The 144,179-nt window shown below is 43.9% G+C and overlaps 1 protein-coding gene across 3 annotated transcripts; it reads right to left on the minus strand.

Moving 5' to 3' along the window:
• Positions 1–367: 367 nt before the first annotated feature.
• On the minus strand, positions 368–94,741 carry TBC1D2B (TBC1 domain family member 2B). 3 transcript variants are annotated; one of them, XM_040343085.1, is made up of 13 exons: positions 94,029–94,741; positions 77,412–77,565; positions 68,763–68,919; positions 55,779–55,948; positions 46,155–46,363; positions 35,600–35,986; positions 30,385–30,495; positions 26,026–26,219; positions 20,320–20,817; positions 7,737–7,854; positions 5,847–6,032; positions 3,498–3,619; positions 368–1,358 (listed from the first exon to the last, which is right to left on the minus strand). In XM_040343085.1, the coding sequence occupies exons 1-13, from the start codon at positions 94,356–94,358 to the stop codon at positions 1,163–1,165; spliced, it is 2,832 nt and encodes a 943-aa protein (XP_040199019.1). In that variant the 5' UTR covers positions 94,359–94,741; the 3' UTR covers positions 368–1,162. The 3 variants fall into 3 exon arrangements, with proteins under 3 accessions (XP_040199019.1, XP_040199021.1, XP_040199020.1); XM_040343087.1 differs by lacking the exon at positions 77,412–77,565 and having other exon boundaries at positions 94,029–94,092; XM_040343086.1 differs by lacking the exons at positions 77,412–77,565; positions 94,029–94,741 and adding an exon at positions 71,401–71,474.
• Positions 94,742–144,179: the final 49,438 nt, after the last annotated feature.

Below are 144,179 nucleotides of genomic sequence, written 5' to 3' on the forward strand. Positions count from 1 at the left end.
TCATGTAAGTGGTTAATAAACTGGAGAGTGCAAAATCTGGTGCAGCTGTGCATGATAGCCAATCAGCTTCTAACTTCAGCTTTAACAAAAAAAGTCTAGAAGCTGATTGGTTGCTATTTAGAGCTGCACCAAACTTTGCACTCTCCAGTTTTAGTAAATTAACCCTATTGTGTGTCAAGATATTGCAGCGTGGTCCAATGGGGCTTTTAATGCTGCTTAGGCGACAATGCTCTATGAATATTCATGGGCCATATTACAGTGTTGTCACCCATTCACAGGAAGGGAAACCATAACTGATAGTTTCACAAGTCATTGCCTTTGTGATGTGGACAGTATTACAATTTTTTTTTTTTTTTATTTCAGTCCGAGTTACACTTAATTATAACTATTTAATAACAAGATGAAGAAGAGTGGTTAAATTACTTTGGTCCTAGATTTATCCAGCATGTTACCCCCTGATTGTTCTGGGTACAAGTAGACCAACATTTTTCTAATACTGCTTCAGTTAATGTTGTTTACATATTCAAAGTATTACAATGATACACGGAAGGTCAATGAAAGTATAAAAAAATTAACAAAATATAGAAAAAAATACTTATATCAGTTATAGATACAAAAAAAGTATCAGAAATCGGAACGCCTGGAATTATAGTGAAGAACAGAACGGCTGACAAGCATATCCAAGTGCTTTGAGTCGTATTTTATCCAGGTAGAAGCAAGCCGTTTTGATGAGTCTTGCTTTGCCTACTACAAATACTGCTTATGCAAAGTGCCATAATCATCAGCAATCTTCTTTTACTGATCTGAGCATTAGAAACAGAAATATGATTAGTTGACAGCATGATAGATAAGTCTGCATATTTTCCTTTCTTACTGCAGGAAGGCCAACCACCAGAGGACATATAGGCTTCGTATTAAACATTGTCCATCTTGGACAAGAGAATTTTCTTGTAACAGTGGTCTGACACATATTACCCCTTTTACCCTTTAATGGGTTCAAAGGTTGGCTTCAGAGAATGTGTTCAGGTGATTTTGGCCACAGCAGACACCTGAAGGAAAGATTCCATTACTTTGAAATACGCCCAGCGTTATTTCCAAAGGTTATTCAGGACTATCTATGAGCAGATACTTTATAAATGTCTTCTGTAGCACCTGCCACAGCTTAACTGTCTTCATCATCATCACTGATGAGGTCTCTTCTCTCTGGGTTGGTCTCTCGCTCTCTTATGAAATCTGCACGTATGGCTTCGAGTTCAGACAGCTCCAGACGCACTTTCTCCAAATGGTATGTGCGGCGGTTGCGGATCTGGCGTAATGGAAATGGATTCATGTCCACAAATGCAATGTTGCCAAGTTTTCTGAAATTCATAAGAAACATTCCAAAGTCACAATGCAATTTTATTTTTATCTAATGGATTGTGGTAACAATGTAATTACATTCCTCTACAGACTAGTAAACTACAATTGTCTGAAAATCAAAAAAACAAAAACACTACAAGTGTCTTTATTACAAAAATAAAAATTAATGTCCCGATTCCATGTACACAAAAGCCCGGATTCAGAAAGCAGTTAAGACGGCGTATCTCCAGATACGCCGTCGTAACTCTGAGTGCGGGCCGTCGCATCTCGGCGTCTGATTCATAGAATCAGATACGCCTCGATGTTGCCTGGATACGAGCGGCGTAAGTCTCCTACGCCGTCGTATCTTAGGGTCCAATATTTACGCTGACCGCTAGGGGCGCTTCCCTAGACTGCCGAGTCGAATATGCAAATTAGGTAGATACGCCGATTCAGAAATGTACGTCCGCCCGGCGCATTTTTTTACGTTGTTTACGTAAGGCTTTTTCCGGCGTAAAGTTACCCCTCATAAAGCAGGGGTAAGTCATGTTAGGCATGGACGTCGGAAACGTACGAACAGCGTCGTATTTTACGTCGTTCGCGAATAGGGCTGTACGCAAGTTACGTTCACGTCGAAAGCATTGACAGTTTGCGGCGTAATTTAGAGCATGCGCACTTGGAAACGTTCGCGGACGGCGCATGCGCCGTTCGTAAGAAACGTCAATTACATGGGGTCACAAGTAATTTAAATAAAACACGCCCACATCATCCACATTTGAATTAGGCGTGCTTAACGTTAGGCAATACACTCAAACATAGAAAAAAAAACTGACATCAGTGCACTATATAAAGTAGGCACAGTGGTAAATAGCAAAAGCGGAGGTCCAGACATTAGAGATCCGTGAGGCACGGCCCATCAATGGTCAAGCAAGAGTAATACAATCAGTGCTGTGAGAGGGTTAGCAGACTAGCCAACCATATACCCCAAATTTTGTGGAAGGTTTAGTTCCGTTTCCGGAGTTCAAAAGTAAGTTTATACAGTGGAATAGCGTCATTAATAAGTTTTAACCAGAGGGATTTCAGAGAGGTCTGTGCGCCCTTCCAGGACAGTAAAATTGCTTTTTTAACAAATGCCTAATAGGCAGTTCTTGGGATGGATTATGTTTGGGAGCCCTAGCGCCAATGAGATGAAAGCACCCACTTCTTCCCAGAAGTCCCGGAGTACCGGGCATGTCCAGAAGCAGTGTAAGAATTCGGCCTCCCGGCCACAGCCGCGGAAACAGGCAGCTGAGGGCAGGAGACCCATCTTGTGTAACCTGGAGTGAGGTGGGTTTGATGGAAAATTTTGACCTGTATGATGCAGTCCCGGGAAGCAATAACAGAGGTTTTATACGCATCACAAAATTCTGATCAGTCCTCTCCTACCAGGGAGATGTCCAGAAAGGTCCATTTTACCTGAGCTTTGTGAAATCTGGGGTTAAAGTCAGTCATTAGGGCTGCATAATCGGTGGAGACAAGTTAAGTGGGATCTGGCTGTCTGAGCAGTTTTTCCAACGGGGGCAGGTCAGTGGGATCATCCAGGAAGCCAAACTGGGCACGAATAGCGTGCCTAAACTGGTAGTAATAAAATAGGTACGATCTTGGTAGATCGAAGTCTAAACGTAGCTGAGAAAAAGATTTAAAGCCCTGAGCGTTGTACAGGTGGCATAAATATTTAACCCCCCTGGAGTATCAGCGATTGGGATCAGGAAGGGAGTATAGTTCCCGCAGATTAGGGTTAAATCACAGGGGGTTGTTGGGAGATTTCAGCCAGGTGTGCCTGGATACATTTGTGACAATATAAAACGGAAAGAGGAAAGGGAAGTGGCAAGTAGGGAGGTTCCGGGGGGATCAGGGACCCGGCCTCTGTAGATAATATTATGTAGGGTTTCCAGAGAAGATGCGATGGCTCCCTCCGTGGAGGTACAGGCATTGGCCGGAATCTGGCCCAGCCAATCGTGGATGTGCACCAACTGGGATGCCAAATAATATAGAAAGAATTTGGGAAATGCCAGGCCTGCCAAGTGCGCTGGCAACCGTAGTGTTTCAAGTGCTACCTTGGGGGAGCCACCCTTCCACAGGAAAGTAATTCATATTCTTTCTAGCAGCAGGAAACATACCTCGAATCAAGAATTGTCCGGCTAAAATATCGAAGATACTTAAATATCGAAGTAGAGTCTTGGATTTTTAATATTTCCTCCTCTTTGTATTTAAACAGCCCCAGGGCAAAGCGAAAGATCACCTAAAATATGGACAAGAAATTGAAGAGGTTATCAGAAAAGGATTTCACTGGAGTGAATACGACGGCTAAAAAAGATTTGATTAAAAAAACAGCATTAAAGAGCAACTCCACACATTGTGGGTAAAATTAGAATATCTTGTGTGTCCTTTCCATTTTTTTAGTGTATGTCACCACACTGAGTGAGATCATCATTTACTTCTATAGAGAATCCACTATGGTTGTCAAAGAGGCAATGACCCAATGAATGATTAAAGTGTAAGTCCACCATAAAACTAAAATCCCTGCATCTACAGACATGCACATTCTAACACCAACCTATCTAGCGCTATAAAGAAGAAATCAGTATACATACCTTTTCTGAAGCTGAACCGATCTCCAGCGGGGAAAGCTCTGCAGAGGACACAGCTGACAATGGCTGTGAAATGAATGGAAAGTGACATCACCCATAGAGTTACTATGGAGCTTCTGTTGTCGGATGTGTCCTCTGCACCCGCCTCCACAGCGAAGCCGCGGCTGACAGCTCAGTGTGGGATCGGGACTGATAGCCTGCAGAAAAGGTATTGTAACAGAATGACCCATGACACCCAGAGACTTTTGAAGGATGAGGGGTACTCCTGTGCCAGGGTGACTAATAACTCTTGGGTCTAGGGTCATCCTGTGCCCCTTTTGAGCATAGGGTGACTGCAAAATATTAATTATAAATTACATGAGATGGGACATTACTGATAATTCATGTTTTGCAGGATATCTTGGAATTTTACAGGTTGTTAAAGTCTGACTCCAAATGGAGTGTTTTCATTCAATGGGGGGACACATGCTTTTGAGGTGTTAATTGCGTAGACTCCTGAAAGACATTCCATTGTCCATTGTGTGATGCTAATACTGTGTTGTGTCTATTGTACTGATTAAGTCTGGAATGTCAGATGTCTCCTTTCAGGGGTAGGGAATTAGCATGTCAATTATGTTTAGTAAAGGAATGTGTTTGTGTGAAACGTCTATTGATGATAATATGTGATAGGAATAACAGGTGAGGGGAACTTGTCAAACTGTAGTAATTAACCCCTCTAAATGCGGAGACGGGACATGTGGGGGATGACTAATTAATCAACTCAACTGAATGTTATTGTCTAAGAGAGTGTGTATTGAAGTGCCGTGTGGGTGGAGTTGATTCATTGTTCACTTGGGTTCTAAAACTGTATATAAGAAAGCCATGATACCATTAAAGTTCATTCATACATTTTGAATCCAGTAACAGAGCTGTGTGGAAGTCTCATTATTCTGGGAAATGGGATGGATCGTGTCTGATGTCTGCTAGATTGTGGAGTGTCAGATAAGCTGTCGTGGGGCTATGGAATGGGAATATCGTAAATGGTGGTGACCGTTACAGGTATGTATACTGATTTTTTTTTTCTTCACTGGGTTAGATAGGTTGGCGTTAGATCGTCAAAGACTGTAGATACAGGGATTTTAGTTTTAGGGTGGACTTCTACTTTAAATGCAGTCACATCAAATGGAGTTTTCATTATGTATCCTTTTCTACTTGATGATACAAGGCAGGATGGATCCATGCTTTCATATTGTTTACGCCAAATTCTGACCCTACCATCTGAATGCTGCAGCTGAAATCGAGACTCATCAGATCAGGCAACATTTTTCCAGTCTTCTAATGTACAATTTTGGTGAGCCTGTGTGAATTGTAACCTTAGTTTCCTGTTCTTAGCTGACAGGAGTGGCACCCGGTGTGGTCTTCTGCCGTGGTAACCTATCTGCTTCAAGGTTCAATGTGTTGTGTGTTCAGAGATGGTATTCTGCATACCTTGGTTGTAATGAGTGGTTATTTGAGTTACTGTTGCCTTTCTATCATCTCAAACCACTCTGCCCAATCTTGTCCACACAACAGACACTCACTTGATATTTTCTCTTTTTCGGACCATTCTCTGTAAACCCTATAGACGATTGTACATGAAAATTCCAGTAGATTAGCAGTTTTTGAAATACTCAGACCAGCCTGTCTGGCACCAACAACCATGCCACGTTCAAAGTCACTTAAATCCCCTTTCTTCCCCATTTTGATGCCCCGTTTGAACTTCTAAATGCCTAAAAATGTATCGAGTTGCTGCCATATGATTGGCGGATTAGCAATTTGTGTTACCAAGCAATTGAACAGGTATGCCTAATAAAATGGCCGGCGAGTGTATATCAATCATAGCAAAGACTTTTTTATTACCTTTGACCCTTCATACAGGAAAGAGTCCCAAATTCTGAAGAAGATGTCACTGACCACACTATCCACAAACACCACCAGGAACCAGTTAAATGTGATCAGTGTGTAATCCACATTGTGCTGCTCAAAATGAGCGCAGAGACGGGGCAGCTTTTCACTCATGAGATCCTTGAAAACCCTCTGATCCACCTGCAGATAAAAATTAAATAAAAATTACAAATATTAAAAGAAAAAGTTTTATACTTTTGAATAGGCACACTTGCGAATGGTCCAGACACCGATTACATACAAGAAAGCCAGCAGGACCGATCACAATTAGCTGCGGGAGCCAGCAGCCTTCCATTATTTTCATTGTCGGAAGCCCCTGCTGGGGTTCTCCCATGTAATCAGTATTTGGCGTATTCATAAGTGTGAATGTGGCCTAAATGAAAGCTGAAAGAAGGTGAATATTTAGTGCCTATGCATAACTGCAGGACCACTAAAACGTTGTCTGGAGTGTGAGCAACAAGAATCAACATAGACCATCATCTGGCCCAATACAGTCTTTATATATTGGAAGGCCATGGAACACACCATAAGTTTATGTGCTTATAAGAAACATTCGTTTTAAAGGGGTTGTAAAGGTTCGTTTTTAATTCTAAATAGGTTTCTTTAAAGTTTGTGCATTGTTTGTTCACTTACCTTTTCCTTCAATTTCCCTTATAAATGTTTTTTTTCTTTGTCTGAATTTTTCACTTCCCGTTCCTCCTCAGTAAGCTTGCCCCCATCATCCGAGCCGTTCTGGCTGGGGGTTAGTCAGCCAGAACAGCTTACTGAGGAGAAACAGGAAGTGAGAAATTCAGACAAAGAAAAAAAAACATTTAGAAGGAAAAGGGAGGTGAACCAACAATACACTAGCTTAAAGGAACCTATTTAGAAAATAAAAACCTTTACAACCCCTTTAAGTCATTTTGCTAGTCCTTGTTATTCATATACACTTTATACCAGTATAGTATGTCCAGCCAAAACGTTTTCTTTTAGTTTTGAACAAAGTGAAGAATTAGGGCCCCTTTTGGGTTACTGCTGTTTACGGCCTTGTTTAAAAGGATACGTTCACCTTTGTACAAAAAAATATAAAAATGTATAATAAACTAGTCATCAAAGCTGCAAAAAAAAAAAAATGTATAATAAATGCACATCTTTTTGCAGGTAAGAAAATGTACATTTATTATTTTTTGTATTAGGAGACTGTAAAGCATTCTACCAGTGATCAGGAGATCACTGGTGCCATGCAGGTCTCCTGCACACTGTCAGTGTATCTGCTTACCTGTACATCCCTTACAGGTAAGCCGATACTCGCTGACAGGAAGAACTACCACAGTGCTGTGGTAGTCACTGAGAACTACAAGCCAACAGCCGCTAGTTTATTCACACACACAGCTCGGTGTATGAATGACGCGGCCGTGTGGGTGGAGTCTGCTATCAAAAACTGACAGCTAGTATGGGGAACTTCTCCCTGTACTGCTGCCACAGAGAGGAGGGGAGCAGCGAGCGGCGGCTGCTGCACTGGGAACATGCTACATCTTCCACCCTAAAATTGTGTGGAACAGGTTTCCAAAGGTGAACTTATCCTCCAACAGTCTTTGGATTTGTGTTCATGGTGTCAGTTTGACATGCTTTTGAGATCATTCATAATTCAATAATAGGTATGTTTGACCTGCTTTAAACGGGTTTTGTACTCCCAAATATTTCAACGGAAATGCAAAGCCTTCTTGCCGTGAACGGCGACCATGCATCTGTCTAAATTCAGGGCACAATCATCATTGCTCATATGCGTGTACTTTCTGCCAATTACATTACCCTTTTCTTTTTAGAGTTGAATAATAAACATGTTTGTAGAACAGAAACCCATACCTGGGATCCCAGAAGTGTTTTGGTGTAATAATCTCGTGGCATGAACACCTCTACAATCGTAACCAGGCACCAAAATGCATCTTCCTGGTCAAGGTAAAGGAGTGCTATGGCGGCCAACCTAGAACAAAGGGCAAATGGTGTTATATACACAAGACCCAGTAACCTGATAAATTGACAACAGTTAAAGAGAAACATTAACAATTGGACTTACACAAAATGCTTTATTTTTGTTCTTAATTGAAGATTTACTGATGAACAATTTAATTACCATTCTTTTATTAAAAAAAAAAAAAAAAATACAGGGAATGCTGCTGCTGAACTCATTCTGAAAATGCTAGTTGCTGTTCTGTCTCTGGCTTCAATACTTTCACAGAAACAAACCTAGAGTGGTTTTGCAGCAAATAAAGTCAGAGGAAAATTAAAACTCCTGATCTGCAAACTGGTTCTGGGTCAGTGTCTCAGGCGGGAACAAACCCAATGGGTTATTATGACAACCAGAAAACTAGCATTTTCAAGAGAAGGTCAGCAATGGTAACCCCACCCTTTTGTCTTTGCCTAAACTGTGGGATACTGTTATTTGTTACTCTAAGGCCCCGTACAGACGAGCGGACAGTCCGCTGAAAACGGTCCACCGGACCATTTTCAGCGGACATGTCCGCTCGGAGATTTCTGTTTGATGGTTGTACACACCATCAAACAGAAATCCGCCCGGACAGGATACGCGGTGACGTGCCGCGACGATGACGTGGCGACGTGCGCGGCCCTGGAAGGTCAATGCTTCCAAGCATGCGTCGAATCACTTCGACGCATGCGAGGGCTTTCGGCCGAGCGGACATATCCGGTGAGTCTGTACAGACGACCGAACATATCCGACGGACAGGCTTCCAGCGGACATGTTTCTTAGCATGCCAAGAAACATTTGTCCGCTGGAAACCTGTCCGATCCGCCGGACAATTGTCCGGTCGGCCGTACACACGACCGAACATGTCTGCTGAAACTGGTCCGCGGACCAGTTTCAGCGGACATGTTCGGTCGTGTGTACAGGGCCTAATGCACACTCCAGAGTCGGTAGACAGCATGTGTTATAGGTATGAGACCAGGAAGCTGGCAAGGCAACAACTGTCAGGCTTCACATCTGTAACACGAAGCTTCAAGCAAATTAATTAAAGCCAATTAAGGGAGCAATCAGAGTAAGGGCTCTTTCACACGGGCGGACCGTTCAGGTCCGCCTGCCAATTTTTTAGGGGGACCTGAACGGGCGCTCCATGTTCCTCTATGGAGTGACGGATGACCCGCTCCGATCCGCCAAAGTGTGATGGAGGAAAACCCTATTTTCCATCCGTCTGGCGGATCGGATGACAACGGACTCTACGGTCCGGCGTCATCCGATCCCCCATAGGGGAGAGCGGCGCTCTGACAGGTCGGTCCCTGCACAGTGTGCAGAGACAGACCTGTCATCTGCCGGCTCAGCGGGGATCGACGGAGCGATCCCCGCTGAGCAAAGCGGAGCCCGAAAACGGTCTCCCCCGTGTGAAAGAGCCCTTAGCCTGCACTATTAAAATAAAAGTTAATGTTTTAAATAAATACACTTGTGATTGATTATCTATAAACAATCAGATAATTAAGTCAAGAATAGTGGAATAATAGAAATGAGAAGAACTCTGATCCTGCCAGAGAGGAGGGTGAGTGCAGTTTGGGGATGCGGCTAGGCTTGGCACCATGGTACATCCTAAATATGGGTGTGACATTTAACACGGTATGGAAGGTGGAGTTAGCCTTAAAAAAACATATATACTAGGTAGATACTTTTTTTTTTTTTTTTTGGTCCTTGCTATAGTAAAAAAATAATAATAATAATATGCACAAAACCACAACATATTCCCCTAATGTGTCAGTATTAAGAAATGGCTAAGCTTGTAATGTAAATGGAATGCAGCCCCTTTGAAGGACCTGCATATACTTGCAGAACAGTTAATTTAGCAAACTGACAGCAATGACTTTGACTAGAAGCAAGACATTAAAGGATCGGCCTCTAACAGAAAATTAAACAATGATATAAATAAAGCAATTTTACCCAAAGCAACAAAATCATTTCCTTTTTTAGATAAATGATGGAATAGGGTGGAATTTGGTTGTCAGGGGCAGGGATACAAACACAAGAGCTTGGAAGCCACAATTATTTTGTACACTTGACAACTTCAATTTGTCAGCCTGTTTCCGATGGACCGGCGAATGCCGTCTGACATTTGGCCTGTGTGCAGAAATCTCTCTATGCTGAAATTTGACCGTTCACACCGGCTGCCATGCAATTTGAAGAATTAACATCTACAAAGCCTTTGACACCCAGGTTTAGGATCATGTAACTAGAACAGGATGAACTGACAACTTTCACTGCTTCCATCCTGTTCTTAGGACTTGTGGCGACCTATGTTCTTCGTCACTGGATAAACACAGGTCATTTCTTGCACACAGAAAACTATTTTTTCCATAAGCTTGTTCACACCACAAAGCTGTGGTGTAGTGATGCAAAATGCAGTATATCAACACTGGATGGCACCGCATGCCACCGTACAGCAGCACAACGCACATAGCTGCTGTGCAGTGACATGAATGAACTATAGGGGCGGATTTACTAAAACTGGAGAGTGCAAAATCTGGTGAAGCTCTGCATAGAAACCAATCAGCTTTCAGGTTTTTTTTCCAAAGCCTGATTAAACAAGCTGAAATTAGAAGCCGATTGGCTACCATGCACAGCTGCACTAGATTTTGCACTCTCCAGTTTTGGGAAAACAACCCCTTGGAGAAGCTGTGATGCATCTTCAACAGTACAGAACAAATTCAGTTAAAAGGAGACCAACTACTATTATATATTCTGTACACTCCTTTAGCTTGGGATAATATTTGTAAAAAATACAATAAAACCTTGGATTGCGAGTAGCGTTTCGCAGTACGAGACGTTTTTTTCCCTCTAAAATCCTGACTCGATTTACGAGCGTTGTCTCGCAAGACGAGCAGGATTCAAGCCTCTGGGGTGAATCGCATGTGGCCAGAGGTGGGGGGGGGGGGGGCTGGTGAAGCTCGGAGATACTCAGAAACACTTTGTTCCCGAGTGTCTTTGAGCGTTTGAGTGTCTCTGGCGCCCCCCCACCTCTGGCCACATGCGGTACTGCATACACTAGCAGTGACACTGGAATGAATTAGCAGAGTTTCCATAGATTCCTATGGGGAAACTTTCTTTGATATACGAGTGCTTTGGATTACAAACATGCTTCTGGAACGAATTATGCTCGTAATCCAAGGTACTACTGTATAAATCAGTTTAAAAAAAAAAAAAAAAAACACATCGCACTTCACTAAAATTATTGTTCTGCAGAAATTAAACCTTTAACTACTGAGAATCTATACTTATGAATCAGTATTTTATTGCCTGCTCAAGCAGCTCTTCTTTTTCTCTTATTATTAAAAACACGTCAAAAAATCTTACTGTAAGGCTAGGCATAAGAGGATAGATTTTCTCCCCAAAATGGTTTATGAAGTGTTTCATTTCTTTCTATTGGTTAATAGGGACAGTTTTACGATCGTTTTCAAGCAGAGTGACAAGAAAAATCAAAGCAGAGGGATGGAAAATTGTTCTTGTTTCCTATCTGAACGAATGGAATTCGAATTGTTGGTAATGTGGGTGCATACTTTATTTTAATGCACATGTTCTTGGTAAAGTTTGACCTTGAAGTAGAACTTTTGCTGTCTGAACCGTTGTTAGTTTTATGTATGGTATGTGGTAGGGTCACAGGCATAAACATTACATCCCAGATTCGAATGTTAAAATTCAAACCCATTTTTTTTTTAACAACAAACATGTTATACTTACCTGCTGTTCACAATAGAAGCCCCAATCCTCCTCTTTTTGCCCCCCCCCCCAACAATGCTCCTGGCTCCTCCCCCACCCAATGCAGAGAATGCATGAAAGTAAAAAAAAAAAAAAAAAAAAACTTCAGTCTTTAGAACCACGTTAAGGGTTTTCTAACAACATTTGTTCAGTCACTGTTGGTATTGTGTGCTCAGATTTTTCAGAATTCCTATACAAATGTTTACATAAGATTCTACTTGTGTATGGCTAGCTTTAGGCTGCATTCACACCTGAGCGTTTTGTCGCCTGAAGCGTGAAGCTCAAAAACGCTAGAGGGGAAAAAATACATTATTCTCAATGGAGATGGTTCACATCTCCACTCCAAGACGCCGAACGCCTGAAGCTCAAACAAGTTCCGGACCCTTTTTTGTCACGCGAATTGGGCGGATTTGGGCATTTTAGATTGTTTGTATTCCCATAGAAAGTAATGGAAACGCTCGATTCAAGCGTCTAGCGCGACAACAAGCGTTTCTACGGGCGTTTTGTCGATTTAATCAATAGAACATTTCACCCAGGCAGAAGATAAAAAAAAAATCTACAAACATAGAAACAAGTGATGAAAAGATGATCATTTCTCCTATTGGCTAAAATAAAAAACGTCGGAGTTCAAAAACGTCGGAGTTCAAAAACGTCGGAGTTCAAAAACGTCGGAGTTCAAAAACGTCGGAGTTCAAAAACGTCGGAGTTCAAAAACGTCGGAGTTCAAAAACGTCGGAGTTCAAAAACGTCGGAGTTCAAAAACGTCGGAGTTCAAAAACGTCGGAGTTCAAAAACGTCGGAGTTCAAAAACGTCGGAGTTCAAAAACGTCGGAGTTCAAAAACGTCGGAGTTCAAAAACGTCGGAGTTCAAAAACGTCGGAGTTCAAAAACGTCGGAGTTCAAAAACGTCGGAGTTCAAAAACGTCGGAGTTCAAAAACGTCGGAGTTCAAAAACGTCGGAGTTCAAAAACGTCGGAGTTCAAAAACGTCGGAGTTCAAAAACGTCGGACGACGCTGTATGCAAACGCTCGAATACGCGCGACAAAACGCCGGAAAAAAATACCAAAAACGATACGCTCAGGTGTGAATGCAGCCTTAGGCTTTGAACACATGAGCTTCAGATTTTAGAAGAGCAGTTTGTATCAAACTTTTACAAAAGCACCTGCAAAGCTTTCAAAAAAGCACCCTTCACCTCTAGTTTACAATGTTAAAAACAAAAATGTAGGTAACAAAAAAGCAATTTGTTGACTAACTTTAAACAAGATACTAGCAGACATCTGAAGAATTTTAAGTAGCGCCAGAGTAAAGTCAAGCCCACCCACACCTTGTTTATTGTGACACTCAGCAAACAGGTCTGAGTACCTATAACCTCTCAAACTGGCGAAGGGCTACTTTAAAAGTTTCCAGGTTGGTTCACACCAGAACACAGGAAAGGCATCTTCCGCGGGTTTTCCAAAACACGCTAAAATGCACTGCTCTTGCAATCTGCTGCCGATGTATTTTTACCGTCCCTCCAAACAGATTGCAAACGCAGTGCATTTGCTACTTCAAATCGCATAATACCATAGTATTCATGTGCTACTTCTATGTTCTGGTGCAATATGCAGCCCATTCAAATGAATGAGCTGAAATATCGCACAGCAGGGGGGAACGCTCAGGAATCTCACAGGAATGCATGCCACATGTGATTCCGGTGCGATTCCAGTGTGGCTTGGATCTCAAGAAAGCTATACAAGCGCTATTCTGTACAGACTGTATGAATACAAGCTGCAGCCAGTGTGTACAAGGCATGAACGCCAGCTAGATAATACATACAATAATCATAACAAAAAAATGTTTTGCTTGCTCCATCAAAAAAAAAATCAATCATCAAAAAATGCTTGTGGTAAATTCAATAGATCAGTTTGATTCCATCTTGATTGAATGGAATGAAAATGTGAGCATTACGTGAAACTAAACCTAAAAAAGGGTAGAGGAGGCTTTATAAATCTCTTCTGTCAAAAGAGAGGAATTGTGACTTACAGATAAATTGCACAGAGTACCGTAAAGGACGCTGGCCACTTATTCATATATCACGGGCTGTAGGCTCCTACCTTCAGGTGATTGGACACTGGCAAGCTTTTTAAACACGTTCCAGTCCAAAGCCCCCTCTCCCCCAAGGTGCCTCCCCTATAACCCTACCCCACTCAGCAGTGGCGGTTCGTCCATAGAGGGCGCTGGAGCGCCGCCCCCTCTGGCTCTCACCGCCACTGAGTGAAATAACATAGATTCATGCATTGCACGAATCTATGTTATTTTCGCCGCTGTTATTCAGATGGTCGGCGCTCAATGTCCGGCCATCTGAATAACGCCAGCTGGTTGGCTGTACGGAAATGTCTATCAAAGCCAACAGCTCTGATAGGCTTTCCCAATACAGCCCTCGGGTCCCGGAAGCTTATTCTCGGAGCGCACAGACTGTACGCCCCTTGAATAAGATGACAGGCGTCTCAGCCAATCACGTTGGCCGGTTCTGGCTACCGGTAACCTGATTGGCTGAGACGCCTGTCAGTCATCGAGGGCGGGAGAAGACATCGTGGGACGTGGATGCCTAGAACCAGTAAAGGTAAGTGCCGGGCGGGGGGGGGGGGGGGGAAAGCAATTTACAGGGCACAGTGGGGACAATTGGCACAGCGGCGACCATTAAAGGGCTGCGTTTAATGGCATGGCACAGTGGTGACAATGTATGGCACAGTGGTGACAATGGATGGCACAGTGGCTGCGTTTAAAGGCATGGCACAGTGGTGACAATGGATGGCACAGTGGTGACAATGGATGGCACAGTGGCTGCATTTAATGGCATGGCACAGTGGTGACAATGTATGGCACAGTGGCTGCGTTTAATGGCATGGCACAGTGGTGACAATGGATGGCACAGTGGTGACAATGGATGGCACAGTGGCTGCGTTTAATGGCATGGCACAGTGGTGACAATGGATGGCACAGTGACTGCGTTTAATGGCATGGCACAGTGGTGACAATGGATGGCACAGTGACTGCGTTTAATGGCATGGCACAGTGGTGACAATGGATGGCACAGTGACTGCGTTTAATGGCATGGCACAGTGGTGCAAATTGATGGCACAGTGACTGCATTTGATGGCATGGCACAGTGACTGCGTTTAATGGCATGGCACAGTGGTGCGAATTGATGGCACAGTGACTGCATTTGATGGCATGGCACAGTGGTGCAAATTGATGGCACAGTGGCTGCATTTGATGGCATGGCACAGTGGTGCAAATTGATGGCACAGTGGCTGCGTTTGATGGCATGTAACAGTGGCTGCGTTTGGGCACAGTGAGACTGCAATTTTTTTTTCTTTGCGCCCCCCCAAAAAATTTGGACCAGCCGCCACTGCCACTCAGAGTCATTCGATTTGTAGCAAGCAATGCAAAGTAACAAGGTGAGTTTATGGAGGGTGTCCTGTGATCTGTACTGTACTCTTAAGATAAGGAATTTACAGGCAAGTCAAAATACCTCCAATCTTAATTGTACAGTACAAGACCCAGGCATCCTACACCATGAAACATCTGGAGTATTGAATACAAGGGTGGCCAACAACTAGACAGATGGAGCTGTGCCAATGGGCCCAAAAACAACAGAGGTAAAAGTGCAGCTGCAAGACCATGTGGGCGAAAGATTGGACCTTTACCTGGTAATACTTTAAAAAAGTATGAACGGAAGACCAGATGGTGGCCTAACAGTGTCGGGCTAAAGACGCGTCTGGTACCTAAAGGCCCAGGACACTCCAACAGATCTGGTGGAGTGGGTGCAGAAGTTTTTTCCTTTTGAGCATAATCTCCTCTAATCAAATGTTTTTTCCACCATGCAATGATGAATTTTTAAAAAAAAGGTTGCTCCTTGCAAGGTCTGGAGGAAAGACCATACAGGGAATCCATTTTTCCAATGGAAGAAGTAGCTTTTAGGTACATTCTAATGGCTCAGAGGATGTCCAGGCAATGTAGAGAGACTTCCTTTGGATACATCATTAGGAGAAGGGCACAAAGATGGCAGAACATCATCCTCATTGGGATGGAATGCGGAAACCACTTCTGGAAGAAAGGGTGGTCTATGGCATAAAACAAGCATGTTGCTGTGAAATATGAGGAAGGGATCTTTACAGGAAAGAGCTGCCAGGTCAGAGATAAGTCTGACAGATGTGATGGCTACTCAGAAAAGCTACTTTACTAGCAACAATCTCCCTAATGGGTTCCCAGGAAAGCAATGTGCTGCAAAGGGGGGGTCTGATATGAGAAATACCTTTAATAAAAGTTTTTTTTATAAGGGAATGTGAAGCCTATGGAAAAGCATGGATAATGTCAAAACCTGCACTTCCAGGGTGCAAAGAGCAAGATTCTGGTCTACACCTGTTTGTAGGAAGGCCAGAATGTGAGTAATCTCTGGGACTGAAGTGACTGCAAGTTGATAGCAAGCAAAGTAAGATTTCCAGGTATGATAATAATTCTTCCTATAAGACCCCTCAATCCTTCAAGACCTGGGTTCCAACAGCCATGTTGGTAAAGCCAGACTGTGAAGCAGGATGGAATAGAGGGTCTTGAGACAGCAGATCTGGCCTGTTGGGAAAGTATGTCTGTGTACCAGGTTCTCCTAGGCCAGTTTGGTATCAAAAGAATCACTGTTTTCCGGTCTTGCTCTATTTTATGGAGCAGGCGAGGAACAATCCAAGGCTAGAACTAGAGGATCCCTGGTTCTGGATACCAACAGAGGAAGTTTGTGGTTATATGTGGAGGCTACAATGTCCAGGTCCACAGTCCCCCATTTTTGGCATATCAGTTTAAACACATCTGGGTGAAGAGATCATTCCCCTGAGATCAGTGTTAAAACCAGGTCCTGCACCATTATTCTGAGTTTGAGTATTGTGCGGCCTTCAGCAAATATGTTTGCCTGCCGTTTAGAATTGGCTACCTTTTATCTGGTCTCTGCCATAGCTACAAGTGGGGGTATTCCCCTATGGCAGTCATCACTAAATGGTAGACCACGGTCCGCCACAAGTCACGGTTCTTTTTGGACCAGCCTGCCATTTAGGAGCCCGTTCAACTGTCCTCACTGCTGTCATCATCAAGCTGACATTGGTGGCGAGACAGCTCCGCATGGACGGCGGGAGGCAGGAGGCCGATATCAAAGGCAGTACAGCTCCAGATGGAGGGCAGGAGTTCACGTTAATTAGCAGGTTATTGGTTGCTAGTAACCAATCACAAGCTGGTTACTAGGGAAAGTTCTGCAGATCCCACCCTCCTTCCGGAGCTGTCCTGCTTCTGATGTCAGCCTCCTGTCTTCCGCCGTCCAATGCAAAGCTTTCCTGACACCAGTGTCAGCTCTAGACTGATGTGTCTCCCGCCTTGTGTAGGTAGGACATTAAATATAGCTGTTGCTGCTGTGAATGATGTGGATAACGCCGAGGATGATATATGAAGGGGGGCTGAAAACAGGAATGTGAAAAGGGTAGTGGGGCTGAGGACTGGAATGTAAAGGGGTAGTGGGGCTGAGGACTGGAATGTAAAGGGGTAGTGGGGCTGAGGACTGGAATGTAAAGGGGTAGTGGGGCTGAGGACTGGAATGTGAAAGGGGTAGTGGGGCTGAGGACTGGAATGTGAAAGGGGTAGTGGGGCTGAGGACTGGAATGTGAAAGGGGTAGTGGGGCTGAGGGCTGGAATGTAAAGGGGTAGTGGGGCTGAGGACTGGAATGTAAAGGGGTAGTGGGGCTGAGGACTGGAATGTAAAGGGGTAGTGGGGCTGAGGACTGAAATGTGAAAGGGGTAGTGGGGCTGAGGACTGGAATGTGAAAGGGGTAGTGGGGCTGAGGACTGGAATGTGAAAGGGGTAGTGGGGCTGAGGGCTGGAATGTAAAGGGGTAGTGGGGCTGAGGGCTGGAATGTAAAGGGGTAGTGGGGCTGAGGGCTGGAATGTAAAGGGGTAGTGGGGCTGAGGACAGGAATGTAAAGGGGTAGTGGGGCTGAGGACTGGAATGTAAAGGGGTAATGGGGCTGAGGACTGAAATGTGAAAGGGGTAGTGGGGCTGAGGACTGAAATGTGAAAGGGGTAGTGGGGCTGAGGACTGGAATGTGAAAGGGGTAGTGGGGCTGAGGGCTGGAATGTAAAGGGGTAGTGGGGCTGAGGACTGGAATGTGAAAGGGGTAGTGGGGCTGAGGACTGGAATGTGAAAGGGGTAGTGGGGCTGAGGACTGGAATGTGAAAGGGGTAGTGGGGCTGAGGACAGGAATGTAAAGGAGTAGTGGGGCTGAGGACAGGAATGTAAAGGGGTAGTGGGGCTGAGGACAGGAATGTACTGAATTTTAATTCAATACCCCTGCCCTCTGGGCTACTCAGAGTGAGGTGTGGGAGATTGGGTAAGCATGTTTGGTAGGAGTAGGCAGTAACCCAGGTGTAGACTATCCTGAAAAAAATCCTTGCGGCAAAATGATTGGAGAAAAAGCCTCAATACCTTACTGTATAATGTTTCTAGGCGAAAGCAGTGTTAAACTGTGAGACCAGCGGTACGATGTAACATCAGACTATCCAGATGAAGTTCTGAGCAGCTAAATTTTAGTGCCAAGTTTGAAAAGTTTACACTCTAAAGTGAATACATTCCAAACATAGCCCAGTTTTAAACAGGAAGGCCCCTTTAACACAGAGCAGACTCCGTTCCAATCAGCAGGGGAACCGCTCACAGATCCCCTGCTCATCAGAGCAAAGTGGGAAGATGATAGGCAGCGGTTTAAACAGGACTCTGCTGTCCGTTTACACCCAACTACCTCCAATCTGATCCACTTAGATGAAGGTGGGTGGATCCCTTTCCGTTTGTTTTTAGGGGACTGTATTGGATTGGGGGTATGCAGGTTTAAACAGACACAATTCCGTTTACACCTGGAGGTCCATAGGGGTGAATGGAACGTCCAATCAGGTCCTCCTGAAAACCTGCATAGGAAAAAATGTTACTGCGCTGATCTAATTATCCAGAGGGTTTAGTCTCTGGAAATGTGAGCTGTGACTTAATATAATACACCCTCAACCATAAGTGGAATATATATATCAGGGCCACAATGTGCCCAATCTTAAATGTGAGTAACCTAAATACAACTGATGGAACGGTTGTGTGAAAAGGGCCCAACAGTCAAAGATACAGGGTGACCCTATCCACAACGCTGGAATGTATATAAAGTCCAGGCTTCATCCATCACTGTGGGCATACCCCTCAAGGTGTCTTCAGGGACTGGGTTCCATGGTGATAGACCACGTACCTAGACCTGTATAGCACCGTGCGGCTAACTGCGTGTTGCACCAACTGTCAGCGTATGCAATCCACGGAGGATTCTGTGCCTGAAGAAACATTACAGGCCGTCCTCACAGTGAGGATACATTTATCTTGATGCACTGCTTCTGTGAAGACAGTGAGAGTTGATTGGAAAATCGGAAGAGAACATAAGAAAAATAATAAAACTAGTGAAGCAGTTTTTTTCTAGAAGATGATGTCCATCACCTACAGAAACTAGCAAAGAAACTGTGGACTCACGGAGAGGGGTAGGGTTATAGGGGAGTGGCTGGGGGGCTTGCCATTGTCCAATCACCTTAGGGTACAGTGCCTATAACCCATGGTGCCTGTGTCCTGTACTGTAAAATTAACTGCTTTACTTGTCTGTTATCAAATGTTTTCAACTGCCTGAAGTGCTTATGCAGTGCACACTCCCAGCATTTGTAAGATGCTGCAAATGGAGTCAGGTTTCAGGGCCATGTTACTCCAGTGTGCATGTGTAGGGACTATCCAAAGGTCCTAAAAAGGAAGATGCTAAACCCAGAATACAAAGTGATGAGGGAGAGTGTGGACCTCACATCATGAAGGAGCCATATGTTATGCCATAATGGCAAATGCTCTAGGGTAGACTGTGGATTTAGTTCCACTTCAAGAAATATTACTTTTTTGTAGTATTGTTTTTCTGCGGATCATAGCAGTTGTCTGTAAGGCTTCGTACACACGACCGAACATGTCTGCTGAAACTGGTCCGTCGGACCAGTTTCCGCGGACATGTTCGGTCGTCTGTATGGCCGACCGGACAATTTTCCGGCGGATCGGACAGGTTTCCAGCGGACAAATGTTTCTTAGCATGCTAAGAAACATGTCCGCTGGAAGCCTGTCCGTCAGACATGTTCGGTCGTCTGTACGACTCACCGGACATGTCCGCTCGGCCGAAAGCCCTCGCATGCCCGAAGTGATTCGACGCATGCGTGGAAGCATTGACCTTCCAGGGCCGCGCACGTCGCCGCGGCCACGTCACCGCGTTCGCGGGAAATTTGGTCTGATGGTGTGTACAGCCATCAGACCAAAATCCGCCAGCGGACATGTCCGATGAAAACGGTCCGCGGACCGTTTTCGTCGGACATGTCCCGTCGTGTGTACGAGGCCTAAATGTATAAGTATGTTGCTCCTGTACATGAAATATCTCTCTGTTTTCTCTTATCTGTAATAAAGATGAAACGGAGGATGTAGTATACTTGTGTCTATCACTGAAAAATATTGCCTGTAGAAAAAGGTACCCTCTTTCCCATCTCAGAATGTGAATACATGCATTGTTACCAGTGCGTTATGCTGTGCTGCAGCCATTGGTATACATAAAGCGCAAGCAGCTTTCTCTAACCTCCCTCACCGATTCAGTCCCTGGCAGTAGCCAATATCAGGATTCCTCCAGGAATAAGCTAGCAGGACATTGCGTAGCTTCTGGATACCCTCAGAGGTGGACGATGTGTAGTGCTTGTTGTTTGGCAGTGTCCTCATAAGGTCCAGTTCAATCTGTTTCGAGGCTGGATTTTGCTTCTCAAGGGCATTTCGGAGAAGGGTCTCAAAGTAATCAGGAGCGACCTCATCCTTTAATTTCTTGATGTGCTGGTTTACAAACAATTTCCACATTTTAGAACGATGTTGGTGTGGGATTCCATTCCGGACAAGGTTTTTGAGCTCTGGTGAACGGACCATTTCTCGGTTTACCATGTTGGCAAAATAATTTTCCCACTTCACCACTGTTGAAATCTCTTGGTTATCCGACAGGGACAAAGACTTTATATCCAGGGCCCTTACTTTGGCCACCAATCTCTCCTCATCATCTTCATCCTCAGGGAGGATCTGGAATCCGAAGATGTCGTATTTGCTGCACATGGGATTACAAAAGGAAAGTTAAAAAATAATGGCACTTATTTTGCCGTTACAGATTTTATGCGTCAGCATAGTTTATTACATTCTAACCATACAACACCCAAAGAATACTTTATGCATGCGTTAGGGTTCTTTTCACGCAGGCCATGTCTGGTCTATTTAGCAGGAGTTCCATAAACAGAACCCCCTATAAATCAGAGCACAACAGGATGGATGCCACTAACACGACATTCATACCCATTCAATTTTCTTCTGTATTGCGACAGTGAACCCTTGCGGACCTGTTTTTGATCTATGGGCGGCCAGATAAAAACAGACTTGCATCTGTTTACATCAGGCACCCTTCAATCCATCACGTTTAGGTCCAGATACAAGAAAAGAATGCAGTCCTTTCATATTTTTTTTTCCTGGACCTGGATGAATGCAGAGGGAAGTGGATGTAATTTACACATCCATTTACATTCTCTTGCCCATAGATTTGCACAAAGCTTTCGCCTAAAAAACTGACGGGTGAACCCGAATGGAAAGCCCATGTGACAGGACCCTTAACCTCCCTGGCGGTATGATTCTGTCTGGAATTATGTACCAAAAGCGATACAATTATTTGCAAGGAGATTTGGCGTTTTATACTGTAGGCCTGCAATTCTTAGGAATAACTCACTTAAATCTGACCAAACAAGAGTCTAGTAGGCATCCCGGGTATGATTTTTTTTTAAAAACAAAATGATAAATAATATAATAAATAAATATAAATACTTATAACAAATAATATAATTATAATAAAAATTATTCAATAATGTAATCAACTCAAAATCACTGAAATTTGCTCAGTTGCAGAATTGTCGCCGTCATTACTTTTATTTTTTTATGACGAATTTCCCCACAAATCACTATCGCACAATTCTGCAAGTGATTATAATTTATTATCGCTGTTTTCTAGCTGCTCTAAAACCATTTTTGACATAAAAGGGACACTTTTGGTTGCTATGGACAATCTACAGTTTGCAGGCAGAAAGAACAGTTTTTATTATATAAAATAACATGTAGGACACTGGGCAGACCACTAGGGACAAGGGTGTGTGTATTTTTTACATACAGTACTGTAATCTATAAGATTACAGTATACTGTATGTAATGTGTTTGTTTACTTTTTTGAATTTTGGCGCCGTTCTCCGCCCCCGTGCGTCGTAACATCGCAGGGAGCGGAGATCGGCGGCACACGGGGACACTGTGAATCGAGCGAGGACCCGCTCGCTCACACAGCGGGGATGCAACGCTGGATCCAGAGACAAGGTAAGTAAACCAAGCCTGTGGATTCAGCGAGAAGGTAAGCCGCGCCGCTGCACGCTCTGCACATCTACCCCGAGCGTGACTCGGGGATACCGATCCTAGCATGGAAAATCCACCCAGAGTCACGCTCGGGGATACCGCCAAGGAGGTTAAAGTGTATCAAAACCCAGAACAAAAATGTTAAATATTGCAGATTACCAGTTCCAAGATAAAGTGGCTGCATTAATTTTCTTTTTGGTTACATTTTTTGTACACCCGGTGATCCTGCCAGTAATATTTCCTTTCCTAGGGTAACGCTGCTCACGCTTTGTACTGCATCTATGGGGGAGCAGCACCGTCACCCTAGAAAAGACCAGAACACCTCACCTTCGCCTCTTTTCTATAAAATAGGGAGGAGGTGTTTTGTAACTGCAAACAATGCTAACTGATACCAGTCAGCACAGGTAGAGAGCACAGGAAGTTCAGCTCACAAGATTTCAGGCAGATTTAGCAGGTCACCTCCCCTGCTGTCACCTTTTTAATTTGTGCAGCTCTGCGGATGGAGTCTCACACAGACAAGTCATGCATTAAAGCACCTTTCATATGGGCCAGATCCATTTTTCTCAGCAGGGGATCTGACCCTGCTATGCTGAGTGGAGCTGGTGGATGACAGGTCATACAATCACGGAAACAAATACAGTCCGCTCTGCTTTATGGGCACTCAGATGTAAACAGGCCCGCTCTCCGTTAACACCAACTGCCCTCCGATCTTGCCAGATGGAAGGGTACGGATCCCCTTCCGTTTGTTTTTGTCTGATCGAATCGGAGGTAGGGCAGGTGTAAACAGACACAAGTCCGTTAACATCTGCCACTCGGGTCCGCTTGAAAAAAAAAAAGAAGGACAGGCAAACCTGATCAATCCGCTTGTGTGAAAGGGGCCTTACAGAGAACTGTGAATGAATGAACTACAAGTACCATCTTCCATCGCAGCAGACGGCCTTATAGTTCTCAATGGAACACGACTGCTGTAATAATAACACCTGTAGTCCTTTGACATTTCCTCTAGCTCACTAAGGCTAATTTCACACTGAGGCGCTTTACAGGCGCTATAGCTTTAAAATCTATAGGCAGCACCGAAGCAGCGCTTTTTACCCTTTTTCGTCTGATAGTGTGGGTTAAAAGCACCCGGCTAGCGGCCAAAAAAGCACAGCTAAAGCGCCGTTAAAAATAGTGGAACTTTACCGCCGACGCCCCAGCGCCTCAGTGTGAAAGTGCCCTAACTCTAACCTTGGTACGGACAGGGAGCTGGAGTAAGAGTCTGTAGGAACTTGGCAAAGCATCCACCATCCACTGATCAGGGTTGCAATGATTTGCTGGCTGATTTGCAATAAAATGCAATTTTTTTTCTCTGCAAATACTGTACCTATCGACTGTATGTGCCTTTATTATTTTGTAAAAGGTGGATTTTAAAGAAAAAAAAAATTGAGATATTAAACTTGTCTATGTTAGGGTTCACATAAATGTTAATAAGAATCTATTGGCAGCCTCTGTGATCACTTTGCATTTTGACTGGTCAAATTAAAACTGAAAAGCTGTAATATTTGATACTCTTTGGGTTAAGTCCAATAATTAAAGATGCTCCAGATTGAGACCAAAGGTGCTTTTCGGACCTCTGCGTGATCTTTTAGGAAAAAATAAAGATTTAAAACTGTTAATGTGTCACTTTAATGATGGCCAATTATTGAGCAAGTTCTAAATCTGAATGTTGTTCTTCTAAGGCTCCATGCATACTGAAGCTAAAAAAAAGCTATAAAAAAACACCAGTAGCTTTGCAGGGAGCCTTTCAACGTTTTTTAGCGTTTTTGCAATAGCTTTAATCAGCGTTTTCAGTGTAGCTTTTTTTTTTTTCAATGGATAAAAAAAATGAAAAAAAAACGCTGGCGCCAGCTTTTGAGCGTTTTGCCTTTTTCCCCACCAAAAAAATTGCACTTTGAACGCAAATTTCGGGCGTTCAGAAAAAAGCCAATAAACTCCAAAGCTCATTAACACTAAAAAACGCCCAGGTGTGCATGGGCACATAGGCCAACATAGAGTTCAGTTTATGGGCTTTAAAAAAAAAAAAGCCAAAACGCCAATAAACTGCAGTTTATCAGCTTCAGTGTGCATGGAGCCTTACTCCTTCAAGTCCAAGCCCTGGTTCACACCAGTGTGATGTGTCACGCGAGTTGACAGTTTAAAATCCTGTGACAAATCGCACTCTATTGCCGCCAATGGAACCGTTTAAATCCTTGCGGCGCAGGTCACAGCGACTCGGAAATAGGTTTCTGCACTACTTTATTGCAAGTTCATTGCAACTTGCATTGACTTCTGTTAAATTAAGTCATAAGCCGCAATGAAATCACGCTGATCTGGGGCTTTGAAATCACACTAAAGTAGCGCAATTTCAAAGCCGCACTGGCGTGGAGCAGGGCTTATAGTGGACTTGAGCACATTCTGCTTACTTACAGCTGCTCATGTGATCCAGCTCCCTCTTCCAGAAAGCACAGCTATCCTTGCACTCTCTGTGCCCTCCCTTTATACTTTAAGCCAAGCAATACAGACTGGTCTAGAGCCTATCCCAGCCTCTATCTGTATCGTGAAGGAGCAGCAGGATACAGATGAAGTCATCACTCTGCTTCTCCTTCTGCTAGGAAGCCTGCACTACGCAATGCAACAAAGTGTGAAGAACATACACACTGTACCCACCTCTCTCATTTGTAAGGATTTTTCTTTCAACTGAATTACATATCGTAGATCATTTTATATTTACCAGGAGTTCAGACCACAGTCACTGTGATATGAAAGACTTGTAACTCATTTTTAAAGTGGTAATGTTAGCCCTTTCCCTTTTTTTTTCGAAAACTTTTTAAAGCCAGATCAAGCAAACCTAATCTAGCCTAGAACATTTGTAAGCAATGACATTCACTAGTAGCCACCACAAGGTAGCTACACGTCAGCCTGTTACCTTAGAAATGTTCTTGGTTAGGTCTGGTCACTTTACATTTCATAGCTACAAAGATAACATAGTATAAAATAAGTGTAATGCTGTGTACACAAGATCATTTTTTTCAGCATGAAAAAAAACGTTGTTTTTAGAAAACGTCATTTAAAAACGACAATTTTTTTTTTTGTCGAACATGCTGCATTTCTTAACGTCGTTTTAAACTATGTCATTTTTCGGGTTGTAAAAAATGATCGTGTGTGGGCTAAAATTACGTAAAAAACCCGCGCATTCTCAGAAGCAAGTTATGAGACAGGAGCGCTCGTTCTGGTAAAACTACAATTCGTAATGGAGTAAGCACATTCATCACGCTGTAACAGACAAAAAAGCGTTAATCGTCTTTTACTAACAGGAAATCAGCTAAAAGCAGCCCCAAGGGTGGTGTCATCCGCATGGAACTTCCCCTTTATAGTGCCGTCGTACGTGTTGTATGTCACCACGTTTTGCTAGAGCATTTTTAAAAAACGATGGAGTGTGGGCAACATTGTATTAATGATGAAGTTGGAAAAACGTCGATTTTTCTACATGCTGAAAAACTTTGTTTTTTTCATGCTGAAAAATGATCGTGTGTACGCTGCATAAGGGTTAAGATGCACAAATCTAAGAACTTTACTCACAACAACTGTATTATTCACTATAGATTTGGGCATGTTTTGTCATCATACAGAAGGTGAGGCCTTAGTCTAGATTTGTTTTGTACACAAAGCTGAAGGCAATCATTACAGAGCCAATAATTTCAATGAACATTTAAGCAGCAGCTGCATTTTGCAGGTCATAATCCACCAGGCTAGCTGATCAATTCCATTCTCGATGATCTCTTTTTGGATATAATACACAGGGGTCTAGACCTGCTCAGACAAATAGCAGCTTCTCCTATAAAAAGGTTCTAGATACCTCATAGCATGCGGTCTGATGAACGTGTGCTCAGTGTGCTCCGCTGTCTCCACCTTTAGTGCGTCCTCCAAAAGCTGGTTAACCACTTCTCGACTGGGTCCCTCGACATCAGAACACACTGGTGTCTTCATTTCTTGGAGGAGGACAAGGTACTTGCTCTCAATCTGACACATTTTGGCCTCAAGGGTAGCATACTACAGAAAGAAGGATACATTCAGATTTGGCCTACCAGAACTACAGAATATTTACAAAATCACAAAACAAAGGAATTACTACCACAACACCCCAAGTAGATTGCTTAGCTTTGGGTAGCCCATGTGTGGATTAATATGACCAAAACTGTTCACTTAAAAGCATGCAGTTTTTAAAACTTGAAGGCAAAGCCATCTCCTAGCCGATATTGGAGTCCGGGGGAAAAGGCATTGTGCACATTCACTCAAAGGCTCCGTGGTGGGGACAGTGATATTTCTGCATCTGAGTTTTTGGCTCCACCCAAATTACAAGAAGGTTTTTCCACTGATTTTCCATTATAGAATATGCAGCTACAGGGCTAGCTTTCAGGAAGGATTTAAAATTTGCTGAGTTTCTAATAGGTGATGCATACATTGATGTTACCAGCCTTACTTAGTTCACCTTTCTGAACTTGAGACCACCTTTCAGGTAACTTGGATTTTAAAGGATAAGTTCACCTTTCATACCATTGTTACACCCATATTCAGGGTGTACCGTGTAACATGTTATGAATGCACCCCCCCCCCCCCTCCCCCTCGCCCGATCCCTGCTGTGACAGCAGACCTGGGAGATCGTTTCCCCATGTCTGCTGCCACAATTCAAAAAAGTCCTTTAACTTAAAAGGGGGAAAAAAAAAAAAAATTCATTGGATTTCCAAAAGCTGTAAACAACTCTTTGTTATCTCTTTGGGGGCTAAAAAAAACAAAAAAAGATTTCTATTGTATATGAATCACTACTGACCAACACTAGCACAAAGCTTTCAATATACTACTGTATAGTAATCCCCAAAATAATATACCCCTTTCTAAGCAACCTATGCATGCGAACCCCTATGTCTAAACCAGGGTATACATAGACCGAAAATCAGCCGGTTCAGCAGGAACCGGACACATTTTGTTACATGTGTACCACTGTTCAACAGAAGCCAGTCTAACAACCAGCTTCTGTCAAATGGTCATGATGGAAAACCACCATTGAATCAGTGCTTTCATCCAAAGGCTGCAGCACTGATCTCTGTATGGTCAGGGGGTAATCCTGCTGTAGGATGTCAGAACAGCACAAGAGATCCCTGCATCAACATCGTCTGTATTGATTCAGGGATCTGTCAGTTTTTTTTCATTCAACCAGGTGGTTGAACGAAAAAAAAAAAAAAAAAAAAAAAACTGGATGCGTATACCCTGCTTAACCCCTTAACGCCCGCCGCACGACTATTTACGTCCACAGAATGGCACGGACAGGCAGAAGGACGTATATATACGTCCTTGCCTTCTAGCGGGTGGGGGGTCCGATCGGGACCCCCCCCCCCCGCTGCGTGCGGCAGGCGGGTTCCCTCGGGGAGCGATCCGGGACGACGGCGCGGCTATTCGTTTATAGCCGCTCCGTCGCGATTGCTCCCCGAGGCTGAAGCACGGGGAGAGCCGTATGTAAACACGGCTTCCCTGTGCTTCACTGTGGCGGCGTATCGATCGAGTGATCCCTTATATAAGGGAGACTCGATCGATGACGTCAGTCCTACAGCCACACCCCCCTACAGTTGTAAACACACACTAAGTGAACACTAACCCCTACAGCGCCCCCTGTGTTTAACTCCCAAACTGCAACTGTCATTTTCACAATAAACAATGCATTTTAAATGCATTTTTTGCTGTGAAAAATGACAACGGTCCCAAAAATGTGTCAAAATTGTCCGAAGTGTCCGCCAAAATGTCGCAGTCACAAAAAAAAAAAAAAAAAAAAAAAAAAAAAATCGCTGATCACCGCCATTAGTAGTAAAAAAAAATTTTTTTATAAAAATGCAATAAAACTATCCCCTATTTTGTAAACGCTATAAATTTTGCGCAAACCAACCGATAAACACTTATTGCGATTTTTTTTACCAAAAATAGGTAGAATAATTATGTATCGGCCTAAACCGAGTAAAAACATTTTTTTTATATATTTTTTTGGGGGATATTTATTATAGCAAAAAGTAAAAAATATTGCATTTTTTTCAAAATTGTCGCTCTATTTTTGTTTATAGCGCAAAAAAAAAAAAAACGCAGAGGTGATCAAATACCGCCAAAAGAAAGCTCTATTTGTGGGGAAAAAAAAGGACGCCAATTTTGTTTGGGAGCCACGACCGCGCAATTGTCAGTTAAAGCGACGCAGTGCCGAATCGCAAAAAGGGGCAAGGTCCTTTAGCTGCATTTTGGTCCGGGTCTTAAGTGGTTAAGGCTGCCACCATTTCCCATAAATGAGGTATGAACACAATAGCTCAGTAGGGAAGATCACTGTACTAATATCGGATTGTTAGTACAGCAGCTCAGGTTTTTTTTGTTCAGCTCAGCTAGCGGTGTGTGCGAGGCATTGGAAATGTAATATTAAGACCTAGATCTTATAATGCTTCCATGTTATCAAGCTGATACAAGGATTGCTCTCATCTCATGTTTAACTGGCTTGTGATCCACACCATTTTACATCTGTTATGTCTTCCCATCATACTCCCCATTTCCATTTGGTGTACGGATTATGCTGTCAGGAAACACTGCAGCTGTGCTAAAGTATTTTTGTGTAGACTCATAAGTAGGAGATATATGTACATGGATCTTTCTGTATTAAGTTTTTCCGATTGTCTCTCCTGCTAATTTTGAATGCTTTACACATCTAATATTTAAAGATTTAGCACTGTATAGCATTACAGAATATATGGTGCGTTTGTCAAAAAAAAAGGAAAAAACTCAATAAAAAAGGCATTTAAGAAGAATTTTATTCAAATTTAGGAGTCTCACATTCCTAGTGTATGTGGTTCTGGGCAGGAAAGATGGGCTAAAAAAAAATCCCCATCTTGGGTCTATATGTGTTTTATATTTAGACTGTTGTGACCACATGTAGACAGTTAGGAAGGCCATGCAATATACATTTTTTTTATTTTCTTCAACCACGGTTAAAAGAAAGAAAATTGCTTAAAATTCCCCTATCACCACAGTCCTTGTTGATGGGGATCTCTCCCCCTGTGTTATTGTATTCAGATAGCGGGAGGTTTCCCTGACGTCAGAATACAATGATCACTGCTGGCGGCCATAGCCACTGGCAGTGAGTGAACAAAAAACCCCAACAGGCTGTACTGATGTTGATTGATAGATCACCTTCAGCACAACCAGCCTGCCCATAGATTGATTGAAATTCTTCCGGTTCCAACTGAACCAGCCAAATTTCAGTCTGTCTATGGCAGGCTTAACAAAATGACATGCAGACATTGAAAGCGTTCCATTACAATGATCAGTGCTGCCCTTATTTTAGAGAAAACAGTAGTGATAGGCCAGGGAAATCTATTCAGAAACATGATCTTCCCTATGTATCCTTCTTATACACATAAGACTATTTTCTGATCCAGCTCCTAACAACCATCTTGTGTCTTTAGGTACCCCAAGGGCTCATTCCTACATTTGCATTGCGTTTCTGTGCAATACCGAAATGCACGTTACATTCAATGATGCGCTGCGGTGCAATTAATTATGACGATAGAATACAGCCTGCCCTATTTTAGTGTGTGTTGCTGTGGGTTTCAAGGTAGATATTTGCCAGCACGCCAAGGATTGGCAAAAAGTGGCTTCCAAATGGGTAGTTTATTGCATGATGACAACACAAGAAAAGTAAAACGTTTCGGAGTCACGCAGGACCCCTTCATCAGGCACATGTGTGACAAAAGGGTCCTGCGTGACTCTGAAAACGTTGCACTTTTCTTGTGACTACCCGTTTGGATGCCACTTTGTGCCGATCCTTGGTGTGCTGGCAAATATCTACAGCACCCTATTTTGGAGAGATTATACCAGGAACGTGTGCAATGGGAATATGAAATATTGCTCTGGGTTTCAACCCATTTATTTTTGGACTCTAGGCAATGCGCTTCAACACACAACAGGTGTGTTGCAATGCACACTGTTGTGTGACTAGGCCCTAAAAAAAAAAAAAAAGTATTCCCACTTCTGACAAACCTCAAGTGACTTGGACATTTAGCACAGATTATCATCTATGTCGATGCCTTGTAGATGGACCAACCTTTACACATGATGCCAGCCATACAAGAGGCAGCTATATTGGGAGATCAGACTTGCTTGTATACTAAAGTTTCACTTCAAAAAGCCTCACCTTTGACTCCTGTTCTTGTTCCCTTCTTTCAGAGTTTCTTCGCAGAGCTGAAAGCTCCAAGATTTCTTTGTTAAGAAACTTGTTTTGTGCTTTGTATCCTTGCAGACTGTCCTGGGGATAGATAGTGACAAGGGGAAAAAAAAAAATACAGATCTTGAGGATTAAGGACGTGAGTATATTATACTACAGAAAGTATCATTTTTTGTTTCAGTTGAAGGTCAGAAAACAAAAATGTCTTGTTCTTTCTGCACATGAAACAGCTCATTCAAGGCCAGAACATATACATTAGAGTTAGAAATATTGCTATTTTTCAGACTTTCAATATCCCCCCAAGCAAAGAATATACAATAGTGTTAATTTATTGAAACAGTTACAACTTCTGTAATGTAATATATGGTAGATACATTGAAGGCCGATATGTGGGCTTGAAAAAGAGATGTAAGATAATTGCCTTCAATTATTAAAGGGGAAGGTAAGCCAGTAAAAGTAAAAATGACCAAAAAAAGGCTCCTCCCAAATATCACGAACTTCTAATCCTCAGATGTGGAAGGGGTGGTAAATTGTGCGACCAATAGTATGATGTAATACCTGCCTGGTCGTCCATACGAGATGAAGCTCTAAGGCCGCGTACACACGGTCGATCCATCCGATGAGAATGGTCCGACGGACCGTTTTCATCGGTTCTCCGCTGAAGCAGACTGACGGTTTGATGTGCGTACACACACCAATGTTTTCAAAACCGATCGGGTCAGAACGCGGTGACGTAAAACACACGACGTTCTGAAAAAAACAAAGTTCAATGCTTCCAAGCATGTGTCGATTCTGAGCATGCAAGGGTTTTGAACCAATGCTTTTGCGTACTAACCATCGGTTTTGACCTATCGGTCAACTATCCATCGGTTCGATTTTAAAGCAAGTTCTAAAACTTCGGTCTGAAGGACAAAAGTCCGATGGGCCGTACACACGGTCGGTTTGGACTGATGAAACTGAACTTCAGTCCGTGTTCATCGGTTTGGACCGGTCGCGTGTACGCGGCCTAAGAGGTTGAATTTTAGCACCAAGTTTAAAAAATGTACACTTTAAGATCAAATACTTTCTAAACATAGCCCCATGTTTTACCGTAATGGTGAGAGCTACAGGGTGAGCTAGACCAATGGTTCTCAACCCCATCCTCAATTACCCCCAACAGGCCATGTTTGCAGATTTTCCTTCATCTTGCATAGCTGCTTTAAATCAGAGTTAATGGCTTGGCATTTTGGACAGCTATTTTATCTTAGAGAAATGCCCAAAACATGGCCTGTTGGGGGTACTTGAGGACAGGGTTGAGAACCACTGCCCTAGACTTACCTGTCCACTTAGTGGACTGTATATTAAAGTCCTAGCTTCACCCATCATGGTGTGCATATGGTCCTCAGGGTCTGGGTTTCAAAGTAGTGCACCACGGTCCTGGACCTATATAGCACCCTGTGACTGAATACAACGCGTTGCAATAAGTGCCAAGGTGAGTGCCTGTGCAGGATCCAGTGCCCAAAGCAACATTCAGGCTGTGCCCAGTCCCACGGTGTGGGGTCCAGATACAACTACCAAGGTTTCACTGACATTGCACTGATCCAAATGCACTACTTTTATTTTTTGGATGGTAAAAGGCAGTGAAGGAGAGGATTGAAGAGCTGAAGAATTAGAAATCAAAACATCAAAATAATAAACTAGTTAAGCTTAAGTTAAAGTTAATCTAAAGAGTGATTTATCCTCAAGGGAGAAGAGATCCATCACCTTAGAACACTAGCAAAAACATAGGACTCACAGAGTGGGGTACAGTCATGGGGGCATCCAGTGGGCACATCCCCAAAAGCTTTACCAATGCCCAATCACCTGAAGGTACGAGTCTATTACTCAGGGTCTATGAATACTTTGCCTGTAGTACTGTACAATTAAGATTTAAAGTTTCTACCGACACCTACTAAGTTATTACCTTAAAGAATAAGTTCACCTTTTGTAACATATTACACCCATATTCAGGTTGTAACATGTTACAAATCCACCAGCCCCCACACTCCCCCCTACTCCCCATTCTGACAGGGAGCTGGGGATCCCCCCCCCCCCCCCCAATCTGCAAAGAATGTGGCCATGCAGGGTTCCACTCAACAGGCCGTGTCATTCATTCACAGAGTTCTGTGAATGGAAAACTACAAGTTCAGCAGCCTTTGCGGCTGTTGGCTTGTAGTTCTCAATGAACCACTATGGCACTGTTGAGTGCTGTGGTAGTTCATCGATGCTTCCTGTTCGTGCGTTAATGCTTGGCTGTACGTTGTATGATGTGCGACCAGGCAGCTTACACTGAGACTCTGCAATAGCCTTGCATTGCACCCATGATCTGCTGATTGTGGGTGCAATGCTTTCAAGGTGCCCAATCAAAAAAAAAATTTTTTTTTAAATAAATGCACATTCCTTTACCTGCAAAAGATATAGGTTTTTATTATTCATTTATTTTTTTAAAAGGTGAACTTATCCTTTAACCTGTGGTATTAAAATCTCCCATTACAACATTTTCTTTACTGCAGCTAAACAAACAATTGCTATATTGTGGTGAAAAAACAACCATCCTCTTTGACAAACTGAAATCCTACATTTACCATTGGATGATCTTTGGAAAACCACACAACAATATAAAATCCCAACATTTCACAATATTATATTTGCTGTTTGAAGTGTACTTCCTCTTTTTTTAATCCATAATCTTGCTTGTTATTTTATTGTTGAGTAACCTTAGAAAAAATGACTGAAATACAAACGAACCTATGAATCTAACACAGTGATAATATGAAAGCACACTGCCTAACTGCAATATACTAACCATAAGGCTACCCTTAGACGCAAGAAAACCATTTGATCTGTTTATCTGTTTTATTAGCTGAAAACAGATCAGGAAATGACGGCATGTCTATTGAAATGGCAAACAAAAAAAAAGAAAAAAAAAAGGTCGATCTGAAATGTATTTTTCTGAATGACTGCTACTTGCTCTCTAAGATGAGCCCAGAAGTGTCTGCACTCTGAATAAACATGTGTGCGCCATTAAAACCGCCATTCATGTTTATTTCAGCAATTACATGTACAAAACTACACTATAGCCATCAAACATGATACAGATATAATGGCATCATCACTGAAAATCCTACCCAATACAAAATATCACAAATCACTGATTTATCTGAAAGTGATCACACATGCAGGATCGGGACTGCAGGTATGCAACAGCATTTATCCACCTTCTGGCGTGCCTGATAAAGCACACAAAACAAAATGGCAGTAACCAGATTTTAGTTTACAGGAAAATGCATTCTTATTGGCCGTCATGACTTACAACACTCTGTCCTTCCTCCCTGATTATAAAACGACTAGTAACACCCAAAAGGGCATTTCCTGTATGAACTGACAAAGTTCATAAATAGGAAACGGGAGGAAATAAAAAACAAGATGCCTAGCGAAAAAAGTTGATTTTCTGACTAGGTACTTTAAAGTGGAAGTACATTTTCTTTGCCGACTTTGCCCTATAGTACAGTTTTAAGCTACCACTTAAGGACCGCCTCCTGCACATTTACGTCGGCAGAATGGCACAGGTGGGCACAGGCACGTACCTGTACGTCCCCTTTAAGTGCCCAGCCGTGGGTCGCGTGCCTGCGACCTGGTCCGAAGCTCCGTGACCGCGGCCGTGGGACCCGATCGCCGCCGGTGTCCCGCGATCGGTCACAGGAGCTGAAAAACGGGGGAGGTGTGTGTAAACACAGCTTCCCGTTCTTCACTGTGGTGCTGTCATTGATCGTGTGTTCCCTGATATAGGGAAACACGATCAATGACTTCACACGTCCAGCCCCGCCCCCTACAGTTAGAAACACAGATGAGGTCACACTTAACCCCTTCAGTGCCCCCTAGTGGTTAACTCCCAAACTGCAATTGTCATTTTCACAGTAAACAATGCATTTTATTTTTGTTTACAAACGTTTTGTAAACAATGCATTTTATAGCACTTTTTGCTGTGAAAATGACAATGGTCCCAAAAATGTGTCAAAATTGTCCGATGTGTCCGCCATAATGTCGCAGTCACGAAAAAAAAAAAAAAAAAAAAAAAAAAAAAAAATCGCTGATCGCCGCCATTAGTAGTAAAAAAAATATTAATAAAAATGCAATAAAACTATCCCCTATTTTGCAAACGCTAGAAATTTTGCGCAAACCAATTGATAAACGCTTATTGCGATTTTTTTTACCAAAAATACGTAGAAGAATACGTATCGGCCTAAACTTAGGAAAAAAAATATTTTTTTATATATTTTTGAGGGATATTTATTATAGCAAAAGGTAAAAAACATTCATTTTTTTCAAAATTGTCGCTCTATATTTGTTTTTAGCGCAAAAAAATAAAACCCGCAGAGGTGATCAAATACCACCAAAATAAAGCTCTATTTGTGGGGGAAAAAAGGACGCCAATTTTGTTTGGGAGCCACGTCGCACAACCGCACAATTGTCACTTAAAGCGACGCAGTGCCGAATCGCAAAAAAGGGACAAGGTCCTTAACCTACATAATGGTCCAGGTCTTAAGTGGTTAAAAAAAAATCAGCTTCTTTGGGGCAGATTACGGGCATTTTTCTGCCTTTTACATTGGGGACCAGAACAAAAATCGCAAAAAAATCATGCTAAAAAATATGGCAAAACGCACGACTTTGAAACGTTTAGGTGTGAATGCAGCCTGAATTCTCATATCTAAGGGAGAGATGAAGAGGCTCTATTACTTACCTTATGACCCCTTCCACTGCTCTCCTCCTCCGCTCAAAGCTCCACTCTGTGGGCGGAGCCTTGACATCACCTTGTATAACACAGGGATCTTAACCATGTATGGTAGGGTAGGGTGAGGTGGCTGGAGTGCAACTGAAGCCAATCACAGCTTACAGAGCAGGCTGCGTAGAACAGCGCTGGAGAAAGGAGTAAATCTCTACACCTAGATTAAAATGGAATTTAACCCTTCCAGTGGGGGGGTCACAGCAAGGATGGATTTTAAAAAATTTCCTGGAGTTGGGCTCTAAAATGAGGCGATAGGCAAGGAGGCGGAGGACCAGACAGGACCGACCCTCGGGGGGTGGGGAGGGGTTATCCACCCGGTTCACCCATAGGTCCAGTCTTATTTTGTATTTTTGCCCCCCACGCAGAAGAAAAGGTACGTACTTGTAACCGGCTCAGGTCTTCATGGTCCTTGTTAGAAAATGTCAGACTTTCGGAGGATTTGCTGGATAAAGGAGAGAACTGCTCATAGTCACTAATCTGCCTGGATAACCTCATGATCACTTCATCCTTTGCTTGTATGGTCTCCACCATCATGTTTAGCTGTTCGTTTAAATTCTCCCTGCTGTGTTTAAGGTCCTCAGTTTGTTGGTGAATGTTCTCCTTCTCCTGCTCCTTCCTCTCCAGCAGATGATTCAGTTCCTGAATCTCATCGTCTTTTTGTTGTAACAATTGCAAGCAATCTTTAGACGCCCCTTCACTAACTGGACTAGAAGGGTATTTATTGTACTGCGATGACCTCAGTGACTGTTGCAAAAGTTTTACAAGTTCCTGGCAATAAAAGAAAAAAACAATTATGTATTACAATTATTATTACAAAAACTCACTTAAGGCGGAGGTTCACCCAAAAATCAACTTTCTGCCATTAGATCCAGCATACTGCTGACATCTGCAGTATGCTGTTTTTTTGTACTTATCGTTTTATCAGCCGTTGTTATCCGTCTCAGAGCGGGGATTCCTTCCGGGTATAGGCGTTCCTAAGCCAAGCGGAGTTGATTGACGAAAATACCCGAAGTGACACTCGAGTGTTTACGTCGCCTGCGCCTGCCGCGTAGAGCTGACTGCGCAGGCGCCGTAAACACTCGAGCGTCACTTCAGGTATTTTCGGAAGGCGTGACGCGCTTTAGCAGTACGTCAATCAACTCCGCTTGGCTTAGGAAAGCCTATACCCTGAAGGAATCCCCGCTCTGAGCCGGATAACAACGGCTGATAAAACGATAGGTACAAAAAAAAAAAACAGCAAAATGCAGATGTCAGCAGTATGCTGGATCTAATGGCAGAAAGTTGATTTTTGGGTGAACCTCCGCTTTAAGGAGATCAATACAAGAAAACCAGACAATCTGTAGAGCACTAATAGATGTTAAATGATGTTAAAGCATATATTTACACATAAGCGTATGTACACATTTTATATATCAGAATACCCCCTGCCAACATCCTAAATCTAAAACTAGGCTGTAGAAAATCACAGCTATACAATGTAAATCCATACGGAATGTTTCAATGGTTTCTAGAAGTAGTTTTAAAGCAAACTGGGTTTTAACCATTAAGAACAAAGTAACAGGTCTACTTTAATCCCAGACGTCTCCAGCGGCAAATACTCACCTTTCCTCACACACCATTCTGTTCAGTACCGAGAGATGAAGGAGGCTCTGGTACTTTAAGTATGGAAGAGCATGTGATTTACTCCATGTGACAACACTTAGCCAATCAGTGATGTCATAAAGGGAGTCCACAAACCTCTACAAACAGAGGCGGCTCTAGGTTTTGTGAGGCCTTAGGCAAAACTTGACATGGGGCCCCACTCATGCCCATAATGGGAAAAATAATTCAGGAAGAAAAGCGTCTTCAACACAACCCTGGCCGGTGGTTGTGGGGGTCTACGGGTGGGCGGCTTATTGGAATCTGGAAGCCCCCTTTAACAAGGTGGCCCCCAGATCCTGCTTTTTAATAACTAAGGGGCGAAGTGATGTCACCTGGTGAACCCGCCCCCTTGTGACGTCATTGACTGAGGGCATGCTGGGTCATTGACATCACAAAGGGTGGTGTCACCGATATTCACTGGTTGTTAGGAGAGGGGCCACCAGCATCCCTGTGTCAGGGCTCTTAACGCTGCCTGAGCACAGCAGCGGAAGCGTTAAGGTCCCCTGTCCCTCAAAACTGGGGTAAGTTAGGTGGCCGTGAGGCCCCTGTGAGTGCGAGGCCTTAGGCGACCGTCTAATTTGCCCAATTAAAGAGTCGCCTCTGTCTACAAACTCCAAGTGGCTGAACAGATCTCAAAGTTGTTGTAAAGGCTCTATTCTATGCATGAAGGTAAAAACATTCTGTGTGCAGCAGTCACCCCCCCCCCCCCCCAAATACTTAAGCAAACCTGTTCCTTCTTTTTTTTTTTAACGCCCCATGACCCCCCCCCCCCCCCAGCCCCAGCATGCATAAAGGTAAAAATATTATGTGTTCAGCAGCCCCCCCAAATACTTACCCGAGCCCCATCTTGATCCAGTTATGTGCACAAAAGCAGCGGCTCTCCCAGCTCTCTTCCTACTCATTGGCTGAGACAACAGCGGGGTCCATTACGGTCAATCACAGTCAGTGAGTCAATAAGGAGAGAGCGGGGGCCAGGTGTAAATGGACACAGAGCAGTGAATCAGGAGGAGCAGAAGGGAGGAGCCAGGAGAGCCAAAGGGGGACGCGAGAAGAGGAGGATCGGGGCTGCAGATAAATATGACGTGTTTGTTATTTCAAAAAATAAATAAATCTGCCATTAATATTTTAAAGCGGAGTTCCACCCAAAAATGGAACTTCCACTTTTTGGAATCCTCCCCCCCCCCCCCTTCCGGTGTCACATTTGGCACTTTCAAGGGGGGAGGAGGGAGCAGATACCTGTGTTTATAATCAAGAAAAACCTCCAATATAACCCCAAAAAAAAATTAAAAAAAGAGAAACTTCACGTCCCCCCCCTGTAGGGTTTTTCTTAAAACATACTCACACATCCAGCATCGTCCTGTTGCAATCTGCTGCATGCTGGGTCCTTTGCCAACATCTACTTTGCTTGCATCAGGAGCTGTCCTGCACCTGATGCTCAAAGAAGCATTCACATCAGCAGTACATTGCCCAAAAACCTCTTTGGATGCATGGTGTGAGCATCCAAGGAGGCTGCGAGCGGCTGGTGACTGTCACGTGCACCTAGCAGAGAAAGGCAGATGCCCTTGCAAATTACAAAAAAAAAAAAATAGGTGTTTTTGAAAAAGAAAATCACCTATAGTGTGAAAGGAAGGGGGGGAAAAATGAGCAGAAAAGTAGAAAAAAAGAGGCCCATTTTAAAACAAGTATGCTACAGCAGTCACTAAATAAAACTAGTTAAGACTTGTTACTTTTGTTTTGTAGTTGGCAGAGAGGCGAATATGCATATTATTGCGTAATTGAAGTAAAGATGTTTTCCTTGTCAGAGCTTGTACTTTATTAACATGGCTTTTTCTATTCTTTTTTGCTTAGTTGAAGATGGAGCTCGGAATTCTTAATAAAGAGCATTTTTAATAAAAGCATCATGGAGAAATTAAAGGGTTAATTCATATTTACCAAAAAAACCTGCTAATTCAAGTAGGGGGTGGATGTAGATAAAAAAAAAAAAATATACAGCATTGACCAAAGTTGAACAATGAGTTGAGTTGTTTTGCTGCCCCCCAAAAAATGGAGCACCAGCCGCCACTGACAAATTTAGGATTTTTACATACCATATAAATTGCATAAGGACCCATGTATCACATTATAGTGATTAGCAATGGATTATAGTCAACATAGATAATAACAAAATTCATGTGTAAATCATTTTTCATATGCCAGTCCAAAAAAAAAAATGTTTTCAATAAGAAAAACACAATGAAAAGTCTTTTTTGTGCCAAAAACTAAAACTTCCTGTTTTTTTTTACCCCCCAACATTCACCAAAGGAGTCAAAGTTCAAACCATAGCAAGTGAACAAAGATTCCAGAATGCATTTCACCATGTGCAAATGGTATAGGTGTGCCCTAACCTTCATTGATTGACAACCACCGTTATAAGAGACAGATTTCCTTCCACGGCATCAACAGTTTGCTTCGCTCTGGTCTCTCAAAAAAGGTAAAAGCTTCATTGATGGACCTCCATTATAATAAGAATAAATAATGCCCTTGCGATAGGTGTAGGCCTTTTGAGAGTTTTCTGGCCAGGCTTCAGAGAGATGGCATCATCCCTTCCTACCTCGGAGCTCAGCGATGGAACTCACTAGGGGTTTGAGAGCTCACTCCTGTGATGGTGGGGATGAACAGTAATGGCTGGGAGTGTCTTTGGCAATGTCCTAGAGCTGTGATAGACCCAACCAGGACAAGGGCTTTTGGAGGGGAATGCAGGGTAGTCTCTTGCCTACTGACTATGGGTCCTGGCATTTGAGGGAGATATGAGCGTTCGGGAAGATGTTCTGTTACATAATGCAAGATGACATGTTATTACCACATTTAAACAGTCAAGGAAGCCACGATGGTCTCTGCCAACTTAAAAACTCAGTGAAAAGATGGATGTGAAAAGAAAGCTGGTTAATGAGGTTTGGACAGCCCTGGGTCTTCTTGCTGGGGAACTGTTGCCGGACTGTCTGGGCTGCGAAATTTCTGGGATTGTAAGTCATACTGATAAGACTTGTCAAGCAAACCTGATTTCATATTATGAGGGGGCAAGTAAAACAGGGACAGAGGGGTGGCTGTGGACGTGGTATACTTGGGATTTTGCAAAAGTGTTCAATACAGTTCCCCACACACGGCTAATGTGTAAGGTAAAGAATACAGGATTGGAAATATCAGTCTGTAAATGGATAGAAAACTGGCTAAAAGACAGAATTCAGAGAGTCGTGGTTAATGATTCTTACTCTGAATGGTCTAAGGTTTATCAGTGGTGTACCCCAAGGTTTAGTGTTGGGACCCTTACTTTTTAATATCTTTATAAATGATATAGAGCCTGGGATTTAAAGTACCATTTCCGTCTTTGCAGATGACACCAAACTATGCAGTGGAACAACATCCTTAACCACTTAAGGACCGCCCAACGCCGATATACATCGGCAGAATGGCACAGCTGGGCACAGGCATGTACAGGTACGTTGCCCTTGAAGGGCCCAGCCGCGAGCCGCCACGCTCGCGACCCGAAGCTCCGTGACCGCGCCCGCAGGGAACCGCGGACCCAATCGCCGCCGATGTCCCGCGATCGGGTCACAGGAGCTGAAGAACAAGGAAAGGTGTGTGTAAACAAACCTTCCTCGTTCTTCTCGGTGGCTTGTCACCGATCGTCTGTTCCCTGTTATAGGGAACGACGATCAGTGACGTCACAGTCCAGCAATGCCCCCTTCCGGTAAGAATCACTCCCTTAGGGCACACTTAACCCCTTAGCGCCCCCTAGTGGTTAACCCCTTCACTGCCGTTTTCACAGAAATCAGTGCATTTTTATAGCACCTTTCGCTGTGGTCCCAAAAATGTGTCAAAAGTGTCCGATGTGTCCGCCATAATGTAGCAGTCACGAAAAGAAAAATAAAAAAAATAAAAGACGCTGATCACCGCCATTATTAGTAAAAAAAAAAAATTTATTAATAAAAATGCCATAACACTAGCCCCTATTTTGTAAACGCTATAACTTTTGCGCAAAAATATCAATAAACGCTTATTGCAATTTTTACAAAAACAAAAAAAAAAATGTAGAAGAATACGTATCGGCCTAAACTGAGGGGGAAAAAAATTTATTATATATATATATATATATATATATATATATATATATATATATATATATATATATATATATATATATATATATATGATATTTTTGTTTATAGCGCAAAAAAAAACAACCGTGCAGAGGTGATCAAATACCACCAAAAGAAAGCTCAATTTGTGGGGGAAAAAATGACACCAATTTTGTTTGGGAGCCACGTCGCATGACTGCGCAATTGTCAGTTAAAGCGACGCAGTGCCGAATTGCAAAAAGGGGCCCGGTCCTTTACTTGCATAATGGTAACCACAACACCATCTGCCTGGAGTTTGCATGTTCTCCCTGTGTCTGCGTGGGTTTCCTCCAGGTACTCCTGTTTCCTCCCACACTCCAAAGACATACTGGTAGGTTAATTGAATCCTGTCCAAATTTGCCCGGTATATACGTGTGTGTACGACTGTGTGTCCCAAGTGTGTCGAGATCCTACGGGGTAAATGAACACACCAGCCAGGAAGACACTGGCTGCAAAAAGCGCCCAGAGGCGATTCAGTTCGCATGTGTAGCGCTATACAAGTCATTCATTCAATGGTCCGGGTCTTAAGTGGTTAAAGGATGTCTCCAACTTACAAGCCGACCTCAATGCACCATTTCATTGGGCAACTATGTGGCAAATGAAGTTTATTGTTGATAAATGTAAAGTTATGCACTTGGGGGCCAAGAATATGCATGCATCATACATACTAGGGGTAGTGCAACTGGGGGGATCCGCAGTGGAGAAGGATCTGGGGGTTTTAGTTGATCATAAGCTTAATAATAGCATGCAATGCCAAGCTGGGGTTTCCAAAGCGAGCAAAGTCCTTTCTTGTATTGAGAGGTCTGGACTCCGGGAGAGAGGGGAAAAGAGAGGGGGAAAGAGAGGGGGAAAGAGAGGGGGAAAGAGAGGGGGAAAGAGAGGGGGAAAGAGAGGGGGAAAGAGAGGGGGAAAGAGAGGGGGAAAGAGAGGGGGAAAGAGAGGGGGAAAGAGAGGGGGAAAGAGAGGGGGAAAGAGAGGGGGAAAGAGAGGGGGAAAGAGAGGGGGAAAGAGAGGGGGAAAGAGAGGGGGAAAGAGAGGGGGAAAGAGAGGGACTAGAGAAAGTGTGGAGAAGGGCAACCAAACTGATGAGAGGCATGGAGGAGCTCTTTGCTATGAGGAAACATTAGAGGGACTAAATGTATTCTCTCTTGGGAAGAGGAGATTAAAAGGGGGGGGGGGTATGCTCAACATGTACAAATACATAAGGGGTCCATATAGTGAACTTGGTGTTGAGTTATTCACTTTAAGGTCATCACAGAGGACAAGGGGGCGCTCTTTACCTCTACAGTAAAAGAGATTTCATCTCCAAATCCAGAAAGGTTTCTTCACAGTAAGAGCTGTGAAAATGTGGAATATCCTCCCTCCATAGGTGGCTCTGGCCAGCTCAGTAGATGGCTTTAAAAAAGGCCTGGATTCTTTCCTAGGCATACATAATATAACTGGGAACTAACATTTATAAGTAAAGTTGATCCAGGGAATATGCGATTGCCGCTTGAGGGATCAGGCTGGGGATCCCCTGCTGTAGCAAATTGGATCATGCTTTGCTGGTGTTTTTTTTTACTTCCTCTGGATCAACTGTGTATAGGATTGTGTATATGGAATTGTATGTTTTTTTTTTTTTCTGAACTAGACGGACTTGTGTATTTTTTCAACCCGACTATGTAAGACTTGTCTAGGTGCCTAGCTGATCATTAGATTACTATTTAATTAGATCACCGTTAGCTGTTATTTGGATTGGATTTCTGTTTGCATTGTTCATGTGGTGACTTCCCCTATTCCTGACGGGTGTAAAAAACCTGCGTTTCTGTTCAATAAATAATATTCCTTAGTTTTTCCACCTCATCTTGCCTGTGTACGATGCTTGGGGTAAAGGGCTGGTATTAGCCATCAGTCTGCTGGAAGGGTTTGGAGGGCAGGTGGCACGGTTTGGCAGAGGCACCCAGGTGAGGTACGAGACGGCCCATGGTTATGGCCATGATGTCATGTGGCCAGTAGAGGAGCAATGTAGGACATGGAAATATACAAAGGTTAGTAATCATTGAACACCAACTCTGAGGGGGGGGGATCCCACTAACACCAAAAAATTGAGCACTTTTCTCCACAGAGAGGCATAGAAAACGATTTCTCCCACGGATACCAAATACTATTTCTGTCAATGGTGGGACTTTATTCCTCCCACTGACTACAATATAGGGCACTATTCCTCTGATGGATAGCAACAATGGGGCACTAACCTTCCTCCCACTAAACAATGCTGTGCATTTTTACTTTCTATTGATCACTTATACACCAAGGCATTTTTTTTTTAACTCGTAATGATCTCGGACCCAGGGGCAATTTTTACTACCAATAAATACATTTTGCCCCTCCAACAGTGTGAAGGTCAGTAAACGGAATCTTTTATTAAAAGTTTTAGGACCCCTTGTGTAAATATTGTCACAGTCCTAGAAAAAGGTCTACAGGGGAGCATTCAATGAGACAAAGGGCAATGTGAAACATGCAGTAAACTTTAGCAGCCAATCAGAAATCATCTTCTAGTAATTTATTGTTAAGCCTCGTACACACGATCAGTTCATGTGATGAGAACGGTCTGATGGGCCGTTGTCATCGGTTAACCGATGAAGCTGACTGATGGTCCATCGCGCCTACACACCGGTGATGTAAAACACAACGACGTGCTAAAAAAAAGGAAGTTCAATGCTTCCAAGCATGTGTCGACTTGATTCTGAGCATGCGTGGATTTTTAACCGATGGTCGTGCCTACTAACGATCGGTTTTGACCTATCGGTTAGGAATCCATCGATTAAATTTAAAGCAAGTTTGCTTTTTTTTAACCTATGGTCAAATAACCTATGGGGCCCACACACGATCGGTTTTGACCGAAGAAAACGGTCCATCAGACCGTTGTCCTCTGTTTAACCTATCGTGTGTACGAGGCCTAAAAGTGTACTTTGGCGTTTGATGCATTTCATCAGAAGGAACTAAATTCGAAGTGTACCCAGAATAGGAATTTTGCAATGCACATAAAACCACACATACAAAACCCTTCTACAGCTGGGTCTGGTTGCCTTCACCGCTGAAAGTTTTATGGATGTCACAAGATCAGAGAGACTATGCTTTAAACACATGTAAAATCCTGAACACTTCCAAAAGGAAAAAGAGATACGCACACAACTCACATGATCGGGAAGCTATTTATAGCATCCAGACATTAACAACATCCAGCTGGGGAAAGAACTACATCTCTGCTAAATCCTTACAAATGAACATGATGAATGGCTGAATATTTCCACTGGTTTGACCCCTAATCACAAGACACTGCTTCGGCTCACATTTCCTAAAATGTAACTTTCTTAGCAAAATTCAACATTGCACAAATAGTTTTTTCCTGGAACAAAGTTTTGATTTTGCCTATTTTGAGAGACCCTCAGCAATTTACCAGTATGAACCAAACATCTGTCTATATACTTCTATCTAGACATCGGCACTTAATTTTCTGTTGTTAAAAGTCATTGATAATGAAGCAGAATATTTATAATGCCTCGTACACACGGTGGGACTTTTGACCGTGCAAAAGGGGGTCAAACACATGTGGCCACCTTTCCATTGAGCACCTGTGGTGGAAGAACTAGAAGCTTAATTTAAAATCAATTTTTGGTGTTGGGAACCCTATCACTAATGGACTTTTTAGCTTGCTATGTTCAACATAATATGCGTTTTTTGCATTTTGGTTCATGATATATACTATATATTCCCTTGCATATGCTTAGCGCCACCTTTCATATTTTTTTTCCATATTCTTCAATTGGCCTTGTAGTGCAGGCACCAGCATCTTCACAAAGGGAAACCTTAGCCTTCCAACTGTACACTCTCGAGCCGCGATGCACTTTGATTGGTCTAGCAGTCTTCTGGGACCTGTGATGTGTCCCAGAAGGCTGCAGGGGAAGGAGGGGGTGAAATCAGGTCCCCACCCCCAAAAAAACTGTGTCAAAATGTAAAGCACTTTCTGCAGCCTCTCCACATCCTAACTGCTACCGTGTTTCCCCGAAAATAAGCCTGGGTCCTATATTAATTTTGGCAAGAAAAGACACAGTAGGAACCGAGTTAAAATGCTTGTAAAATCGTATAATCCACTCTATTACAGTAGTATAGAATGTACAATGTGTGAGTGTTTTTGTAATATAATTGTGCCAAATACCTACATTATAACGCGGCTCTGCACTTCTGTGACCTGCCAGAGCTCTCTTCCCCCGTAATTATATTACAGAAACACACACACATTGTACATTATATACTACTGTAATAGAGTGGATTATAGGACTTTACAAGCATTTTGAACTAGGGCTTATTTTTGGGGAAGGGCTTATATTGCTGCACTCCTGGAAAATAACGATAGATTTTATTTTCAGGGTAGGTCTTATTTTCGGGAAAAACACGGTATTCATGCTAAAATATTCCACCATGTAATGCGTTTTTCAACCAAAATCATCCTGAAAGAATGCAGGTGTGGTCTGTATTAAAGAGACATGAAGGGTTCATTCACACGAGACCACATACCTCGATTTCCAATGTACGCTAGTTTCTGTGTGAGGTCCCACGGGGGGGGCCACAATAAGTGTTTATTTTTTTATATTTTTATAACTTTTTTTGAAGTGTCACATCTTCACACAGCAAGTAGTACCATATGCAGTGCACTACAGAAAAATCCAGCATGTCTGCTTTTTTCTACACCACACCAGCGTTGTGATATCAACAAGAAACCTAGAAAACAATTGATTTTTTTTATGTGCCCCAGCAGTGATTTGCATTTTCCTTTTGCAGAAAAAAATGGGTCACCATGCATAGTGTGAACAAAACTGTGGGGTGTAATGGGACATACACCAATGGATTCTATGCACTCGACAAAACAAAAGACTGTATGGTACGCTGATGCTGTATAAATACTTGATAAATAGAAACAAGCAATGAAATATAAATTTTATATATATATATATATATATATATATATATATATATATATATATACACACACACATACACACACACACACATACACACACTCTCACACACACACACACATACACACACTCTCACACATACACACACACACACACACACACACACACACACACACAGCTAACCTTTTGGCTGTTCAGTTCCTGCCTCAGTCTCTCCAACTCCCCCTGCTGGTTTTGAACTTTTAACTGAAGATCAAAGTCATTCTTTGAGTCATTCCCAGGTAAAGATTCCACAGAAGAATTTTCAAAGCTGCTTGGATGCTTATTCAGATGTGATAATGGGCGTCTGGCTTTCGCAGGGAGGCGTGGAAAATCAAATGGGAAAACAATTCCTGATAAAGACAAAAAACAAATGACTAGTTTAGTTTGCTTCTATAATCATTAAAAATGTATTAACAATAAATCATAAACCAAAGAGTATATTACTATTAAAGGGCACACAGAGTGCTTATTAAAAAGTGTTGATCCTTAGGTTATTATAATAGTGGTTCTAAAGGCAGGAGGTTATTTTACCTCCAAGCATTAGGTAAAAAGAACCTTCGGGAAGCAGCTCCCCCCCCCCCAAACACTTACCAGAGTCGGATCTCGATCCAGCGCTGTGCACGAGAGCAAAGGCTCAACAGTGGGAGCCACTGGTGCGGTCAATGACAGCCAGTGAGGAGGGAGCGGGGGGTGTGACACACAGAGCTGGCTCAGGGGCGAGAATACATGAGTGCCCCCAGAGCAAGCGGCTTACTATGGGGGCACTCGGCGTGGAGAGGAGCCAGAAGCGCCGTTGGGGGACCAGAGAAAAGGAGAATTGGGGCTGCTCTGTGCAAATCCATCGCACAGAGCAGGCAAGCATAACATGTTTGTTATTTTTGAAGAATAAAAAGTTGGAATTTAGAGTCACTTTAAAGCAACTCTGTTAGAATTTTAAACCAAGGGCTCCCAACTAAGAAAATTATTATTACTTGCCTGTTTAGCCACTCGCACCGCTGTGTCGGAACAGTGTTTTTTCTCCCACACACTTCAGGGTTTGTCAGATTTAACATTTCCCACTGAAAGCGGTGGTTCACTCTGCTGCCCCATGTTTTTACTCGCACAGTTGCAAAGCATGGTACCACTACATGTAGAGCTGTACGATTAATCATCAAGAATCATTAAATCGCAATTTTTTCCCTGTTGCGATCTTGACAAACTATTTCCAATCTTTGGTATGCAGAGAATTTTCTCTCTGCTCTCTGCCATCAAAAGTCAAAGTCTGGGCAGTCTGCCAAGTTTTAGAACACTATCAGTGGAATGTTAAATCTAAACATTGTATCATTTTGTCTTTTACATCAAAAGGGATACACTTCTGTATGTAAATTAGGAACATTTAACCACTTAAAGCGGAGGTTCACCCTAAAAAACATCTATATACCATTAAATCCAGCATACCTCCGACATGTACAGTATGCTGGTATTTTTTTTTTTTTCAATGTACATACCGTTTTATAGTTCTTTTTCTTATCTCACTCCCGCGGGGGAATAGGCGTTCCTATGAAGAGGCGTGGATGATTGATGTGCGGCTAACGTGCGTCACACGTTCTGAAAATATCCGAACTGGGACTCAGCTCTATACGGCGCCTGCGCACAGACTAGGAGCCGTGTAGAGCTGACTGCGCAGGTGCCGTATAGAGCCGAGTCCCAGTTCGGATATTTTCGGGAACGCGTGACGCGCCTTATCCGCACATCAATCATCTACGCCTCTTCATAGGAATGCCTACTCCCGGCGGTAGTGAGAACCCGGGTGAAAAAGAACTTTAAGACGGTATGTACAGCGGAAAAAAAAAATACCAGCATACTGTACATGTCGGAGGTATGCTGGATTTAATGGTATAAAGATGTTTTAGCCTAGGTTCACATTGCTGCGAATTCAAAATCACGGTAAAATGCGCGATTTTACCGCGATTTCGCCCGCAATTTAATGTAAATCGCGGCCGAAATCGCAAAAAGTAGTACAGGAACTACTTTTTGAAATCGCAGATGCGGCGTCGCACTGATTAGGACAGTGCCATTGCCGACAATTGCCGGCAAATGCCGCCGATTTGAGATGCGATTTGACATGTCAAATCGCATCTCAAATCGTTCCAAATCGTACCCAGTGTGAACCAGGGCTTAGGGTGAACCTCCGCTTTAAACACCAAACCTTTTTCTGACAGTTGTTTTCAAGTTAAAGTCATTTATTTTTTTTGCTAGAAAATTACTTAGAACCCCAAACATTATATATATATTTTTTGTAGAGACCCTAGAGAATAAAATGGTGGTTGTTGCAGTATTTTATGTCGCACTGTATTTGCGCAGCGGTCTTTCAAATGCAATTTTTTGGGGGAAAAAAGTTAGCCCAATTTTCTTGTATAATGTGTAAGATTTTACGCCGCAAGAATCGTGATCGTTATTCTAGGAATAAACCCTAAAAGGGCATAAGTACCCCCTGGTGATCTTTATTCTAAGCAAAAAAAATAACAAATTCTCATTTTGGCCAGAATCGTGCAGCTCCAACTACATGTGGTTTAAAGCCTGATAAAACAAGGTATTCTGCAGCAACCTTCAATGGTTGGTTCCATTGTCTATGGATACATCAATAAAAATGCCTGCAAGCTATTGATAGGCTTGGAGTAATCCCTTAAAGTGGAGGTTCACCCGGAAATGACCATTTTTAACCTTAGATTCATGCTCATTTTGTCTAGGGGAATCGGCTAGTTTTTTTAAAATCGAAGCCGTACTTACCGTTTTAGAGAGCGATCTTCTCTGCCGCTTCCGGGTATGGGCTGCGGGACTGGGCGTTCCTATTTTGATTGACAGGCTTCCGGCGGTCGCATCCATCGCGTCACGAGTAACCGAAAGTAGCCGAACGTCGGTGGGCAGGCGCCGCATAGAGCCGCATTGACGTTCGGCTTCTTTCGGCTACTCGTGACGCGATGGATGCGACCGTCGGAAGACTGTCAATCAAAATAGGAACGCCCAGACCCGAAGTCCCATACCCGGAAGCGGCAGAGAAGATCGCTCTCTAAAACGGTAAGTACAGCTTCGATTTTAAAAAAACTAGCCGATTCCCCTTGACAAAATGAGCATCAATCTAAGGTTAAAACATTTTTTTAGGGTGAACTCCCGCTTTAATGTGACAAATTACACTGAAAACCAATATGCTTATTTTTTTTAAAGTTCAGTTAATTACAGTTTTGCATTATAAATACAAAACATGACAAGCAGACATAGGTGCACATGACATCAGGAACCAAGATTACAGAACAGCAGATCCTCAAAGCAAAAATGTATGTAGGTGGTGGGGAAACAGATAGTCCCAGGAGGTTGCAAGGGGTAAGCACAACAGCATAGGATGCCTCATGCTACAATGATTGGCCAAAAAGAGGAAGCCAGGGGACATAGAGGGCACTGTTGTCAGCTCAATGCCTGGAACATCCAAGGTAAAACCACATTCAATGATGCAAAGTAGAAATGAGGAAGAGGGTTCCCAAGAATGCCCAGTCAGGAGATGCAAACCAGGGGAAGCGCAGACCTTGAGGAATTTATTGGGACAGCCCCTACTATTGGTCACCCTGCATAGAAAATAAACAGCATTGACCAAAAGACATCCAGTGATTCTTAGTTGGGGGTGGACGACTTCCACCTTAGAACTATGGTAGCAATTGCCCCAGTAGGATTCTGTAGGGCTTCCATGGGACCAAGATGTCCACTAAATGCAGGAAGAAGAACTTCAGAAATTTTGGGATGAATAGGGCCACTAGGGAAGAGATATCTAATAATATTGAATGAAAGTACAGTTCCATAAAATATGCGATGGAGGAGGAGGTAAAAACTCTTCCCGGTTTATCTATGGTAATATTGACCTGGGGTACCATTTTGCATTTTACAAGTCCTATCCTTCACTCAAAAAAAAAAAAAAAAAAAAAAAAAGACGTTGAAAGGGATAGTCCTATACCTCATCCCAATCTTCATGGCTGCAAGGCCCCTTTGCCCTGCATTTGTCTCCAGTCGAGAGTACCATCCATTGCAGAGCGTGGGATATCCCAGAGTGGGTTTTATTTAAATCGTCAACATCTTGCAGCACAGACTCCAAACCAGAAGATTGCAATTAGAGAGGGTTCAAATCAAACTGAGTGGTACAAGCCTTCTAATATTGAAGCTAGGGATGTCCCGATACCACTTTTTTTAGGACAGAGTACTAGTACCGATACTTTTTTTCCCCAAGTACTCGCCGATACCGAATACAGATACTTTTTTTACATATGCAGCCATGTCCCCCCACATATGCAGCCATGTCCCCCCACATATGCAGCCACATATAGACATATGTAGTGTTTCGCGCCGCATATAGACACTCCCCCTTGCTCGGGATTGGACAGATCCGTCCAATCCCGAGCAAGGAGGAGTGTCTATATGCGGCGCGAAACACTACAGCTATTCAAATGAAAGCTGTGATATTCCCCGCACGCTGTTTAACCATGCGGCGGCGGCGTTGTTGCGGTATATGACGTCGGAGGCATTCGTTGCGGGGGGGGGGGGGGGTGTGTGAGTATCGGGATGAGGCATCGGGGGCATTTGCACTTCCGCAAATACTTGGTATCGGTCCCGATACCGATACTGGTATCGGTATCGGAACAACCCTAATTGAAGCGATTAGAATAGATACCATCTCAGCAGCAATAACCTGTCCCTCAAGGAATCGAAGAAGGCTCATTTGCAATTCAAAAATATTTCTGCTAAGATTTGCCCAAATGACTGGATCTGGGGATCATCGTGAACTAAGGACCCCAGGTTATTTCACAGGGAATGTGATACTATTTAAAGAGGAACTACAGTCCGCTCACATGACTTGTAATAAAAACATCTTTGCAATTCTGAAGCTTCCATCCTACCACTTTTCATATTATTTTATATATACTGTGATTCTGTACTTGCCAAATATGCTGCAGAAATCTCCCTCAACTGAGTCTGGCTGCAATCATTTTAACTGTGGGCAGCTGAAGCTGCTGCCTGTTTACTTCCTGGATTTACACAGACACACCTCCAGCCCTACAGCTCTCATTGGCCCTCTTATGACTCATCCCCCCTCCCTTCCTGGCAAACTCTCACAGGAGGTGGAGAGAAAGCTGTGCATGATGACATAAGCCTAGGCTAATGACCAGACAAGAAACAGAAAGTGGGCTGTATAAGGTATTTACTGTCAGAAGAAAAATTACTATCCAAAGTTAAAAACAACAAGGGCAGAAGATCTAATAGATGGGAAGACGAAAAAAATAACTGACGGTCCACTTTAAGGCACATTGGTTTATTTGTCGCTGCTGCCTCTGACTACATTACAAATCTCCCTTGAAGCATATGTTGGCTCTTTGATAGGTCTCTGTTCCCCCCGCCCCGTGGACCCCCTTCTCTCTTTCTTTCTTTCTATTTTTCTTTCTTTCTTTTTTTCTATTTTCTTTTCTCCATTTCTTTTCCTCTTTCTCTTTATTGCCATTTGCTCATACTCCTTATCTAGTTGACTCTCTTTCTTTTCATCCTCCCTTTCTTTGTGGCTTGGGCCCTCAGGCTTGGTCCTGTCGGTCCTGGACACGGGATGCATTATTCCTTTTATATTTGAAAAAACAGATGTCCTCTGCTATCTGCCTGCTTGAATTTTGAGGTTTTTTTTTTTTATTATTTTCTTTATTTTTTATTTTATGTATTATCTTAATTTTTTTATTTTTTATTTTCTCTTTGTAATGTTGCGCATTGTATAGCAACTTTGCTTTCAAGTTCTATATTTACTCCGGCGTGTTAGCCGGTATGTTACCTAAGCCAACATTAGGTTAATTTAGCAGGCCACCTGTCTGGAGAACATTCTATTGCCGGTCTTCTGGACTCACTTTGGATCCCTAGAAGCCAGATTAATCTCAGGTTTACGGACTATCTGTTCTGATGTCTGATAGTTTATGGTGTGTCCACCACTGTTTTTTTTCTTTTCTTTGTATTCTTTTCTGTTTATTGATGTACCTTTTCAATAAAACTCTTTGTACAAGAAGCATATGTTGGCATACCTCCCATCTTTCTGAGATGGGAATGAGGGACACCTATCAGCAAAAGTATGCAGGCATAGGACACACCCCTTGCTACGCCCCCTTAAAGGAGAATTGTACAAAAAAACAAGATTGGTTTAACCCACAGGTGTTATTTTTTACCACTACTATTCCTTTATATTGGCTTTTGGAATTTACAAATGCAGCAATTTAGAAATCAGATAAAAGGTTTAGCGTTGGGAAACACTTTTTGATAGATATAAAGTGCATGAGGACACATGAGGAGGAATGAGGGACAGAGGGACATTGCTCCAAATCAGGGACAGTCCCTCGAAATCAGGGACAGTTGGGAGCTATGTGTTGGTACACTTGAAATGGTTAGTGGAAGAAACCACAGAGCCAAGGGGGAATTGTGGGAAAGGCAAGTATCAATTCTTGTCTTGGCATGGAGCACTTAGTTGTAAGTTTTTTTTCTTGCAAAAGAGTGGATTTAGGCCTCTTTCACACTGGGCGGATCAGTAATGATCCGCCCCGTGCACCTCCGTTTGCTCAGCGGGGATCGCTCCGTTGATCCCTGCTGAGCCGGCGGATGACAGGGCGGTCCCCGCACACTGTGCAGGGACCGCCCTGTCTTTTCACCGCTCCCTCCTATGGGGGGGATCGGATGAACACGGACCGTATTTCCATGTTCACCCGATCCGCCAGACAGAAGGAAAAGTAGGTTTTTCCTCCGTCACACTTTGGCGGGTCGGATGTCAGCGGGCATGTCACCGCTGACATCCGCGGCTCCATAGAGGAACACGGAGCGCTCAGTGTGAAAGAGCCCTTAAAGTCATTTGTTATACGACTTTCATATTTTGGGGCTTGTTTACATTACAGCGTCATGACTGTCTTTTTCCCCCCACACTAGATAAACACCAGTCACCACTAGGACACAGAATATGACTGTGTTCACAGTTTACACTGCAAAACAGCCCGGAGAGGTAGACGCCACAGATCATCGCACAGCAACGCAATGCACCACGCTGCTGTGCAGAGACATGAATAAAGTTTTAAACAGGGAAAAAAAAAAAAGGAAGGAAGGAAACCCACTACGGCTCGTTTTTTGAGAACTGACAGCTGATCACGCCCTAAGCCCCCTTTCACACTTGTACGACTTCAAAGTCACGTGATTTTGCCACGATTCGCGGCCGCGATTTCAATGAATGCCTGTGTAAGTGGCATCAAAATCGGACCAAAGTAGTGCAAGGACTACTTTGAAGTAGGCACAACTTAAAGTCGTGCCAGTATGAATGGTAGTCATTGAAAATAATGGAGAATGACTTGTCATACGATTTTGCAGTCCAAAATCGTGAGACAAGTCGTACAAGTGTGAAAGGGGACTAAAACCAGCTTTGAGCATAATGGGAATTATGAACAGGCCCTTAGTAGATTACGCTTACATTTTTTATTTTTAAAATATATAGATAGATATGCAAATTAGTCGCCAAAGTTGCTCAGTGCAATTACTCAGTACACAACTGAGAAGATGTCACATACATAGAGAAGGTATTGCTTTAAATAAGGCAGTGGACTTGCATTGTGAGACCGGTAAACAATGTATAACACAGTAAATATGTATGAACAAACATGGTTGTTAAAGTGTACATAAATTATACAGAGTAACAATTGTTTTTAAGACCTAAATCAGTCAACATGCTTTTTGCGTGCACTAATATTTCCATCTCTTGTGTTGTCTCATTGTGTAACATATATGCAATAAGCAAATACAATGTGTTCACATGGAAGAAAGAGAAAAAACAATTCCAATCTGCACACATTCACAGTACAAACACAGATACGGAAACTGAAAAATCCACATACATAAATGGCATCAACGAAAAATACTTATGCAACAAGAGCACATTTATGGAGGTGAGCTAAGCAATCTACATATAGGTATATGGCATCGATGAATAACATTGAAGAAACTAGCGACGGTCCATCACACACCCATTCACACTGCTGCACCTTCTCCCAACAGCGCAGACTTTTTGAGTGCGATTCTGATCTCTGAGAGATGAATTATGACCAGGAGTGTTTACCCCTCAATGTACAGGGTCAATGCAGCCGAGTCATCTGTCCGCCTGCAACTTTCTGTTCTATGCAGTGCAGCCAGCAAGCAGAACTGGCAGTTGTAGTCTGAGGACGGGAACTGCACTCCAGCAGTGCCCATAGAACAGAGGAACAGAAGGGAGCACAATACTTCTGGCCTCTGCAAGGGAGTGGTGATCCTGGCAAAAAAGGATGAGGGTGGGGTTAAGTGTCAAGAGGGGAATTCGGGGAAGTGAAGGTGAAGTGCTTGGCATAAACTGCAGGTAAGGAATGTGAAGTGGCAGGCTGTAGCTGCAGGCAAAGAAGGAGCTGCGGGCAAAGCAGGCGAGGTTCCAGAAGGGAGATGCAGGGTAAAGGAGGTGACCTGTCAGGAGGGAGCTGCTGGGGGTGAATAGTGAAAGCAGGGTACATGGTGGGGAAGATGATGATCCAATGGGGAAGGTGGGTTTCCAGTTTGAAATAATAACATAGATGTACTGTTATGTGCATTTCTATTTCCTTATTTTTCCTTGGGGTCCTTTAGTATATAAAGGATTGCATGCCCAGTACCCTTTTTACAGTGCTGAAGGGTGGAAAAGGAATTATTTGGCGTCTCGCCACAGAATAGTCAGATATTGCAGCCCAAGATCATTAGCAAAGCACGTTGATAAAAGCAGTTAGTCTTCATTCCTTCCAAACAGGTAATACAAAAATAGCTTTCTTCAGTATAGACAAAAACATAGTCCATACAAACATTGTTCAATCGTAAAGATATGGCTCACCACCCACAAAAACTGTGTCCCATGCAGGGTTAAAGTCCCTTGTTGTTCCAGGCATCCAAAAGGTCAGGTCACCAGCAGTTTCATTCAAAAACAGTCCACACCTCTTAGGCCCCGTACACACGACCGAACATGTCCGCTGAAACTGGTCCACGGCCACGTCACCGCATGGATTTCTGTTTGATGGTGTGTACAACCATCAGACAGAAATCCGGCAGCGGACTGTCCGCTGAAAACGGTCCGGCGGACCTTTTCAGCAGACAGTCCGTCCGTGTGTACGAGGCCTTAGAGGCAATCGGAGTTTCCTTTTCTGGACTACTTCATATTCCCTTTGCACACGTTCCTGTATTAGCTGTCAAAGTTTGGGTGCTGCAGCAACAACCAGCTGGATACTGTTTCAAGTCACAAAGTAGATATTTACCAGCACACCATGGATCGACACAAAGTAGCGTCCAAACCGATAATTTATTGCATGATCACAACATAAGGAGTCACGCAGGACCCCTACGTCATGCATGTGATGTCCTTTTCTGGACTCACGTAGATGGGTTAACCCCTTTTCAGCGCCAAAGTCCCTGTACAGTAGTCAGGGTTTGGAGGTTCTTGCCCACTCAAATCTCTCTCCAAACCCTGGGTCCCTAATAAAGGTTACCAAATCAGTCCACTCCTGGACTACCCTGTAACCCCTCACTCTACATTGGCGAGAACCCCTGAGTACTAACAAGGTCTTCAAATTGTCCCCCTTAAAAAGGGACCTATACGATAGTTACAAAGAGGAGTAACAGAAATAAAAAGCAGTTAATATGAGAGCCATAGGTCTGGTATTTCTATTTATAGTATATATTGCTATTTTATACCAGAGTTTTTTGGGCCTCCTTCCACAGGTCTCTTCTTCTCCTCGTGTAGGAGTGATTCTTCCAGCTCTTTAGGAGTAGGATTCAGCAGTTCCCATTCCTCATGTGTGTAGAAGGTACTCTTTCTGGTCTCTTGGCCACTTCTGCCAGGTCTAAAGTTCTGCACATTTTTTCTAACAAAGAACAACAAGAATAAAATCAGCATGACTAGTCGTGTTTCCAATCAGTCATTTCTCATAACAGGATGTGGTCACAACCCCAATAAGATAAATAGTTTTTCTTATCCATGCTTTGACTTTCAGAAATTTAAGCTTATTTGGCCATTAGCAAATCAAGAATCTTAAAAATATGTTATGATGTGTATTGGAGCAAAAAGGAACATCTATGTTAAAATCAAATTTAATTTAAAGTAGATGTAAACCCACTCATCCTTTCTAAACTACTGACATAGTGCTGATCTATAAGGATATAGAGGTCTCCTGCATGTATTCTGACCTGTCAAACGTCTCCCCTGTTATAAGAACTGAAAAAAAGGGATTTTTAATACAGCTTACCTGTAAAATCCTTTTCTTGGAGTACATCACGGGACACAGAGCGGCATATTCATTACTATGTGGGTTATATGGAGTACCTTCAGGTGATGGACACTGGCAATCTCAAACAGGAAGTGCCCTTCCCTATATAACCCCCTCCCATAGGAGGAGTACCTCAGTTTTGTAGCAAGCAGTATGCCTCCCAAAATAGTCCCCATAAGAGGGGTGGGAGCTCTGTGTCCCGTGATGTACTCCAAGAAAAGGATTTTACAGGTAAGCTGTATTAAAAATCCCTTTTTCTTTATCGTACATCACGGGACACAGAGCGGCATATTCATTACTATGTGGGATGTCCCAAAGCAATGCTTTAATGAGGGGAGGGAGACATATTCCCAAGACAAAAGGATTTAATTTAGAGGTATACTCAAATAATAATAATAAATCCAACTTAGTCGAGAAAAATTTAAATTTTAACTCAAGGGTGCCCCCGATTCTGAGGGTCTTAAATCGCAGCCTGCAGCACTGCCTGCCCAAAGGCTGTATCTGTATTCCTTCTTACGTCCAACTGGTAAAATTTAGTAAACGTGTGGACTGAAGACCAGGTTGCCGCTTTGCATACTTGAGCCATAGAGATCTGATGGTGTGCTGCCCAGGAGGCGCCCATGGCCCTGGTAGAATGAGCCTTTATTGACAAAGGAGGAGGCAACCTCTTCAAGCCGTAGGCCTGAGTAATTAACTGTTTAATCCATCTCGAGATGGTGGATTTTGCGGCTGCCTGCCCTTTCTTGGGCCCATCTGGCAAAATGAACAACACATCTGTTTTCCGAATCCTCTCTGTAGCTTTAAGATAGGCCTTCATGGCCCTGACAATATCCAAGGTATGCAGCAACCCTTCCTTTCTGGAAGTGGGTTTCGGAAAGAAAGAAGGTAGTACCAAATCCTGGTTCAGGTGAAAACTGGATATAACCTTTGGTAAAAAGGAAGGATGAGGACGGAGAACCACCCTGTCCTTATGCAGAATAAGATATGGCTCCTTACAAGATAGGGCTGCCAATTCTGACACTCTTCTGGCGGAAACTATGGCGACCAGGAATACCAACTTTCTTGTTAGTAAAACCAAAGGAACTTCAGCCAACGGCTCAAAAGGTTGTTTCTGTAGAGTTGACAGAACAAGATTCAAGTCCCACGGACAAAGTGGTGACTTAACTGGAGGGTTAATATGCAAGACCCCCTGTATGAAGGTCTTAACCAGCGAGTGGGTGGCCAGCGGCCTCTGAAACCACACTGACAAAGCTGAAATCTGTCCTTTGATTGTGCTTAATGCCAGGCCTTTATCCACTCCTAGCTGGAGAAAACTTAACACTCGATCAATGGTATACTTGCGGGAAAGCCACTTCTTTGACTCACACCAGCCTACGTAGGCCTTCCAGACCCTGTAATAAATCACCCTGGAGACCGGCTTTCTAGCCCTGATCAGGGTAGAGATTACCTGCCTAGACAGCCCTCTACCCCTGAGAATCAGGGATTCAGCCGCCAGGCCGTCAAATTTAGACGCCGTAATGCAGGGTGGAGGATCGGGCCTTGCGAGAGTAGGTCTGGCCGTAGAGGAAGCGTCCAAGGGTCTCCCACTGCCATCTTTAGGATTAGTGAGTACCATGCCCTCCTGGGCCATGCTGGAGCTACCAGGATGACTGGTTTGTGCTCCACCCTGATCCTGCGTAACAGGCGGGGTAGCAACTGTAGCGGAGGAAAGGCATATAGAAATTTGAACTGATGCCAGGGGCAAACCAACGCATCGGCTCCGCAGGCCATAGGGTCCCGTGTCCGGGACATGAACCTGTCTAGCTTCTTGTTGAATCTCGATGCCATGACATCCACGTTCGGCATTCCCCACCTCTGGCAGATTATCTGAAAAATTTGCGGATGCAGAGACCATTCCCCTGGCGACAGAGTCTGACGACTCAAGAAGTCCGCCTGCAGGTTGTCCACCCCGGGAATGAATATTGCCGATATGCAGGGCACATGAGCTTCTGCCCACAGGAAAATCAAGCTCACCTCTCTCTGAGCTGCCTGACTCTTGGTCCCCCCTTGGTGGTTTATATATATATATGCCACAGCTGTGGCATTGTCCGATTGTATCCTCACCGGGAACCCCTGCAATTTGGCTGTCCAAGCCTCGAGGGCTAGCCGAGCAGCTCTGAGCTCCAAGATATTGATGGGCAACTGCCTCTCCGCCTGTGCCCAAGTACCTTGGTGAGTGCAACCATCCAAGATCGCTCCCCAGCCCCTCAGGCTGGCATCTGTGGTCACTATCTTCCAGGCCACGGGGCTGAAAGATTTTCCCTTCAGTAGATTGAGGATTTAACCACCAGCACAGACTTTGCCGGACTCTGATGAGAGTGGTAAAGGAAATTCCAAGGCCTGTGGCCTCTTGCTCCATGCTGACAGAATGGCTGCCTGTAGGATGCGAGTGTGGCTTTGAGCGTAAGGTACCGCCTCGAACGTGGCCACTAGCTTGCCTAGTAGTCGCATACATAGGCGAATAGTTGGTTCTCTTTTGCTTAGAACCAGATGTATCAAGTCTTTGATGGCCTCGACCTTTACCAGAGGCAGGAACACTCTTTGCTGTTCTGTGTCTAATGTCATGCCGAGGTATTCCAACCGTCTTGTGGGTTGGAATGCTGATTTTTCTCGGTTTAGGATCCAACCGAACCTCTCGAGGTACTGGACCGTGAGGGCCACTGCTCGTTCCAGGCAAGGAGACGAGTGATCTATGACTAGGAGGTCGTCCAGGTAGGCTAGGACCGTGACCCCTTGGATCCCTAGACTGGCTAGGATCGGAGCTAGGACCTTCGTGAATACCCGGGGGGCCGTAGCCAGCCCGAAAGGGAGCGCCACAAATTGGAAATGACGCTGGGCCACCGTGAAGCGGAGAAATCTTTGATGTGGCTGAAAAATTGGCACATGAAGGTAAGCATCCTTTATGTCTATGGACGCCAGAAAGTCGTCCTTCTGGAGTGCGGCGGCTGCAGACCGAACAGATTCCATCCGGAAAGAACGAACCCTTAGGTAAACGTTTAAACCCTTTAGGTCCAAAATTGGCCTGACATCGCCGTTGGGCTTTGGAACGGTAAACAGATTGGAGTAGAACCCTAGCCCTTGCTCTTGGGCTGGTACCTCTACTATCACGCCCTGGCAAAGCAGATGATCCAACGCCGCCAGTAAAGAGGCCTTTTTTGTTGGATCGTTCGGTACCCTTGACTCCTGATAATGAGGTGGAGGAAACTCTAGAAACTCTAATCTCTAGCCTGTGGCCAAGGAAGACCGGACCCATCTGTCGGGGATATCGGCTTCCCAAACCTCCGCAAAAAGACGAAGCCTTCCCCCCACCTTTGTGGGTGGGGGCGCCCCTTCATAAGGCAGATTTAGGGGCTGGCTTACGATACCACTGCTTCTTGCCCCCAGAGGCCTGTCCCTGCGACTTATTGCTAAAGTTTGATCTCGCAGGAGGCCGTCGATACTGCCTGGAATTGGAGGGCCCCGGAATAGGGGAGAGCTGCCTTTTGAACGCAGGTCCCCGAAACTTCTTTTTGACTGGTAAAAGGGTACTTTTGCCACTCGATATAGTCTGAATATATTTATCTAGATCCTCTCCGAAGAGTCGACCTCCATGGAAGGGAAAACCTGCCAGAAGTTTTTTGCATGGGGGCTCAGCCGCCCAGTTCTTTAACCATAAGAGCCTTCTCATGTGTACTAAAAATAGTGACAAACGAGATGCCTGCTGAATGGAGTCCTTTATAGCATCCACCGCAAAGCACAGGGCTCTAGGAATATCCGATAATTCTTCTGCCTGCTGGGCAGGAATGTCTTTAAGCATCTGTTTTGTCTGGTCTGTTAACGCCTGACAAACCCCAATAACAGCCACTGCTGGCTGTATCACTGCACCTGCCGTAGCAAAGGATGCCTTTAAAAGTGTCTCAAAACGCTTATCCACCGGTTCTTTAAACATCTGTATGTTTTCCACCGGGCAAGTTAAAGATTTATTTACACAAGAGATGGCGGCATCCACAGCTGGGAGAGCCCACTTCTTGGAAAAATTTTCTTCCATAGGGTAGATGGTGGAAAATCTTTTAGGTGGTAAAAAGATTCTATCTGGTCGTATCCAATCCTGAAAGATCAGTTCCTCTAACAGAGGATGGACCGGAAAAACAGCGTTGCTCAAAGGCGCTTTCAATGAACTGAAGGATGATACCGCCGAAGCCTGAGGCTCCGGTAAGGGCAACTTAAATGCCAGGCGGACCATGTCTGTCAATGACTGAATCCACAAGCTCTCTGCATGGGAGGCCGAGACTGGCTCCTCATAAGTAGACTCCTCATTCCCTGAACCCTCATGGTCCTGGTCTGAATGATTTTCCTGAGCTTCTAATTCTCCAAGGGAGAGAACCTCAGCATCTGGGGGTACACCCCCAGGTGATGGAGACCTAGTCCGCTTCTTGCCCGACATGGACATGTACAACTGGGGGGATCTGTAGTGGAGAAGGATCTGGGGGTTTTAGTTGATCATAAGCTCAATGGCATGCAATGCCAAGCTGCGGTTTCCAAAGCGAGCAAAGTCCTTTCTTGTATTAAGAGAGGTATGGACTCCAGAGACAGAGATATAATTTTGCCCCTGTACAAATCATTAGTAAGACCTCATCTGGAATATGCAGTTCAGTTTTGGGCACCAGTTCTCAAAAAGGATATCGGAGAACTGGAGAAAGTGCAGAGAAGAGCAACCAAACTGATAAGAGGCATGGAGGAGCTCAGCTATGAGGAAAGATTAGAAGAACTAAATCTATTCACTCTTGAGAAGAGGAGAATTAGGGGGGATATGATCAACATGTACAAATATATAAGAGGTCCATACAGTGTACTTGGTGTTGAGTTATTCACTTTACGGTCAACACTGAGGACAAGGGGGCACTCTTTACGTCTAGAGGAAAAGAGATTTCACCTCCAAATACGGAAAGGTTTTTTCACAGTAAGAGCTGTGAAAATGTGGAACAGACTCCCTCCAGAGGTGGTTCTGGCCAGCTCAGTAGATTGCTTTAAGAAAGGCCTGGATTCTTTCCTAAATGTACATAAAATAACTGAGTACTAAGATTTGTAGGTAAAGTTGATCCAGGGTAAATCCGATTGCCTCTCGGGGGATCAGGAAGGAATTTTTTCCCCTGCTGTAGCAAATTGGATCATGCTCTGCTGGGGTTTTTTGCCTTCCTCTGGATCAACTGTGGGTATGGAGTTGGGTGTATGGGATTGTATTGTGTTTTTTATTTTGTTTGTTTATTTTTTTGAGGTTGAACTGGATGGACTTGTGTCTTTTTTCAACCTGACTAACTATGTAACTATGTAACTATGGACTTGACTATCATAGTTGCCAATCTCTTCTCTAGTCCCCCTAAGGAAAGGGCTAGCATTTCCTCTGTGACAAACACAGGGTTGGGTGGATCTGATCTAGCCTCAGCACCAGACCCCCCTAATGGCTCAACCAAGGCACCCACTACTGGAAAAATTTGTGGGGAGAGTACAGGCATATCCCGACTCGAACCTTCAGAATCTGAGGGGGAACCCTTTTGTCCTCTGGCACCTCTTGCCATTTCCCCTGATCCTGATGCTTTGGAAGCCATGGTACAATACCGAGGTACCCCTACTTACAACAACCGACTGATGTAGGTAGGAGAAAAAACTATGCGGTTTTAAGGGGACAGTAGTGAACAACTAATGCCCAAAAAACCCAATGGGGAGACCAGTATGTGTTCCCTTTTTTTTTTTGGGGGGATTTTTGGATCCTGAGTCCCTTTTCCCCTTTCTCTACGGAATCACATTGTCTCCCCACAAGAGAAATTGCAAGAATCCACCTGCTGTAAGGAATTTTTTAGGCTAGATTGAAAAGCTAGTTCTGTTTGTCAGAACTGCAATACTCCCTTGCGCCACCGGGTGCCACTGTGCATCAGGCTTGCACTGCTGCCGCTCTGTGTCCTCCTCTCCTGAGCTCAAAAACAAACTGAGCTAATACAGCACAGAGGAAGGGCCGCCCCTTCCTCTTATGAGATCCAAACGTCCGCCCCCCCCCCCCCTCTGAAAACGGCGCGAATTTCTTTTTTTTTTTTTTTTATATCGCTGTGCACGCGCCCGCGCGCGTGTCACGGGGGGGCCATGGTGGAGGCAGCATGCTGCAGGGACGCTGGAGAGACGGACAGGACACAGAGGAAACATCCGCACGGCACCCGGCCAGGTAAGAACCTCCAGGTAGGCCCAGACACCTCCCTAGTTCAGGGTAAAGAGTAGGCACACACTAATACCCCACCTAGCGCCCAGCCAGATAGAACCTGCAACACATAGACCAGGGAGATCACACATATGGGGAGTAAAAACACAGACCATCCTGTCTTACACAGACATAGTGGCCCCAGACTGCCAATGCAGGAGCATACTCAGGCAAACTCCCCCAAAAGATCCCCCTGGAGAGCCTGCTGACGAACCAAGTCCCGCAGGCCCCCCTTCTTACCTGCTCCATGCTGCAGGACCTTGCACAGCAAGTGGTCCAATCTTCCCCCATCTCCGTGGGTGGCGTCTAGACCTTCAGGCCCTGGGGTCCTTTGAAGGAACCCACTGTCCTGGACCCATATAGCATCCTGGCAAACAGGGACTTTAGGCACCCCAAAAGGTTCTAAGTCCTGGGCCCAGGATCCAGCTCTCTGAAAGAGAAGCATTATGGGCAAAACCCCCTAGTTAGGGGCCCGGGTACTGTCCACTTTGGCTCTGAGGCACCTTGGACAGATCCGGTTAGCCCGCCTTGATCCCAAGGATGTGGAGGCAAGCTATTCCATGACCAACACCTAAGACACTGGCGAAAAAACTGAGGTACTCCTCCTATGGGAGGGGGTTATATAGGGAGGGGCACTTCCTGTTTGAGATTGCCAGTGTCCATCACCTGAAGGTACTCCATATAACCCACATAGTAATGAATATGCCGCTCTGTGTCCCGTGATGTACGATAAAGAAACTGCAGATTCTGTGGGTGGATCTGTTGTCTGGAGCTTGTGATGTCAGTAGACTCCCCACCCACCTCTACACCCCCTTCATGCATTTTGTCCTATGTATTACTTACACTGAATTCTGCTTTGATCACCAACATCCAATCAAAATCCAGAAAAGTAACCACATGACTTCAGAAAAGGAGTGAGGGTGGGAATTAAAAAATAATGCCCGACTCCAGGCTAGTGCATGAGATATGTAAATAACCTGTCACAGCAAGGGGGCGGAACTGACTAAGGTTTTTCTATGCAAGTCTGTTTTATTTCACTGAACAATAAAAGAGGATTGCTCAGAGCTGGATTAACTCTGTGTGGCAAGACTGGGCACAGATAAGAAATCTTTTACTCTACATTGCGATAGCAAAAAAAAAAAAATTCGGGTTTACATCCACTTTAATGCTACATAACTGACTCATATACATTATCATATAAAAATTTTATCATCTCAATAAATGTCTCTTGTGTTTAGGAGCATCTGTATTATAATTTGAAGTGCATGATATAAATTTATAAATAAAGTGCTGGTAAAATCACTGTAAAAAGACAAACAATAGCTTTACTGCTTCACCGGGAGGGGGCCAGCCTTGAAATTTTACACCAGAAATCTTTGAAAATTTGGCTTTTTAAATTGTCTTCCTCAACCTTTCTAGTGCCATGACCCCTTGATTAAATTTCCCAAGTTGTGGGGACCCCCAACAGTACAATTATTTTCGTAGCATGGGCTGTCAGCACCCAAGGTAAGACAAGTAGTTTGCACCCCTAACCCACGGATATTTAGCGCTCCCCGAGTCTCTTCCACCCGTACAGTATTAAAACCCTTTGTGGTACATTTTACCATGTACCACTCTCTCTCTCTCTTCTCCTTTCTTTCCCTTTTTATCTCTCTCTATCCTAATTTCTTGACCCCCCCCCCCCCCCCCCCCTCTCTAGCCGCCTTTCTTGTTCTTTCTCTTATTCTTTCTCTCCTTTTTCTTTGTTCCTCCCCTTCTATTCCTCTCCCTTCCATGTATTCTCTATTATTATTCCTTCTCTTACTCCCTATTGGGGGGGAGTGGCAGTACTGGTGGGAAGTTCGGATCAGTGGCAGCACTGGGGGGAGTTTTGATCAGCCAACTTAGGTGCTCTTGATCAAAGTCATCTGCTGATCTGAGTAGTGGGGACCTTTAATGGCAACTATAATCACAGGTAGTGTTATTCACTGTGTCTCTGGCTTCACTTTGTCTCTGACTTTGCGGTGTCTCGCAGCAGTGACACCTATGCCGAAATCAGGAGATGGGGTCTCCAGCCCCTCCCTCTTCACATTCCATACCAATCAGCTGACCTCTAGTAGCCAACAGATGACCTTGAGTAGGTGGCCGCGGGCTCCAGGGATAGTCCTGCTGAACAGACAAGGATTTGGGGACCCCTGGCAAATTGTCATTCGACCCCCAGGTTGAGAACCACTGCTCTATATGGTAATACATTTAGACAGAAAACCTTCCATGATAGTTTCCTAATCTCATGTGTATCATGCTACAGTATGGATATTTAATCAGACACAGGAAAAATCATTTACATTTTTCATAATACGCATATTAGAGTGGAGGGGGATTAGAACACCTGTCAGCTTTCATTGCTGTCTGTGCCACCCTTTCCATTTGTCCCGTTTCCCATTATCAGTAAAAGTAAAAGAAAATCCTACATTTTGTAGGTGGCAAAATCTGCCAATGGTGCCTAGGTTCTGGTGGCCTGGGGTTCCCCTGCGGAGATATACTTACCTAATCTGCCAATCCTCGGAGTGCAAGAATGGTCCCTGCTGCTACTAAAATCAGCACGAGGGACAGTACTTACATATCCCCTCCCACAGTAACCATCCATTGCTCATCACTGCACACCTTTTTGCTTGGTTCTAGGAGTTCTCTCTATTGGTGGGTCCCCCCATCTCCCCAGTCCATGTTGTGCAACCAATAAGTAGTAATGATGCACAACGACCTCTAGTAACCATGTGCAGTAACTTCTAGCAACCAATCAGTGAGCAGTAATGATGTGCAGTAAACTCTAGCAACCAGTGAGCCTGGACCATTCCTTTATGTTTACATTATTAAAGTTTTTTTTTTTTTTTTTTTTAGATAAATTTATGTGTGTGTGTGTCTGCTGGGGGGGCCCAAAAAATGTTTGCCCAGGGTCTAATCAATATTAAAGACGGCCCTGAGTCCAACTAACACGTAACATCTCCACAACCTTATCCCTGACTTGTCTGGTGTGCTCCTTCATGATGCCGTTTGTTCACTTGGGTACTTCTGAGGGCTTCACAGAACAGCTGTATTTATACTGAGATTAAATTACACACAGGTGGACTCTATTTACTTATTAGGTGACTATTGAAGGCAATTGGTTCCACTGGATTTTAGTAAGGAGTATGAGAGTAAGCGGGGCTGAAAACAAATGCATGCCACACTTTTCAGTAATTTATTTGTAAAAAAAAAATTGAACCATTTATCATTTTCCTTCCACTTCACAATTATGTGTCACTTTGTGTTGGTCCATCACATAAAATCCCAATAAAATACATTTTCATTTTTGGTTATAACATGACAACATTTCAAAGGGCGTGAATACTTTTTCACGGCACTACACATTAGTTTATGAATTGAGCCTAACGTAGTTTGAAGGAAAAAAAATAAAAATTAAAAGCCAGCAGCTACAAATACAGCGGCTGTTGACTTTTAATATATGGACACTTACCTGTCCAGAGTGCCCGCAATGTCGGCAGCCGAAGTCGATCGGTCGCTCGAGGATCGGCTGCTGCCGCTGCCATCCACGGTAAGGGAATCAGGAAGTGAAGCGCTACGGCTTCACTTCCCGGATCCCTACTGCGCATTTGCGAGTCACGCTGCGTGTCCTCACTGGTCCCTGCTGTCTTCTGGGACCTGTGTGTCTCCCAGAAGACAGCGGTGGGGGACAGAATAGGCGCCGGAAGTGGCGTAGATCACGAGGTGATCTATGCCAGGAAGTGGGAGAAAATACCTGTATTACGGTATCTGCTCCCTCCTCCCTGCTGAAAGGTGCCAAATGTGACACCGGAGGGGGGGAAGGATTCCAAAAAGTTCCATGGGTGGAACTCCACTTTAATGACAACAGATAAACATATCAGGGGAGTTGGCCGATTTTGGATTGCCAATTTAATTTCATCGTATAATAGGGAGAAAAAGAACAGTATTTTTTTTCCCCCAAACATATTTGGTCATAAAGATCACAATCGTAATAACCAAGAGAAACTTGCATCAAATAAGGTCTATTAGCGAAGCAAATTACAATAATCCACCCACTGATAGTACAGTGACTCAAAGCGAAGGCAACAAGTTCAGCTCTGAGGTGTATACTATGTGACGGGAAATGCATAGGGCGATAGAAAGGTAGACCACATAGCTCTTAGCACTTCAGAGGCCTCACTCAGGTTTACAACTCTATACTTTACATTCTAAACGCAGGAAGGAAATCCATCTCACTTACATAGAACAAATGTACTGCAACTAAGATTACAAAACCTCCTACGCTGTGTTGTAACCCAACAAAGCCAGAGATTAGAATGTTCTAAGAAAAATGGTTTTGGTTTCTAGTAGATGATGTAAAAGCCCTTAAAAAACACAGAAAACACAAACATTTTATAAAAACTATTTCAAAAGTCATTTTCAGAATTACTAAATATTCAGTTTTCATTAACATAATTTCTGAGGATCCATCCTACCATATGTGTATGTATGTAGACAAAAAGTGCGATCAGAAGCAATGAGATGTAACAAAGGATTTAAAAAAATGTGATTCGATTCAGATGATGTACAGTGCTTAGGCATACTAAATGCCATTCAGTTTAAAGGGGTGGTAAAGGTTTATTTTTATTTTTTAAATAACAAACATGTCATACTTACCTCTGCTGTGCAGTTTGTTTTGCACAGAGTGGCCCTGATCCTCCTCTTCTGGGGTCCCACGGTAGCTCTCGCGGCTTCTCCCCGCAATAGCTAACCCTCTCTGGGAAGCTCTCTCCCGAGAGGGTTAGCTTGTGGGCGCGCTCCCGTGTCTTACACTCGGCGTCCGTAGACACTGAGGGCCAGATCCACGTAGGGCGGCGTATCTTTAGGCAGGCGTAGCATATCGTAGTTACGCTACTCCACCGCTACTTTGAGAGGCAAGTGCTGTATTCACAAAGCACTTGCCTGTAAAGTTACGGCGGCGTAGCGTAAATCTCCCCGCGTAAGGGCGCGGAATTCAAACGATGAACAGGGGGGCGTGTTTTATGTAAAACAAGCTTGACCCCACGTAAATGACGCTTTTTTCGTACGGGGCATGCGCGGCATGCTCAGTATCACGTCGGATTTTCAAATTAATCAACGCCCGCTCAATGCCTAGACGACGTGAACGTAATTTACGCAAAGCCCTATTCGCGAACGTTTTACGCAAACGACGTACACTACAGAAAATTCTACGCTGGCCCGACGTCCATACTTAACATTGCTTACGCCTCATATAGCAGGGGTAACGTTACGCCGAAAAAAGCCTTGCGTAAAACGACGTAAAAAAAAAAAAATCGCCGGGCGGACGTACGTTTGTGGATTGGCGTATCTAGCTAGTTTGCATACTCAATGCGGAAATCGACGGAAGCGCCACCTAGCGGCCAGCGTAAATATGCACTTAAGATCCGACGGCGTACTAAGACGTACGCCAGTCGGATCGAGCCCACATTCAGTCGTATCTTTGTTTTGTGGATACAAAACAAAGATACGATGGGGTATCTTAGAAATTACACGGCGTATCAATAGATACGTCGTGTAATTTCTTTGTGGATCTGGGCCTGAGTGTATGACTTGGTCCCGCCACCTGGCGGCCACAGCATTGGATTTGATTGACAGCAGCGGGAGCCAATGGCTGAGCTGTTATCAATCTATCCAATCAACCCAGAGACTCCGTGAAGAAGAGGACACCGGGGGATGCGCGGTGCAGGTGAATGGGCTTAGGCAAGTAAAACGTGGGGTGGGGGCTGGGGGGCCCGCGAGAGCGAGGTGTTTTTCACATTAATGCATAGGAAAAAACACAAACCTTTACAACCCCTTTAAGTACTTTAAGAAAAAAAGTGCAACAAAAAGAGTGAGACTACTTATTGTGGAAGCAGACAGACCTGTAAGATCATATACAGGTCCCATGAGCTTCCCAGTGACAATTAATGTCGTCACTCCATATGTACAGCTAACTATGTTTTCCATACATTTACTAGAATTCCCCACTTTTGGTGCTTTACTCAGTCAGGCAAAGGTGTGGACTACCCCTATGTTCTGATTCATTATATGGTTCTGTTTCCCAGTAAATGTGACCATATCACTCTGCATATAGCAGACATATCATACCTGATATCATTGCTCCACTGTCTGAGCAGGCCTGCAGCTGTGTGCCCAGAGCTATGGTCCGCAGTCTGGTCACCAAGTACCCCTGGACACATCTCAACCGCAAAGTGGTTCCGGGCTCTCTCTGCAGCATCATTAGCATTTGGCACACTGGTATGGTCTGCAAAATAGTGAAATTAATTATCCAAACTGACACATAGCCAAAATATGCATTTACATGTATGCTTCCATTAGGTTACTGGTTTAAAAATGTTTTAATAAATTAAAGTGGAACTTTAATTTCCACTTCCACTGTTTAAAGCTGACGTTTAGGCAAGGCAATTTTTGCATGGTTACATTAACCACTTAAAGCGGTCCTCCACCCTAAAGTGGAGTCCCGCTGATCGGAACCCTCCCCCCCTCCGGTGTCACATTTGACACCTTTCAGGGGGGAGGGGGGTGCAGACACCTGTCTAAAGACAGGTATTTGCACCCACTTCCGGCCACACGATACGGGCGAAAGACGGGCATTCCGTCACATCCCGTCTGTCGCCCGTTGTGTGCTGGGAACACTCGGCTCCCAGCACACAGCGTGTGAGCCAATCGGCGGGCGCAGCGCGACTCGCGCATGCGCCGTAGGGAACCGGGCAGTGAAGCCGCAGCGCTTCACTTCCTGGTTCCCTCACCGTGGATGGAGGGGGGAGCAGCAGGGTGACGAGCGATCGGCTCATCCTCTGCTGCGATCACCGCTGGACTCCAGGACAGGTAAGTGTCCTTATATTAAAAGTCAGCAGCTGCAGTATTTGTAGCTGCTAGCTTTTAATATATTGTTTTAGTGGCACATCCGCTTTAAGACCTGGACCAAAATGCAGGTAAAGGACCAGGCCAGTTTTTGCGATTCGGCATTGCGTCGCTTTAACTGACAATTGCGCGGTTGTGCGACGTGGCTCCCAAACAAAATTGGCGTCCTTTTCTTCCCACAAATAGAGCTTTCTTTTGGTGGTATTTGATCACCTCTGCGGTTTTTATTTTTTGCGCTATAAACAAAAATAGAGCGACAATTTTGAAAAAAATTCTATATTTTTTCCTTTTTGCTATAATAAATATCCCCCAAAAATATATATATATAAAAAAACGTTTTTTTCCCCACAGTTTAGGCCGATACGTATTCTTCTACATATTTTTGGTAAAAGAAATCGCAATAAGCGTTTATCGATTGGTTTGCGCAACATTTATAGTGTTTACAAAGTAGGGGATAGTTTTATTGCATTTTTTTTACTACTAATGGCGGCGATCAGCGATTTTTTTCGTGACCGCGACATTATGGCAGACACATCAGACAATTGACACATTTTTGGGACAATTGTCATTTTCACAGCAAAAAATGCTATACAAATGTATTGTTTACTGTGAAAATGACAATGGCAGTTTGGGAGTTAACCACTAGGGGGCGCTGAAGGGGTTAAGTGTGACCTCATATGTGTTTCTAACTGTAGGGGGGCGGGGCTGGACGTGTGACATCATTGATCGCGTTTCCCTATATATGGGAACACACGATCAATGACAGCGCCACAGTGAAGAACGGTGGAGCTGTCCGCAGACCGATGGATTAGAGGTAACATAATTTAGGATTTTTTTTTTATTTTCTAGTTTGCCATGTATAAATGTTTCCGAATTAAGGGGAAGGGTGGGTGGTTACTCTACTTCCTTTGGCGCAGCAAAAACACAGCTCTCCTCGTTCTTCAGCTCAGGGGACCGATTGCGGGACTCCAGCGGCAACCGGGTCCGCTGGAGTGAAAAATATAATATGTTATTATTTAAGGTATTGAGGTCTGAACATGCACTACATACCAGTGTTAATTTTGAAGTCAAATTTCAATTTAGTTTTAGTCTTAGTCTTTTGACTAAAATGGCATTTTAGTGTTAGTCGTATTTTAGTCATCTCAATTGTTTTAGTCATATTTTAGTCAACTAAAATATTATTCACTTAGTCGACTAAAATGTTTTAGTCGTCAAAATGAACACTACAGATCACTGTAGTTACTGTGTAAAATTTGCCATATCTAAACTTCAGCTTTAAGTATTTTCACACAAATTGCACCATCTCCTTATCAAAAAATCACACTTGCACAATACAGAAATTTTCAAAAAGGAAACTCAGAAGAACTGTACTATAGAGATATTAGCAGATAATATGATGCTCTGCAGATATATACACATGTCCAATATCTCCTACTCAGTGGAAGAATAGCAGCAGTCAGCTGTAAGGTCTGCTGGTTTGCCACCACCACCGGTTTACTCATTACAGGTATTTATATAGTGCGAACAATTTACACAACACTTTATATACTGTACAGCAAATCAATCCCTGTCCAAAAGGAGCTTACAACCCAAGGTCCAGGTTTCACATGTATACACATAATATGACCAATTGTAATAGTAGCCAATTAATCTACCAGCAAAGCAATACACAAAATGAACCTACACAAGCACAGGGAGAACATGCAAACTCCATGCAACTAGTATCCTGGCTGGGATTTGAACCAAGTACCTCAGTGATGCAAGGCAGAAGTGTTAACCAATAAGCCACTGTGCTTCCCTCCTACTCCTATTCCACAGTTCAAGAGGTTGTATTGTGAAAGTGGCTGTCCCCGGTACTCACCACTTGTTGTTATATCACTTCCTATTGAGGATCGATGGACAAGATAGGACATCAGCATTATCATCTGTGAAGAGCTAACAGTGTTTGATGGGATGTCCCAATTTTCTATGCAGATTGTACAATACTGGAAAATGGGTGTCAAACACTAGACTAATGGCCCAAACACACGATCCAAAAATTGGACGATGGATCCTCCAACTTTTTTTGCTCAATAATCGCAAGTAGAAAATTCTCGTACGACAGAAAAAAAATTAAAAAAATAAAATCGGAAGTGATGTCATGTGTTGTAACCTTTTTTTTATTGTATTTTCGGACGAACAAAATCGTACGATCTGGTATCGTACGAGAACATTTTTTGTGCTTGTCCAATAAAATAATATCGGATGAATGGCCCGTGATCAGCTCTCGAAAGCTCTGTACCAACGATCCGATTATCGTACGATCGCATCAAAAGCGATATTTTTCGTCTGATTTTCAGATAGTGTGTTCGGGCCATTAGTGTCCAGATTTTAGAACTGCCCCCTTTAAGCAGGAAATCATTCCCCACCACCCCCCCCCCACCCCCACCAGATCCATTTCTTGATACAAGAGGGCACATCATAAAAAACTTGGCTGCCACAAGTTTTTTTTATATCATATTACAGTTTAATTTCATGCTGGTTTTAGCCTAGAGTTCAATGTTCATGTGTTTTAAAATCAATTATAAAAATAAAAAAGATAAAATAAGGACCATAAAATAAAATCAGTAGGCAGAAATACACAACATGACAAATTGCAAGTGGCAGGGTTAACATCCCCCCCCCCCCAATATATTTATGCTTTCACACCGTTTTGTTCCCCATGTAAATCTTTGTAGGCCAGGTGTGTAAATTCCTGACACGAATCCAGCATACCCAACATACATACCAATCTTCTGATACAAAATGATAAAGAACAAGTTTAGTGGGGTTTTTTGGTTTATTTTTATGGAAAAAAATTAGTTATGTAAATATAAGATTGACTAAACGTAAAATGGGAAAGAAAGGTGAGTGAGTGAATAACTTGTATAGCGCAACAATTGCGAACTGAATCGCCTCAAGGCGCTTGGTATCCCTTTTCCTTCCGTTTATCCCTCAGAATAGGTGGGTCTTGAGTTTTTTTCTGAAGGTCAGGTAATCAATTTCCGTTCGGATGTTAGTTGGTAATGCGTTCCACAGTCGAGGTCCTTGGACTGCAAATCGACGTTCTCCTTTGGTCTTGTAGCGTGCTTTGGGGATTTGTAATAATTTTTGGTTAGTTGATCTAAGAACTTGATTGGGGTTTTGTGGTTTTATTTTCTCACATAGGTATTGGGGAGCGCTTCCGTGTACACATTTGTGCGTTAGGCATAGGGCCTTAAATGTGACTCTGTCTTTTACGGGCAACCAATGGAGGGATCCCAGGGACGGGGCGATTGATTCCCAGGGTTTTTTCCCTGTTACCAGTCGTGCTGCCATGTTCTGGACAAATTGGAGACGGGCAAGGTAATTTAAGTGACTTTGAATGTGGCATGGTTGTTGGTGCCAGACGGGCTGGTTTGAGCATTTGAAAACTGTTGATCTACTGGGGTTTTCACACACGACCATCTCTAGGGTTTACAAAGAATGGTCCGGAAAAGAGCCAATTTCGAGTGAGTGGCAGTTGTGTAGACGGAAATGCAGAGGTGAATGGGTTTGAGATGATAGAAAGGCAACAATAAGACCCCTTTCACACCAAGACGGTGCCGACGTTTGCGATAAAGCGCCCCTAGTTTTAGCAGCTTTTTCAGCCGCTAATGGGCTGTTTAAACCCTTGCTAGCGGTCATGGAAAAGGTTAAGAAGAGTCTGTTTCAGCGCTGCCAAAGCGCTTTGCAGGTGCTTCAGCAGCGCTGCCCATTCATGTCAATGAGCTGGGCGATTCCCGGTGACTTGTCCTTAAGGTTCCCCTAACGGGAAAGTTCCTTCAAGGACTGTGCAGACGCAAACTTGCCGACGAAAATCTCCGAACCTCGCCCGGCATCCAGGCTCATTCTTTAACATCCCTGTGGATTGGAGGATGTTAAAAAAAGAGCCAGGAGGCCGAGTGAGCCGTCCGAGCGAAGCAAGGACGTGAGGCCGACTGGCCACTTTCCTCGAAATCCACGTCGCCCTGGATGCCGGCTGAGGTTCGGAGCTTTCCGTCGGCAAGTTTGCGCCTGCGCAGTCCTTAAAGGAACTTTCTCGTTAGCCGGAACCATATCGGCAGATCAGATTGCGCCTGCGCAGGAACTTTCACAACAGCCGGAACCATATCGACAGATCACCGGCAGGCAGGGTTAGAGTCAAATATGTTTTTATTGTATATCAGAATAAAAAAACAGAAAATCCAAATATTCAGCACAATAATTTGTACAGTACAATGTGTCAAAAGAGAAATAAGGGGAAAGATTGGAACATAAACGTGGTATCATTATATGCAAATACCACACAGAATTGAGGAAGTTGGTAGTGTGTGTTGGATCTTGAGGTCGACACAATTATATTTGGAAGGAGAGAAAACAGAGGAGAGGGAGAGAAGGGAGAGAGTCAGAGAATAGGGTGAGGTAGAGGGGGGAAAGTTAAGATGGGGTTTGAGCAAACCTTGGAGGACAAACCTGTGAAACTCCGTCAAGAAATGTAAAATTTTTAGCCAGTGGGTGATAACATATTTTTCAAGGCGTCTGAAGTGGAGAAATCCATCCAGAAAAACCACAGTGCCTTAAATTTTTCAAATGTGTCGTTATCCAGAGCCAGCATCTCCTCCATACGCATAATGTCATTTACAGCAGAGACCCACAAGGACAGCGGGGGAGGGGGGGGGGGTTTGTTAGTTGTTTTCCAAACTAGGGGGATCAGTTGCCTGGCTGCTGACCGGAAAAAGTGCAGTAAACTGTGTTTCTGGGAGGTTATGGAGCCTGGAAGCATAGATAATAATGCTATCTCAGGTGTGGGCATCAGGGGTCGATCATAGAGTCTACCGTGTATGTGACCAGAAGGCCTGAATTCCAAAGCATTCCCACCGTATGTGGAGATAAGTCCCTTCAGCCGGTCCACACCTCCAACAGGTAGGGGGGAACCAAGAAAATATTTTATGTAAGTAGTCCCTGTACCATCTGGAGAGGAGTTTAACAAATGTCTCCTGCGTGTAGCAAGAGATGGAGGATTTATGCATAAAGTATGCATAAAGTAGAATGACGTCTGCCAGTCAACCACTGTGAGTTCCTTCTTCAAATCTGTGGACCACCGCCTGGTGTATGGTGGGGCGCTGATCATGTAGTAAGGCTTGTAAAAGTTTATAGCTGGAGGAAAGTAAATGTCTGGGAGTTTGAGAGAGAGCTCAGCTGTTCATAACTTGTGAGGGGGTCTATGAATCTGGGCGGAGGAGGAAAAATCCCAGCAGGAGGAGGATATGCGGAGAGCAGTAAGCCAGTTACCACAGCCTTCAGGAACGATAGGTGTACCCAAGGTGGGGTGTACAAACGTGCTAGCTAACGGCCAGGAGGAGCGCGTAAACGGGCCACCTTATGCAATCCCATATCCCGAGGCAGTGCAGGGTGATCAAATGGTGAGGTGAAGGGTCCGTAGATAGAAGGGAAGACATCCCCTTCCTGTACCATAAACGTAAGGCAGCAATGGTCAAGGGAGAAAAAATAGGAAAGCCGCTGTAATTCCTGTCTGGATCCCCAAAGAAGTGCCCATAGGTCAAAGTCAGAGAGGTCCTGTTCAACCATAGTGGATGCTTTAGGGAAGGGGCAAGGGAACCATTTCAATACTCTGGCTAATAGGGCTGCCCTGTGGTAGAGTTCAAAATCTGGTAGACCCACCCCTCCCTGAAGTATGGAGTAGGTAAGCAATGTATAGTGGATGCGGGAGAGCCCCTGGTGCCAAACAAAACGTATAGACAGAGCGTAGGGAACTGAAGAAATGTTTAAGGACAGTTATGGGTATAGTCTGGAACAAATAAAGTACTTTAGGGAGAAGCAGGCAGGGTTAAATGGGAGCCATTCATCCAGCGATCGCTCAGGGGGGAGATAGAGGAGAACCGGCCAGATCATCACTGTAAATTGCCCAGTATTCCCGGTGCTCGCTGGTCACACACAGTCCTGCCTCCTGGACTGGGTACTTTGATAGACAGAACACCGTTCCGAGATGTGTGATGTCTATCAAAGTATCCAGGCAAGGTGGCAGGACTGTATCTGACAGCGAGCGCCGGGAACACTGGGCAATTCAAATAGAAGCTGTTACAGCAATGTTCCCCACTTTGTGATGATCAGGCCAGCTCGCCTCTCTTCCCCTGCATTGGTTAAGCGGCATTGATGGGCACTGATAAAGTTGCTGTTAATATTTATTTTTGTAAACTTAATTCTGCATAAAACATTTAAGTGTCATTTCATGAGATCATTTATGAGGGTGTGTTTAGGGGCGGAATTAGGGGTAGGGCAGGGTAGTTGTTTGAATAAGGCAACTGGTGGCAAGTAGCCCTAAGGCTGGGTTCACACTATTGTGAATTTAATGAGGGTTTCCCCTCATCCAATTCGCATAGAAGGAGATTGTAACTGGCTCTCTATTGAGAATTGCACAGGAGCCATGTGCGTCTCTTGGTCCATTTCAGCTCAAAATCAGGGCAGAAATCGGACCTGAAACAGTAAATGGAGATGCACCAGGCTCCTGCTGTGAGCCGCTGCGTTCTCCAGTGTGAACCCAACCTTAAGGTCTGGCTAGTAGCTCAGGACCGGAAATTTTAAACTCTGATTTAGTTAATATGTTTTTGGGTACAATATCGCACGACCGAGCAATTGTCAGTTAAAGCAACGCAGTGCCGAATCGCAAAAAATGGCCTGGTCATATTCAACCTCTAATAGTGTGTGTATATATATATATATATATATATATATATATATATATATATATATATATATATATATATATATATATATATATATATATATATATATATATATATATACATATATATATATATATATATATATACATATATATATACACACACACACACACACATACACATACATACATACATAGTATATCACTTGTGTCTGTTCTTCTCGTAGTTGATTAGAGATTTTTGCTCCCTAACCATATAGTTGGTTATTTATATTTACCACTGCATATAGATATTTAAGAATTGCCTATTTTTTTTTTAAACAATAAAATCGGACAACCGATTATGAAAATAATCGTTTGTTGCAGCCCTATTAAAAGTGATTCTAAAAGGCAGAAGTTTTTTTTACCTTGCTATAGGGGCACTCTATACTATACTTTGTGGCTTGCTACAGGAGCACTCTGAAGGCAGGAGGAGCAAAAAGCACCAGCGGGGGACCCTAGAAAAGGTGGATCAGGGCTGCTCTGTGCAAAGCAGCCCCGATCCACCTCTTCTAGGACCCCCTGCTGGCGCTTTTGGCTCGTCCTGCCTTCAGAGTGCCCCTATAGCAAGCTGCAAAGTATAGTATAGAGTGCCCCTATAGCAAGCTGCAAAGTATAGTATAGAGTGCCCCTAATGCATGCCACAAAGTATAGTATAGAGTGCCCCTATAGCAAGGTAAAAAAAAAAACTTGTGCCTTTAGAATCACTTTAAATAACTTACTTCTCATGCCCAGGACTACATGTCCCATGGAGGCATTGCTCCTCACACATTCACAAGTTCTCAGGCACTTACTGACCTGTATGCATAGTAAACTTAGCTGTATGTGTGTTACACTGTATTTCCTGATATGTAAACAAATAATGCATTCTGTATTCAGGTCAACTAATCGATCATGAAAATAGTTGACAACTATCTTCATAATCTATTATATCTTACAGTGGGTTCAACCCTAGAAACTTTATAATCTGACAAACAAGATATCTGAAGAATATTTCAGGAAACCAAATTTTATCCAAATAAATGGCTTCAACATAAAAACCAACTCCAAACACTGAAATAAAAGCAATCACAGCATTAGTAATTTTTAAATATAAAATTCCACATTCTTACCTATACTTTCCTTGGCCACCAGTCCAGCTGGGACTTCTATAGCCACAGTGTTCAGCATACTGTCTCGCTTTGCTGTACCATGGCTGTTGCAATACTCCCAGCGTTTCTGCTGCAATTCCTGTAACCAATAGGCCATGGCCTGCCTATTAGAAGCCTAAAAATTGAAAGATGATCATTTTAATTCCTGCTTACAATTAAAAATAAACCAGTTTATATGATAAGGTTGCTCCATTACATAAAATGAACTTTTGCACTCAAAGCAAAAATTAGATTTCCTTGGAATTCATTGAGAGACATTACAGATTGATTAATTCAGTTCCATTCTCTTTACTTTCCATCCAAGGAATACAACTGGGACCAACAAGTACTGCACAGAAGGAGTCTAGGGGTGCCTAAGAGGAAGAGCTAAGAGGATTGAGGCAAGAAAAAAATAAAAAAACTTATGGAGAACCCAGTTAAAGCACACTGTGACCATAAAGGGGTTGTAAAGGTTCGTTTTTTATTTTCTAAACAGGTTCCTTTAAGCTACTGCATTGTTGGTTCACTTATCTTTTCCTTCGATTTCCCTTCTAAATGTTTTTTTCTTTGTTTTCTTTGTCTGAATTTCTCACTTCCTGTTCCTCCTCAGTAAGATGTTCTAGCTGACCAACCACCGGTCGAATGATGGTGGCAAGTTTACCGAGGAGAAACAGGAAGTGAGAAATTCAGACAGAGAAAAAAAAAACATTTAGAAGGGAAATCGAAGGAAAAGGTAAGTGAACCAACAATGCACTAGCTTAACTGCTTGCCGACCAGCCGCCGCAGTTATACGGCGGCAGGTCGGCTCTGCTGGGCGAGATCACGTAGCTATAAGTCATCTCGCCGAGCAGCCAATAGAGGCGCACGCGCGACTCCGGCGGGTGCGATTGACGCCAGGCACCCGCGATCGCTCGTTACAGAGTGAGGACCGGGAGCTGTGTGTGTAAACACACAGCTCCTGGTCCTGTCAGGGGAGAAATGCCTGACCGTCTGTTCATACAATGTATGAACAGCGATCAGACATTTCCCTCAGTCAGTTCACCCCCCCTTCAGTTAGAACACACTTAACCCCTTCCCTGCCAGTGTCATTTTTATAGTAATCAATGCATTTTTATAGCACTGATCGCTATAAAAATGCCAATGGTCCAAAAATGTGTCAAACTTGTCCGCCATAATGTCGTAGTACCAAAAAAAAAAAAAAAACGCTGAACGCCGCCATTACTAGTAAAAAATAAAAATGCCATAAAACTATCCCCTATTTTGTAGACGCTACAACTTTTGCGCAAACCAATCAATAAACCCTTTTTGCAATTTTTTTTAACGAAAAATATGTTGAAGAATACGTATCGGCCTAAACTGAGGAAAAAAAATGTTTTTTTTATATATTTTTGGGGATATATATTATAGCAAAAAGTAAAAAAATATTATTTTTTTTTCAAAATTGTCGCTCTATTTTTGTTTATAGTGCAAAAAATAAAAAACGCAGAGGTGATCAAATACCACCAAAAGAAAGTTCTATTTGTGGGAAAAAAAGGACGCCAATTTTGTTTGGGAGCCACGTCGCACGACCGCGCAATTGTCAGATAAAGCGACGCGGTGCCGAATCGCAAAAATAAACAAACCTTTACAACCCCTTTAACCGTAATCTGCTAAACCCAAAGTCTCATGGAAGCAACAAAGCCGAGAATCCCTTGTGTTTCATTTAGAACCACAGAATAAGTCAGACCTACAGTCTGTGAAATGCAGACTCCCATTGATGAGAGGGAAATGGACAAACTGGTGTCCTCATTGGGATGGAATTCCATGCCATCTTGGAAAGGATTCTAACAGAAATAAGAATGATGACTTGTCTTTGTGGAGATTCAGAAAAGAAACAGATCTCACAGTACTGAAACAGAGGCAGGCAGAACATTGTACAAAATGTGTGGCACTTCTGAGAAAGGTGATGGCCAATAGGAAAGCCATTTCTGACAAAGAAGACAGGAAGCTTCACTTATGGTCCGTACACACGGTCCGAAAATCGTGCGACAGATGGTCCGACTTTTTTCACTTAATGTGTTGTAATGTATTTGTATTGTATTTCCGGACAACTATACTGACCAAAACCAAAATCGCACGATCTGGTATCGTAGAAGGAAAATTTTCGTGCTCGTTCGATCTATTAATATCAAAAGAATTGTCGTGATCAGCTCTCGAAAGCTCTGTACCAACGATCTGATTATTGTACGATTCTTCCTCGGACGACAGTTTTAGTACAATATTCGGATCGTGTATACAGGCGATTAGTAGTCCCCAGTAGTTAAAAGAAGAGAAAGCGGGGGGAAAAAAAAAAAAACTCTGAAGACCATAGGACATCCTCACCAACTGAAGATACCACCAAGGAGCCACAGGCCAAACTTTGCAGAAAAACTGTCTGGAAACGGTCTTTTGAGACAGAGGTCCCCAATCCCAGGGTCCCAAACCGTTACCGGTCTGTGGCCTGTTGGAAACCTGGCACGCACAGGAGAAAGTGCGCTTCCCATAGCTTTCATTACCCCCGTTCCACCTCCAGTCAGAAGAGCGGTGGCATTAAATTTTCATAGGTGGGCAAACCCTACCTAAGCTGCAAATGTAAGGGATCCAAGTTGTGCACTCCTAATGATAATCTAATGCTGGATGATCTGACATGGCGCTTAAATCATCCCGAAACCATACAAACCCCGCCCTCCTGGTACATGGAAAAACCCAAAATTGACCCATATCTTCACGATTGGCAATGATGGGATGTACCCAATATCGACGTCTTCTCCGCCTCCGCTTCTCTTCTTCTTCCTCATGCACCGCTACTGCTGCAGCAGCAATGACAACTGCGGTGGCAGGAAAAGGAATTGCCTCACACCATGTGTGTTTTTATTGGTTAATGCCAAAGTTGTAGCAAAGTTAAAGTTGTACTGATACCAAATCGCGGCAAAAATCGCATGACTTTGAAGTGGTATAAGTGTGAAAGGGGCCTTAATCTCACTGTACAAGCAATTCCTTTTTTGTTCTGTATGCCAAACAGACCACATGTCTATGTTTTATGTTTCTATGGCCATTGTTTTTTGATAGCCTTTAAAACAAAACAAAAACTTATATTTGCAGATAAAAAGGAAATGCATGTAAAGCCTCGTACACACGACTTGTTTTCCCGGCAGGAAAACTGGCAGAAGAGCATTTGGCTGGGAATCCCGACCGTGTGTATGCTCCCTAGCAGTTTTCTCGTCAGGAAAAAAGCCGGGAATCCCGACGGGAAAATAGAGAACCTGCTCTCTATTTTCTCGTCGGGATTCCCAGCAGAGTGTTTCCTGCCAACAAAACCGGTCCTCTGTATGCTTACCTGTCTGAAAGGTAAACCCGTGCATGCTCGATAAGCCTTTGGACGCATCCGCGGTAGCATACAAGGCATAGTGTAGGGTGTGGCAAGATGGCGGCGACGGCATCGAATGTGACGAGTGCCGGCTTGTCGTAGTCGGTGACGTCACCGCGTTCTTGCCATTCAAAAGAACGGTGGTTCTTTTGAATGGCCGTCTGTATGCACGGCTTGGCAAGCCAAGCTAGCCAAGAATCCCGTCAGGAAAACCAACGTTTTTTTATCCTGAGGGGATTCCCGGCCGTGTGTACAGGGCTTAAAAAACATTTAGGTAGATTCAGAAAGAGTTAGGCCGGCTTATCAGTAGATAAGCCGACCTAACTCAGAATCTGAGCCGACTTATGTTTAAGCGTATGCTCAAACAGAGATACGCTTAAACATATCTAAGATACGACGGCTTGCGCCGTCCTATCTTAGATTGCAATATTTTGGATGGCCGCTAGGTGGCGCTTCCATTGCGGTCGGCGTAGAATATGTAAATGAGGAGATACGCCAATTCGCGAATGTACGGCCGGCTGACGCAGTACTTTTACGCCGTTTACGTAAGAGATAGGCCGCGTAAAGTTAGAGCTAGGCCCTATTGGAATAGTAATGTCAAGAATGGCCGCCGTTCCCGTGTCAAAATTCGAATTTTTTTACGTCGTTTGCGTAAGTCGGTGAATCGGGATTTACGTCGTTTACGTCCACGTCAAAATCAATAGGCCCGTGCGGCGTACTTAGCCGCAATGCACACTGGGAAATGTAGGCGCATGCGCAGTTAAAAAAAGTCTAAAACGTAAGGTCAAGCACAATTAGCATACAACACGCCCCCCCTAACACACATTTGAATTAGGCGCCCTTACGCCCGCTGATTTAGGCTACGCCGCCGTAACTTAGCAGGTAAGTACATTGTGAATCATGTACTTGCCTAGCTAACTTACGGCGGCGTAGCCTAAACACGCTAAGCTACGCCGCCGCAAGTTTAGGCTATTGTGTGTGAATCTACCTAATTAATCCCAAAGTCTAAAAGTGTATAGAGGTCACAGGGGAACACCAACTGTCTCAGTGTACAAAGCTGCTTTTTACAGGCATTTGAGCTTTTATTTCTCTGCAGCCTGAAGAAGCTTGTGCTTTTTTGCAAGTTTTTATTGAGCTTCTTCAGTGCTTTTTTGAGCATAAGCTTTTTTTTTTTTTTCCACAACCCCTCCCCTCATTTTATCTTTTTTTTGTGCACTTTCAAGCTTCTTTGTGCTTTTTCGCACATTTTGGGCATCTTTTCTGCTATGAAGCTTCTCTCAAAGACGTGAGATTGGTGGGGTTTTTCTCTGCCTGTGAGAGAATATGTCTGTACAATTGCGAAAAATCCATAGTATGCATGGACACATAGGCTAATATAAAGGGAAGTTTTCAGGCAGAAAATAAAATATGAGAGCTCAGAAAAAAGAAATTGAGAGCTCAAAAGCCTATAGGAGCAGCTTCTTTGAGCTTCTTAGAGCTGCGGTGTACATGAGCCACTAGGATTATCAAGAGTTTAACAATGGCAGCCCCTCAGTGCTTCTAGGTTAGGTTTTGTTTAAAGCTGAACTCCAGGATGAGCGCATATTGTTTAAATAAGAGTCATAGGTTTTCTTCCTTCATTCTTGGTGTGCTTTGTGCATTTCCTCCAGATCTCTGCAGTAATACAGTGTGAAACTTTGCCTCTGTGTAAGAGCTTCCTGTAATAAGGACTGCTCACTGTTGTTCTTTTTCCTTATACAGGGAAACTAATCTTATCTCCTCCTTTACTGGGTGGGGGGCCATTGCCCCCTCTACTTACATAGCGTAACAAATAATTTGTTGCACACAACATGGATTTATATATTTTTTGTGTTACTAAACCCAGGATCACTAGATCTGGTATTCTGGTATTCCACAGAACATGGAAACACAATCGTACTGGTAAATACCTTTTTTCATCAGCAGTAAGAACAGTCTTGTGACTTCTATCAGTGTCTGGTTAAAGCTTGTAGGAGGAGGTTTCATTCCCCCCTGACTGTCCTATGAGGCTGCAGGACCCCTGACCCTCTTTCTGAACAGTGCCGATTGGCCCTGTGTTGATCACATGCACCCTCCCTAGAAGAAAAAGTCTCTCTAGCAATACACACCAAACTGAGCATGTGCAGCTTGTCCCCTAGCCTTTGTTCAATCAGGAGATGGATTGGGGACTGTGGAAGAAGAAGAAAATGCAGAACAGAAAAGAAAGGATCAAACAGCCACCCAGATGTGATTTGCGATTTTTGACAGACCTCTACCATTTTTTTGAATGCAAGTCCACACACAATGTTTATTTATTGAGTATTCATATAAAAACTAAAATGTCTTGTAAAACCAGAATTTGTATAACAATTAGGGTTGTCCCGATATCGATACCAGTATCGGTATCGGGACCGATACCGAGTATTTGCGCTAGTACTCGTACTTATGCTGAAAAGCTTTATGGAGATGAAGATTTCATTTTTCAGCACGACCTGGCACCTGCTCACAGTGCCAAAACCACTGGTAAATGGTTTACTGACCATGGTATTACTGTGCTCAATGGGCCTGCCAACTCTCCTGACCTGAACCCCATAGAGAATCTGTGGGATATTGGGACGAGAAAGTTGAGAGACGCAAGACCCAATACTCTGGATGAGCTTAAGGCCGCTACCGAAGCATCCTGGGCCTCCATAACACCTCAGTAGTGCCACAGGCTGATTGCCTCCATGCCACGCCGCATTGAAGCAGTCATTTCTGCAAAAGGATTCCCGACCAAGTATTGAGTGCATAACTGAACATAATTATTTGAAGGTTGACTTTTTTTTTTATTAAAAACACTTTTCTTTTATTGGTCGGATGAAATATGCTAATTTTTTGAGATAGGAATTTGGGGTTTTCATGAGCTGTATGCCAAAATCATCAATATTAAAACAATAAATGGCTTGAACTACTTCAGTTGTGTGTGTGTGTGTAATATATATATATATATATATATATATATATATATATATATATATATATATATATATATATATATATATTAGGGTTGTCCCGATACCACTTTTTTAGGACCGAGTACAAGTACCGATACTTTTTTTTCAAGTAGTCGCCGATACCGAATACCGATACTTTTTTTAAATGTCATGTGACCGTTTTCAAACCACAATACAGACTAAGGATATTTTCTTTAGAATTATGAAGAACTGGTACATCATGGTGTGGGGCTGTTTTTTTAGCATACGGTACTGGAAAACTACATATCATTGAAGGAGTGATCACTGCCAGTGCCACCTATCAGTGCAGCTCATCGGTGCCAGTGCCCAAAAGTGCAGCTAGCCAGTGCCACCTATCAGTGCAGATCAGTGCCCATTAGTGCATCAGTGCAGGGAGGCAGCTTATTAGTGCATCTCATCAGTGCCACCCAATCAATGCCAGGGCCACCTATCAGTGCCATCCATTTATGAGTGCCATTCAATCAATGCCAGTGCCACCTATCAGAGCCATCCAATGGCACTGCAGCTGCCTGGACGTGTGGATTTATTATATAGCGGTCGTCGGCCGGCCGCCGGGCCCTGGTGAGAGAATTAAGTTTGGGCCTATATTATGATGGGGGCCTGGAGCTGCAGCTCCATCAGCCCCACGGTTAATCCGGCCCTGCCTTTATGCACCGCTCGATGTCACAAAAAAAAAAGAAAAAAAGTATTCTATTTTGGTATCAGGAGTATTTGCGCGAGTACGAGTACTAGCGCAAATACTCGGTATCGGTACCGATACTGGTATCGGTATCGGTACAACCCTAATAAATTGTATATTTATATATATATATATATATATATATATATATATATATATATATATATACACACACACACATACATATATACATATACACATACATACATACATACATACATACATACATACACACACACACACACACACACACACAATGTGTCGGTCCTGAAGAAGCTACGCATTCGAAGCAAAACACATTGACCAGTAGAGGAGACCCAGCTCCCGGACACCCCCCTCAGTTATTGCTATTTATACTGTTGATTCGGGGGATGTGACATATAGAAGGGTCCAGTAAAAAATGTCATGTTATAATCTTTGTTGTAAACTTATCTTGTTTTGTTGGAAGCTACTCTTTTGAGTGCCCTTTTTTTACGATCTGTATTGATAAACATTTGATATTTTTATAAAAAATGCTTTTGGTCTCTTGTATGTGCCAGTAAAGTCCACCAGCCGCAGGACAAGCTCTTGCAATTTTTTTTCTAGGATCAAACAGCCTTTTTTTTTTTTTTACACATGTGGAGGATCAACTCCTTAGGTTCCCCAGCGAGTATAACAAGCATGGTTTCCTGCATCTACAGACTGATTTTACAGCTGTGGGTTTAGTAACACTTTAAATGCAAGTTTCTGTGCCCAGAGTTCAGCTTTAAAGTTTTAAATGCAAGGTTTAAATATATTTATTAGAGAGACAACAGACCTCCAAGGGGAATGGGCCAGCACCTTTATCTAACATTTAGACCTTGAACTGGATACAAGTCATTTGAATACCATCAAGAAGTCCCCCTGACCTTCTGGAGGAGCCTATACAGTACCCTGCAATATTAAAGCACAAAGGAGCTCAGACAAGCATGCCACTTGCTTTTCTAATATAAAATCTCTTTATAATTACACCATTTAGGATTTTTTTAGATTTCTAGTGGAATTTTCTAACTCCTAGAGACAGAGCAGCCTTTGGATCTTTCTCTTTTTTTTTTTTTTTCAAAAAAGCAATTGATCAGATCTTATATGTCTATATGAACTTGTCACTAAGTCAATAATGTACTCATGACCAGGAACTGACTCTTGTTTGCTCGTTGTGAAAAAATGTCTTTCATAATTCGCCTGACCCTAAGAATGCACAATGATTTTGCAATGTCCTTTAAAGTTCAATATTTATAGTGTAACTGTTTGTGCCAAGTATCAAAATGACTTCATGAGAACAATTTCATATTGAATGTATTTTTACAGAACTAAGTGCAAGAAGCTGTCTTCATATTCCCAAGAAGAGGCGATTGTTACGAGACTTCCTGTCTTGCACAGTCACCCTTCCCTGTAAGAAAGGGGTGCATGTACCTAGGGCTGCAACTAACGATTATTTTCCTAATCGATTAGTTGGCCGATTATTGTTTCGATTAATCGGATAATAGCCTTAAAAAAAAAAAAAAAATTTTTTACATTTTTTTGGGCCAATTTGTTGTTGGGCAGATTACAAAACACAAATTGCCGCAAAAACACATCATGTGCTTTTCTGCAGCTTCTCCATTGAAGTATATTGAACAAAAAAAAAAAAAAATGGCACCGTTTTGCGTTAAAAAGTCCTCGCCCTTTCCAAATACGCAGCAGCTGAAAAAAAACCATGGATGTGAACGTGTCCCATATGAAAACATGTAAATGAACTGTAGTGTATTTCTGCAAAAAGCACCAAAAAACAGAGGTGTGACCCAGGCCTGAGATGTTTAGTAACATAATGGGGTTAAAAAAAAAAGTACAAAAAGAGCAAATAATCGCTACTGTAAGGGGTTCATTTTTTTTACTGTGGGACAGTGAAAGTAATATTTACAGTAGCGATTTGCTTTTTTGTACTATAAAGGGCTAATTTTAGTTGTTTTAACCCCATTATGTTACTGGCCGATTAATCGATTATGAAAATTGTAATCGATTAATTCCATAATAGATTAGTTGTCGATTAGTTATTTTGGCCCTACATGTACCGTACAATACCTGCTATTCTGGATTCTACAAAAACTGGATGAAATGTTTGGGTGTCACATTTAAAGTGCTTGTTTATTTAAAAATAAAATTGTAATACTCTGCTCCCTTTAAAAATTGTGTTCATTTCAAATAATTATGTCCAACTATGTCGGCATCCAATACCTGGCTTATCCTGCCAGTTCCTTTTCTTCCTGGTTGTAAACTGACCACTCTCAGCACAGAATCCAATCCATGCTAGTATGGTCAGTTTGCGTGCTTTATACTCCTGTTTGGAGGTACAGACACCGTACAAGACCATAGCCTGTCTGTATCCTCCATGGACTGTATTAGACAAAAGCTGCCCACAGCAGCCCAACACATACGGTGTAAACAGGTGCAGCTTGCAATTGGATATGGTAAGAATGTCACAGTATCCCAGCACACAGATAATTAATATCAGCACTAAAGTTAAAAGGAACACTAAAGGCAGAATATTTTTTTTTTTAAATAACAAACATGTTATTCTTACCTCCACTGTGCAGCTCGTTTTGCACGGAGTGGCCCGGAATCCTGTCTTCTGGGGTCCTCGGCGGCTGTCTCGGCTCCTCCTTGCAAAAGCTTTCTACCTTCATGCGAGCGAGCGAGCATGGTGGAAAGCTTTTGCCATAGCCGCCGACTGTATCACTCGGCCCCGGCGCGCCGCGTCATCCGCTGTGATTGACAGCAGCGCCAGCCAATGGCTGCGCTGCTATCAATCCGCCCAGCCTAGCCAATCAACGGCCAGGCTGGGAACCAAACAGAATGACAAGCACGCGCCCGGGACTTTCGAACGGTGAGGTAAGTAAAACGGGGGCTGGGGGGGGGCGGTGCTTACCTTTACAACCCCTTTAAGTTTATGTTACATTTAACTCTAAACAATCAGCTCTTAATAATGAGATCTGACAAATTACAAATAAAATATTTATAATGCTAGGAAAGGAACACACTAATGCGATTTCAGATCCAACTTGAGTCACGCAGCATGACAATGGAAATCATATTATTTTCAATGGTGCCTGTTCACATCAATGCAGCACAGCATGGTGCGATTTTGGAAAAGGTTCCTGTACTACTCTTGTGATTCCAGCCCCATAGAATACACAGACCTTATTTAAAGTGGTTGTAAACCCTTTACAACCACTTTAACCTACAGGTAAGCCTAGATTAAGGCTTACCTGTAGGTGCAAGAAATATCTCCCAAACCTAAAAATTGCAGCACCGATGTCTACGGCGCATGCCCTGTAGAAATCGGGCGCAGGAGCACAGAGCATGCCGCTACTAACGGCATCATGCGGTTAGTGGCGGCTCCCACGTGTGACGTCATCGCTGCTCCGGCCAGTCACAGCCCTGGAGCAGCGATACCCGGAAGTCACTCCCAGTATCATGGCGGCGTCGGAGGAGGCGAACGAGGGCTTCGATCTCAGGTAAGTACTTCATAATGAGCTAGTATGCTATGCATACTAGCTCATTACGCCTTTGTCTTGCAGGTTGTCTTTTTTTTTTTTTACAAGAGGGTTTACTTCCTCTTTAAGTTGTACTACATGATCGCATTGGAATTTGGATCGTGATCGGATCCCAGTAGTGTGAACCTAGCCTTAAACACAACTACGTAGTCAAATCTATATATATAAAACTCAACGTGTGTGTGTGTATGTATGTATGTATGTATGTATGTATATTCCAGCATCACGTCCAAACGGCTAAAGATATTAACATGAAACTTGGCACACATGTTACTTATATGTCAGCAACAAACATAGGATAGGTGGTTTAACCCTTACCCACCCCCATTTGCCATGGTCGGGGTTTTTCTTTAAAGTCCCATTCAACTCTATGGGAAATACATGTTACTTCATAACTTCCAAACGGCTGTAGATATTTCGATAACACTTGGTCACATGTTACTTATATGTCCACTTAAACTATAGGATAGTTAATTTATCCCTTAACTACCCCCATTTGTGAGGGTCGGGGTTTTTGTTTAAAGTCCCATGCAAATCAATGGGAAATGTATGTTCCCACATAACTTCTGTACGCCTGGAGATATTTCAATAATACCTGGTACACATATTACTTATATGCCAAATAAAAATATATGACAGTTAAATTAACCCTTACCTACACCCTTATATAAAAGATGGGTATATTTATATTACTATGATTTTCCTCCCCAAAAGGTTAAGATAGGAAGACCGGGCAACGCCGGGTATTCAGCTAGTCTCAAATAAAAATTGCATGTCCAGCCAAAACTTTCGTTAAAATTTGTATAGAGCGGAAAGAGGAGAAGCTCTGTCGGGTTTTAGTTCTATTGGAGATCCATTAGAAAGATTTCCTCTGTGCCGGTGACAACAAAATCGCCAGATAAAGTGGAGGAAAAAAAAAAACTCCACTGGCAACACAGAGAAATTACATATTTTGCAGAGTATGAGTGGGGGATTTCAACATTTTCTTGTCTCTGTAGCAAATATCACTTTCTGTTTGGTAAATCCATTGTCAGCCTGACAGTGAGGGTAAATCTTTTCTTATGGGCAATTAGGAATGGCAGGAATCACAGGGCTATGCAAACAGCTGCGGCTGGGAATCCTGTACAAATGAATGACAGGCGGCCACATGTAACTGCACATGGGAACCATTACCTGTAGTTAGGGACAGATGATCGGCCCTGGATGCAGGAAGATTCCATCCAATGATGATTATCTGTCCCTAACCCCGAGTAGAGAGGGGTTTAGGAATTTTCCAACACATCGCTAGCTGAACTCTGAACTTGCGCAAATTTTTTCACTCCATGCTGCAGCCTGGGTCTTCCTGCCCCACACAAATAATTGCTCCATGTACATTTACATGCAGACAGCAGTGACTGCGGTCAGTCATTTGTACAGATTTCATGACCGCAGCTGCATGCATTCGCCTATGATGATTGCGGATGCAGATATTTGCTGTGCTTAAGCCCAGGTTCACACTGGGCTGCGGGAATGAAGCCATAAAAGAGTTTGGCTGAACTTGCACGCTTTCACTCCCGATTTTGGCCACGATTACAGTTTCTGCACAGTTGTCGATGTAAATCGTGGGCTGAAATCGCAAAAAGTAGTACAGAAACGACTTTTTGAAATCGGTGCAGCGCCACAGATGCGGCATCGCACCAATTAGGACGGTGCCATTGCCGGCAAATGCCGCCGATTTGACATGTCAAATCGCACCAGTGCGTACCAGGGCTTAGGGGTCCAGCCTGATTCCCGATCAGTGTGTTGGCTCCCCAACTCAACAGAAAGTGATTGTTTAAATTGTCTTCTGTCAAAGGGACATTTTGGAAAACATTCCATTGATCAACGGCTGCAGCCACTGTCAGAAAACAATGTCTGCGTGCGGTGCGATGGAATGGGATGGGGGGGGGGGCTCATTTATGCGAAAGGAGGAATCGCTTAGATTTTTGCAGGAGAGGAGAGAGCGTTCCAACAATGGCTGATAAAGCCTGGAGTGGCGACGTCACCCATAGTCTTCAATGACCCATCTGTTCTCTCAGTGGTCCCTCCTCTTCCCTGAAGCTGCTCAGGCTGACACAGAGGAGTGGAATCATGTGACCACACTGGGATGACAATGGGCAAGTATACAGATTCTTCTTACACAAGTTAGCTAGCATAGGTATTAGGAGGGGGAAGGAGACAGTTTAAAGGGGAGTTCCAGCCTTTTACTGTTTATTAAAAGTCAGCAGCTACAAAAAAAAGTGTAGCTGCTGAATTTTAATAAACAGACACTTAACTGCTCCACGGTCCAGCGACGCTGCCGCCTGGAGCTCCGCTCCTCCCCCCCCCCCCCTCCAGCCAGCGCCTCCATTCATAGTGTGGGCACCCAGGCGTGACAGCTTTAGGCTTCATGGCCGGGCACTCACTGTGCATGCGCGAGTCACGCTGTGCTCTACCTGTCACGTGTCCCAGGAGATCGCCTAAAGGGAGGGAAGAAAAGTCGCCAAGGCGGTCCCTGGGCGGAAGGAGGAAGGGAAGTCCCACTCCTACCGAAGCCCCCCCCCCCCCCCCCCCAAAAAAAAAGTTACATGCCAAATGTGGCATGTAAGGGGGTGAGGAGTGCTTAAAGTGGAAGTTCCAATTTCGGGTGGAACTCTGCTTTAAGAGTAAGGATGAGCTCAGGCGTGTTCGCAACCCGCACATGCAGAGCCCGCCAGGAATTCGGCACTGCACATCACTAATCACAGGCAATGAGACATTTCTCGATCTCTGCAGCTGCGGTTTGGGAAATAGTCTCACTGCCAGCGATTAGCGTTGTGCAGTAGCGACTTCCTGTCGGGCTCTGCATGTGCAGGTTGCAAACACGCCTGAGCTCATCCTTTAAGAGTAGTTAAAGTGCTTGTTACCTTTAAAAGGTAAATTACTGCCAGCCCCTCTATTGTATGCAGCCATAACACACAGTGTAAGGGTTTTTTGAAAACGGTGCCTCTAAATACCTTTTTTTTATATATATTCAGTCTGGTCACGTGACTCCCGGACGCTCTCCTACTCCGATCCAGGGCTACAGCAGGAGGGGCCAAAATCTCCCTCTGACATCAGCCAGGGAGGTCATGTGACTGCCGTACTGGCCGCTCAGCCCCTCCCACTGTAGCCCTGGATTGAAGGAGGAGAGTGGCTAGGAGTCATATGACAGGCTTGAAGATATCTGAAAAAAGGTATTTAGAGGCTTCAATTTGAAAAAAAGAGTAAAACACTTACTTTAAGTAACATTAAAGGGTTTGTAAAGGAAATTTGTATCTTAATAGATTCCTTTACCTTAATGCAGTGCTGTTTTCATGTCCTCATTATTAGTTTTTGCTCTCAAGTTGCTGTAATTCTTCTCTGATCTCCACACTTCCTGGTTGTCTGTTTCCTGATAACCACAGTGCTGGGAGCTTTCTCTTTGAGGTCACTAATCAAGGAGGTGTGATTACTGTGTGTCTAAAACCCCCCAACACCAATCAGTTTCGTTTTCCAAACCATCACTGCCCTGTATTGGCTCTGTGGCTCTGTACAGCAGAGAGGCAGGAAACAACATGCAAAAAACGAAACTAGAGGTACATTATATGATTGATTTGTATCTATTTTTAATCATTTTTAAAAGGAATCAGTTAACTATTATGTCTCTATACCCTGTAAACAGTCATTTCAGCATAATTATTTTTTTATTATTTACAACTCCTTTAAACCTTTATTTATTTTTTATTAAAATTAATAAATGTGTTATTCTTAACTGCTCTGTGCAATGGTTTTTCATGTTGCCCCCATAGAATGTCTATGGAGGCTACCGAGCCACCTTGTCTGCAACCATTGACGCAGACCAGGTGGCTTGCCCCGCCCCCTCGTCACAGCATTTGATTCACAGCAGCGGAAGCCAATGGCTTTCGCTTCTATCAATCTGCCCAGTGACAGATTGATAGAGACAGTGGCAAGAGCTGCTGCTCTCGTGAAAATCGCTGGATCGGGCTTAGACAAGTTTAAGGGGGGATCCTGCAGCTCAGAAGTTTTTTTAACTTAATGCATAGAATGCATTAAAGGGATACGTTCACCTTTGGGAAGAGGTTACACGTTCCACCTGTTTTTAGGCTGAAACATGTAACATGTTCCCAATGCTGTAGCTGCCACCCGATCTGTTCTGTAAATGAACTACAAGTCCCAATATCCTTTGTGGCTGTCAACTTTTAGCTCTCAAACTATCACTGCACTGTGGAGTGCCGCGATAGTTCATTGATTCTTTCTGTCAGTCTATCTGCTTGCCTGTACAGGATGTAGCTGCTGGTGCAATACAACATGTTCCCAAAGGTGAACTTATCCTTTAATGCATTCTATACAGGCTCCAAAAAAAAAAAAAAATGTATTACCTGCAAAAAAATGTGCATTTATTATTATTATTTTTTTTTAAAGTGAACTTATCCTTTAAAGTAAAAAACCTTCAGGCTTTAGAACCGCTTTAGGTTTAAGCCTTAAAATTTCACTTTAAGCACTTCAATACCGGCCTATTGTAATATGACGTCCGCAGATCGGATCTCCCATCCTGGGCGGGCATCACACGACGTCCTCGGCTTCCCGGCAGGGCACTCGTGACAGAGCAGGAACGTGGATCTGTGTCAACGTCCTGTCAGGGGAGAGGAGACAGATCGTGTGTTCCTAGTATATAGGAACACCGATTGGTCTCCTCACCCAGTCAGTCCCAGTTAGAATCACTCCCTAGGTAACACATTTAACCCCTTGATCGCCCCCTAGTGTTAACGCCTTCCCTGCCAGTCACATTTACCGTATTTATCGGCGTATACCGCGCACTTTTTTGCCCTGAAAATCAGGGCAAAATCGTGGGTGCGCGATATACGTCGATACCCGCGCCGAGTTTGAACACTGCGCCGGCATATACCGAGCGCAGTACACGCGTGTATAGTCGGGCAGGCTCGGCTCCTCTCGCGCTCACGTCCTGGACGTACAGGACGTGAGCGCGAGAGTAGCCGAGCCTGCCTGACTATGCACGAGTATACTGTGCTCAGTATATGCCGGCGCAGTGTTCAAACTCGGCGCGGGGATCGAGCGGGGAGGACGCCGGACCCGACGAAGAGGACACCCGAAGCCGCAGACAGACGCTGGACCCGACGAGGCCGCCGACGGACGCCGCGCAAGACACCAAGACTAAGTACTAAAATGTTTTTTTTTTTACAGGAATTTTAGGTCCACTTTAGGGGTGCGCGCTATACGCCGGAGCGCGCAATACCCCGATAAATACGGTATACAGCAATCAGTGCATTTTTATAGCAATGATCACTGTATAAATGTCAATGACCCCAAAATAGTGTCAAAAGTGTCCGATCTGTCTGCCGCAATGTCACAGTCACAATAAAAAAATCGCAGATCACCGCCATTACTAGTAAAAAATAATAATAAAAAAATGCCATAAATCAATAACCTATTTTGTACGTGCTATAACTTTTACGCAAACCAATCAATATGCGCTTATTGTTATTTTTACCAAAAATATGTAGGATACATATCGCCCTAAACTGAGGAAAAAATATATATATTTTCAATGTGGCATATTATAGCAAAAAGTAAAAGATGTTATGGTTTTTTTTTTTTCAAAATTGTTGCTCTTTTTTTGTTTACAGCGCAAAAAATAAAAACCGCAAAGGTGATCAAATACCGCCAAAAGAAAGCATAGCAAAAGACGCATTTGGGTACAGCGTTGCATGACCGCGCAATTGTCATTCAAAATGTTACAGCGCTGAAAGCTAAAAATGGGGGTGAAAATGCCCGGTATTGAAGTGGCTAATGAAGTCACAGATCGCAGAAAAAACCCAGCAGAGGTTCTAATCCTTCCTACTATATTCATTTCAAAACCAAAACAAGTTTTGACAGGAATCGCATATGCGAACAAACAATGGCGTAATATCTATCCACATGACAATGACAATTTACCCGGAGGATGGAGACTCGTCCAGAACTGTGGATCTCAAACTGGCCTTCTTCTGCCTCCAAGTCATAGCTGAACGAGGCATCCCCGATACTTATGTACCCCAACGACTGGGCATCATTGGGGTTCTTGAAGTAGTAGAGGTAGCAGCGGCGAGGGTCAAACACAAACCAGCGGTTCTTGAAGCTCCTCAGGGGCCCCTTCCCCGACAGCTTTGCCAAGGTCCCAGAAAGTTTAGCCAGTGGTTCTCCGGTTGGTGAGGAGGTCATGGGGTCTTGGGTGGCTCTGTCCTGGCTGCTTCTTCTGTCTTCCACCCCTGGCATATCTGTCACCATTGGGGTCCTGCAGACCGGTCCATGTCCTGGGAGAGTTGTGAGGACTTCTGAGGTCTTCTCCACTGATTGCTCCTCTCCCCCTCCACACTCTGCTGTCTTATCTTATATCTGCATCTGTCACACTATACACCCATCCACACAAAACTCTGCTTCCTGCTTTGTGGTGACACAGCTGTCCCTGGCTTGCATTGCACTCAGTTTATTATTGATGCATTTCCTCTGCACTCTCCAGGTAACTCACCCAATGCAGAGTGTCATCTCCACACAGCACGCTGTACAAGTCTCCCCCTCTGCTGCCTATAGGTCTCCGCGCTGCCTGCACTCCCCAGCCACAGCAACTCCACCACTCACCCTGCACCCAGCGCTGCATCCCATGACTGTACACCGACACAAAGCATCATGGGAATCGTAGTTCAGCCTCAGGCACAGCGCCCCGTCCTGTCTGCGGCAAAAGACTACAACTCCCGGCATGCCCCGCGCTAGGCTGGGGAAACTAGGCGAAAAGAGGCGTGTGTATCATCGCTATAAAATAAATATATTAATGCAGTTTCCACCCAAAGTTTGCACGGGATTGCCACGTATGTGATATAAGGAATAAATGTACAGCTTAGGGTTGGGGATATGCAGCTTTATGGAGTGTGTTAGGTCTGAGGGGTGAGAGTCTGTGACTGGATAGGAAGGTTCAGTGTTCACTTTTCTGCCGATTTCTAGTTTGATGGAGGGAAAGATAGAATGCACTTTTGCATTGGATTGTAACTAAAATTTAGCTGAATATGGTTTTATTTTTTCATGTGAGAGTACGTTCTTGCTGTACCATATTTCCACAAATGGATTTCAGATACAGATTTGTAGTCTCCACCTAGTGGCCATCTGTGATCCCTGCAGGACAGCTGCTGAAGAAAGGGTGTTTTTTTGGGACTTTGAATGAGTTCAGTTTTTTTTTTTTTTTATTATAACAAACATGCTATACTTACCTCCATTGTGCAGTTCGTTTTGCACAGAGTGTCCCCGATCCTCCTGTTCTGGGGTCCAACGCAATAGATAGCCCCGTCTGGGAAGCTCTCTCCCGAGGGGGTTACCTTGCGGGCGCGCTCCCGTGTCATAAACTCGGCGTCCATAGCCGCCGGAGGTATGATTCGGGAGCCAATGACTGCGCTGCTATCAATGTATCCAATGAAGAGCCGATAAGCCGCGGAGAGAGCGACGCAGGATCGTGCCCACAGAAATTCAGGGCTCAGGTAAGTAAAACTGGAGAGTGCAAGGTGTTTTTTCACTTTAATGCATAGAATGCATTAAGGTGAAAAAACACGGGGGTTTACAATCCCTTTAAAGTGTTACTAAACCCAGAACCTGCATTCAATATATCTGGTCTCCCACAGAACACAGATCTGACTCAGGATCTGATGTTTACCTTTTCCATCACAGACTCCTAATGGCATCATTGTTGGTTCTTTATTAAATTTATCAATTACCACAACAATTTTGTGTTTTTATAATTATTATAATCATTGTGTGCACTATATGTTTTTCATTTTATGTAATACCAATGTTATTTTATTTGTATAAGACTGACACCGTCCACTGCCATACTGACACCATCCACTGCCCTACTGACACCATTCATTGCCCTACTGACACCATCCACTGCCCTACTGACACCATTTACTGCTCTACTGACACCATCTACTGCCCTACTGACACCATCCACTGCCCTACTGACACCATCTACTGCCCTACTGACACCATCCACTGCCCTACTGACACCATCCACTGCCCTACTGACACCATCTACTGCCCTACTGACAACATTCACTGCTCTACTGACACCATCCACTGCCCTACTGACACCATCCACTGCCCTACTGACACCGTCCACTGCCCTACTGACACCGTCCACTGCCCTACTGACACCATCCACTGCCCTACTGACACCATTTACTGCTCTACTGACACCATCTACTGCCCTACTGACACCATCCACTGCCCTACTGACACCATCTACTGCCCTACTGACACCATCTACTGCCCTACTGACACCATCCACTGCCCTACTGACACCATCCACTGCCCTACTGACACCATCTACTGCCCTACTGACAACATTCACTGCTCTACTGACACCATCCACTGCCCTACTGACACCATCCACTGCCCTACTGACACCGTCCACTGCCCTACTGACACCGTCCACTGCCCTACTGACACCGTCCACTGCCCTAATGACACCGTCCACTGCCCTACTGACAACATCTACTGCCCTACTGACACTGTCCACTGCCCTACTGACACCATCCACTGCCCTACTGACACCATCCACTGCCCTACTGACACCATCCATTGCCCTACTGACACCATCTACTGCCCTACTGACACCATCCACTGCCCTACTGACACCATCCACTGCCCTACTGACACCATCTACTGCCCTACTGACACCATCTACTGCCCTACTGACACCATCTACTGCCCTACTGACACCATCCACTGCCCTACTGACACCATCTACTGCCCTACTGACAACATTCACTGCTCTACTGACACCATCCACTGCCCTACTGACACCATCCACTGCCCTACTGACACCGTCCACTGCCCTACTGACACCGTCCACTGCCCTACTGACACCATCCACTGCCCTACTGACACCATCTACTGCCCTACTGACACCATCTACTGCCCTACTGACACCATCCATTGCCCTACTGACACCGTCCACTGCCCTACTGACACCGTCCACTGCCCTACTGACACCATCCACTGCCCTACTGACACCATCTACTGCCCTACTGACACCATCTACTGCCCTACTGACACCATCCACTGCCCTACTGACACCATCTACTGCCCTACTGACACTGTCCACTGCTCTACTGACACCAACTTCTGCTCTACTGACCTACCCAATACATTTTTGAATGTTTGTTTACATTTATTTATAAAAGTGTGTGTTTGGCTGTGTATAGATATATAATATATATGTGTGTGTGTGTAGCTTGCCGCCGCCGGATTGAGCTTTGATACAAGGAGAGAGGAAGAGTGAGCCTGTAGTCCCTGCAGGGGATTTCTCCCCCTCCCCCTCCTCTTCCTTGAGTGACAAGCACTGCTCTCAAACAGGCATCCACACGCTCTGCTCCCTCTTCTGTGTCCATATTGGCAGGGAGGAAGAGCCAATCAAGGAGCAGCAGCAGAGGACCATGGGACATGAAGTCCCATCACAAAACGGCCCCATTGATTTCTACAGTGGGCGGAACTATAAAACCCATCCTGCTCTGCAAAAAGGTAACTAGCTAAAGACTCCATCTTGTGGGTATGAGGGGAGATCATCATGATGCAAAGAAGGGGATAGATGTGTCAAGAGAGTCTGCAGGCACCTGCTGAAGGATTATTCCAGAGACGGTGGAAGTCTGGCGTCCCATTAGAGAGAGACCTCTGGTAAACATCTGCAGGCAATGCGAGGGCAAGAGGCGATCAAGTCGCAAGTCGGGCCGCTGAAGAACTATCTGCCAGGACATCCCACTTTCTGCTTTGCTCGCAGCACTGGTGAGAGGGAAATTGCCCACTATGATGAAGCACTACCCACTCTTGAAAACTGCAGGCAGGCATTATAGTTTGCAAGTGCAAAGAGGACCTGTTACTGCTATATCAAATCCTCTATGCTGCCTAATGACATTCTTTCATTAGACTCTGTGAATGTATTGCCTTCTATGAGCTCCAACTGCCGGTGAAGACTTTTACAAGGCCTTGTATGCCGAACACTGTTATCCTATTGCTTGGTTGTTGGTTGTAAACCCTAGTTTTTTTTTTAAATAACAAACATCATACTTACCTCCACTGTGCAGTTCGTTTTGCACAGAGTGGCCCCTAACCTCAACTTCTGGGGTCCCCCATGGCATTAGGTAGCTCCTCCCCGCATCGAGTGCCCACATTTTGTTCCTGAGACCTGCTTCTATGTACATTCACACAGGATGCAGCACTCGACCCCGCCCCCGGCGCCCTTTTTATTGGATTTAAATGACAGCAGCGGGAGCCAATGGCTGCGCTGCTATCAATCTATCCAATCAAGAGCCAAGACAATGGGCAGAGAGGTAGAGTGCGTCTCTGCCGAGGGAACGAACGGGCTCAGGTGAGTAACACGGGAGGGGGGGGGGCTGGGAGGCCGGTCAGTGTCAGAAGTTTTTTCACCTTAATGCATGGTGAACTGAGTGTTCCATTTCTTAAATCAGGTTACCAACCGGATCAATCAGTCAACAGATGAACACAGACAGGGAGGAAAAGCAACAGCCAATACACGGGTGTTGGAATGAAGAAAGGACACGAAGTGACAGAATGTCAAGTCACCTGTGGCCAGGTGACAAATGCACCCCGTTGGAGACAGGGGTGCACCGCAAGGTAGTGAACCCAATAGCTCACTGCTGCGGATGGACAGGAAACATAAGCCCAAGATTCCCCAGGGTGCGGAGTCTAAGGTCCAGCAGGTGTTCACCAGGGCCTCTAGTGGTGAGGATGGCCTTCGCTGCAACTGAACCCCTGGAGTCCCCCAGATCACGCTCCGTAGGGAGAGAGGGGAAGCAGCCACTGAGGACACAAGGGATAGTGATGGGTAAGCCGAGGTCGGGGCAACAGTCAGACGAGGGTAACCAAGGGACAGGCCAAAGGTCAGGGTCACAGGCAAACAGAAGTAGTCAGAGACGAGACAAAATCGGTACACAGAAAGGTAAACGTAGCACACGGCAGACAGGAACACAAGCTAACAAACAAAGTTGAACAGCAAAGCAGACCTGCAGTGCACTAGTTAATATAGACTTCCTGGGATGGCCTGGGGTGGAGCCGTACAGGGAGGAGAGATGATAAAAGGCAGCCAGAAAGAGAGTCAGGCCTCTAATGGACACATGGAGGAGAAGATAAGCTGCCAGACATTATTGCATGTCCATTACACAGAAGCTGAAGCTGATATGCAGGAAGAAGAAGAGACCCGTGTGCCTCTAACCCCAGAGCCTAAAGAACAGCAAGAGCAAAGGGTTATTTACCCGCCCAAAAGACTAAGCGCTCTTTCACATGGGTTCAGGTCCGCCTGCCAGTTTTTTAAGCGGACCTGAACGGGCGTTAATGCTCCTCTATGGAGCCACGGATGTCAGCGGTGACATGCCGCTGACATCCGATCCGCCAAAGTGTGACGGAGGAAAACCCTATTTTCCATCCAACTGGCAGATCGGATTGGGTGACGACGGACTCTACGGTCCGTCGTCAGCCGATCCTCCATAGGGCAGAGCGGCACTCTGAGGGGTCGGTCCCTGCACAGTAAGCAGAGACAGACCTGTCATCTGCCGGCTCAGCGGGGATCGACGGAGCGATCCCCGCTGAGCAAAGCGGAGCCCGAAAACGGTCCGCCCAGTGTGAAAGAGCCCTAACATATGACACTTTGGGTGAAACCTCTGAGGATGTCGTTCTTGCTGCAAAAAGGACCCTTAAATTATCTGATCCTTCCACTGCAGATTTGGTGGTGGACAATCCCAACTCACTCCCTGGCACATCTAGCTGGGCCATTCCAGTAAAGGTGGGCTGTAGGCAGGGCAACCTCCTTTCCTATGCTAATTAGTGGGAGGTACATCTGCCAGGGTTTTATGTAGATGTAAATTCTATGGTTTCCTGCGCACACTAACCTACTTTTTTTTCTCTGTGTGTATATCAAAAGCAGGTAACAGGTCATAGACTCTTTACCTCCTGTGGAGGACCAAAGTTTCTTTGGTGTGGGTTGTGTGTAGCGGTGGCCGCTTTGTCACCTGCAGCCTTGTCAAGCTGGCCGAGGCCGAATTGAACACTGATACAGGCAGAGAGGTCCATGCGGAGGATTTCTACCGCTCCCTCTCCTCTTCCTTCAGTGACGAGCAGCACTTGCTCACAGGTATCCACCCGCTCTGCTCTCTCTCTCTGTGTCCCTATTGGCAGGGAGAAAGAGCCAATCAAGGAGCAGCAGAGAACTATGGGACACAAAGTCCCATCACAAATGGCCCCATTGATTTCTACAGGGGGCAGAACTACTAAAAACCCAGCCTGCAAGAAGGGGGCTAGATAAAGACTCCATCTTGAGGGGAAGGGGACGGATATGTCAAGAGAAATTGTAGTTTGGAAGTGCAAAGAGGACCTGTTATATATCAAATCCACTATGCTGCCTAATGATTTCCTTTCATTCGACTCTGAGGATGTATTGCCTACTATGAGCTCCAACTGCCGGTGAAGACATTTACAAGGCCTTGTAGCAGTAGTAATAATTACAGCAACTAATAGTCTTCTTGAGGAATCCATTTACTGATTGTCCTTTATTGTGTATATTGGTATTATTTACCTTTTTGTTATTTGACTATTTTAAGAACTATTTCAACCGAGTGTTGGCTGTTTACCTGGGACTTGGCTGACTAATATGCCTGTAAGTCTCTTCTCTTGATTGCGTAAACCTGAGAGAGCTAAAACAGTTTGAACTGTGTCTGTGTGTCATTTGTTGGGCTCTTCCACTAACCCTATTGCTAGGTGTGCCAGTAGGGGATGAGACGATCATTGGGGTTGAAGGGCTGAGTAAGGGACTGAACAAACTCAAGTGGCTCCTACAGGGGTAGTGCTAGATATACAGGTACATATACAGTATCTCACAAAAGTGAGTACACCCCTCCCATTTTTGTAAATATTTTATTATATCTTTTCATGTGACAACACTGAAGAAATGGCAATTTGCTACAATGTAAAGTAATGAGTGTACAGCTTGTATAAATTTGCTGTCCCCTCAAACTAACTCAACACACAGTCATTAATGTCTAAACCGCTGGCAACAAAAGTGAGTACACCCCTAAGCAAAAATGTCCAAATTGGGCCCAAAGTGTCAATATTGTGTGTGGCCACCATTATTTTCCAGCACTGCCTTAACTCTCTTGGGCATGGAGTTCACCAGAGCTTCACAGGTTGCCACTGGAGTCCTCTTCCACTCCTTCATGATGACATCACAGAGCTGGTGGATGTAATGCCGCGTACACACGATCATTTTTCGGCATGAAAAAAAAAACAATGTTTTTAAAAACGTTATTTAAAATGATCATGTGTGGGCTACACATCATTTTTCGGCTTCTGAAAAACGACAATTTTTTTTTTTTCGAACATGCTGCATTTTTTAACGTCGTTTTAAAAAATGTTGTTTTTCGGGTTGTAAAAAATGATTGTGTGTGGGCTAAAACGACGTTTTAAACCCACGCATGCTCAGAAGCAAGTTATGAGACTGGAGCGCTCATTCTGGTAAAACTACCGTTCATAATGGAGTAAGCACATTCATCACGCTGTAACAGACAGAAAATCGCGAACCGTCCTTTACTAACACAGAGTCAGCTAAAGCAGCCCAAATGCGAATGGAACTTCCCCTTTATAGTGCCGTCGTACGTGTCGTACGTCACCGCGCTTTGTTCATCATTTTTTTAAAACAATGGTGTGTGGGCAACGTCGTTTTTAATGATGAAGTTGGAAAAACTTTGTTTTTTGGACATGCTGAAAAACAACGTTTTTTTTTTCATGCAGAAAAATGATCGTGTGTACGCGGCATCAGAGACCTTGCGCTCCTCCACCTTATTTATGAGGATGCCCCACAGATGATCAATAGGGTTTAGGTCTGGAGACATGCTTGGCCAGTCCATCACCTTTACCCTCAGCTTCTTTGGCAAGGCAGGGGTCATCTTGGAGGTGTGTTTGGGGTCATTATCATGTTAGAATACTGCACTGTGGCCCAGTCTCCGAAGAGAGGGGTGCATGCTCTGCTTCAGTAATGTTGTCGGATTATCCGATCGTGTGTACAAAAGTCTGTCAGAAAAAAATCAAAAGTACAAACACGCATGCTCAGAAGCAATACTCACCATAGCACAACATTAGCAGAAGTTGCCCAAAGGGTGGCGCTCAAGAGCTGAAAAAAACACGTAGTTTCGTATTTGTTGGCTGACAAAGTTTTGCCATCTGTAGGCAGAACAAGTTCATGGCCAACGCCCTTCGGACAAAATTCCACGGCTTTGCCCAATGGAATCTGATCGTGTGTATGAGGCTTTAGGGTTAAAAACAAAACATGGGAGTGGGGAGGATGAAAAAACACTGAAGCAGTCTCAACAGGGAGAGTAAAGCTTCGGATTTTCCGCAGACAAAGCCTCAGACTTTTGTTCCGAAGAGCGTTGGCCAAAAACTTGTTCTTGCATACAAACGGCACACAATTGTCGCCAACAAACATGAACGTAGTTACGTACTATGTGAATTATCAGCTCTTGGGCACCTTCTGCTAATGTTGTGTTTGATGAGCATTGATTCCGAGCATGAGTGTTTGGACTTTTGTATACACGCTCGGAAAATCCGACAACAGACCATTGTCTGTGGGAAATTTTAAAGCCTGCCATCCAACATTTGTCCGTGGAAAATCCGACAACAATTGTCTGATGGAGCATACAAACGAGTTTCGGCTAACAGGCTGGCATCACACAATTTCCCTCACAAAATCTGATCGTGTGTACGAGGCTTTACTCTGATACCCCTAACTAAAATTGGTAGTGGATCCAATTAAGAGGGAGAACTCCACGCTATGGTTACATATAAATTAAATATAGATTCAATTAGAGCTGCTCCCCTAAAAGTGCTGCAAATGACAACTTTAGCAATGTGGAGGGTGTATAATGGTAAGGGGGTGCTATTATAAAGTGCTGTAATGTGATAATCTAATACATTAGAATCAGTATATGAACTGTGAAAAAATCAATACAATATTGTTTTAAAATGTGCATATGTGCTAAACACGCCAATGTACAAAAAGTGCTAAATAAATCCAGAAATAGCAGCAATAGTAGCTCAGTGATAAGCTATTAAAGTCCATGTATTAGATAGGTTTCTTGAAAGTTGACACCATCACCTCAGAGACTCTTAGAGGTAGATTCAGGTAGGGGCACGCTAATTTGCGGCGGCGTAGCCTATACACTACGCCGCCTTAAGTAAGAGAGGCAAGTACATGATTCACAAAGTACTTGCCTCCTTACTTAGGGCGGCGTAGTGTAAACGCGGCGGGCGTAAGGGTGCCTAATTCAAATGGGTCAGAGGGGGGCGTGTTTAATGGTAATGAGGCTTGACCTCACGTTTTTGACGTTTTTCGGCTACTGCGTATGCGCCGGGCGCCTACATTTCCCAGTGCTCATTTCCCAGGCCGTACGGGCCTATTGATTTCGACGTGGACGGGCCTATTGATTTTGACGTGGACGTAAACTCCCAATTCGCGGACGACTTACGCAAACAACGTAAAAAAAAATTAGAACCTCGCAGCGGGAACGGCGGCCATACTTAAACATTGTTATTCCACCTCATAGGTGGAATAACTTTAGGCCGCCTAAGGCCTTAAGGAAACGGCGTAAATTGTCTGCTGCGGCCGGGCGTACGTTCGTGAATCGGCGTACAAACTCATTTACATAATCTACGCCGACCGCAATGGAAGCGCCACCTAGCGGCCATCCGAAAAATTGCAATCTAAGATAGGACGGCGCAAGCCATCCTATCTTATATATGTTTAAGCGTATCTCTGTTTGACCATACGCTTGAACATACGTCGGCGTAGATTCTGAGTTAGGCCGGCTTATCTACTGATAAGTCGGCCTAACTCTTACTGAATCTACCTAAATATCAATAATGGCGACACCAGGTGGGAAGTAGAGGTAAGTGCCTACTTACCAGACCACCATGATCCTGTGTCTCACTCGCTCTCCTGGTCACGTTCATCCAGCTCAGCCACTTCCGGGTTTGTTGCTGTAAGGCGGTGGAACACATGCTATACTTACCCACGTAAGTTGCTATACTTACCCACGTTTTTACTTTGTGAGCACTGAACTTATTCTCTCTGGAGAAGAGACGCCTGAGAGAGAATATGATTTCAATGTACAAATACTGTACTGGTGACCCTACAATAGAGATAAAACTTTTCCGCAAAAGGGCATTTAAAAAGACTTGCGGCCATTCACTAAATTTTGAGAAAAGGCGATTTAACCAAAAACTGCGTAGAGAGTTCTTTACGGTAAGAGTGGTAAAATGTGGAATTCTCTTCCACAAGCAGTGGCTTCATGGATAATTTAAAAAAAACTATTAGATAGGCACCTAAACAACCACAACATACAGGGATATACAATGTAATATTGAAAAAAAGCACACACACACACACAGGTTAGATTTGATGGACTTGTGTCTTTTTTCAACCTTACCAATTATGTAACACTGGTCTACAAGCAGAAAGCCTCAGAAATGAAAGTAGCTACAGTAAATTTTACCAGAATTGGACCACTAATAAAGGAAAATTAAGTCCTGAGTATTAATTTGCTCCAGTTTACAAGATACAGCTTCAGGTCAAAATTGCATCAAAATAATTCAAATTATGAGGGGGATGTGCGATTATGTTCAATAACTTTTCCCCAAAATGTGATATATATATATATATATATATATATATATATATATATATATATATATATATATATATATATATATATTAGGGCTGTTACTGATTAAAATTTTTGTGTTCGATTAATCTTTTTTTTTTTAATCGATTAATCGACTAATTTCGATTAATTAACGCACATACAGATACAACTACTTTTAGCTGATCTCCTTGCATTGCAACTCTGCATTAGTCAGTGGTAAATGTGGTATACACTATATACAATCACTCGACACTAGTTGGTTTCCACAATCCATGACTTCCCCCCCATACCGTAATATCCACATCTGCCCCCATACCGTAATATCCACATCTCCCGCCCCCATACTGTAATATCCACAACTTCCCCCCCATACCGTAATATCCACATCTCCCCCCCATACTGCAATATACACACATATGCCCCCATGCTGTAATATACACATCTGCCTCCCATACTGCAAGAATATACACATCTGCCCCCATGTGTACATTACAGCATGGGGGCAGATGTGTATATTCTTGCAGTATGGGGGCAGATGTGTATATTCTTGCAGTATGGGGGCAGATGTGTATATTAAAGCATGGGAGAAGATGTGTATATTACAGCATCTGCCCCCATGCTTTAATATCCACATCTGTCCCCATGTTTTAATATCCACATCTGCCCCCATGCTTTAATATCCACATCTGTCCCCATACTGCAAGAATACACATACACCGGCTCATAAGTATAAATGAAGTATCTGCCCCCATACTCCAGGAATATATACATCTGCCCTCATAATGTTACCACACACAGGATGGTTGTCCACTCTTACCTGACTAAACATCAGGCAGGCAGACCCGTTTGCGCAAGGGAAGAGGATACAAGCAGGCAGGTGAGTGATGACGTCAGCGCGCCGCTACTCAGCTGCCGCCGGGTGGCCGCGGCTCTGGAGCTAGGACGAAGCCGCGGCCTTTCCTATGGGCGAGACCGCGGAGCTCACTCCGCGGATCTTCCTCGATCAATTTTTTTTAATCGATCAAAGAAATTAACGATTAATCGACCAATTAATCGTTAATTTCTGCAGCCCTTATATATATATATATATATATATATATATATATATATATATATATATATATATATATATATATATATATATGTTATTGGATGTGTTTTATAGCAGAAAGTAAAAAATATTGGGTCAGATTCACAAAAGAGATACGACGGCGTATCAGGAGATACGCCGTCGTATCTCTGAGATACGATTGTCGTATCTATGCGGCTGATTCATAGAATCAGGTTACGCATAGATAGCCCTAAGATCCGACAGGTGTAATTGACTTACACCGTCGGATCTTAGGATGCAATTCTAGGCCGGCCGCTAGGTGGCGATTCCATTGCGGTCGGCGTAGAATATGCAAATGACTAGCTACGGCGATTCACGAACGTACGCTTTACCCGTCGCTCTAAATTTACATTGTTTCCGTCGAGATACGCCGCGTAAAACTAAGCATGCCCTCTAGGTGGTGTAACCCATGTTAAGTATGGCCGTCGTTCCCGCGTCTAAATTTTTAATTTCACGTCGTTTGCGTAAGTCGTCCTTGAATGGCGTTGGACGCCATTTACGTTAACGTAGAAACCAATGACGTCCTTGCGACATCATTTAGCGCAATGCACGTCGGGTAATTTGACGGACGGAGCATGCGCAGTACGTTCGGCGCGGGAACGCGCCTAATTTAAATGATGCCCGCCCCATTTGAATTAGGCGGATTTGCGCCGAGCGGATTTACGTTACACCGCCGCAAGTTTGCAGGTAAGTGCTTTGTGAATCAGGCACTTACGCTGTAAACCTGCGGCGGTGTAACGTAAATGGGATACGTTACGCCGCCGCAGCACAACGTATTTGTCTGTGAATCTGGCCCTTAGGTTTTTTTTCCAAAATTATTGGTCTTTTTTTTGTTTATAGCGCAAAAAAATAAAATTCAAATATCACCAAAAGAAAGCTCTATTTGTGGGGAAAAAGGGACATATTATTTGGGTACAGTGTCACATGACCGCGCAATTGTTAAACAAAAATGGCCTGATCAGGAAAGGAGTAAATTAAACAAAAATGGCCTGGTCAGGAAAGGAGTAAATTAAACAAAAATGGCCTGGTCAGGAAAGGAGTAAAACCTTCCTTGGTTAGCCAATGACGCAGATAAATTGCACGTGTAATGCAACAATGAGGGGCCCAACTCTTGTCCTGATCCCCTATTTTGCATCCAAAACATAGATGGTATGCCGTCATACTGCACTTTTGAGATACAATTGTAACCTTGCCACAAATGTAGCAGAATTTATCTGTGTTGTTTACACAGTTTTGATGTATCTTGGCTTCTGGGGGAAAATATCACGCAACTGTTCCTTGGAAATGTTAGGCAATAGCACTTTCACAAGCCACCAGATGTAACTGTATGATGCGTAGATCCGACCAAGACAAATGTACCTTGCAATAAAAGAGCAATAAATTACAGTTGGGTAATACTTTTTAGTCTCAAAGTGAAGATAAATTTATATACTTCGGTGTGGTACTATTTTCATTGTTCTACCGTACTTTGTCGAGAAGTTACAAGGCATTATGATCATCAGACCTTCCCTTCCTTGTAGGCAAATATACTCGCCTGTGTATACATATTTATATACATATTTATTGTGTAATATCTTAAAAACTTTAGGCAACTAGCACCTTTATCACTTTCTTTTCTAATTCATCTAATCAAACTATGTAAGATTAGTGCATTTTATCTCGGAGGTCAATCATTTTTCAAAATCCGTAGACCAGTGTTACAGCCAATCACATGGCAGCAACTCAATGCATTTAGGCATCTAGACGCGGTGAAGACGAATTGCTGAAGTTCAAACCGAGCATCAGAATGAGGAGGAAAAGGGACTTAAAGCGGAGCTCCACCCTAAAGTGGAACTCCCGCTGATCAGAACCCTCCGGTGTCACATTTGACACCTTTCAGGGGGGAGGGAGGTGCAGATACCTGTCTAAAGACAGGTATTTGCACCCACTTCCGGCCACACAGTCTCTGGCAGACTGCGGGCATGACGTCACCCCCCGTCTCCCCCCCCCCCCGTTGTGTTCTGGCTCAGCTCCCAGCACAGCGGGAGCCAATCGGCTGGCGTAGCGCGACTCGCACATTCACCGTAGGGAACCGGGCAGTGAAGCCGGAGCGCTTCACTTCCTGATTCCCTCACCGGGGGGGGGGGGGGCAGCAGAGTGACGAGCGATCGCTCGTCCTCTGCTGCGGACGGCGCTGGACTCCAGGACAGGTAAGTGTCCTAATGTTAAAAGTCAGCAGCTGCAGTGTTTATAGCTGCTGGCTTTTAATATTTTTTTTCAGCGGAGCTCCGCTTTAAGTGACTTTGAATGTGTAAACATGGCATAGTTGTTGGTGCCAGATGGGCTGGTCTGAGTATTTGAAAAACTACTGATCTACTGGGATTTTCATGCACAACCATCTCTAGTATTTACAGAGAATGATCTGAAAAAGAGAAAACATCCAGTGAGCAGCAGTTGTGTGGATGAAACTGCCTTGTTGATGTCACAGGTTAGAGGAGAATGGGCAGACTTGGTTCGAGATGATAGAAAGACAACAGTATCTCAAATAAAAACACTCATAACAACCAAGGTATGCAGAATACCATCTTTATACTCACAGCACATGGAACCTTGAAGCAGATGGGCTACAACAGCAGAAGACCACACCGGACTCCTGTATGCTAAGAACACGAAACTGAGGCTACAATTCGCACAGGCTCACCAAAATTGGACAATAGAATATTGGAAAAACATTGCTTGATCTGTGATGAGTCTCGATTTCAGCTGCAGCATTCAGATGATAGTGCCAGAGTTTGGCGTAAAACAACATGAAAGCATGGATCCATCCTGCCTTATATCAACAATTCAGGCTAGTTATGGTGATATAATGGTGTGGGTGATATTTTCTTGGCACATTTTGTTTCCCATAGTACAAATTGAGCATTGTTTTTTTTATTTTTTATGTTTATTTATACATAGCAAGAAACTGGTCCACATGAACCACAACATGAACATTACAGTAATTGCACCATCAAAAAACAGAAATACAGAGGAGGACAGCATTTCGGGGATAATACCTGCCATAAATATAGAGGTCATCTTACCCGGGTGAGTCCCCTCAGCGTCTCATCCCCTCGTCCTCAGCAGCACTACCCTCGCTCAGCTCCTGCTGAGAGTCCAGAGCTGATGAGGTGCGACATGTCAGTAAGGTACAGTGGGCACAGCTCTCCCCATTTTCCTTTTTCTAAGTGCCAGTAAATAAAGAGAGAAAGAAAGTAGAGTGTAGGTGCCGCACAGAGAGCGGCTAGAGGATAGCAGGAGAGGGTTGTTTAGCGGAGAAGCAGTAAGAGAGGGAGAGGGGGAAGGGGTGGGGAGGGGGGGGAGTCACGAGTCTGGATTTCTCAAGTCCGGGCAGCAACCGGGCTTCAGTGGCCCACTCCAGGAGGTCTCCCTAACCATCCGTCTGTCGGCCTAAACGGTCCCAGTCTCCGACCGTCACCCTCTAGGGGTTGCCCCTGAGGGCCTGGCCCTCCGCCGAGTACTTAAAAGAGTTCCACAACCTCCACGTCTGAGATTACAGTTCAGTCCTGTCTTGTTTTGTCAATATCAGGTCTTCCATTGTGTTAATGTCGTCCACCTTCTGTATCCACATGGCAACAGTCGGTGGGTTTGGGGACCGCCAGCAGAGCGGTATGCACGCCTTCGCTGCGTCCAATAGGTGGCGAACAACCGATTTTTTGTATATTCGCGCTGGGGTGTCGTTAACGTGTAAGAGAAAATACGCCGGGTTATTCGGGACTGTACGATCCGAGAACATTTGCGTTATTCGCCTGATTTCTCTCCAGTATGTCTGTAGGCGTGGGCAAGACCAGAATATGTGGAGTAGGGTGCCCCTGTCTGCCTGACATCTCCAGCAGAGGTCCGACAACGTCGGGAACAGTCGGTGTAGTAGGTCTGGGGTCCTGTACCATCTCGTTAGCAGTTTAAAGTTTGTCTCCTGTGTTTTTGCACAAATCGACGACCTGTGCGTGAATCTAAGTATATGTCGCGTCTGAACTGGCGTAAAGTGACATTCCAAATCCCTTTCCCATTTACCTAGGCTCAGAATCCGGTGGTCTTCCGGCGGTGTGATCAAAATTGTGTGCATCAGCGATAGGGCGTGCAGTAACGGTTCCGACTCCAAACATATCTCTTCCAGGGACGTAAGTGTACGTCCAACCTCGGAGGGGGGTACCAGCGTTCGCAAAAAATGACTCAGCTGACCAGTTCTCATAAAATCTAGTCCGTACTGGCCCGCTGGGTCCATCAGCTCGGCCGCCGTTCTCCATCGACCAGCACCGCCAAAATGCGATGCCTGGAACAGACCCGATTCTCGTAGTGCGCGGAATTTGGGATCCGCCAGGCCCGGTGTAAAGGACGGATTGCCCAGAATCAGGCGCAGGGGGAAGCAGCCGACGATAGGCGAAACCGCGTTAGCAGCCCAGTGCATACCGTAATGGTGTTACTAATTAGTGGGTGGTTGTTTACATCTTTTGGCTTCATGGTTTGGCACCACGGGGCAGTCCGCAGCTGCACGTCGCATTGCGCCTGCTACATCTGCGGCCACAGCTTAGTCTGTCCATGGCGGCACCAGTCCACCAGTCGATTCAGCTGCGCTGCATAGTAGTACATCCTCACATTGGGTGCCGCGAGGCAAATTGAGCATTGTTGCTGACAATGTCCATCCCTTTAAGAGTACAATGTACCCATCTTCTGATGGCTCCTTCCAGCAGAATAATGCACCATGTCACAAATCAAATAATCTCAAACTAGTTTCTTGAACATGACAATGAGTTCCCTGTACTAAAATGGCCTCCACAGTCACCAGATCTCAGTCCAATAGAGCACCTTTGGGATGTGGTGGAATGGGAGATTAGCATCATGGATGAGCAGCCAACAAATTTGCAGCAACTGAAGCTTTCATGTCAACATGGACCGTTCTCTGAGGAATGTTTCCAACTCCTTGTTGAATCTCTGCCACGAAAAATTAGGGCAGTTCTGAAGGTAAAAGGGGGTCCAACCCAGTAACTAGCAAGGTATACCTAATAAAGTAGGCAGTAAGTGTGTGTGTGTGTGTGTGTGTGTGTGTGTATGTATATCTATCTATATATATATATATATATATATATATATATATATATATATACAGTATATAAATATATGTATCGGTTCCCCTGCGGGGGCTGCTACATAATGTGGCCCACCTGTCACCCTGCCCAGTCCATTCACTTTCAGACACTCCAAGACAATGAACAGTCTGTCGACTTTGTTTTTGTATTTTATTGAGGTAATTTAACTTGGATGGGGTATGGGAAATATGGAATGCCCAGTGGAAATAATAGCAATTTGCTTGGGACAACTGTGTACAGTCTAGTCCCAGACTGCATGCTCCCAGTCCTCTCAGGCGTGCCCCCCCTAGTCCTCCTGACTGGCCTCCTGACTGTGCTTGTCACTCACCAGCCCTCCTGGCTGCGACAAGTTGTTCGACTCCTGTGCCTCCTGTCTAAGACGCCTTCATGGTTTCTTGAAGGGCCTTGTCCGCACCCCAAGATCACCCCCCAGGCTGGGGAGCTCCCTCAAAGACCTTGACAGTCTAGCATTCCATCTTCAAGCTCTGAACCACTCCAACTCCTTCCCAGCTGGGCTGACCCTGGGTACTAAAGGAGGCCTGCACCTGCCAATCCAATCCCACACCTTTGGTTACAGGGCTAGAGGAAGTATCAGTGACCTACAAATGCGGTGACATCACCACCCTTGCGCTCCATTGAGATCTACGAATCCCTTTGCTATGGTGGCCGATGGGACTCATAACCTTTTCATTCACAGATCCTGTTATGTGGATGGAGCCATGTCCATGTCTATTGCTCTGGGGAGAAAAAACCCTAAATCAGTAAGAACGCGGGTGGTTTGGGGATAGGATAGGGTTGCCACCTTTTCTTCAAGTCAAACCCAAACACTTTAGCGGCACACAGCTATTTTTATTTAAAGTATAAATCATACATATATTTTGCTATTAAATAACATTTTTAATCATATAAGGGTTACTAACAAGAGTCCCCCTTTACTTCAGAGTCTACAAAGTTCCCCTTTTACATCTGAATCCACAGCCACCACCATATTACACCACAGCCACCACCATGTTACACTTATGCCACGTACACACGATCGGTTCATCCGATGAAAACGGACCGATGGATTTTTTCATCAGATATCCGATGAAGCTGACTTTTATCAGTCTTGCCTACACACCATTGGTTAAAAATCCGATCGTGTCCAACGCGGTGACGTAAAACACAACGACGTGCAGAGAAAAATGAAGTTCAATGCTTCCGAGCATCCGTCGACTTGATTCAGAGCATGCGTGGATTTTTGACCGATGGATTTCCCCACAGACGATCGTTTTTTTCTATCGGTTTTTTAACCATCAGAAATTTTTAAAACAGGTTCTATTTTTTTCCACCGATGGCAAAAAAAAGATGGGGCGCACACACGATTGGTTCGTCCGATGAAAACGGTCCATCGGACCGTTTTCATCAGACGAACCGATCGTGTGTACAGGGCATTAGAGGATCAGTTAATATCTTAAAACTGTAGTTTTTATGTGGACCAGTTTGTCTTCTGTAACTGGCTTGATGGTAACGAATGAAAGAGTTAAGTTGGCATGCATATTGATGTTTGTTTTTTAAGGTGTTTGACTTGCAAATCTTCATTTTTCCATAAGGTGCGTAGCTGATGTAATGTGAAACTAAGTTTGGAATGACAATTTACATAACTGTCCACTCATCTATGAAATTATAATATGACTTTCTTCCAGTGAATGTAACAGTGCGTACTGTGTAATTTGCCATAGAGTACTTTTGGGCATATGCCCAACAGCAGGCATTTGTTTTTACCAGAAATACTCAATGCAGTGGTATCATGGTCAGTGCGAATGAAAAGTGTGCCTTTTTTGGCCATAGTATTCGGCTTCCAACTGCCCTTGACACAGTCTAGTTTCAAAAATAAAACATGGATATTGATTGGTTGCTACAGTCAATAGGATGTTTTCCTATGTGCACATTTTTTTTTTCAATATTTTTATTAAGGCTTTGCATAGAAAAACATAAGTAACATTTAAGAGATAACTGTACGGGTGTCTGTCATACAAGTAAAGCATTGAAACTTTAAGGCAATAAACACCATGTGGTGAGCAGAACTTGTGGGGTTCATGTTGCTCATCTTACCAATAATGGAGTTCTTTCTTCCTCACCCCGACACCCCTAGTGGCATCAGATTGTGCAGAGGGGAGGGAGAAGTTGCCAACAGTAAACAATATAAGAATTATGTAGATCAGGAAAACATTTGATTACCAGTGGCAGTGGGTAAATCTGTCTCCGTGTGTGCCCCACTTAATCCCCGTCTTAGATGCAATCTTGGGTAATATTGGATTACATAAAAAGAAGACGAGAAAATGGTGAATGTCTCCGGTGCACCTGTTAACTATATGTGTTGGCCTTACGACCAATTGCTGAAGGTTGCCTAAGGTAGGCTTGAAGTAAAGTCCGACTGTCTCCTGGTGTTCGTATATGGAGTCATGCAAGTGGAATACCAGGTTGTGCAGAGAAGAATGTGGAAGGAGGAAGGAAAGAGAGAAGATAGGAGAGGATATCTTTAGGCATCAGAGAGCTACATAGAAGTAGAATGGTCGTGGACCAATAATGGGGATGTGGAGGTTTTTGTATATAGGTCTTCCAGGGTTCCCATATCTTGTCGTGTTTTTCTGTAGAGGACTGGAGTATACTAGCTGTTTTTTCTTGAACCATAACCTATGAGATTTTCCTCTTAACGGCAGCTAGGGATACCGTGCCCATGCTCGGGCGTGATTTTGGTGCCCAGAAAAATGAAATGTATGAGTGAACGTAGATGCTTAGGACATCCTATTGGATCTCCATTCAGTAGGGCAATCTCAGGTGTTTTAGGGACAGAAATGTCAGTCACCTTACGTATTAAAGAAAATATCCTGTTCCACAATCCCTGAATACGAGGACACTCCCATATGTGGTAGAGATTTCCGGTCAACCCACATCCTCTAAAGCATAAGGGGGAGGTGCCTGGAAATATCTTGGCCAGACGTAGAGGTACGTTATACCAGCACGTCAATATTTTACCTATGTGCACATTTTTTTATTCATCAGCCCCCAACATATCATAAAGAAAGGTTCCAATACATATTATCATCTGAAGAACGTGTAGCTCTAGTGGTGAATGCCTTTTTTCAATTGAGCTCACATCAGTCTGTACTTTATTTAAAGGAGAAGTCCAGCCAAATGATTTTTTCTGCCTGTACACACCCCTTCCTCTAAATGTGTGCATGACATAGGCTAACATGGAGGGGCGTTTAGAAGTAGAAAAAAAATGCCTGACGCCCCTAAAATCAGCATTTTTAGCGCTGCGTGTGCATGAGGCCTTTCATTGCCAGTTTTATTGACCAGCTTGATCTGGAATGGGATGAATCAATCTTTTGACTCAATCAGCTGTGTGTAAATCCACCCAAAAGTGGAACCTCCACTTATTTGCCTTCTGTTTTTGACAGGTACCCTTCCCGCGGCGCCGTCCCGCTGAAGTTTGGCCCCCTTCTCCTTCCTCTGCTGGCAGGCCAGTTATAAAGTGCAGCAGGCTTAGGGAACTGTCTGTGAAGCCAAACAGGCTTCAGTGCCTGTTTTTCCTTAGTGGAGATGGCGGCTGCAGCCGAAAATCGGCAGGGGTGCCGACATCGCAAGCTTCCTGGACAGGTAAGTGTCCATGTATTAAAAGTCAGCAGCTACATGATTTGTAAAAATTGAACAAAACAGTAGTCTTTGCGCTAAAACATATGAAATCTAAATCAGGAACAAACTGACCAAGGAATTCATCAATGGAAAGAGTTAATATGAAAGTCTATCCGACACCACACTCCTTGCAGCTCAGTGATCAACCTGGGAAACTGATAGCTGTGAAAACATAAGGGAATATGAGCACACAGGCTCATGGTGCAAATAACATCTGTTTATTGTAGTATAAAGGAGATAAAATCAATACACTCACAAGCATAGGTGAATCATAAGTGTCAAACGATTCCTCCAATGAAGAACCGTGACCAGGGTCACATCCGAGCGACGGGGTAGATGAGATAGCAGCTGCAGACATACCGAGCGGCTCACTGACTCCGGAGAGAGCTGTGGACGTCTCCAACACTTGGTCCAGGGACACCCTGCCTCCCACGGGCTCCCTGGACAACACCTAAAGAAGGAGGCCTCGCCCTCTGAAACGCGTTGTCCTAGATACCACACAGCGCCCCCTGTCAGATTGTTCAATCTGAGCTCTCCCTGGGCCAAGCGTTGGAGGCGTCCACAGCTCTCTCCTGATCTTGGAGTCAGTGAGCGGCTCCCTGGCGGCCTGTTGGCAGCTGCTTGATGGGCCAGTGTCTGTGGAGCCAGCCCATCCATCCATCTTGTAAATGTCTCTTCTAACCTGGCGCTCGGTTGTGACTTTCTTCATTGGTGGAATTGTTTGACGCTTATTGATTAACCTATGCTTGTGAGTGTATTGATTTTTATCTCTTTTATACTATAATAAACAGATGTTATTTGCACAATGAGCCCGTGTGCTACGTGATCTGTAGCTGCTGACTTTTTTAAAACATTTTCCAGAGGCAGAACACCTCTTTAAAGCATAACTAAATCCAATCCAACTAAATCCATAACCAAAAATGTAATATGTTGCAGCTAAGCTTACCAGTCCTTTTAAGGCCTGTACACACGATCGGTCCATCCGATGAGAAAGGTCTGATGGACCGTTTTCATCAGTTAACCGATGAAGCTGACTGATGGTCAGTCGTGCCTACACACCATCGGTTGAAAAAACGATCGTGTCAGAGCGTGATGACGTAAAACACAACAACATGCTGAAAAAAACGAAGTTCAATGCTTCCAAGCATGCGTCGACTTGATTCTGAACATGCATGGATTTTTAACCGATGGACGTGCCTACAAACGATCGTTTTTTTCTCTATCGGTTAGGAATCCATCGGTTAAATTTAAAACAAGTTGGCTTTTTTTTAACCGATGGATAAATAACCGATGGCGCCCACACACGATCGTTTTGGACCGATGAAAATGGTTCTCATCGGTCTAACCGATCGTGTGTACGCGGCCTTAGTGTGGTGGCTGCATTAGTTGTCTTTTTTTCCATTTTTATTTTCTTTATTTTTATCTGGTGATTCAACCAGTAACACACTTCCAGTCCTAGAATGACACTTGTCCTTCTGTTTCAGAACAATAGAAATAAGATAGGCCTATGAAACCCCTCCCCTCTCCTTCTGTCTATAACAGGGGTCCTCAAACTATGGCCCTCCAGTTGTTCAGGAACTACAATTCCCATCATGCCTAGTCATATCTGTGAATGTCAGAGCTTTACAATGCCTCATGGGACTTGCAGTTCCGCAACAGCTGGAGGGCTGTAGTTTGAAGATCCCTGGGGGCAGATTCAGAAAGAGATACAACGGTGTATCTCCTGATACGCTGTCGTATCTCTGCGTTCCGTCGGTCGTATCTATGCGCCTGATTCATAGAATCAGGTTCCGCATAGATATCCGTCGGATCTTAGGCTGTAATTCCAGGCCGGCCGCTAGGTGGCGTTTCTTTTTTTTTATGCGACGAATATGCAAATGAGGATTTCCGCCGATTCATAAACGAACGACCACCCGGCGCATTTTTTTTACGTTGTTTGCGTTCGGCTTTTTCCGGTGTATAGTTACCCCTGCTATGTGAGGGGTATCCTATGTTAAGTATGGCTGTCGTTCCCGCGGCGAGTTTTGAAATTTTACGTCGTTTGCGTAAGTCGTTCCCGAATACGGCCGGACGTAATTTACGTTAACGTCGAAACCAATGACGTCCTTGCGACGTCTTTTGGAGCAATGCACGCTGGGAAATTTTGCGGACGCTGCATGCGCAGTTCGTTCGGCGCGGGGACGCGCCTGATTTAAATTTTACACGCCCCCTAGCCGTGGAATTTGAATTCCGCCGGGGGATTTACGATACGCCGCCGCAACTTTACAGGCAAGTGCTTTCTGAATAAAGCACTTGCCTCAAAAACTTGCGGCGGCGTAACGTAAATCAGATAGGTTACGCGGATCTAAAGATCCGCTGACCTACAGTATCTGAATCTGCCCCCTGGTCTATATGTGGATGTAGAAGGATGTGGTTCTGTTCTCAGAGAACAATGTAATTGATAATAGTCAGTACAGGCAGACAGCACAGGAAGTTAGCACTTCACAGGATTTCCTGTAAGATCAACAAGTATTTTTTTTTCAACTTATCAAATAGATATAACAAAAAAGTTTAAAATGTGTGTTTATCAGAACAGAAGGGAGAATTTAGGAGAAGTTCATTGAGAGAAAGGTGAAGGGCGCTCATTAAATTAATATAAAAATTAATAAAACATACCAAATAAATTACATAACATAATTACTATACGATTAAATAGATTCATTCAAAAATGTATAACCAAATATAATAGTATAGAGGGGCGTGGCCTGGACCGTGAGGAGAATGGAAGCCTAAGCTCACAGCTCCTGCCACCTCAGGACAAACCGAGCAAAAAACGGAACACCCAGCCTAATTTTCTCCGTTTTTCTCGGCATGGGTACAGCCTCTAGACCGGCCTCTACATCCCGGTCACGTTCGCCCAGGGAAAATACAGGCCCTGGATCACGGAATACACAGGAAGGTTTCCGCGCGCCGGGAGACAACATGGCGGCCTCCCGCTCGAGACTCTCCACAGCCATAGCGCAGCAGTCGCAGGTAGGAGCTTCAGACATTATTTTAAGCCCTACAATATCTCCCTCGGACGCTCCTCGAGGACCCGCACTAATGGAGATACATGACCCCAATCCACAACGGACCCTCACGATAGAGGACCTTAGGAGCGTCGCTTTAGACATAAAGGACAGCTTAGCAGCGGCCATTTCTGAACTACGCCTAGAGTTTCGCTCCCTCACAAACAGGGTCACACAAGCTGAAACTACGCTGGATGATCAAGAAACAATCCTCAGGCGCTCCACTAGGAAGGTTGATGATCACACACTCCAGCTAAGAGACATTAATCGTCACATAGAAGACCTCGACAACAGAGGACGCCGCCAGAACCTGAGGGTTAGAGGTATGCCAGAATCAGTTGAGGGAGACCTCATTTTGCACTCCGTGACTGCTGTATTCAATTCCATTCTGGAAAGACCCCCTCAAACGGGCATTGATTTTATCAGGATTCACCGTGCACTGCGCCCTAAGGGCAGGGAATCAGACCCCCCTAGAGACATTGTGTGTTGCCTGGCTGATTTCAGATTGAAAGAGGAGATAATAAAAAAGGCAAGGGGCAAACGTTTGACACATGATGGCACCCCTCTACAATTATACCAGGATCTATCCGGCATTACACTCAAACATCGCAGGGACCTTAGGCCTCTGCTAGATGTGTTAAAAGAGAGAAACATAGGCTATAAGTGGAAGTTCCCATTTTGTCTCTCCGCTACACATCAAGGCCGCACCGCACTGCTTAAGGTCCCAGAAGATCTGCCAGGCTTTTGTGACACGCTGGGAATCCCCCTGGTAGCAGTACCTGAGTGGTACGCAATTTATCGCCAATCGGTGAACAGGTGGCCAACTCACAATGTTGAGCAGATGGAGACACAGACCACTGGTCTCCGCCGCCGACGTTCACCATCTGAATCTGGAAGTATCCGGGATCCACAAGCCCACGGTAGGGATCGCCAGGTACCCCTTTTGCCGGCAGCCCGGAGAGCACGAAGAGACCGCTGAAAAACGAAGGCCCTGTTTACCTATTCCGCTCTATCTGCGGCATCACTTTACATGTTTCTTTAAACCAGATTTAAGGATTGTTATAGTTATCTAAAGGGAATAAGGACAATACCCAGTCTTTAGATCTCTGCAGTTTGTTTTTTGTTTTCCAAATTCCTAATTTACACGTTGGTGATCTGACTCTCGATTTGTCATTCTATATAACGTTTCAATCCCAGTAGATGTGTTCTCGTCAAGCTACAAATTCCCAGGTCATAGACTTCAACCACTTTCAGAGACCGCTGCTCTGTATGGATAAATAAGCCTACCTTACAAACGGCACGCTACACTATAACTGTCCACCCTTCTCTCAGTGTGCTTCTTGTTGAGAATACATCAACAGATTGGAGTGGAAAACCGGTCCAACTTTTATGACAGGTCGGTCATTCAAACAAATTCCAATATTGAGAGACCCTGAATGGAACTAACTATAAGATACTATCCATTCACCACCTACTCCTACATCACAGTACAGTACGATGCGGGGTAGTTGTTCGGTTGTGGTGCCTCTGCCCCTTTAATTCTAATCAACCCTACTTATGGAGCCCGTCTGGCGAAGTCTGAGAGCAGCCACCTGTTTGCTATAGTCTTCTCTGAAGATATGGGCGTTATATTTACCGACTCGAGACACTATGCTGCGCCCTCTCTTTGCCCTGTCCTGGGATCCCAATCTCATACTGCTCTATTGCACCCGGGGCCACTTATGTTCTGCCAGATGTGACACTATTACTGCTGAACAACGATCCGCATCGGGTCTCCTGGCAGTAAGGGACCTCGGAGTTATTATCTGATACTTGACAGACCCGTTCTGGATTTACAGTCAGTCAATGCTCAGAACCGGTTTCTGTCATCTTAACATGTGCCTAACAAGGTCACTATCACCTTGAAATTGAATAGTGTTTTAAGTTTCTGTTTAACGTATGTATGCTGATAAGGTCTCAAAGTCACATTAGGGCTATATGTACATTTACAGTAACTCAGCCCCTGGGTCTTCTCCATAGGTTTAACTACCCAGATAACTTGGATTATAGTTAGCTCCCCTGGTGGTGGAGGAAGTGTAAGTCCCGGTATTCCTGACGTATCGGTGCCGGTGAGATTACCTCATGTACCGGGGGGTGTGGGGACATAATAATATTGTTTTATTTAGATTTTAGACTAGATAAGGCATCTTTGGCCAGTATATTAGTATCCTCTTATATATCTAGGAGTAGGGGTTCACCCTCGAGTATTGAACAGTATCCTGTCTCCTGACAATGGCTGGCATCTTGCCTACAATAAGGGACGGTTGTTCTGGGGTGGTTTGGGTTGATTTCACGGTTTGTAACTTTTACTGTTTAAAGTCTAAGTTGTTAGTAACATCTATATACGCTCTATTGCTCACTCTTGGTCAGACCAACCCCCATACGGTAGGACCTGGTTGTCCCTGTACCCGCGGGTCGTGGTATCTCCACCTGAGGTGCACCGCACCCTTTTGCCTATTGGCATCCTCCTTTTATTTTATTTAAGGGGTTATCATACCCCTTGTTTACAGACAGACTTTTGCTTTTTCAAGCCGTTAATAGCCCTCTTTAATTTGATCTAGAGAGATTTTATCCTCGCAACCTCACATATCCTTCCTACCTTGCATTCCTCTACTGTTCTCCCTTTCATTTCCCCCTGTGACAATGACTGACCTCCTTACCCCAGCTCCAATACCTGTTGACCAAGACATGCCTTTTCTGAATCTTAAATTATACTCCATAAACATTAGAGGCATGAACACACCTGAAAAGCGCTCCTTACTACTTTCTTCATTACGCAAGGAGAAACCCCAAATTGTGTTGATTCAGGAAACCCACTTTAGAACGGATAGTATTCCTGTGCTCAAGAGCCGTCTTTTCCCGACTGTTTTTCATGCTACAAATGACACTTCAAAAGCTAGAGGGGTATCCATACTGTTGTCCAGACACTGCCCACTAAAAATTGATGATGTTGAAAGCGATCCCAATGGAAGATTCCTTTTTATCAAAGGCAAACTACACAACTCTCCTATTACAATCGCGAATATATACGCCCCTAACTCACAACATGTTAGTTTCTTCCGTGACACTATCCAACACCTTACCATTTTTCGAGCAGGGATGCTGATCATGGGCGGGGACTTCAATATCCCACTGACCCCCCTCCTCGATGCCTCGAATGGTTCTTCCTGCTTAACTTATCGCACACTTCGCTCTGTCAAAACGCAACTAGATTCGCTTACCCTACATGACACCTGGCGTTCAATGCACCCTACTACTAAGAACTATACCTACTACTCTCCCCTACACGATAGATATTCACGTATCGATTATTTTTTTGTTATCCAGGAGGACCTTATTCGTCTTACAAAGGCATCAATCGAGCCCATGATATTATCAGACCACCACCCGATCACCATGACACTCGCTTGGAAAGGTCGGATCCCTGGTCGTCCCCCATGGCGAATGGATGATTCTATTCTCCTGGATCAAGGTCATGTAGCTGAGTTATCAGAAACGCTGACACAATTCTTCTCTGATAACACGTCTACCGAGACTACTCCCGCCCCTATTTGGGTGGCACACAAATGCGTCCTCAGAGGGAAGATTATATCTATCATGGCTAGACGCCGCAAACAGCGTGCTGCTAGGCTTGAGGAACTCTTTGTAAAAATCAGAACCCTTGAAAGGGCCCACAAACGCTCCCTGGCTGCGGACTCCCTTGTAGCTTTGATGGAAGCCAGAAGGGATCTCCAATCTGAGCTTCACTCACGTTTAACATACAAATTTGCCCTTACACACAAGTTATACTATGAGTTTGGAAACAAATCAAGTAAACTTTTGGCCCACGCAATACAGAAAAAGAAGGAAATTAATACAATACACTCTATTACCACCCCAACAGGTGACATTTTGCATAGAACTGATCTGATTGCGAAACAATTTACATCCTTTCTCTCAACATTATACAATTTACCCACGCCTTCAGGATCAGGGACTCCCGCCCATAGAAGCCAACTTATAAATGACTTTCTCTCTAAATATGGTCTACCTTCTGCCCAGGTCCCCGATTTAAACTGTTTGGATTTACCAATATCGGTGGAGGAGGCACTATCTGCACTGAAACAAATGAAATCAGGGAAAAGCCCTGGTCCTGATGGCTTGAGCTCAGGATATTACAAAACATTCGCCCCAATACTGATCCCACATTTAGTTAAGGCATTCGCTGACATACCTTTTTCACCCCCGACTGGTCGAGATCTCTTGGAGGCTCACATTGCCCTAGTACCGAAGCCGGGGAAGGATAGCACATTGGTACCCAACTACCGGCCTATATCATTACTCAATGTTGACTTGAAGCTATTCGCAAAAATTTTAGCCAATAGATTAATAATCCATCTCCCGACTCTAGTCTCAACGGATCAGGCTGGTTTTGTCCCTGGAAGGGAGGCCAGGGACAACACCATAAAGGCGATAAATATTCATCATTGGCTGTCCACATCTAAAACCAAGGGATTCCTGTTGTCCCTTGACGCCGAGAAGGCGTTCGACAGATTGAATGAATGAATGAATGAAAAATTTATATAGCGCGGCACATGCGAACTGAATCGCTTCTGGGCGCTAGTTGTTAGTGTCTCATGCCTTTCAGAAAAGTAGGGTTTTGATCTGCCTTCTGAAAGACAGGTGGTTTTGCTCCAACCGAATGCTGGTTGGCAAAGCATTCCAAAGCCTGGGGCCCTGGAAAGCAAACCTTCTTTCTCCTTTGGACTTGTATTTGGTTTTAGGAACCTTGACCAGATTTTGGTCGGTGGATCGCAGAATGCGGTTGCAATTGTGCGTTTTGATCTTGTCGCAAAGATATCGAGGAGCCTTCCCATGGATGCACTTATGTGTCAGGCAGAGTGCTTTGAATGCAATTCTGTCTTTCACTGGCAACCAGTGAAGGGATCTCAACGAAGGTGAGATTGATTCCCAAGATTTTTTCCCAGTCACAAGTCTAGCGGCCGTATTCTGTACGACTTGAAGACGAGCGATTTGGTACTTGGGGAGCCCGAGGTAAAGGGCATTTGCATAGTCCAGTCTGGAATTCACGATTGTTCCCACCACGACTGCTATGTCTTCTTTGGGAATAAATGGAATAAGTCTGCGTAGAAGGCGCATCAAATGGTGCGTCCCGCTGACTACTGACCCTATTTGTGCGTCCATTGTCATGAAGGTGTCAAACGTGACTCCTAGACTTTTGACTTTGGAGCTAGGGGAGATGGTCTGACCCAGGATGGGCGAAGGTGTCCAGTTAGTTGTCGGTTGTCTCTTCCGACTGGCATTGAACATAAAGAGTTCTGTTTTAGCGCTATTGAGTTTGAGATAACTCTTAGTCATCCAGTTTTCTATTGAAGAGAGACATTTCTCTAATCTGAGATGATGATCCTTTTTTTGGCAGATGCGAAAGTACAACTGCGTGTCGTCTGCATACGAGTGATAGAGTAGTTCTTGGCTACTGATAATATCAAAGAGAGGACGAAGATAGATATTAAACAGCACCGGTGACAGGGGGGATCCTTGGGGGACCCCACATGGCACCGCGCGTTTTTCTGACGTGAAAGATCCCAGTTTCACTGTTTGTGAACGGTTTCCGAGAAAAGAGGAGAACCATGGTAAGGCATCTTCTGAGACTCCGGCGACTTCTGTTAGTCGTCTCAGTAGCAATTTATGGTCTACTGTGTCAAAGGCTGCGCTTAGGTCCAGCAGAACCAGGAGACACGATTCTCCTTCGTCTGCGGCCTCGAGCGCATCATCCCATATTTTCAGTAAGGCCGTTTCTGTCCCGTGTCCGGGACGGAACCCGGATTGAAATGGATCGAGTAGGTTGTGGGTATCCAGATGCTGTTGCAGCTGATTTACCACCACTTTCTCCATTATCTTGGACAGAGCATTTAGACCTGTTATGGGACGGCGGTGAGTTGGGTCCATAGGATCCAAATTAGGTTTTTTCAAGATCGGCAGGATTGTGCCCTCTTTCAGCAGGGAAGGCACTATGCCTTCCTTAAATGACTGATTTATAAGCTGTGTGATCGGAGGCGCCAGGATGTCGGCACATTCCTTCAGTAGCTTGGTGGGAATGATGTCATTGGGTGCTGTGCTGTTGCGCAGCGCACCAATGAATTTTTTTTTGTGGTATCAATGGAGATGGGTTCCAAAGTGAACTTAGTTGATTGTAGAGGCGTTCCGTCGGTGTTTTGATTGAAGAGGGGGCTGAGTGGAGTATTGTTTTGCCGAATACTTACCCGAATTTTTTCAATTTTGTTGATGAAGAAATCCGATAGTTCATTGCAGAACTCTTGGGTGTCTGAAGTGGGGACTTCAAGACATCCCGGATTCATGGTCTGGGTGACCATCCTGAAGAGTTCGCGTGGGCGATTCATTGCGCTGTTAATCACCGTGGAAAAGTGAAGTTTCTTGGCTTTGAAAATTTCCTTGTGATATCGTGTAGTTACTGCTTTGTAGAAGTTGAGGCGGTCTTCTGAAGGACTTCTTATCCAGGCGGCTTCCGCCCTTCTGCGCTCTTGCTTCAATAGCGACAGCTGGTTATTGAACCAGCTGGACTTTTTTGCCCGGCTGCGAAATTTGCGCTTTGGTGCTGCTAAGTCGGCTGACTGTAGCAGAGCTGCATTTATGGCATCCAAAGTATCTGAGGCTGCTAGCTGAGGAGGAATAGCCCCAATTCGGTTTCCCAGGGTAGATCTGAAGAGTTCCGAGTGGAGCTTCCTCTGAGATCTAGCCCAGTGTATTGTCACCGGCTTGGGTACTTTCATGACTAGTGGAATTCTGGGAATTATGAAGCTAATTGCATGGTGGTCTGTCCATGGCAAAGGTTCAATACCCAGAATGTTTATTTTCAGATTTTGTCTAAAAATTAGGTCGAGAGTGTGACCTGAAGCATGCGTGGGTCCGCATATAAGTTGCTGAAGACCTAACCCTTCCAGGTGGTCGATGCAGGCATCCGCGATGGGATCCTGTGAGGAGTTGGCCCACAAATTGAAATCCCCGAGCAGCAAAAGATGATTGCTGTTAAGGGAGTAAGTGGATATGAACTCCGTTAATGCTGAAATCAAATGCGATTTGGGCCCAGGGGGCCTATAGCAGAGGAGAATGTGAACGGTCTCCTGAGAGTGAGCTTGAAGTTGAAGCGTAAGAGTTTCCATAAAAGGTAGAGGATTTTGAAGGACCGGTTTAGTGATTGCAATATGAGACTTATGAATCACCGCCAGGCCTCCTCCTCTTTGCCCTATTCTATTTTCCGTTAGGATACGATAATTTGCTGGTACCAGTTCTCCAAGAATGGTGTTGCAATCGTCTGACAGCCAACTTTCTGTAATGAAGAGGCAGTCCAGATCGTTTTGTAGTAAGAAATCATGGATTTCTGATCGGTGTTTAACTGCTGATCTAGTGTTAAGCAACGCACATGATATGTGCTTGAGCTGTGTTGAATGGTTGAAATTTTTGATGATCGATCGTCGATCGATTCTCAAAAGTTGATCTGATTTTAAGGCTTTTTTGGTGACGGCAGGTAATATTGTTGCAAATTGTCTCAGACCCCAAATGGTTTCCGCAGAGTATCGCAATTTAACCATTGTTGCCAGTCACCGTGGGCGGGGGTGCGGGTGATCGGTGAGAGAGGATTCGGAGAATCCTCGCTCTCAGCAGTCCTTGGTCCAGAGGAAGGCAAAAAAAACCTGGGCAAGCTGGCCAATGTGCTGCGGCAGGGAAAAAAATTCCTTCCTGATCCCTAAAGGCGATCGGCTTCAAGCCCTGGGTCAAAGACTGCTGAACTTAATGAGGGGAAAAAGAGGGGGGGGGGGATGCTGGGTGTCACTGTTGCTGGGGTGCACCAAGATGGCCGCCAGGCAAAGATACAGGACCCAGGCTGGGGGGGCAACCAGGTTGGTAAGAAAATGATTCCCCCAATCTGGTTGCTTAGCAGGGGGGTGGAGGGGACCTCTGGGGGTGCGGGGGCGATAATCAGAAAGACCCGCACTATTGGTGGCAGGCGCAGGGAGAAAACGGACGGAGCGCCGGTAGGCCGCGGCTGAAGCCGCGGACTTTCCTGAGGCGCGGCGGCCGCGGAAAGTAGCAGGCTGGCGCGGGCGTGTAAAAAAACGCCGAGAAGCGCCGAGAATACACCCAGGTGGGGTGTCTAGGGGCCACCACAATCGTGGGTGGCCGTGCGAGTGGGGATGCCGAGCCCAAGAGGGGAATAGAATGGCCTGGGACTATATGGAAGCAGCGTTACGCAAACTGGGCTTCCCTAATCATTTCATGCAGATGATTTTAACACTCTATTCGGTCTCCTCGGCGCGTGTGAAGGTCAACGGTCGACTGTCGGATGCCTTCTCGGTGCGCAATGGAACTAGACAGGGTTGCCCCCTCTCCCCTTTGATCTTTATCCTAACATTGGAACCCCTATTGAGATGTTTGAGGGATAATCCTGATATTCGGGGCGTCGACATCAAACACCGTCAGTATAAAATAGCTGCTTATGCAGATGACATTCTTTTGTTTCTAACGAATCCTCTGGTTACTCTTCCCAACCTTCTTAAGGACTTTGAACTATTCTACACACTCTCCAATTTCCGAATCAATTTTAACAAGTCTGTTGCACTAAATGTATCTTTACCAACTGAAACTGTAGACCTATGCAAAAAAAACTTTCCCTTTAAATGGGATCCTAACGATATAACCTACCTCGGGATTAAACTCCCCACAAAACTTTCAAATTTATTCTCTCACAACTTCCCACCAGCAATGCAATCTGTAAAAGCAGACTTAGAAATTTGGACCAAGGGTACTTTTTCCTGGTTTGGTCGTGCAGCTATTCTTAAAATGAACGTCCTGCCGAGACTTCTGTACTTGCTACAAGCCATCCCCATTAAACTCCCCGCTAAATTCCTGACTTCCTTCAAATCACTCTGTAGAACCTTCCTGTGGGGTGGTCGTCCAGCCAGATTGGGTTGGGACAGATTGTCTTTACCTAAATCAAAGGGAGGCATAGGAATCCCGGACCTAGCTAGGTATCACCGGGCCTGTCTTCTCACCCGAATAGTGGACTGGCACATTCATGGTCAGAATAAAGATTGGGTAGACCTGGAAGAAGCCTTTGTGGGCTTCCGAATTTCCCACCTCCCCTGGATAGATCGACCACTCACCCCTAGGAAATGTACTTCACACCCCCTGATAGGCCCAACCCTTGCTTGTCTCAGAACAGTGTTTAAAGAGCCGAATGTGGCACCTTTTCCAGGTCCCCTGACACCACTTACATATAACCCGGGCTTCCCAGAAGGTATTGACACTACAGACCCACAAGCAGCACATACTGAGCCCTCCTTACGGGCGCACCAATTTTTCAAAAATAGAAAGCTCTTACCCCAGTCAGTTTTGGTCTCGCAATTCCCTACCTTCCAAATACCGCGCTTCAAATATTTCCAACTCAGACACTTTCTTCAGACCACTCCTGCCCCAACCTTTTGGTGCAGAGATCTCACTCCCTTTGAAACGCTTTGTGCATCCTCTACTCCACAACGACATCTAATCTCAATTTTGTATTCTATGCTTACACCCACTGACACCTCTATGTCCGCTATTCATGACAAATGGGAAAGAGACTTACAGATTTCCATATCTGAGGACGACTGGAACTCTATTTGGACACATATACACAAAGGTTCGATTAACGTATCTGCTCAGGAAAATAGGTATAACATATACTCACGTTGGTACAGAACCCCTAGCAAGCTACACAAATTTTATCCAACAGTCTCTTCTACCTGCTGGAGATGCAATGGGGCAGAGGGTACACTCTTTCATACTTGGTGGAGCTGTCCGAAAATCCAGTTGTTTTGGAATTCTGTATATTCACTCATTACCCACATTACTTCATTCACTCCTGATTTTACCCCTGAGCAATACCTTCTACATCATACCGGAAATCCCTATTGCTGCACCTAATTAACGCAGCTTCCCAATGCATCCCGTTACACTGGAAAGACTCTCTTCCACCCACTATACAGGAATGGCATGTCAGAGTTAACAAGATCGAATTAATGGAAAGACTAATCCATCAGGCCAGAGATACAACGGACAGATTCAGACTCACCTGGGGTGGCTGGATACACTACAAAGACTCCCTTCCTGATGACTTTCTAACAGCTCCCTCTGACCACCATGACTGATCTCTCATGACAGCTTTCCTCATCCTGGACTCTCTACATTACTGGTTCCCCTTCCTTTCCCCTTGGTTTTACCCTCCCCCCCTCCTTTCTATACCACATACTCCTAAGTACTATCGCGAGGTTCGAATATATACATCTTTTCAGTTTGTCACACACCTGGAGGGGTGATACCCTCTTTCTCCTGCACCTCCCTGGTGTGTAATAATCACTACATATCATATGAGTTACCCATAAGTTCTGTATTTCCTATGTTCTATACTGGCCTATCGAATTTACCTATCTATACTGACCAAATGTCTTCTTACCCCCCTTAGTTATGCACTTATTAAATATTCCCCCCTCTTGGTTCACAGTATTGCTCCCCTTGGGGATGGATTGAGAGGGGGGACTAGCCTATTGGTCGTTCTAAAGGCTGTTATATTGCACTTTAGCCCTTTCTACATATGTAGTGATAACAGTTTATATCATACCATGGACTTTCCCTGATTCAGGTACAAATGCGACTTTCCCGTTGGAGGTGCTATTACCTATTTCACAGTTGGCTTTTTGCACATTCCAATTTATGTTTATTAGCAACATTAAGATTAAGTAATAACCGTCCATTTTACCGTACTGCGATACGGTCTATATTACAGTACTGTATATGCTTTCTGCTACTGCAAAAATTTATAGAATGTACTGCATATCATGTTATACTGTTTTATCTCTTGAATAAACTATTATTCTGGAAAAAAAAAAATATAATAGTATAAATTCATCAAAGGTGATATAAAAAGTCTTAATCGACTGTGACTCTTCTTGTATAATACCGGTATGTAGAATCTTCTCACCAGCTGAACTGTTGGTCACCCAAAGTGCTCAAATATGAAATCTACTTACCAGATAAAATTGACCACTTTACCTAAAAAGTAGGTCTAATGCGCTTGTATGCAAGACGCTGCTTGCTGACAATGATGGATACTGGTTAGACAGGATAAACCTCCTCTTGCAGGGATCACAAATGGGATATGTGTAGAAAATGACAGCGGAATCGAAAATAGTGTAATCCCATTTATTATAAAAAATACATTTAAAAGGACAAATGGCTTGCTTTCATGTAAAGTGCCTGATGCCGCGTACACACGACCGCTTTTCGGGTTCTAAAAAATGAAGGGCCAGATTCAGAGAGAATTACGTTACTCCGCGGCGGCGTAACGTATCCCATTTACGTTACACCGCCGCAGGTTTACAGCGTAAGTGCCTGATTCACAAAGCTCTTACCTGTAAACTTGCGGCGGTGTAACGTAAATCCGCTCGGCGCACCATTTAAATTAGGCGCGTTCCCGCGCCGAACGTACTGCGCATGCTCTGTCGGGTAAATTACCCGACGTGCATTGCGCTAAATGACGTCGCACGGACGTCATTTGTTTAGACGTTAACGTAAATGGCGTCCAGCGCCATTCACGGACGACTTACGCAAACTACGTGATTTTTTAAATTTCGACGCGGGAACGACGGCCATACTTAACATTGCTTAGAACACCTAGGGCTCAGCCCTAATTTTACGTGGCGTATCTCGACGGAAACAACGTAAAGTTAGAGCGACGGGTAACGCGGACGTTCATGAATCGCGTCATTTGCATATTCTACGCCGACCGCTATGGAATCGCCACCTAGCGGCCGGCCTAGAATTGCATCCTAAGATCCGACGGTGTAATTCAATTACACCTGTCGGATCTTAGGGCTATCTATGCGTAACTGATTCTATGAATCAGCCGCATAGTTAGGACGAGCGGATCACAGAGATACAACGGCGTATCAGGAGATACGCCGTCGTATCGCTTTTGTGAATCTGGTTTTTAAGGGTCTAGAAAAAACAACGTTTTTTTCAACCGATCATTAAAACGGCCTTGCCTACACACGATCGTGAACAAAAAAATGCTCTAGCAAAGCGCGGTGACGTACAACACGTACGACAGCACTATAAAGGGGAAGTTCCATGTGGATGGCGCCACCCTTTGGGCTGCTTTAGCTGATTTTGTGTTAGTAAAAGACGATTCGTGCTTTTCTGTCTGTTACAGCGTGATGAATGTGCTTACTCCATTACGAACGCTAGTTTTACCAGAATGAGCGCTCCCATCTCATAACTTGCTTCTGAGCATACGTGTTTTTTTCACGTCGTTAAAGCCCTCACACGACCATTTTTTACGACGTGAAAAATTAGAGCATGTTCCAAATTTTTAATGCCCATTTTTTACATCGTAAAAAATGCTCTGGAGACCGCACACGATCATTTTTAATGACATTAACCACTTAAGGACCTTGGCTGTTTTTCAGATTTGGTGTTTACAAGATTAAAATAGTTATTTTTGCTATAAAATTACTTAGAACCCCCAAACATTATATATATTTTTCTAACACCCTAGAGAATAAAATGGCGGTCATTGAAATACTTTTGTGACAACTTGGGCTAACTTTACTGTTGTCTTATTTTTTAATTTAAAAAAGTGATTTTTTTTCCAAAAAAAGTGCGCTTGTAAGACCGCTGCGCCATCCGCATGGAACTTCCTCTTTATAGTGCCGTCGTACTTGTTGTACGTCACCGCGCTTTGCTAGAGCATTTTTTTCACGATCGTATGTGGGCAAGGCCGTTTTAATGATCGGTTGAAAAAAACTTTGTTTTTTCTAGACCCTTCGCAATAAAATGAAAAGTTTAGTTTTTGATAACTATTCATTTTAAAATGCTTTGTGTAACAATTTTATATGCTATATTCAGTGTCATCTTAAGAGCATTATAGGCCCCCGGGCAATACAGTGCACTGGGGCCCTGTCTACACAATCTACGAGAATTTACTGACAAAAATTATAAAATTTACTGGCAGAACCACATTTTTTACTGCCACTGCAAAAAAAGTACCTAAAATTACAGTTTTCAGTGCCGAACAATGCAAATGTCAGTATTTAAACTATAAACATATAGCTAGTGCTATTAGCAATGTGTTTAAGTAAAACAAAAAAAATGTCTTTAGTAACCTGACATGAAGGTCAGGTTACTATAACCCAGCCAGCACAGAGTTTCCTCTTACATCAGAGTCTGCAGCATTCCCCCTTACAGTGAAAGGGAACTCTTATGTAAAGGGGAACGCTGCAGATCATGATCTAAGGGGGGAACTCTGATGTGGAGGGGGGCTCTGGTGACCAGAGACCACCTTATATCAGAGTCCACTGCTTTCTCTTTCCCACTTACATCAGGGTCCGCAGACTGAGTTCCCCCTTGCATTTTAAGGGGGAATCCTGCAGACTCTGATGTAAAGGGGAACTCTGATGTGGGGGGCACTCTGGTGACCAGAGACCACCTTCCGTAGAGTAAATACACTAAGGTAAGGAGGGTCACTAATATAGGAGGGGGAACCTTTATATCAGTGCCCCCTTACATTTTAGCATTCACTCCCCCCTTACATCAGCAACCCCCCGCATTCGTGGAGGACCTGATCTTCTCTGTGATTTCCGCAAACTGGGCATGGGCAGTTTTAACCCGTCACTCTCCACAATTTTTTACTGGGGTTGCTGGGCAGCCGGTGGAGCCCCCCAGGCAAGCGGGGCCCCCGGGCAACTGCCCAGCGTGCCCAATGGAAAAGATGGCCCTGGCTATATTAATTATTTTTATGAATATGGAGGGCCAGTTCACAATGATGCAAAGGGGAAAACGCACAGGAATTGCTGTACTTCCTGCATCGTATCGCATAGCAAACGCACGAGATCTGCTTTAAAAGTTGACAACACCCCAAAATCTGGTTACAGAATGCAGTACATTTGCCTGAATCAGATCTGATTCCAGAGCGGAAAAAAAAAGTGAAGTGCCTTCACCTTTTTCGTGCCGATGCGATGCGATTTGAGCCATACAAAATGAGGACTCAAGTCCCACTGCACAGAATCACATGTACAGTAGTTTGCACATGAATGTTGTGTTATTCCTGTTTTCAGTGCCGATCCTGACCTCCCTGGACCCCTTAGCAAAATGACATGTCACATTAAAGTTAAAAAGCGCGGGGGGGGGGGGGGGGGGGGTTGGGACGGGTGCTGCCGAAAATGACATGTCACATTAAAGATTAAAATTGAGAAGCGGGGGAGGGGGGGTGTTCTGCTGTTGGAAATGACATCTTACATTAAAGTGAGAACCTCTTCTCCCATGCAGCCAGCAAGTTGAGAAGCAGGGTGAGGGGCCAAAAATGACTTCTTACCAAGCGGGGCCTCTAGTAATTTGGGGGGCCCTCCGCAGCTTTGGGCTGCGGATCGGCCCTGCCTGTTTTCACATGCAGTTCACATGAACTCCAGGAATTATAGAACAAGTTGACAGTGATGTCACCATCTCCACCTCGCCCAATCAGAATATGTCTTGTTTGTATATATTAAAAAAATAAAAATTAAGGCATTTATAACTGATAGGGGTGCCAAAACAACCTCCTGTGGCCAGTGTACAGAGGGGAAGCCACTTGCACAGAACCTTGCTGCATATATCGTTCACTAGTACAGTGATTTACAGCAACCCCAGCAGCCCTCCATTATGCAAAAAATATAATTCCTGGAATTTGCATAGAAGTGTATATATACATTATGTACCCATATAATGTGTTGTTTACATGCATATGAGAAGTAACTTAGGCAGATGCAGTCTGTTGTCTCCCCTGCAGGTGGTGCTCACCCACCTCAGCAATGCAGAGGGAGTAGAAGCCTTGGGCAACATGGTTACTCTATGGTTTCCTGTGTCACTAGGGCAGTGATCCAATTGGATGCTGGTCGCCCATGTGACTGGGGACCATCTTTGGTGTGGCAGAGTCTTTTTAAGGCAGTCAGGAAAGGCAGGTCCGTGCAGGCACGCACGCTCACGTGTACGTGCACTAAAACACACGCGCCTGTCACTAATGCTGCCTCCAAAGGGGCTGCCTACAAGTTGGCTTTCTGATCTAAAGAGGACCTGTATACTGTTGTGACAATGCATATAATATGTAAACATACTTGTAACATACTAATAGCATACCATAATAATTATACTAATACTGCTAGAAATATATATTTTATACTAATAATAAAATGCAATGTACTATAATAATTTTCCATTACTCCGAGAAGTATTGGAAAGAAAAATATTTCCACTTACTTCACGTTCATATCACGCTTTTTTGCATGCATGAAAAGCTGTTTGCGCAATTAAAAGCTTTATACAATGAGATACGTTTGTTCTTGTTTTCAAATCGTTTAACATTGTCAGGTACTGCTGTAAAATAACTTGAAGGACTGATATATTCATGTCTGTTCCTCCGTTTATGATGCTTTGTTGTAAAACAATAGGTGTGTTGAAACTCACCTGGTCTTGATGCAGAAGTGAAATAGGCAAATTACATGATACCGGCATATATATCTTGTGCCAGTTCACTGTTCAGTTCATTTATAGCAGTCCACTACTCAGTCCGGAATGTCTAAAAATGACAGAAAAAACCCACTAGGTCCTAATGGAATAGATTTGCCTGTGAAGCAGCATTCAGGGGATGGCCTTCCTGACTGGTTCCATGGGCTCATGTCAAGGAGGTAAGTGCGTGTCATGTCAAGATCATTATATAATATTCCAGGTATGGCTTTGCTGATTCTTATTATTGAACCCAGAACCATTATAGTTTCTCTTAAAGTAAAATATATAATACTAAAATGGGTCTGAGGTACTACTATGACAAGTGCTACAGTGGGGAAAATAATTATTTTATCCCCTGCAGATTTAGTTCCATTTAATATGAAATGAAAGGTCTATAATTTTTCATCATAGTTGTATTTTAAATGATAGAGACGAAAAATCAACCAAAAATACAGAAATAACACATGATACAAATGTTATAAATGGAGTTGCAGTTCACTGAGTAAAATAAGTATTTGGGGCCAGATTCACAAAAGAGATACGACGGCGTTTCTCCTGATACGCCGTCGTATCTCTGTTTCTATCTATGCGACTGATTCATAGAATCAGTTACGCATAGATAGCCAAAAGATCCGACAGGTGTAATTGTTTTACACTGTCGGATCTTAGGATGCAGTACCACGGCCGCCGCTGGGGGGAGTTTGCGTCGTAAACCAGCGTCGGGTATGCAAATTAGGAGTTACGGCGATCCACGACGGATTTTTGCGTTCGCTACGTCGCCGCTAGTCTAGTTTCCCGTCGCAAAGTTAGTCGTGCCTTAACTTTACACAGCAATCGTATTGCTGTATAAAGTAAGGCCGTCGTTCCCGCGTCGAAATTTAAAAATGAACGCCGTTTGCGTAAGCCGTCCGGGAATACGGAATTACGCTACGTGCGTCGCCGTTCGAAAAAATTACGTCACTGCGCGCAAAGCACGACGGGAATTGCAAAACGGAGCATGCGCAGTAGGTCGCCTAATTTAAATGGCACACGCCCATTTGAATTGACCCGCCTTGCGCCGGGCGTATTTACGATACACCGCCGCAAGTTTCCAGGCAAGTGCTTTGTGTATCGAAAAGAAAAATGCTGACTATGACCCTAAGAACACCATCCCTACAGTCAAGCACGGAGGTGGAAATATGAGGCTTTTGGGCTCTTTCTCTGCTAAAGATACAAGCCGACTTTGTTACATTGAGGGGCCCATGGACGGGGCCATGTATTGTAAAATCTTGGATGAGAATCTTCTTCCCTCAGCTGAAGATGGGTTGTGGATGGGTTTTCCAGCATGACAATGACCCAAAATATACTGCCAAGGCAACAAAGGAGTGGCTCAAGAAAGGCACATTAAGTTCACTGAGTGGCCTAGTCAGTCTCCAGACCTTAATCCTATAAAAAATTTATGGAGGGAGCTGAAACTTCGAGTTGCCAAGTGACAGCCAAAAAACCTTAAGACCATTTTCACACTGAGGTGCTTTTCAGGTGCTTTCACCCTAAAAAAAAGCTCACGAAAACCTATTTACATTAAAATCAATGAATGCTTTCACACTGGGGCAGTGTGCTGGCAAGGCAGTGAAAAAACTCCCCTCTCCATTGAAATTAATGGAAAGCTCTTCAAAAGTGCCTGAAAAGCTCTTCAAAAGCGCTTAGTGTTTTTACTGGCAGTTTAGAAGTGCCTCAGTGTGAAAGGGGCCCTTGGATTTAGAAAGGATCTGTAAAGACGAGTGGATCAAAATCCCTCCTGACATGTGTGACTTACCTCTGTGCCTGCCAACAAGAGTTTCTCCACCAGGTACTAAGTCATGTTTTGCTTGGGGATCAAATACAGTGCCTTGCAAAAGTATTCAACACCCCCCCCCCCCCTTGGCAATTTTCATGTTTTGTTGCCTCACAATCTGGAATTAACATGGATTGTTTGAGGATTTGCATCATTTAATTTACAGGACATGCCCACAACTTTAAAAATGCTTTTTTTTTTATTGTGGAGCAAACAACAAATAGGACAAAATAACAGAAAAAGTCAATGTGCATAACTATTCAGCCTCCTAAAGTCAATACTTTGTAGAGCCACCTTTTGCGGTTATCACATCTCTAAGTAGCTTTGTATAAGTCTCTATGAGCTTGCCACATCTTACCACTGGGATTTTTGCCCATTCCTCCTTGCAAAACTGCTCCAGCTGCTTTAAGCTGGATGGTTTGCACTTGGGAATAGCAATCTTCAATTCTGACCACAGATTTTCAATTGGATTGAGGTCTGGGATTTGACTAGGTCATTCCAAAACATATACATGATTCCCCTTAAACCACTCAAGCGTTGCTTTAGCAGTGTGTTTGGGGTCATTGTCCTGCTGGAAGGTGAACCTCCATCCTAGCGTCAAATCCCACAAAGAGTGGTGCAGGTTTTCCTTAAGAATATCCCTGTGTTTAGCACTGTAACGGTTACCACCGTTTACGATATTCCCATTCCATCAACCCACGACAGCTTATCTGACAATCTACAATCCAGCAGACACGATCCATACCAATTCCCCAGAAAGACGAGACAAGCTCCGTTCTCTGAGTCAAAATGTATGAATGAATCTTTAATGGTTAGTTCTCAGCTTTTTATGCAGTACAGGCATGTTACAGTAATTAAAGGAACAAAGGAACTCTCCACCCACACATCACACAATGGGGGGCTCCAATCACATTCTTTTAGATAATGACATTCAGAGAAGTTAATTATTCCCCAGATGTCCGGACTCCGATACTAAGTGGTTCACCTGCATAATACACATTTCTATGTCAGACGTTTTGGCACCGATTTAACATGACCTAATTACTACAGCTGAGAAGTCAGACGTTATGACTCTCTTCCTATCACATAGTATCATCAATAGACTTTTCAAACAAACACATTCCTTTACTAAACATAATTGACATGCTAATTCCCTACCCCTGAAAGGAGACATCTGACCTTTCCGACTTAGTTAGCATCTCACAATGGAATGTCTAGGAGCAGCCCCAATTAACATCTCAAAAGCATGTGTCCTCACATTGAATGAAAACACTCCACTGACCTGGTTGGGTCAGAATAACCACCTGTAATATGTCCAGATCTCCTGCCATACATGAATTATCAGTAATGTCCCATCTCATGTAATTTATAATTAATATTTCTTAGTCACCCTATGCCCAAAAGGGGCACAGGGTGACCCTAGACCCAAGAGTCATTAGTGACACTGGCACAGGAGTACCCCCCATCCTTCAAAAGTCTTTGGGTGTCACGGGTCATTCCGTTACAAGCATCATCCATTTTTCCCTCAACTCTGACCAGTTTCCCAGTCCCGACTGCTAAAAAACTTCCCCACAGCATGATGCTGCCATCACCATGTTTCACTGTAGGGATGGTGTTCTTTGGCTGATGTAATGTGTTGGGTTTTGCGCCAGACATAGAATTTTCTTTGATTACCAAAATGTTAAATTTTAGTCTCATCAGACCAGAGCACCTTCCTCCCACATGCCCTTTCGCAAACTCAAAACGTGCCATTTTGTTTTTTGCTGAAAATAATGGCTTTCTTCTGGCGACTCTGCCATAAAGCCCAACTCTATGGAGCGTACGGCTTATTGTTGTCCTATGTACAGATACTCCAGTCTCTGCTGTGGAACTCGGCAGCTCCTCCAGGGTTACCTTAGGTCTCTGTGCTGCCTCTCTGATTAATGCCATCCTTGCCCGGTCCGTGAGTTTTGGTGTGCGGCCGTCTCTTGGCAGGTTAATAATTCAGATTAAAAAACATTGAACTAAAGGCTGTAATGTAACAAAATAGGTAAAAAGCCAAGGGGGGTGAATAATTTTGCAAGGCACTGTACATATTTTACTCACTGAACTGCAACTTAATTTATAGCATTTGTTTTATGTGTTTTTTATCTGGATTTTTGTTTGATAGTCTGTCTCTATCATTTAAAATACACCTATGTTCTAAATTGCAGACCCTTCATTTCTTTGTAAGCGGGCAAGCGTACAAAATCTGCAGGGGATCAAATAATTATTTTCCCCACTGTATATGAGAAATCTTTTTACTTTGCTCATTAATATTTTTTCAGGATTCATGAAATGGTTTGATATTTGTGTGTATGTAAATCTAAGCAAGACGTCTATTGTGGTTGGTATTAGACATGTGCAGTTAGTTTCATTCCGAATGGCAATTCGGACGATTTTTGGATGTATCCAAATTTCTGAATAACAATAGGAACGAATTTAAACAAATCCAAAATAGATTATAATGAAACGAAATTTTGTCTGAATTCAAATTTGATTCAAATTTAATACCAAAATTTAAATCAAGTTAAATTCAAATTTGAAAACGAATTCAAAATTTAAACATATTGCTGACTATTGCTGATTTCCTTCAAAAACTGTTTGCAAGTATGCCTAAAATTATTGATGCTGTTTTGAAGCTAAAGTCAAATATTGATTTCATTTAGAGCTTTCTTCTGTTCGCTCACTCTGCATTTTTACTGTTTCAATCCTTCTATTAAAGGTTTAGGCCAGCCATAGATAGTGCTATTTTCTTTTCTGCAACCACAAGTTGCAGGAAAAGAAATAGCTTGATTCTCCCATGCTGATTGTACCCAAGTAAATCGATGGTTCGCTTTAGGTACAATCATCCTGCGTATAGATACCCTGTTTCCCCAAAAATAAGACCTACCTGAAAATAAGACCTAGCGTTATTTTCCAGGAGGGCTGCAATATAAGCCCTACCCGAAAATAAGCCCTAGTTAAAAATGCTTGTAAAATCCTATAATCCACTATATTACAGTAGTTTATAATGTACAATGTGTGTGTTTCTGTAATATAATTGCGGGGAAGAGAGCTCCGACGGGTAACAGAAGTGCAGAGCGGCGCTATAACAAATGTATTTGGCACAATTATATTACAGAAACACACACATTGTACATTAAATACTACTGTAATAGAGTGGATTATAGGATTGTACAAGAATTTTAACTCAGTTCACACTGGGGATTGCTGACAGGCAGGGAGAGAGAGGGGGGGGGGACAGCACATTACATGGTAAGACCTACCCCGAAAATAAGCCCTACTGTGTCTTTTGTTGACATAATTAATATAAGACCCGGGCTTATTTTCGGGGAAACTCTGTAGTTTAAATTTCTGCTGGTCCCTGCCAAACCAGCCAAGATTTAAACCATCTATGTCCAGTTTTACTGTAAGTACAAATACAGAACAGTACAGCCATGTAACTTTTATGGCAAATGTAGGTAGAACCTACAAGCAACGCAGGTGAGACACAGTTTGAGAATAACAAACAGTGGCATTCATACATAGTAGGTACAGCAAACTCTTAAAGGATCACTAAAGGAATTTTTTTTTAGCTAAATAGCTTCCTTTACCTTACTGCAGTACTGGTTTTATGTCCTTATTGTTCGTTTCATTTCATCAGATTCATTTTAAAAACAAAACACTGCCCTGGATTTGTTTGATTTTGTTCTGTGGGTCTCTTTACTTCACAGAAACATGAAACCAGTTTAAAAACGAAAGTGAAACTAGAGGCACATTATATGATTGAATTTAATCTATTTTTAATCACTTTTAAAAGGAATCAGTTAACTTTTATGTCTCTATACCCTGTAAACAGTCATTTCAGCAAAAAAAAAGTTTTCCTTTAGTGACCCTTTAAGGATCAAACTAGAACATCAAAACCAACCATGGATTGTGTGCACAAGTGAAGGCATAACATGCCTGTAATGACTTGTAATGACTATACTCAACTTAATTGTTATGCATGTGTGTCTTAAGGTATACAAAAATATAGCATCTTCAATCACATGATTTTCATGTTGGCAAAAGTAATTACATTTTTATACAACTCTTGTCTTGTCATCAAGATGCCATCATAATTTCCAATAGAAGAATTTAGTGGTACTTTATGAATAGCATCAAGGGGTTTGGGGGTCCAGCACATGCTGATTCCCTCGTAGTTCAACAATTATTATATATTATAATGATGATAACCTACCTATAATTTCATGTTACATATTCTGTAGGGCAAATAATGGAGGCTTTCATGTTGTGAAAACAAGTAGTATCTAACTAATTTCAGATATTCAATTAGAATCAATAAAGATTCAAATCAAATTTGATTTAAATACGGATGCAAAATCAAATCGAAAACTAAACAAATTAGATAAACGAATAACTAGCAAAAGGCTTATGCTGCGTAGAACACGACCGTTTTTCATGACGAGAAAAATGCAATTTTTAAAATTGGTCATTAAAAACGATCGTGTGTAGGCTCCAGAGCATTTTTCTCAACGAGAAAAATGGGCATTAAAAATTTAGAACCTGCTCTATTTTTTCTCGTTGTTTTTCACGTCGTCGTTTTCTCGTCGTGAAAAACGGTTGTGTGTAGGCTTTAACGACAGGAAAAAAAAACGCGCATGCTCAAGTTATGAAAAGGGAAATTTGCATAATCAGCCCAAAGGGTGGCGCCATTTGAATGGAACTTCCCCTTTATAGTGCCGTTGTACATGTTGTACGTCACAGCGCTTTGCTCAAGCATTTTTTTTCACGATCGTGTGTATGCAAGGCAGGCTTGACAAGAATCATGTCGAGAAAAACTTTGTTTTTTTCCATGACATGAAAAATGGTCGTGTGTACGCGGCATCAGCTCTTGAATCTCTCACAAATTCTTACACTGAAAAAAGTGTTGTTACACTACAGTAAATTAAACAGTTATACTTAAAACAAATATATTGACCACTTGATGAATTCATGTTTTTCTGTAAAAGGGAATCTGAAGAACTACTGAAGAACAAGGAGACCGGGACCTTCATGATAACATTAAGCCAAAGAACGTTTGGGTATATTTTGTCATATAAGTGAGTCTTTATTATACGTCTACCACAGTATTTATGTGTTTTTTTAGATAGAAGCGAAATGTTTAGTACTTGAGGCAGAGGTGGGTTTATGCTATATTTATTTATTCTGTTTTCCTGGCTTATATTTACTGAAGCTATTCTAACCAAAGTATAGAAATCATGACCTGTTAGGGGTACTTGAGGGCTAGAGTTGAGAAACACTTTTAAACATAATTATATAAAATATGATTATCCTGTCCAGAAGATCTGCATTCTGCAATTTCAATTGCTTCTATATTTGACCTTTGACCCAGGGTCATCATGGCAGATCCTAAAGTGATTTCCCTTTAATGTTAAAAGTTTCAATTCCCCCCATAAATGAACAGTAGCGTCTTACCACTTCCAAACCCTTAAAGATTAAATATTAGGGTTGGTTTACTAAAATGAAAGAGTTAAAAATCTGGTGCAGCTGTGCATGGTAGCCAATCAGCTTCTAACTTCAGCTTGTTCAATTAAGTTTTGACAAAACAACCTGGAAGCTGATTGGTTTCAATGCAGAGTTGGCACTCTCCAGTTTTAGTAACTTAATCCCAGTTTGCCTCCAGGAAACCCATTTCTCCCAAGCCCCATTTCCTAAATACTTCAGCACCAGGTACCCTCAGGTGTTTCAGATGAATGTCCAGGTAAAGAAAAGGGGTGTTCTTTTTTATAATTGACAATTAATTTTATTAAGTTTTGATTGTTTCAATACAAAAATATAAAGCACAAATACAGGAAGGGATAATGAAAAAAAATAGTAAAAAAAAAAAAGAAGAGGGAAAATTTTAAAATAATGAGGAATCAACACACTTCTGTGGGTAGCATAGATGCATCCTGCAAATATCAAACATGAAGCATAGCTGATAAATAAAAGAGGCTGAAATATGGCGGACCTCGATCATCAATTAAACATACTATCAGGACAATAATTATCCTATAATTGCATATATAGAAAAATAAGTCCAACCAGCTAAACTCGTCACTCCAAGATCCCGCACAGACTCGGCCCACATGGCAGGGGGTGCCTCAAGCAATCAAGGGGGTTCCACCTGAAGATACCAGCCCTCCCAAAGGGCCATATGTCGAGCCATACGATCTTCTAAGTGAGCCGACTTAGACTCCATGAGTTCCACATCTTTAATTCTGGCACAGAGGTCTGAAAGTGTTGGGGGATGTCGATCTTTCCAGTGTAGGGCTACTAGACACCTTGCCGCTGTGAGTATATGTTTGGCCAGTTTTTTTGCTAATCCGGGGAGTTTAGGAGAGAGAAGGCTGAGTAGAAACAGCTTAAGGAAGAGGGTGATATCTACCTCAAACAGCCTATGGAGAAGCCCCTGTACCGAGCACCAATAGGGCTGGAGACCTGGGCAGTTTCAATAAATATGGAGTAACGTGCCCCGGTCTTGAAGACATCTCCAGCAGCGGTCCGAAGCCAATGGGTAAGTGAGATAGTGTTTGGTACCAACAAATAAGCACCTTATAAGTGTTTTCTTTATAAAGTATACATATAGCGCTCTTAGCCGCACAAGACCATATAGTTCTCCATTGGTCATGCTTAGTTCTAAGTTTGTCAAAGGGTAGTAGTACCCTAGTCACCCTAGTAAAAGATCTGTCTGAAGCTTTCTAAGTTGTACCAATGGGATGAGCACTGGGAGGGTCATAAAGCAATACAGTATTTTAGGCAGTATGGTCATTTTGATTGAGGCAATAAACCAAGATAGTGGGGTAGATTCAGTAAGCAATTGCGTCTGCGTATCCATAGATACGCAGCGCAATTGCTAATTTGCGCCGGCGTATCGACTTTTCTGTATTCAGAAAGCTTGATACGCCGACTGCAGCCTAAGATATGACTGGCATAGGCTCTTATGCCGTCGTATCGTAGGCTGCATTCTTACGATGGCCGCTGGGTGGCGTTCCCATAGTGGTCAGCGTAGTGTATGCAAATTGCATACTCACGCCGATTCACAACCGGACGCGCGCCCTGCGTTCGCATTTTACGTCGTTTGCATTCGTCGGTTTCTGCGTAAGGCTGGTCCTGCTATTAGCAGGGGCAGCCAATGCTAAGTATACCCGTCGTTCCCGCGTCGCGATTTTTAAAAATTACGTCGTTTGCATAAGTGAATCGTGAATGGCGCTGGATGCCATTTACGTTCACGTTGAAGCAAATGACGTCCTTGCAACGTCATTTACCGCAATGCACGTCGGGAAAGTTTCCCGACGAAGCATGCGCACTACGTTCGGCGCGGGAACGTGCCTAATTTAAATGATCCACGCCCCCTACGGGATCATTTAAATTCCGCGCGCTTACGCCGGCGAGTTTTACGGAGCGCCCGCGCAAATTACGGAGCTACTGCTTCGTGAATGAAGCGTAGCGCAAGTAATTTACGGAGGCGTAGCGTTAAAACGGTACACTGCGCCTCCGTAACAGTGCGCAGCCCTACCTGAATCTACCCCACTGTTTCCATTTAGACAGGAGAGATCGAATTTGCGCAAATAGGGGTCTAAAGTTTGCATCATATAATTTTTTTATCGAGGATTGAGGTATAAAAAGGGGTGTTCTTATTGCTTTATGCAGATCTGACAGTTTTCATTTTACAGGGAAATGAAAGACCCTGCAGGGTGCTATGTTTTATTATACGCCTCTTTCCAAGATATGGAAGTGACATTAGTTCTTACTTTGCCCTAAACTCAACACAACTTCTCTTTTTAGGCATTTATACAGATCATACGACAACACTATTTTATGTGGAGATGCAAATTTTTACACACTCTTAGTTTAAAAATTCCTTAAAGCGATTATATGGGTAGTATTTTTTTTTAAAATAAACATTATACTTACCTGCTCTGTTCAATGGTTTTGCACAGAGCAGCCCCAACCCTCCTCTTCTTGGTTTCCCCACTAGCACTCCTGGCTCCTCCCCCCTACCGAGTGCCCCCATAGCAAGCTGTCTGCTATAAATGGAAAAAGAAAATATGGACAGCCGCACTCCAAAAAACCTTGATGTTTGTCTTTATTTAAAAAGGGAAAAATGCACTACAAGTCACAGCACACCACACAGGAGTAAAACAGCTGACACGTTTCACACTATAAATTAGTGCTTAAAGCGGGGGTTCACCCTTAGAGGGCACTTTTCCCCCTTAGATTCCTGCTCGTTATTACTAGGGGAATCGGCTATTTATTTTAAAATATGTGCAGTACTTACCCGTTTACGAGACGCATCCTCTCCGTCGCTCCGGGTATGGGCTTCGGGAATGGGCGTTCCTTCTTGATTGACAGGTTTCCGAGAGGCTTCCGACGGTCGCATCCATCGCGTCACGATTTTCCGAAAGAAGCCGAACGTCGGTGCGCAGGCGCAGTATAGAGCCGCACCGACGTTCGGCTTCTTTCGGCTACGAGTGACGCGATGGATGCGACCGTCGGAAGCCTCTCGGAAGAATGTCAATCAAGAAGGAACGCCCGCTCCCGAAGACCCATACCCGGAAGCGACGGAAGAAGATGCAGCTCGAAAACGGGTAAGTACTGCACATATTTTAATATAAATAGCCGATTCCCCTAGACCGAACGAGCAGGAAGCTAAGGGGAGATTTTTTTTTTTTTTTTAAATGGGTGAACTCCCGCTTTAATCATAGCTGTCTGCTATGGAGGCCCTCGTGCGTGCTCGCACCCGAGTCGGCTCTGACCCCTGCCTATTGCTCCCTCCTCATTTGCTGTGATTGACACATTACTGAAACTACTAAAGAAAGTAAAACCTGATCACCAAGGACTTCACCTTTTACTCACACCCGCATAAGTCTTTCTCATGCATTGACCACCTGTATTCATGTCCCATGCT

The sequence above is a fragment of the Rana temporaria genome, chromosome 3 (assembly GCF_905171775.1).
Source record: "Rana temporaria chromosome 3, aRanTem1.1, whole genome shotgun sequence".
Taxonomy (NCBI): domain Eukaryota; kingdom Metazoa; phylum Chordata; class Amphibia; order Anura; family Ranidae; genus Rana; species Rana temporaria.

Bases quoted from the DNA above. Each gene is read 5' to 3' on its own strand.
- TBC1D2B (XM_040343085.1), bottom strand. From the start codon at position 94,358: ATGGTGACAGATATGCCAGGGGTGGAAGACAGAAGAAGCAGCCAGGAC. The intron at 68,920-77,411 runs GTAAGAATGTGG...ACTATTTTGCAG, and splicing joins GGTGGCCAAGGAAAGTATAG to ACCATACCAGTGTGCCAAAT. The intron at 46,364-55,778 runs GTATAAAATAGC...TGTCTTTATCAG, and splicing joins AGGAGGCCCAAAAAACTCTG to GAATTGTTTTCCCATTTGAT.